The following is a 110,588-nucleotide window of genomic DNA, read 5'->3' on the forward strand; positions in this document are numbered from 1 at the left end:
GAGTACCTGTAAGTGTTCAGTAACTTATGATCTGTGTCGTTAAAGAGAATAATGACAGCTGATTTGAAATAAATGATTTGATTATACGGCTTTTTGAACATATATTATGAAAGAAACTATATAGGGGGAACTGACTAGGTGCTTATAAATTATAATAAAGATGAACAAAGAAAATGACTGGAGCGGGATTTGAACCTGCGACCTCTGGAATACCGTACAAGTGCTCTTCCAACTGAGCTATGCAGCCCTATGTTGGTGGCTCTTCCCATTTGTCAATATCTCTGTTCGTGGGCTGCTAGTCTGATGCCATTAAACCTGAAACTCTATGTAGCCAGGGATCACACTCCAGTAACACGATACAACCTGGGAAGTGGTGAACAGGGATCACTCAAAGAGGATACGGCTTGTTGAACATATATTATGAACTTATATAGGAAAACTGATAAGGTGCTTATAAATGATTATAAAGCACCCCCTTTCTTTCAACAAATTATTTGAATGAACCCTATTCTCCCTATACCGGATTAAAGGTGGCGTCAGCAATATAAGCTTAAGTGGAAGTAACATCTTGTTGGTTATAAACACTGTTACTTTTTGGCATTGTACCGTAAATTTGGACATCATTTGCAAAATTTTCGGGTCCCCTTCCTTGGTTGGTTATATTTATTATGCCTACAATCTGAAATCAATCGTCGAAAAAGCAGATTTCAATGGTATTTCAATAATTTTAGATAATTGATAGATAGCGCAGATATGCATCATAATGAATTCATTAACAAAAAAGCGGAGAGTGACTCCTAGGAAGCTCGGTCAAGTAGTCCAATTTCTTTTATTTTCTTCACTGTCAGTAAAAGGTTGATGCTGCAGTTCGATATTGTATCTATGTACTGATCAATCCCTAAATTGTTAAAAATTGAGAAAAATTACGTCATCTCCCTTCTCCACTTAGAACAGCTTCGCCACGGGTGGTACTCCGCCTACCCCGCCCTTTGATTTTTGATTGAATGGCAACTCTTCCTTTACCATCAGTACTGATGATGAATTCTTCAATTTTACCCCCCTGTCAATACGACTTTGCCACGCTAGTGGACGATTCCTTTGTTGAATGCACTGTCATAAATCAAGCCAGATGTGACATTGGCAAGAGGTGGTTGTTGGCAATATAAAAATAAAGCTGTTTAAAGCCTTTAGGGATTCTTTTTGAAATAAACTTGCCACTGAACTCTCGTTGGCTGGATGCTTTCGATAATGCTGGATGGTAAATTGAGAAAATAACATGTGTGTGATATAGATATTGTTTAAATTAAGTAGCTTAAGTAGGGTGCTAATTCTGCAAAAGGAGATCGACTACAGGAAATCTCTTTACAAATATACTGAACACAGAACAATTCGGCTGTATAGCCTGTCCACGATGCCGTTTACACCTAGAGTGCCTTCAGTCTAGATGGTGCGAACAGCAATTTTTGGCTATTATAATGGCTCAACCTCGGTTGCATGACTGTACTTGAAAATACGGCTTATTTGCCTTGCTGCTAAGAGAAAAGAGTAAGGTAATCTTTCGCTCAGGATAAATAGTACTATGGAAATTCTATTGGCGCAAACTCGCATGGGAATGGAAACTGTTGTTAGGGGAATATGGAAATGTGAATTGGCCCTGTACAGGTAAGTTGAGGGTATTTAGGAAATCTTGTTACCCATACGTTGCCAGCATGCACTTATAAACCAAGGTCTTGTCAACCTCTTCTCGTAGCAGTTAGAGGTAGGTCCAATCCTTGAAAGTGACCTTCAAGTGATTAATTTTATTTTCAACTTGAAAATATTTTTTTATATTTTCTTTTAACTGATATTTTTAATCGTGTCTTTCTTTGTCCTTCATTTGACAGGTCCCTCTACGAGTTTAACATCAGTAACATTGAGTCAAATGCCTTCAGTGGGCTCTCCAATCTCAATTGGCTGTGAGTTGTTGAACATTTCCGATATATTTATTTCGTCAGAGAGAACGCGTCATACTGCCTTCCCTTGACAATGTTACTCACGTGGACACATTCGATCTAGCGAACTAACAGCTTCAATCCTTGCAGTTGCTCCCCGTCCATCAGCTGCCATAACTCCCCTTTCGGCTTGATACAGATGGCTGCCCTCTTTTGCGCACACCAGAAAGTATCACTCGGGTTTTTAAAGCTCCGAGCCTACATGATCAGGGGTGCCCCAGCCCATTCCAATAGCACGATGCATTCCTCCTCCATTAAAAGAAAAGAGTACTGTCTTGCTCAATCAATATACAAACTTTGAAATCAACAATTAACTTCGAAAGAACATTGTAAAAACACTTTTGACGGCAAAAGGCAAAGCTGGGATGCCATAAATAACTAAAAACAGCTCCCACTTGGTGCTACACGTGCACGTGCCGTATAGCGTGCGTGTATGAAGCACAGACAATTAAGTACGGTAAACAGATCCAACTTCATGGAAAGGCTGCAACGTTAGTGCTTAGAATAGTAATAGTAGTCTTTTTCACTGCACAGGTTGCCGTCCACGTAGGTCTTAATATCACATCGTGATAAAAAAGAAAAACCATTGCAGGGTGGCTTCGAATGTAACAGTGAATAATAAGCCGGGCAGTTTCGATATTATTTTGAAACAGGACGACGGAGGTACATCTGTTGTACTGTACTGTTGTGAAAATCACATTTCGAAGAGGGCCGCGAACTAAACCACTGAATATGGGCGTTTCACAATAGCGCGCCATCAAGAGTTTGCAACGCGCTGGCCAATCACAATGCGCGAAATCTGTCGACCATTTCCAAACGCACATTGGGTCGACAGATTTCGGGCATTGTGAATATATAGGAAAACTGATAAGGTGCTTATAAATGATTATAAAGCACCCCCTTTCTTTCAACAAATTATTTGAATGAACCCTATTCTCCCTATACCGGATTAAAGGTGGCGTCAGCAATATAAGCTTAAGTGGAAGTAACATCTTGTTGGTTATAAACACTGTTACTTTTTGGCATTGTACCGTAAATTTGGACATCATTTGCAAAATTTTCGGGTCCCCTTCCTTGGTTGGTTATATTTATTATGCCTACAATCTGAAATCAATCGTCGAAAAAGCAGATTTCAATGGTATTTCAATAATTTTAGATAATTGATAGATAGCGCAGATATGCATCATAATGAATTCATTAACAAAAAAGCGGAGAGTGACTCCTAGGAAGCTCGGTCAAGTAGTCCAATTTCTTTTATTTTCTTCACTGTCAGTAAAAGGTTGATGCTGCAGTTCGATATTGTATCTATGTACTGATCAATCCCTAAATTGTTAAAAATTGAGAAAAATTACGTCATCTCCCTTCTCCACTTAGAACAGCTTCGCCACGGGTGGTACTCCGCCCACCCCGCCCTTTGATTTTTGATTGAATGGCAACTCTTCCTTTACCATCAGTACTGATGATGAATTCTTCAATTTTACCCCCCTGTCAATACGACTTTGCCACGCTAGTGGACGATTCCTTTGTTGAATGCACTGTCATAAATCAAGCCAGATGTGACATTGGCAAGAGGTGGTTGTTGGCAATATAAAAATAAAGCTGTTTAAAGCCTTTAGGGATTCTTTTTGAAATAAACTTGCCACTGAACTCTCGTTGGCTGGATGCTTTCGATAATGCTGGATGGTAAATCGAGAAAATAACATGTGTGTGATATAGATATTGTTTAAATTAAGTAGCTTAAGTAGGGTGCTAATTCTGCAAAAGGAGATCGACTACAGGAAATCTCTTTACAAATATACTGAACACAGAACAATTCGGCTGTATAGCCTGTCCACGATGCCGTTTACACCTAGAGTGCCTTCAGTCTAGATGGTGCGAACAGCAATTTTTGGCTATTATAATGGCTCAACCTCGGTTGCATGACTGTACTTGAAAATACGGCTTATTTGCCTTGCTGCTAAGAGAAAAGAGTAAGGTAATCTTTCGCTCAGGATAAATAGTACTATGGAAATTCTATTGGCGCAAACTCGCATGGGAATGGAAACTGTTGTTAGGGGAATATGGAAATGTGAATTGGCCCTGTACAGGTAAGTTGAGGGTATTTAGGAAATCTTGTTACCCATACGTTGCCAGCATGCACTTATAAACCAAGGTCTTGTCAACCTCTTCTCGTAGCAGTTAGAGGTAGGTCCAATCCTTGAAAGTGACCTTCAAGTGATTAATTTTATTTTCAACTTGAAAATATTTTTTTATATTTTCTTTTAACTGATATTTTTAATCGTGTCTTTCTTTGTCCTTCATTTGACAGGTCCCTCTACGAGTTTAACATCAGTAACATTGAGTCAAATGCCTTCAGTGGGCTCTCCAATCTCAATTGGCTGTGAGTTGTTGAACATTTCCGATATATTTATTTCGTCAGAGAGAACGCGTCATACTGCCTTCCCTTGACAATGTTACTCACGTGGACACATTCGATCTAGCGAACTAACAGCTTCAATCCTTGCAGTTGCTCCCCGTCCATCAGCTGCCATAACTCCCCTTTCGGCTTGATACAGATGGCTGCCCTCTTTTGCGCACACCAGAAAGTATCACTCGGGTTTTTAAAGCTCCGAGCCTACATGATCAGGGGTGCCCCAGCCCATTCCAATAGCACGATGCATTCCTCCTCCATTAAAAGAAAAGAGTACTGTCTTGCTCAATCAATATACAAACTTTGAAATCAACAATTAACTTCGAAAGAACATTGTAAAAACACTTTTGACGGCAAAAGGCAAAGCTGGGATGCCATAAATAACTAAAAACAGCTCAGAGTTGGGGCTACACGTGTAGGTGGCGTATAGCGTGCGTGTATGAAGCATAGACAATTAAGTACGGTAAACAGATCCAACTTCATGGAAAGGCTGCAACGTTAGTGCTTTGAATAGTAGCAGTCTTTTTTCTCTGCACAGGTTGCCGTCCACGTAGGTCTTAATATTACATCGTGATAAAAAAGAAAAAAAACCATTGCAGGGTGGCTTCGAATGTAACAGTGAATAATAAGCCGGCCAGTTTCAATATTATTTTGAAACAGGACGACGGAGGTACATCTGTTGTACTGTACTGTTGTGAAAATCACATTTTGAAGAGGGCCGCGAACTAAACCAATGAATATGGGCGTTTCACAATAGCGCGCCATCAAGAGTTTGCAACGCGCTGGCCAATCACAATGCGCGAAATCTGTCGACCATTTCCAAACGCACATTGGGTCGACAGATTTCGGGCATTGTGATTGGCCAACGAGTTGCAAACCTTTGGAGGCACGCTCTTGTGAAACGACCCTATTAGATCAGTTTATTTATTCAAATTTTTTTCTTTGGGATTCAAATTTAAATTCTTCTTGTCTAGGATTTCCCACCACTACTACCGGTATCTAAAGTCATCATCATCATCATGACTATGTCATTGAATCTGAAGGGTTTTAATTTACCGGTAGGGTTAGGGTGAGGCTGCTGTGGGATGAATGTTTACAGGTAGTGTATTAAAGGGTTAGGGCTAGGCTAGGGTTAGGTTGACCGTGGGGTGAATCGGCTAGGGTTAGGGTTAATGTTAAGGCTAGTCCGACCGTTGGATGAATCTAACGAGGAGGGTTAGGCTGATTTGGGATAAATCTAAATGATCCTTTTGCATGCCTTCCCTGCATGTCAGCCCATCTGACTTATTGCAGTCTCAGAGTAGTTAGGTTAAAATGTGGGAAAACCAAGGGGTGGGGAGCCTTTGTGGCAGTAGGGACGTCGATGTGGCGATATTTAGTGAAACGTTTGTTCAAATTGGGCTCAAGAAGAAAAAATGGAATGCATTCCTCTCTCTAAGATGCCCTGATATTAGTTTGAGTGCGAACCAGAGTCAGCCGAGCTTATCTGTGGGGGAATGTATCTCAATTATCAGTGGCTGAGTATCACAAGGCGCCTGGGTCGCACAAAAAAATAGGGATTGGCAGCTTGTTTTTTTTCTAGTTACCACACGTTGCGTTGCTGATACATTGACACTTGAGTTGGAAAAAGGGGGCTTTTTCATTAGTGCCACTATGCTCGCACACAGAGCTTTCAACCTGTACAGGCGTGTCATACGTAGTGTGGACCTCCGCACAAAAGAAGTCCACATAATGCAGGCTACAATGGCGTTGTGTGGACTTGCACACGTCCACACATTGCTTTCCCCTCTCTTAATTAAAAACAGTTTCAGAGACATTTTGGGGTTGAGGTTATCTGTGGCAAAATGAAGAGGAACAGTCCAGGAAATCATCATCAGACTCAAAGGAGTTATCCTAGTGGGAGAAAAAGAAGCATTTACCTTAACCACACGAGAACAAAGGAATATCCACACTTCGTATGATAATTCGGCCGTATAGCCTGTGCACGATGCCGTTTACACCTAGAGTGCCTTCAGTCTAGATGGTACGAACAGCAATTTTTATCTATTATAATGGCTCAACCTCGGTTGCATGACTGTACTTGAAAATACGGTTTATTTGTCTTGCTGCTAAGAGACAAGAGTAAGGTAATCTTTCGCTCAGGATAAATAGTACTATGGAAATTCTATTGGCGCAAACTCGCATGGGGATGGAAACTGTTGTTGGGGGAATATGGAAATGTGAATTGGCTCTGTACAGGTAAGCTGAGGGTATTAAGGAAATCTTGTTACCGATACGTTGTCAGCATGCACTTATAAACCAAGGTCTTGTCAACCTCTTCTCGTAGCAGTTAGTGGTAGGTCCAACCCTTGAAAGTGACCTTCAAGTGATTAATGTTATTTTCGACTTCAAAATATTTTTTATTTTCTTTTAACTGATGTTTTTAATCGTGTTTTTTTGTCCTTCATTTGACAGGTCCCTCTACGAGTTTAATATCAGTAACATTGAGTCAAATGCCTTCAGTGGGCTCTCCAATCTCAATTGGCTGTGAGTTGTTAAACATTCCCAATATATTTTTTTTCGTCAGAGAGAACGCGTCATGCTGTCTTCCCTTGACAATGTAACTCACGTGGACACATTCGATCTAGCGAACTGACAGCTTCAATCCTTGCAGTTGCTCCCCCCGTCCATCAGCTGCCATAACTCCCCTTTCGGCTTGATACAGATGGCTGCCCTCTTTTGCAAACACCAGAAAGTATCACTCGTTTTTTTTTTTGGTTTTTTTTGTTTTTTTTTTAGCGCCGGGCCTACATGATCAGGGGTGCCCCAGCCCATTCCAAGAGCATGATACATTCCTCCTTCATTAAAAGAAAAGAGTACTGTCTTGCTTAATCTTTGAAATCAGTAATAAACTTCGAAAGAACATTGCAAAAACACTTTTAACAGCAAAAGGCAAAAACTGGGATCCCATAAATTAACTAAAAACAGCTCCCAGTTGGGGCTACACGTGTACGTGGCGTATAGCCTGCGTGTATGAAGCACAGACAATTAAGTACGGTAAACAGATCCAACTTCATTGAAAGGCTGCAACGTTCGTGGTTTGAATAATAGCAGTCTTTTTTCACTGCACATGTTGCCGTCCACGTAGGTCTTAATATATCACATCGTAATAAAAAGAAGAACCATTGCAGGGTGGCTTCGAATGTAACAGTGAATAATAAGCCGGGGGTTTCGATATTATTTTGAAACAGGACGCCGGAGGTACATCGCGAGATCAAATTTTTCCGCAGTCTGTTGTGAAAATCACATTTTGAAGAGGGCCGCGAACGAAACCACTGAATATGGGCGTTTCACAATAGCGCGCCATCAAGAGTTTGCAACGCGCTGGCCAATCACAATGCGCGAAATCTGTCGACCATTTCCAAACGCACATTGGGTCGACAGATTTCGGGCATTGTGATTGGCCAACGCGTTGCAAACCCTATGAAGGCACGCTCTTGTGAAACGACCCATTTAGATCAGTTTATCTGGTCAAATTGTTTTCTTTGGGATTCAAATTTAAATTCCTCTTGTCTAGGATTTCCCACCACTACTACCGGTATCTAAAGTCATCATCATCATCATCATCATGACTATGTCAGTGAATCTGAAGGGTTTTAATTTACCGGTAGGGTTAGGTTTTCTGTTGACATTGGCTCAAATACAAGTTGGGGCAAGGCGGTCGTGCTTTTCTTACCGAAAACGTAAAAAAAGCGCCTCCCGTGCCAAACTATTGGTGGTGCTCTATAGCCCCTGTTTCCAACTTCTGTCTAAACCTTACATTGCATAGTGTATTTCATGTGTTTTCCTGTACTCTTTATTTAAGTGTCATGTACAATGGTAGCGTCAATACCATCAGATCCCATGCCTTCAGTAATCTCTCACATCTCCAGCAGCTGTAAGTTTTTTGGATAAACATTTTCAACTAAGTGCTAAGAAACAAACCATGAACCACACGAAATTATTATTACTGTCATTGTGTGTTTCAAGAAAAGGTATTGGTATTTTATTACTTGTTTTACCGTTTACAAATTCACGAGTTATGGTCATCGTTTTAAAGTGAAAATTAAATGCTTTAGAGTCATACTTTTTAAAATCAATAATACCCCGACAAGCGAAATGGGATAACTATCCGCATATTTTTTGTCTATTGACTTGGGTTTTGTGATATGAAAAGGGAAGGGGTTGGCTTAATACTGTCACCCTGTGTGGGCCAACAATCAGATTGGCGAAGTGTTTCGGTGCATGTTTTCCCCAGAGTTGACCCAATGGTAAGGTGAACTGGTATGAACCGTATGATTTAAGGATTATAAAGTGTAAACCCATTTGACAATGCACGTTGTTCTAGTTCAAACATGATTTGTGTATTTCTGTCATATTACAGTGTCATCGGAAATTCTGACATTGGCTCCATTGAAGCTGATGCATTCCATGGAATGTCTAATCTGCAAAAGCTGTAAGCATGTGATGGCCTTGCAGTTGTGTTTTCACTCGTTGTCTTTGTTCTTGATGTGTTCTTCGCTCTATGAAGGCGATGCACCAGCTGTATTAGTATTATGAACCATTAATACGCAACTGTGCAGGTTACATAGCTGTACTTAACCGTTTCAGGAATTTGGAAAGCGAAATGTTCTTTCACGAGAATATTTTTTTACAGATATTTGAATTGTACAGTTCAACTTGAGGATTAAATAAAAATGAAATCTGAAGTGCCAACAGAATGATGCCACGTGAAATTATGAGATTAGATTAAAAACGCACAAATACAACTTCAGGTTATATCACGAAGCCATTACGAAGTTAATGAGCAAGCGGTGCGATGTATTCTACACGCAATATTTCTTAGCCTATGGCAAATGAAACTGTCCTCTGATACAATTCCAGACAATGCTCTGATGTGTAGATTAGGGAGAAATATCAAAATATCTGCCAATTTCCTTTGTTTATTTTCTCATTAGTGTAGAGATTGCAAATTATCAAATGATGTAGAATAAATTGCTTTCTCTTTATGGACGAGCACCGCTCCCTAAAGAAGACGTTTATCCGAAGAGTTGGAACCCTTCGTATGTCTATTTTTCATGTTAATCATGATGTGGAACTTTTGAATTTAACTGAATTTGTGTTGGGTCATTTTGATCGAAACTCTCATTTTAGTTAAAATGGTTGGGACATTCATATTTTAGATATCGACACAAAACTTGCATCTTTTGCAGAGGTCCATTTCAGACGAAATTGCTACTCTGTGATGTTGTAGTTTATATTTTAAGATTACTCAATATACAATGAGATTTCACATAATGTTTCAGTAAAAAATGGCGTTTGGACATCTGTTGAGCATGTCCTGACCAGGATAGTAGTTAAAGAGGCCATACAACATCTGATAAAATATACCAACAATCCTGAAACACCATTAAAGACAGGGATTGCAACCCCCCCAACTTGGATGTGGTGAACGGGGATTACAAAAGAGGATACGGCTTTTCAGACTTAAATGTCGACCAAACCATGTAAGTTTGGATGCTTGCAATATTGATCTATTTATTAATTTCAAAGACGAACAATGTGATCGGAATCCGTCACACCATAAATCCTCCAAAACACTCCACTGGCGCTCTACTGAATGAAATATCCGGTCGTACGTTGGCGACCCCACTCATTTGTCAATATTTTGAATGGGCAGTGGACAGAAACCATAAAACCCAAAACGCCATGGCAGGGATTACGTCACTAATACGTAATACAGTAGGGGAAGCGGAAAACAGGGATCACGCAGGTAAATTTTCTCTCTTCATCTTCATAATTATTATATACCATGCAAGAATCCGGTCACTTTCCCTATATTCTCGAAAATACATCCGCTTAAACTGCGTACTTGATTACAATATTCTCCACTGATGTTTAAAACGCCGAAATAAAGAACCACTACTCTGGACAAAACATGCCTGCTTTTGGAGAGATGTGGCTCAAAAACACCACAAGAACTCTGCAGCTTCCATTTCAAATGGTGCTAATGTAAATAATTTAATAATGATTTAAATTCTTTTAAGTTTTAAAAAGAAATTACCAAAGTTTATGCTGTTGTTGATTCCAAAACATGATCCGAGAAATAAACAGTTTCAGGCAATATTGCCTCTACTCTCTGTAAATTTTTTCAACAATCAAATAGAAATTGCGGCATTATGGAATTAGGTTTGATCTAAAAGTCCTATTGCGGATTGTGCTATTTCATATAGGTCAATGACATGGAAATCTCAAATCTCATATTCACTAATTTCAGAGTTTTGGACCAAAATAACATTTGGCTTTGAAGCTTAGGTCTGTGAAGTTGGCCTTTTTACTCACCAATCGCCCGTTTCCACCCGACAACAATCTCACTGTTATTGTTTTTCACTCTACGAATGCCTCGGGCCGATGGTCAAGCGCAGCTTCCTCTGCAAGTCGGTTTGACCATTGTTGGAGACGGGGGGGGGGTAAAAATCTTGCAACTTGTTACAGCTACAAAGAGCAGCCAATGTCGCAGGTCCTGATGGTATCACCTAAGAAGTAACACACCAACAATGGTCGTGCAGGCAAACAAGACGCCTCCCCACCTTTGACATCAAACCGGCGTATTTATGGACTTTTTGTTCTTCATTTTAGAGTGCTATGAAATTTATTTCAGTTGGAAGTCCAAGAAATTTCTCACAATCCGCCTTTAAGGCGACTTAATTCCCCCATGGCCCTGGTCAAAAAGTGGGGGATATGACCCAAGTCCCTGGGATTTACGCCATAGACAAATACAGTGTCGTTAAGGATGGTCTCAATATGCAACCCAAAGAGAGCGTAATGTTATGTTGACATGCGGAATCGCTTTATTTACACCCTTGGTACTGTTTGTCTTTTATTAATTTTGTGATACTGTTTGTCTTTTATTAATTTTGATGCACTTGTTTATGTTTTCGATTGCATTCTTATGACTAATCAAATATTGTGTGTTATCCCTTGAAAAGTCACAGTTAAGGGTCAGCAGGCCCATTCAGAACCGAGTCTGTCAGGAAGACAGTTGTTGACTGTTCTCCCTTAAAGAAGTCTTCGTGTGGAAAATGCTTGAAGATCTAAAGCTAGTTGTACAGAATATTTATCAAGTTATTATTCACTTGATTTGACAGTTGGGTGACAGGTCTGACAATTGATCATATTCCACTCAACGCCTTCAGCGGACTTTCCAACCTCCAGTGGCTGTAAGTGTGAGGTTGTCTCTGTTTTGTGTTAGTGTTATGCTGTTTTGTGGTAAATATTTAATCTGCCTATTTCATTACACATAATACATAAAAAGACCTCTTGTGGGTCAAAGACTTCTAACCTTGGAGCTGCAGTGGCAAACCGAAGCAGGAGGCGGGGGGGGGGGTTGAAACCTGCCCTCTGGTGTGTTTGTGCATCAGCAGCTGTTTTACGAAGGGAAGGGGTGAATTTAGGTTCAAGCTCCTACCCTATAGACAAGAAATATTGGATGTGGAACTACGTTTGCAGATAAAACTTTTGCCTCTGTTTGCTTGCTTTAACAGCCGAAAAAAAATCAATGATGCAGGGAAGGGTTTGGTTGGAGTTGCCAATGACTTCGAAAGTGCGGTGCTCGTAATGGTCATTTCGATAAATGTGACTTGCAATGTTATTTCTGCAATTGCTTATTGTGACCTTTTACGTGACTTATTTAAAATAATGTTGATCTATCATGTCAATATATTCAGTATGCTGTTCAATGTGTCGGGAAAGACCAAGACCAAGACAATTTCAAACATCGAAAAAGGTGCTTTTGGAGGGATACGGACTTCACACCTGAAGTGAGTCGTTCAATTTCTTTTCCGAGCGAAATATATCAAGTTTAATATTTTTCCTGACCATGTGTTTAATTTCAGCCTTTTTGATTTGTTTCAGACGCGCATGTTTTAGCCGTATGAGATCCAATTTTAACAGAGCGACACTTGTTGTAAACATATAGAGGAATCAATTATTTTCGTGAAATTGACAAGGGTAGTACATTAAAAATTGACAAGGGTTGTACATTATTTTCCTGGATCAGCGAAACTTAACAAGAAAAGAAAAAAAAACGGAAAAAAATATCCAGGTCGATTTGCTCCCAAACAACTGAATGCTGCACATTATTTAATTTGTTTGGCTTTGTTATATTTCTTTTTCAATTCATTTCCATAAAATGTGACGTGCCATTCCCATTCCCAAGTAGGGCCTACGTAAACTTCCACAGTTCGTGGTCATATGGAAGTCTCATACAAATATCAAAGCTTTCTGTTGAGAGAATTTAGACTTCGAATCAGTGTGAAAGGTAAAGTGTAAAGGGTGATATCCCTTCGAAAGGCCTTGGAAACAGCAGTTTCTAGGTGCATGAGGTAATTTCTTAGGTACCACGGTGGACGTCGCTTATGTTCTTGCGATCCGGAACATGTTGTAATATATGGTATACAAAGTGACCATTTCCCAACCGATAAAATCGGATCTGTTACCATGGAAAACAACAGGTCATAACTGCTTCAATCTACTTAGGTAACACCAATGTGACATAAAGTATGCCCAGAAATGGATTTGAATGACACAGTATGTCATGGAATATCTGGGTTATGCTCATCAATGGATTTGCTCTTTGAATTAGAAGATAGGATAAAATTTTGGAATTCGTTAGAGAGTTGCCATGAGAGTTGTCTAAACTGTTTTAACCCTAAAGGACCTTGGGGGAGGAATCCACCATCCATGATGATACCTTTACCAATATTCTCGAAGTGCTTGGGTATTTCGACACCAGTTTTGTGAAAATCAAACACATTAATGTAGCGTAGTACCCGTTTTCCGAGACAGGTCAGCCAAACGTGTATGTGGTGCTCGCTGCACGCGCTGTGGTACGCATCCTTGAATGTTTAAGGAATCGTAACAACAAAACAATTTATTTCTGCTCGAGTTCAAACTTCAGATTTACAATGAGGTGAGCATCTGTAGGTTTATGCCAAGATTCAAAAAGGTACCTCAACTGGATGGGAGGGATCCCCCCACCCAGCTGTGAAAGGGGGCCAACATAACTGGTAACCCGGCTCTTTTAGTGTTAAAATAATTGAATATTGATACCAACCGCTTTCTCTGTCGCGCAAGACAAATCGTTGCTTCCTTGGGAGTGACTGCTAATTTGATTAATATCAACGGAAGCAGTAGTGCTTTCCTCAGACGATGCTGGTGCTTTTATATTATTTTGTTTGTACTTTTGTATTTTTCTTATCAAACCTAAGACAACTTATGTTTACAATTCTTCAAAGTGCATTAAGATGTGTCTTTTTGATCAACATTGCAGTTTGACGATCGTTGATGATTACCGCCTATGCTGTGTCGTTTCTGAGCTACAGAATTTTTCCGTCGAGGACGACTGCCTGACAACAAAGGTTAAACCAGCTTTGAACCTGTGCGACAGCCTTATGCCAAACGTCATATTGCGAGTGGCATTATGGGTATTAGGAATAAGCGCCCTCATCGGTAATTTTTCTGTGCTGATTTGGAGGCTTAAGCGGAAAGGGAAAGAAGGGACAAAAAAGACATTGTCACTTATGGTTTGCAATCTGGCTGCAGCAGACTTTCTGATGGGTATGTACATGTTAATCATAGCAGGGGCAGATCTAATATATGGCGACCAGTACTATCTCTATGCCCCAGACTGGCGCGTCAGCATACCGTGCAAAGTCGCTGGAGTTTTGTCAGTTCTGTCTAGTGAGGCTTCGGTGTTTTTCGTTACACTTATCAGCATTGACTGTTTTCTTGGCATTGTCTTTCCGTTTAAAAAAATCGGTTTCAAGGACAAAACAACTAAAATCCTTGTTGTTGTCTCATGGTGTTCGGCGCTTTGTTTGAGTTTAGTGCCAACACTTTCTGTTGGGACTGATTCGGACGTTTATGGACTTTCGGATGTATGTATCGGCCTTCCTCTCAGCACTAAGACAGCATACGTCCAATTTGAGCCCCCACCTTTTCCTGACGGGATTCAGGAAACAGAAGGCCCCTCCAGGTTTAACATTCCTAAACCTTCAGGAGAGAAACCATCTTGGATCTTGTCAATCGTTCTCTTTCTTGGCGTAAATCTGGTTGCTTTCCTGATTGTGCTATTTTGCTACGTAGCCATTTTCATCAGTGTGAAGCGGACAGCAAAAACTGTCCGAGTAAATGCACACAGGGAGCGTGAAATCAAAATGGCAATCAAGATGGCGTCGATCATTTTAACCGATTTCAGCTGTTGGATGCCAATAATAATCATGGGGATTCTGTCTCAGACAGGGAGGGTCAAACTATCATCTAGCATTTACGCGTGGACCGCCGTTTTGATTGTGCCAATCAACTCGTCGCTCAATCCTTACCTGTATACGTTTTTCACCGTGTGTTGCGCAACTAAATCCTAAGCAAACAACTTGCAAGTGTAAGCAAAACACGCAGAAAACAAAACCGAACAAACATGTGTACAAAGCAGAAGTTCAGACTCACAGAATAAACAGATTTCTGTCATATCAAAGTGAGGCGGAATCAATGGTTCGGAAAATGGTCATTTTTAACCTACACAAATGGTCGTGCAATTTGACCCTACCGAGGCCATGAGTTACGCAAAAAGCTTGGTAACCTTTCGTCTTAATATTGAATTTATAAAAAAAAAAAATTGTTGTAAGAGTTTGAATGCCTGTCTTGCAAAATACATATCTCAATTGAGCGGTAATTGAATATATTTATTTTAATCTAAGCCATACTGGGAGCTTAATTGTGTCTTAAACCGACTTAAACTTCATGCACTGTAAGATGATAACGTATTGAGTGGTATATTTGTCACTAGTTCAGACATCACAGCATACATGCACTTGTATGATACTTGGAGTAAGTTAAAACAAATAACATAAGGGATGGCCTACTGCAGGCGGTGCACATTACTTGACATATCCTTGCCTAACTGGACATCCGATGACACAAGGTTTGGTTATTTGTGGCTATTTAGAAATAAGTTTATGGTGTCTTCTCCACTTATAAACATTACTCGCAATTCAGGATCAGTGCTGACATGACCCAGATATGGTACATCTGACGATTCATTCATTCATTCATTCATTCTTTATTTCCACCTAATTACAAACAGTACAGGTATAACAGAAAGGAAAATGGTTGTGGATTGGGCCTCATAGAAGCAGGGCTTATTTTCATTAGTGATTAATCAGAAAAGGTTTTTAAAGTTAGTAATAAAGCAATCAAGTTTGCATCGGGGGGTTTATATACAATCCCAGTTATAAGGTTCTTATGATTTTGGGGTGTGAAAATATCAATAAAAATGCATTCAAAAGATTTGTCTGAATAAGCGCTCAGGTCAGGTCTGGATACATATTGAAGATTTGTGGATAAATATGAGGCAACCCCTCCACCGCTCTGCCAACTCTGATTTTAGTCTGATGAGTATATCCAGGTATGGTTAAACTATTTATATAGGAATTTCCATTCAGCCAGCTCTCACAAAATCCGATGACAGAGAAATCATAATTAAGTGCACATAAAAGATATTTTAGGTGGTAAATTGCGGTAAATTACGTATATTTAAAGAAAGAAGTGAAAAATTATCTGTGGGGAATTGATTTTTAAAAAGTCCACAAACTTATCATATGAATAGTAACTAGAATGATTTACAATTTGATAACGATTATCTGGATCACTGACAAGGGGCAGTTCAAAAGAGTTAAGATAGTGAGTAATTACATATACTACGTTAGTAAATGGTGAATTCGTTAGCTCAAGACTGAATTAGCGGCCGCAAATTCCTCAGAATCCAAGGAATTGAAAGGAAAGATATTGTAAGACAGATAGGGCAAAACCAATTATCATCACTCTATGTTCAGTTATAATAGTCATTTAAGGAGGGTCCACAATTTACAGGAATCACAGAAAATCCCTGTTTGGTTTGTTCTTAACGGGTTACAACATACACTACATGGATACTTAACAGGCATTTATAACTGAGCAATTTGTACACGTGTACAAATACCAGATAACAGGAATGGATGTGAATAACCATAACAGGGGAGGCCTAAGTTCTCAATGAGAGGAAAACAATTTACACGTGTGCTATCGGTGTCAATTAGCGGGGAAACAAAACTCTAAGAAAGAAAGAACATACCAAAGTCCTATCAGATGAACAGAAGGTACAAATATCATCACCACTTAACCTTGACATGATTAATCCAAGCTATGATTTATATATGTATTGGGCTATTCATGGGGGAGCGATTTTCACTTCATTAATGTACAGGTTGCTTTGCTTCATGATGTCACGGAGAAATCTTTTGGTTCTGAAATTTTTCGACGGGAGATCTCACATGACAAAGATTCCTAGGTTCGTAAAGGCTGCCTTGACAGTTTGCCCAGTTTTGCCCGACAGTTTTTATTTGTGGACGATAGGCAAATCAAGCAGAGATATATCTCGGTTTGTCGGTGGACTAATCAGGCTTACGACCAGTTCTGTGAGCGTTTTCAATTTCGGCGTCGGGCATTCTGAGTTTTTCAGCGAGAATCTTGTTCACCTCATTACAGGGATAAGCAGGATTCTCGGATCTGGTTTCAGGGTTACAAGCAAATCGGAGATTATAACTGTGGGAATGCCGTTCCAGCCTAAGGGCTGCTTCCTTTAAGTTTGTGACATTTATCGTCGTCGTTTGCAATTCGACAGTCATCTTGGAGATCTTGTCTATCAAGGATTCATTTTTCGCCTGTAGTTCTTCCATAGATTTGGACGAGAAGACAGAGATTCCTCCATTTCCCTCGGTTTGTTCTCAATACCAGTTATTCTACTCATGAGTGTTTCTTGGTTGAGGATTGCTTTATCAGGCTCGGAAGTTGGATCGTTTGCCAGCCCTCTGATTTCTCGTTGTAGCGCTGCAATTGCGTTAGACTCGCGCACCGCACAGCGTCTGGTGATTGGTCGGACGGATCACGTGATGTTAGTGGCGCGGTTCCTGGATCCTCTGGATCTTCTGGACCTGCAGCCGAATGTTTCCGATCATTTCTAGGCATTTTTTAAAGGAACTTCAGCAGAACGTGAGACACCCCATTCAGTTTATCGATCAGAGGGCTGGCAGAGGCTTGTTTTCAGGTGATTTTTAGATGGTTTTGTGGGTCAACGATTATAGGTCAAATCGCGGACTTCCGCTTAGGGGGCGACTGAATCATCTGAACGCAAGTTTATTGAATAATTCTCAAGGTGAACTCTTCAATATCCCACCTTCTGGAGGACACATAGAAATGTAGATGTCCAAAGCAGTGAACTCTCCTCTGAGGGGGCGACTTGGTCAGGAGGCGAGTTTGCCAGGGGGCGACTTTGTAAGGGGGAGACTCAGTTGGGGGAGTTGGCAAAGGGGCGAGATGGTAAGGGGGCGATTTGACGAGGGGGCGAGTTGACCTGACTCCCATCTGACTGGCGTGTTTTACAGAGTGCACCACTAGCACTCTCATTGAGAAATGTCTTTAGTCTGTCCTTCTCCACTCTCCAATTCAAGTCTGCAACTATTTGAGCATTGCGTTGTCCTGTTCTGATACTGACTACAGGAAAGTCACCTGACCTAACTCTTAATTATCAGCTTTGGCCCATGAGTTTGACGAGCAATCTAAGGTCCAGAGTTAGGGGCCGTTTTGGCTGAACTATACCACCGATTGTTAATTGGTTGGGTGACCTGGTCGACTGACACAATGAGCATGTTTGGGCAAATGAAATAACGGCAAGTTTAACTGAACTTATTTAATATACTTTTCTTTATCTTATATAACCAATAAATTTCAACACTTGAAATTTGTTTTATATTGTACAAAAATAACACAAAAGGCAATTACAAAAGAACACTTGAATAACCGGCACTCCACACATCGCAGAGTGCCGCGTATAGTTCGCACTCTGCAACCTATAACATGTATCCGCAACTGGGCACTCCTCACTTGGGTGACTGCACACAAGATATATCCGCCAATTGCGGGTGCTAACTAAGTCAACATAAAGGGTAACTCTTGGCGTTTGCTGACACTCTGGCTGTCCAGTATTTCACCACCTTCCTAGACGGTGATCTTCGGGCAGACCTCTGCAACTCTGCCCACAACCCTACCCACACGTCAGTGATGTTCTATTCACGATCCTTTCTTACCGATACTAAGAACAGTACACGTGATTAATAAGTCAACTACTGCGGATACGTTACGGTTACTTAAAGGGTAGCTGCAATCAGTGTTTTTGATTAACAAACATCTAAAATTTACCTTTATTCCTCAATAAACCTTATTTTCAAGGGTATTTTAATGCCTTTTGGTTTTTTATGGTAATGAGTATTTCCATATTCACGAGCAAACTGTGATGACATCTCAAGAAGAAGCTTCAGTGTAACATTTGTTTGTACACAAAATGCAGTCATGCGTTTTAGTAGATTTTCCTGGACTACGTTTTCTCTAGGACACACACAGCGCTGTTCACGCACCAGACCAGGCTACACCAGCCAGACACCGATTACACCACGCGCAGCATGGCATAGTCTAGACAAAACATAAAGTTGCACCAGTGGAGAACTACGTAACCAAATATGTAAATGTCGCTTGGATACCAGCACACTTGTCCCGCATTCTTTGCGCCCCTACATAAGTTAGATTATGTAATTTTTTACTGCAACCCTAACTTGTGTAAGCCATTCTGTTAAACACTCATTGCATTATCTGAAAAGAGGGGGCCAGTCCAAAGAAAACAAGGAAGCCAGCCGTGTAGATGGACATGATTTCACTGAGACATTCATTTCAGGTCTGTGTAAAGCTTCCTATGCTTGAAACATCATGTTTCTCACTTCTTTTTTTGGAAGTACATTATGGTTTTCCCTTTTCAGACGGATGGTTTGGCGGGGCACACTGAGCACATGCATTGCACATGCGTAGCACATGCATTGTCATCACGTGTTATCACTCAGAGTTTTGTATTTTATGCCAAACATCGAGTTTTCAGTCTTTTTGCACTTGTAGGAGGTAAACGAAAAAGCATTACCTGAAGAAAAAGGGAACAGTGGCCTCTAAGGGTTGGATAGAATTGTTACCAGTGAGGGTGCTGATGTTAATTGTTAATTTCAAGATGAGATTTGTCCTTTTACGACCTTTTCTGGTCGAGGGATGCACGTGAGCTTATGAGCTTGAGTGCAAAGGAGTCGAATGTATGAGTGCTTGTACTATAAATTCAAACGTTGACAAGAATTAGTAGGCATTACTATAATACTTTCCACATCCAACATACGAGCACTAGGCCGCTCAGAAGTTTATAACCCGTGCGTGAGTCTGAACAACGACTCCCCAGATTTGTCTGTATGTACTTACAATTGTATAATCTTTGGATTAAATTATATTAAAAACCAATTTAAATTGTTAAGTTATGTTAATTCTTGTATTGTAGTGGCGTAGATTTGTGCAAGAAATAGGGAGGGAATGGAGATGGAGAAAGTTGTGGGTAGGAAAGTGGCATTAAAGTATGAAAAGGGGGAGGGGTTGACACATAAAGAGGTTGATGCGTTTATGATATTAATGTACATCTATAATATGTATTCTAAATGGCATATTTATTGCTTTTGAAATTGTTTACATTGTTTGCGTGATATTGATTGCATTTTAGTCGTTGGAAGTCTGAAAAATTCTTACGCTCTACTATTTTTTTTTGCTCACCACAAACGTGGGGTGTGATTCAATAGCTCATCCCCACATTAACATGTGTATAGGGGGATGTATCCCCCCCTGGAATGGACACACAATGTTGTGTGGGTTCAAGTTTGTAATGGTAACAGTAGTGCTGATATTAAAATACGAGTGACGCATGATGGTATATTCCGCTGCAGAGTCTTCTGAAGAAAACAAGTAGGAAACAAAATAATTAAAAAAAGAGTACTGTTTGAATCTATTGCAACAAGTGAGCAAGACACTATTGAGATAATTTACTGTATCTTAAAAACCCATTTTGAAGGCGATTCATGTCGTTGGGGTGTGGAATCAAAACTGCTAGCATGTAAACAGCTTGTCAAAAAATCTCTTGACAATTATGCATTTGTTTAAAGCAGAATAAGAAGACAGTCAGAAGAATTACCATTGTTCGTACCTGGCTTAATTCCATCTATTCGGGCATTTGTTTCTGAAGAACCAATGAAGTGGCATAATGTTCCTCGTAAATATACTCGGAGAGTCGGCAAAAAATCTAGATGCCGCATGCATGGATAATTTAAAGACAAAGAAACGTATGAATTTGAATTAAAAGTCTAGTGTGTTACTGTGTATAACCAAATATTGGTACATATATTGAAACTGTACGTATGTTGTGAAGAAAAGTTTTTTTTTTTTAATTCACGCAGTATGTTGCCGGCGTCACTGAGAAGTATTATAAAAAAGAGGTCTTAATAATAAGCATAATAATTATAAGTAATCAATTTCCTCGGAATTAAATATAGACTCTTGAACCTTGCCGAGTATAGGCCGCATCAAAGTAGAAATAGATAACATTATTGGGGCTCTTAGTTGTGTTTTCAATTTGTCGGATATTTATACTAAATTGCATTAATCTGAAACAAGAAGGCATCTAACCTTTTGAATTGAAAGCAATATCAAGGACGCAGCCACCTTTTTGGCCCAGACAAAACCGACTGACGTCAGTACAAAACCGTCTTTTCAGGAAATGTGCATACGGACAAACAGCAAGCTCATCCCAGAGTTTGCCTCTTATAATGCACTGCTCGACTAGGGAAAAAAGATTTCAATTTTCAATATGTCGGATATTTATACTGAATTGCATTCATCTGAATCTGAATCGAAAGCAATATTAAGGACGCAGCCACCTTTTGGCCCAAACATAAACCGACGGACGTCGGTACAAGACCGTCTTTTCAGGAAAATTCTATTTGATGCAAATATTCCAGGTTATCTGTCAGTTAAATTTAATTGGACACAGGAGTCAGTATTTTTAAGACTATGGCAAGCCTTCCTGAACAAAAGTCAATAATTTTAAAGGCAAACTGTTACTACCTCCACTACATGGTTGACTGAATAATGGCCCAACGGCCAAGCCTGTGTAATGGCAAGGCTGCTGTTTTGCCACCTGTTGTCAAGTCTGGTTAGTTTCCACAGTAGGCCTAAATGGCAAATAAGAGACCTGACGGCTATACGGCTACAGAGTTAAACGTTGAAGTTACTATTCTACTCCTGGATAACCCTCATCCAGGAAGGCTTATGGCCGACTCAAAACTTGTCGATTCCTAAATTGAATCATGTAAAACAGCAGATTTGCAATACTTCAATCTAAATATCTTGTTTCACCCCAAGCTGCACTGAGCACACATCCGTGGATCATTACCACAAGGTACTGCTCTGGATAATGCAAAGGGTTTGGTTGGATGAACAGAAGTTTCTCACTCTCTCTGGAGTCAGCTCACGCCCCATTTTCCATGTTTTGAGTCTAGTCTGTACGTGGGATTTCTGAAGTAAAAAAAAATCTGAAACACCAAGTAAGAGTTTGAAAAAGGGAGGTTTTCAAAACATACATTATTTTCAATGTGTAACCTTGGTACCTTGGTTGAACATTTTTGACTACATTTCCATGATTTGACATGTTAACAGTCTAATATTCAGTGTGCCCTCCCTTATTTCTGTTCGCTTAAACTGCTTTTTTTTACCCAAGCTGCCTTACAGACAAAATGTCATACAAGACCTGCCTTTGCAAAAGCATTTCATTCAAGTTGGTATGTAGCACTACACTGATGTTATGCACCACTGTAAAATTGTGTTAAGTTATCATTCAGTGAGACAGTGTAATGTAGGCCCAGTGACAGAAATACCAATAAAATTCAAGGTGGCCTTCAACTTTTGCAAATGACTGTAAAATCCAGGATAGAGCTACTGGCATTAGTGAGAATTCTGTGGGATGGGGATATATTATCCCCAATCAAAATGTATTCACTGACACTCAAAAGGGAGAAAAAACACACCAGTAAGCCACGAGTACCTACTTTGGATGTCCTGTTTGCAGGACTACGAATCATAGGCCTACATCGCCCTCTATAGTGTCATATGGTAATCCATGGCCAGAAAGGTAACCCCTTAACAATTTTCCAATCCCATTCCCCCAATTCGCGCCAGTGGCTATTGGTGTTGACCAGTAAGGGCCCCTATTTGCCCAAACTGCAGGCAGACAGCAGTATCCCGGGGGAGGGTTGACGGATTTTATTAATATATATTGTTTTTTTGTTACAAAGAATTTACTCAGGCCTATCAGATATTACCTCCAAATCCCTACGAAAATATCAACATGAAATGAAAGCAAGGATGTTGGGACCATGAATAAGACTTTTGATTTTTCTCCCAAACAACATGTTGAATGAGCCAAATAGCCACTACGCCATCAAAAGCTAGACAGGGCCTACACTGCTAAACAAGCCTTCGGTTAGTTTGCATCATGACCACTAATACATTTCCCAAACGTAGGGAATAGTATTCGCGTTTTCGAATCCGCTTCAATTTCGTGTCGGCTCAATGTGAGGAACAGCTAAAGGATACCTTTCAGTGAATTTGATTATAGGCTACACAAACTCTCTTGTTCACTTTACAAGCTGATCAAATCATCGTCATCGGTGTCTTCACAAGCACACAGATAGTTCAATATCCATATGAAGTGAATGCCGTATTGAAAAAAGTCTGTATTTGATAAGTCATTGGGAAGTGACTAAAGCCATGTTTGCATGTTTCCAGTAGTGTAGTTGGGGGTGGAAAAAATGTGAGGCAAACTGCAGGAAAGGGGTGCAAGGGACCCCATTATGACATTTTTGAAGGATTCGAGTGCCAATGTTTGCCAGCCCACATAGGCCTAACCGAGATCCGAAAAGGGACCAAGGAATGCGCGAAGGCATGCACCAAGACAAACTGTGTGGTTTTACATCGAATGTGTACATTTAAAAAATCAAATTAAGGATTGAGGTCGGCGTTAGGCACCAGAGGAAAGGGCATGTTTTGAAAGAGTTCCGCTAATTCATCATGCGTAGGTTCTTGATTGTGGGAGCGATCACACAAAGCCTGATCATATCTGTGTCCTTCTTGCTGTATGGTCTGAAGCACTTCGACAGCGTACTTTCTCACATTTGTTTTCGCCATAAGCCTACACGATTCATGCAGGCAATAATCTGTGGTTCTTCGCGCGCTATGTCATTAGGTTTTTGTCTTTTAGGACTTGGGAGGCGTTAATCATTCTACTTGTCTCGTTGGCAAGATACATCCAACAGAAATGTAACAAAATAACACAGGCCTCAGACCATACAAGACAAATCATGCCCTGCTAACAAGTAGCCCCGAAATTGCAGCACTGAAACCCGGGACACAGCATCCGTAATCACACCTACAGAGCAGAACGTCGACCAGGACCAAAACTTCTGTTGTAATGTTTCTTTTCATTCTGGAGGTTGTACATTGTGAATGAAGGCAAGTTTTGGATAAGCCCCTTTTTAAGACCTTGTGACCGGCATATGTTTCATTCATAGCATAGTGAGTCTTGTAACTAGACATGCTGGTGCTGTGTGGTGTTCGGACTGTTATCTATAACACGTGGTATCCAAGCTAGATCTTCAACATGGTTTCACTTCTGCTCGAGTGCAATATTAGCAATTATATATTATGTGCAATTTTATGTATTGATCTGATTGAGCGTGTGTCCTTGTCAATGCTGCAATGTCGGCTAGGTACATGGACAAAAGTGGCAATTTTGGCAGGACGATCCCTGGGGCCTCGTCGACAGACGTATAGGAACCCTATCAAATAAAATAAAATCATGTAATTTAATGTTAGATTTAATTTAGGATTGCCAACATTTTGGAAGGAATGCAGGAGTTGTTGTCCTGCTGTTTGCTGTTTTTGTTTTCAACCTTTGTCCACACTTTACAAACCCTTTTCCTCGAGCAAAAATGTCTGCACATATTCGAACAAAACTAGCCAGAAAATTGTCTTAATCTAGCAATCGTGGTGGAATGCTCCTTTGTTCAATAATATGTTTAGTATTTATAGGGAAATTCTTGCGAAAGTTGGCAGGAGTTCTTCTCCTCCTGCTTGCCATTTTTGTGCAATTCTACATTTTGTTCTCGCGTAAACAAGTGTGCCTACATTCGAGCATAAATTACTGAAAAAATTAGTCAATTATGGCACCGTGGTATTTAAAAGGGCACATGTTCCTCTATCCAGATATGTAAGTTTAATATCTTGATTTCATGCAGTAATGAAAAAAATCCTCCAAATGAGACAAGCGTTCCCCTCTTAATACTGTTTGCTATTTTTGTGGAATTCTACATTTGTCCAGCCCTGTTCCTGATCAAAGAAGACTCCACATATTTGATTATAAATGACCTGAAAATTTTCTAAATCTGTCCACCACGGTTGCATCTGAAAGAGCATATTTTTATCCAATGATGTAATGTTAATATCCATATTTCAGTAACTATCAGCGAGAAAAGGCTAGGGTTCTTGACCCACTGTTTTCTAATTTTGTACAATTCAACCTTTATCTACACTTCAGGTCCTATTGGCGCGCAAAGAAGTCTCCAGCATAAATAACCTAACAATTGTCCAGGTCTGTCAGTCGACGTCATCTGAAAGGGCACATGTTATTCTATAGAATGATGAACGTTTAATATTGTTATTTCATGTAGTGAGGGAAATATCTGCGAAAGAAGGAGAGACTTCTTGACCTACCACTTGCTGTTTTTGTGCAATTCCACATTTCTCCGGTCCTGTTACCGCGCAAAAAAGTCTGCATATATTCGAGTATAAATGACCTGAAAATCGCCTTACATAGTCAATCATGGTGGCATCTGAAATTGCACTTTCCAAAAGTGTGAAGGCGAGAGTTCTTGACTTAAATTTGTACAATTCAATCTTTATCTACACTAGTTGTTGGGTGTCTTCAAGGTGTCATGGCTCTGTAGTTGAGTTTTTGAGTAACTAGTAAGTATTTACCATAAGCTTATATAAGTTTCATTTATTTTGAAAGGTCTTTCTTTCCTCTTTCACCGATTACCAGCAAGTTGATGTCCATTTCACATAACAAACTGGTATTTAAAGTCAAATTAGCCCTGGTGTTCTTTAACGCGTCCCCTGATTCTTCCCAACAAGCTTGGCATGAGAAAAACATAGAGTCTACATGCACATCTAGGGATTTAGTGCCCTGAAATCATTAGCTTCTCTCAACCCCTAAAGAATCCACATACCCGCAGTGCAGTGTATTTTTCTAAGGGTCAAGCCATGTTTTTTGTAACAACATTTGACCCGTCATTTTGCCACCTGATGCCAATTATTGTAAAATCAAACATACCGCTTTCCCATCTGTTCCGTTGGACAGCTCAGTCAAAATGTAGACAAATTTTTCACCAACGTCCAGGATGTACTTTGATCGCCATGCGTGAGGCTGTGAAACTCAACTCATACATCACAATGAGTTGAAATAGAAGCGCGTCCCTGCATAAAAAAGAGACGAGAACCATAGAATAAAAACATTGACACCCTGATGAGTTTTTTGTACATGCATGATGCCAAAAAAGATCAGGCATAGGACGCCTGAGTGAGATTCAGGTTGTGCGAAAAATATCCCGCCTCTTTTTAGTGGGTTTTGGTGTATAATCATGTGTATTACATGTAGTTAAGGTTAAAATGTTTAATAATATTTTTTGTAAAGGTAAATGTATGACATGATCTTTTTTGGTAAAATCATTGATGATACGATAAATACTGGACTCTCTGTGCAAATGAGAAAAAGGACAATTGTTAAAGCCAAAGTAAATGGAAAATGCCAGTTTTATGTTGTGTGAAGTAGAACAGAGGTTCAAATTTAGTGCATATGACGTGTCCATTGTTGAAGTCATCTTATGTAGCGGTGTCATCATGATCCCTGGTGATAATGCTGTACCCCTTATGAGATAATATGTTGTTTAATCTGGTTGGTTGAAAATAGGCTTCACATGAATCCCTGGGGCTACGACACCTTGTTTGTTATATCACTTTTGGTGCCTAATTTATTTCCTTAATGTGCTAATTGGCACGTATTTATTTCCTTAATAGTATTAATTTGATGAAGTGAGACGTACTTGTTATGGACAGAGTCTTTAGGAAAACGGTGTATCAGATTTAATCTTGACTTGAAGACCAAACATTCCACATTATGCTCGTTGCGCGTACTCAGCGTGCTCCGCGTCAAATGGGCATGAACTCGCGCACCTATGCACTGAGTGCGTAACATCCGGTTCGTAAGTGACTTCGTCATACACGCGCACGCACCGCTGTTGCAAGCTTCCATTGGGCGAACAATCAATTCGCACATTAACTTCCTGTTCCATGGTTCCATGTAACTCTATATGCAGTGGGCGTGGTTTAAACTGAACTGACGACACAATTACGAACTGGAGAGAGATCACAGCAAAGCTAGAGGTGTCAGGCCTATTCTTGTTCGCTACGCCAAGTTTGCACAAGAACTCGTAAGCACGTGTGTGTTACATGCATGTCATCCTGCGCTTATACATGGGGCCTTGTGGGGTACTGGAACAATTGGAAGTACCCCACAAGGCCAATTTTTACCTTTTGGGGTACCAAAATTGGTACTCCACAAGAATTTCACGAAACTGATATTTGGAAATAACTCCAAAAGGGGAAATTTTTGATGGGTAAAAACCTGTCGCAAATTGAAGTGCTTTACATAAGGGACATACGGTCGAAATTTCAACCCAGGAAAGTGAATTTGGTTTAAATTGGAGTGATTTGAAATTATGTGTGTGTTGTGTGGGAGTTTTGGACACGAGAACAAAGGAAATACCCCACAAGTATAGCCGTGTAAGGGTGGGTGAACACATGTGCGCCTAAGTGTCGGCCAAGTTCCAAGTTGTTGGTGCATAATGGTGCAATTTATTTTTCGTGCCCTGCGTCACCTCTTCTTATGGTGTACTGTTTAGTGTGGCGCGCGTAAGTGACATTTATTCAAGTTAAAGCGGTCTCTTTTGTTTATTTCAAGGTATTCCAAAATGGATACTAATATTTTTAGTAAATCGTATTTGAAATCCATTTTACGATATCTCAAATTCATTTCTAGATATCTTATAATCCATTTGAAGATATGTCTAATTTATTTGGATATATCTTGAAATAGATGTAGAGATATATGAAAACTGTTTTTACAATATCTGACAAATGGATTTCAAAATATCCTGATATCGAATTGTAGATATCTTGAAAGTAATTTAAAGATATCTTGAAAACGATTTCAAGGTATATTGAAAACGATTTCAAGATGTCTTCAAAACGAAAATATCTTAAAATGCATTTAAAGATGTCTTAAAATACATTTAGAGAGGTCTTAACATCATTTGGAGATATCTTGAATATGAGTTCAAGATATCTTGAAATTGATTTTAAAATATCTTGGAATCATTGAAAAGACATGTCAAAAGCCTTAATCAAAGGCTTCGAGTGTCGAGAGTTTTTCAAGTTATCTTGAAATAATCAAAAGAGACCGCTTTAACTTGAGTAGATGCCACTTATGTACGCTATAATTTATAAATTCATAAATTTGAATTTAGTAGCGTATGTCATATTTTATTTTAAAAAAAGAAAACAAAAGAGAGCAAAATTTACATATAGGAACTGCTCTCACATAATAAGTATAATCCTAGAATTTCTTACTCCTTAATTATCTGGCCGATCCTTCTTCCAATTTCTGACCAATTTCTTTTAAGACTGTTGATGAAGTTCCCGTTTGTGGTAGATTTGTAACCTTATAGATATTTCTCTGTGGTCCATCCGGCAATCTCCAAGCAGTACTCCCACCCCTCCAGGCAATACCTCTCAACAATTGTACTACTGCAAGTTTGACCACGGATTTCGGTAGTTACCACCCAGCCTGCATTAAATTATTACTCTCAGAATATTCCCTCTTCAGTCTTCCTTCGGTCCAGTCTTCCTCGGTTACCATCACACTTTCAGTGATATCAGTCTGTGTTTTTAAAATAAAGCACTAGTGCTGTAGATCCTACTATTATTGTGACAGTGTCTTTTCTTTAACTCTGTTTGGCCATTTCCCATCAGATCCGCATATTACTTTAGCAAGCTCGTACAGGTCTATCGGCTCTGAGCGGAACAAAAGAAGGCGTGTTTGTAAATTAAATTGAAAGTCTTTTCATTTTCTTTTCAAACTTCTATTCACTAACCGACGACCTCTGAAGATATTTATTTCCACGTAAGGTCAACCCTGAAATGCAGTTTTGAGGCCCCTCGCCATTTTGAAATATTGATGCCTACACTTCCCGAAAAATAGACCGTTTTCAGACACAGATATCTTCCAAATATCACTGAGACGCTAACTTGTATACACTTTAAGTTAACCGTCTAAATTTGACTTTTCTACAAATCTTCAAGTTCCTGGGCCGCAAAATGCTCTTTTTCGTAGAGGATTTGCGTGCACACAAATTGTGATTTGGCTTGCGAGAGCAAACAGTTTTTGGCCTATTTAGTCTCCTGCATCCTTTAGAAAATGCCAGTTTTGACAATTTTCCCCCAAACGTGTAAAACAGAGGGGAAAAAGGTTCCAATATCGGTTTGGGGTGATAAATTGGAAAAGGTTGTCTCTCATCCAGGTTATGGGCCTATGACCTTAGGGCTTATAGTGCATAACTGCGTAGTTTGGCCGTTAGGCTAACGTCAGTGAATTTCCAACTTTTTCAACTGCTGGAAATAATCGCATGTGACTGCAAGCTAGGGTCAATTTCTGCTGCGCTGATAAGCGTCAGGGTTTTGCCAACTGTAGGTTCGAAATTTGCAAACAAGGTTTGCCCTTGACCGGGGTTGGGCGCAGTACAGTACTCGTGTTTTGAAACTTAAACTCTATGCTGGACCAATCAGGCCTTTGAGTTTCAAAATTTGGGCAAGCAGCCAATCGCTCTCCTATCTTGTAATAGCACATTACACCCACCAGTCAAAATATTTGAATCGACCAAACGTTTTCAGACAAGCCAGTGGTTGTTAATTCCCAATCTATCAGCCTTGAATATGGAAATGAAATTTGCTCAAGTTACTAAATGGCGCTGACTTGAAAAGAAGGAAGGAATTTCATCTTTAATTGTACGTTTTTAGAATAAAATAAAAGATTTCAAAACATTTTACATGCTTGAGATGAGTGCCAGTACTATCAAAAACAAAGCTGTCCGTTATATGTACGTGATTACTTTACTCCGCCCAACTGTGCCACCCTTGGATCTGTTACTTCTTAACCATAAACAATCACTAGATACGCTACTGCTTTTATATTGAGATCACTTATAATAGAAGAAATGTAACCCGAACACGGTTGGGATCCATTTTTATTTTCTATGTAGGAGATTAAGATTACAAATGAAGCCTGAAACAGCATCAATCCCTTTGGTCACTGTATTCAAACCTAGAAAATTGCCTTGTGGGACGTGAAAAAAAATGCGGCGGGGGGGGGGAAACAAAAGTTATGCGGTGTTGACCAAGCTTTCAGGCGCACGGACTCCTGAAATTCGCTACGAATCGCAGTTACCGGCTTCCATATAGGACTCTTCTGGGTCTCAGGTTCCCGGCCCACCGCACTTCCTTCCTGCCCATCCATTTAACCCAAAAGGGTTTGAGCGACCATGCAAGGGAGGAAACGAGACAAGCCCCTAAGCCCTGGCCGCCGAGTCGGCCATATGTCTCGAACCTGTACTAAGGCGCTCACCTGGACTTCGCGGACAGTCCCAACAGAAGAGCTTACCCGGTAGGCTAAGGTACTGATGGTATTTGACAGGGTGAATTTAGCGTCTCTTATAGCTACTGTCTGACAGCAAGCGCTGGGAAAATAAAAAGATACCGCTGGGATTCGAACCCACCGACTATCGATGTGAAAACCGCGCCCTCAACCATTTGGCCATTTCAAAAAAGTTGCGTTTGGTAGTTCATATCATCTTAAGGAGACAAAACCATTAACCTTACTGTATAGAGAATGTTTCTGCGTAAAGACTGAGTTACCAAAACGCTACAGTAGTGCATGACGTGGCCAAAAATACACATAAAACAATGGTCGTCCACATGAAATGTTTTTTCCGGACAGCTTCTCCTTAGTATTTTATAAACGCGCGCATTAACACGGGCAAGTGCCCGTATCGTGCACGTCTGGACACCCGTCTACACGCATGAACTATTATGTTAATGCACGCGATTTTTTCTCCTTTTTTTTTGGGGGGGGGGCGGGCGTTTTCTTTATTTGCACAAAATGACAGCCGAAGGTTGGATCATGACCCCAATAGTTCTGCTAAATAATATGTTAAGTGGTGGATCTGATTTGTGGTGTAGTTCTCAAGACACATTCCCCTGCCCCTTGAATGGTGCCTCTTAAAGTGAATTTCTTCTCTATAAATATGTAATTGAAAAGTGAGTAAATTTCCTGTCATGTTATAATTCATTTTTAACATATGGACCTTAAGTTGTCGTATTTTCAGTAGTGTGAAATGTCAGTGCGCTTCTTCCTATCAATCCTATCTTGCGTTGAGGATTTCTCCCGGGGTAGCATCACAGTTGTGCCATGAATTTCGGAAAACTCGTAGCATGAAAAACAAAAAGGCAATAAAACACCCTTTGAAAATCTTGAGACAAAGTTGAAATTAAGGTTAACTGAGACAGAAAGGTGCTCGTTGAAGGTTTACGTTAAAGAAATTGATTGTAAGCTGTCCTTTGTTGCAAATTCAAATTGTCAAAATGTAACTTGATGCAAGATAGGTTGTCACTGAATATTCAAATTGTATACATCACATGATCGCGTCATCGTTTTATGCCATTTCACACGTCAATCTGAGTACAAGCCAGTGTTGGAGCAAAGGGTTTGATCCTCAAGGCCAAGACTTTGACCCACAAGCCTTACGTCCAAGGCTTTATTAACCCTGAAGGTCTAGGTCCTGCAGTGTACTACGTCTGTAAATCATGTCACATCATATCATGACTTGAGTATCGTCGGATTGTTAGTTGTTCTCAATGCCGGCCAAAATAGATTTGTTATTTTATTACAGTGATATCAAATCGTCGGTTGTCGCCATGCTATGTGACTGTTATGCAGCATATAATTGTGCCGTCGCGTCGTGTCGTTGCATCGTATTATCCTGCCGTCGTGTCGCACTTTGGCGTCCGATCGAGCCTTGCGTCGTGTCGTCTTGTTTGCACATTGTGCTGTTGCGTTGTGCCGTCGCAACGCACGTTTGCGTCATGCCGGCGAGCTGTCGCGTCGTGCTATTGCAGTGTAGAGTCTTTGTCCTGTTGTCGCCTCACATTTTTGGAAAATAGACGCACCCTTACAGACGTCGCCCTGTTCCTACAGACTCATTAAAAATATCTATAGACCGACAATAGAGGCCGCAAGAGCGTAGTCTCTATGCTCGAGTTCGGGCGGCCTGTTCTTGACACGGGTTTCTTGTTCTCGCGCTCGAACAGCGCTAGCGGGAACACGACTTCAGAACACTGTTCTCAGAACAGGATCACACACCACCTCCTCGTCAGGGTTTTACAGGAACACACGAAAGAACTCGTGAGATGTTTATTTTTGAACCAGCCGCAAAAAAAATAGCGAAATGGCTTACGAAGCCAGAGACAATGGAAAGTTTACAAAATTAACAATTATTTTCCATAACAAAGAAATGAATTTTCCTTTTTTTAAACAGAAAATAACTCTGTCCAATTTTCTAAAGTTTACTTTGAAAGCACGTACATGGATGCCACCATGTTGCATGCAACAACCAGCGATGACTGGTTGTACGTTCCCGGCGTTCGAGCGTCCGACTAACGAGCACCAAATTGAGCTGTTCGTGAACATACAAGAACAAGCCGCCCAAACTCAGCCTATGGTTGCTCTTCACAGGTTATTTATGGTTGCACAACAGCAAATACGTGCCCATAGAAAACAGCGCAAAATCGGACCGAAATGGTGCCGCGCCGCCTGTTGACTCTCGTAGAGAGCTTGGCCTCCATTTTTCAGCAGTAACACTATGCGCTCAGCTCTGAATGTAGCCGCCCGCCTCTACCCAAAATAGGCCCGCAATTTGGGGCTTTTTGTGAAAGAAATTCCCCGAACAGTAAACTATCAGTCCCAAATTCGCGATCTATAGAAATATTTCCACGTTCCCTCCTGATTATGGCATGTCTTATTGTAATATCCCCGTGGGATCACAAAATATCAATGAGCTCGCGCGCAGAAATACATGGAAAATGGTGGAATAGATAAATACCCTAACTTCAAAACATCAGGAAAAATACTCACGAGAATCTCAGGCGTTTCAAATGCACTTCAAATTAAAGCCCAGTTCATGATTTTCAAATTTCCATTCATTAACCGATGACCTCTGAAGATATTTATTTGAATTTTATCGCTGGAATATTCTTTAATTGTGCATAATTAAATTCCTTATACCGAGGGGTGAATTTGGCCACCCTTTTTGATTTAGTCACGGGCCGTCTGTTGCACAGACATACAAACGCATAGACCACCGGGTCTTATTCAAAACTACAGGGGTTTTTCGCGACCTGCGCGACGCCTGTCAAAAATCAAAACTACGAGGCAAACTCACTCCGCGATATAGGGAATTTACGCATAGTTAAAGAATTCCAGCCATAAAATTCTACGAAGCCATTTTGATTGAAAAAAAAAAACCTCTTACTTAATCTGGCCCAGAGGGATTCAAAACAACAGTGCGGTTGGAACAGTTGAAAAGAAGAGATAGCTGTACCCGGCCGGGAAGAGCAAAAAAGGCGAACATATTTGGGAGCACGTGTAAAAAAAGGACAGGCACTGAACGTCCTGCCATCTATCGTTTCGCCGTTGTTTGGCCATACTTTTTTAAAATCATGGGTATACGCCCAAGACTTGGCGGTCTATGCGTTTTTGTCTGCGGTCTGTGGTACCAATCATAGACTTAACCAACAGGTTGTCAATAACGCCCTCTTTTGATTGCACGGCGAGGATAATGATCAACCGTTGCTAACGAGCGTGGGACCGGTTGCTATGTGTAAATAAAGAGCGTCCTCAATTGACAATATTGAAGCATTCACCTTGTACGAAGTGGTTATATGTGTACGGTGTAGGCCTAGATTTCTTTCCCAGACTTTTGAAAAAGTTCTACAACATGTCCAAGAATACCGCCCAGAGCGTTGACAGTCACCAGTCAAACATGTATGAGATCAACATGCAACGAGAATCGTGGTGCACGGTGGAGATGAATAGTCGGCAGGACTGGTGCAGAGCCGAGCGGAAACACAGCAAGAACGCTTTCAAAAGCACCGTGTTCAGCGAGGGACAGTCACAGCCCGAAAGCGATTCCCGCTGTACCTTTGAAGTTAACGACAAGACGCACAAGGAGCGGAGGCATTTCCCGAACAAATCATGTAAGTTCTTGTGGAACATTGTGAACTCGATTACCATACAAAATAAAAAGGAGCAAGCATTGCCCCTTTTCCTTCCCACAATGCCTTTCTACTATTGTGCAAAATCACTCATGCAGTATTTGCGATAAGACTCAGGCCTGGGCCTGTGTAGGCCAACAGGGTGTTGGTCACCTTGCCCCATTTGAATCTGAAAATTGCCTTTTGCCTTGTCTTTATGGCCACTAGTACAAGGTTTCCGTTTCCACTTTGGCCCACTGAGTTGTCAGGTTGTGCTTGATTGTTTTTGAAAATGTTGATAGCAACGAGCAGCCCCCAACAGAATTAGGCCCCTATGATGATTTCAGATGTAAAATCACTAAATGACAAATTTGGCATAACAAATGCCCCTTCTGTATAGATGGTGTGGATTAACACGTCAGAATTGCATTACACCAAATATGCCCCATAGAAAACAGTGATAGCGCCACCTGTTGACTCTTGGGAAGAGGGTGCCCTCCATTTTTCAATGGAAATTCAGTTATGGCCAGATGATCACTTTTGTTTCAATTTTATGGGGGTCAGCCACAATTTTTATTTTACTTGCCTTTCCCCAAAGATACCCCTAAAATAGTAGTAAAACTATACTGTACGGTTCGTGTATGTGCTTAGCTCTGAATATAGCTGCCTGCCTCTATCCAAAAGAGGCCCGCAATCTGGGGCTTTTTGTGAAAGAAATAACCCAAACTGGAAACTGGAAATCAGTCCCAAATTCGAGATTTATAGAAATATTTCTATGATTCTTCCTGATTTTGACATGTCTTATTGTAAACATCCCGTGGGAAAATTAAATTTTAATGAGTTCGCGCGCATAAATACAATGATTTGGTGGAATTCACCCTTAGCCCTGTGACAGTGGATTTGATAATAAAATGGAACTAATGAAAGATTTCAACTGTCATCAAACTTTCCCCCATAGTCTCTCATGGATCGACCCCGGTCTTTTCTTCCATTTCAGTCCTTCCATTTGAAACATTTCACGATAGGAGCAGTAAAGTTTTTGGAATCCATTACCAACAGACTTGACCTGTAAATTAGACAGGAACACAAAATTGAATTTTAATTAAAAAAAACACAACAAAGACATCACCAGGCAGCGAGAGATCATCTTACCAGTGTGCACTGTCTGATACTTGAGATTGCTTGACATTACAAATGCAATATTCACATTACGTGATCGATAAAGAGTTGAAGTAAACCAAAGGTTTCGATAACTAGTATATTTTGATGCAACTAAGTATGTGCATTACAACTCTTTTCAACATAACTTCGCTCCTAAAGGCAAAGACCATCGCTGACTTTGCCAAATCGAAAGAATTAGATAAATTTGTTGCCTGGCCATGTTACTCTGTATTGCATTACTTTGCATAGGCTTGTAGGCAGAGATCTTATTGACGATTATGTACATGTAAGCTTTTCTTTGGCAAATTTCCTAAATTGGAATCTTTTGGGCATTAACAGTCCAGGTTGCAGCATCTGCCTATAAGTTCAAACTAAAAGTAATAACGTTTACACCGGGGGTGAAGTGGTAACCTGTAGGGTGAAATGGGGCAAAGTGGGTATAGTGCAAATTAATTGAGGATAAGTGGCATGTCTGGGGGGCACACATTTTTTTCAGGGCAAAACGAGAAAAGAAGTTACAGCTGCATAGTTATTTTTCACAGATTCCAAATGGAGGGAGCACATGCATCCACTTGGCAACCCCCCCCCCCCCATTAGGGCAAAGTGAAATGGGGTGAAACTGTAAAGTCAGGTACTTCACCCACAGCTCAAGCCCCTTTGTCTCTATGATTTAATTGATTTGGGTGATGCTTATCAAAATACATGTAATTGCTTATTCTACAGACTACAGCCATCTAGCGATTTAACTGCCAAAGAAACAGTGGGCCATGTGCAACACTTAAGTGAATGGGCAAGTTTCAAGTCATCTTCACTGGACACTGGGCTGACGAACTGGAACTTGGTCACACGTAAATCTGCTTAGTTTGAGAAGAATATGCTGGTGTGTGCTGACGCAGAATTAAACTTTCTGCTGGCCTCAGTGTTAGATTTGTGGTCAGTTTTGTAGTTAAATCATCGCAAGGCCTCATGAGACTATCAAAAGACTTCCAAGAATTCCAGTCGGGCTATTTAAGCGCACTGCAACAAGAGCATCATTTATTTTACTTGTAACTGTTCGTGTGTACATCTTGAAGATACTGATTTTAGTTAATTAAGGGGGTAATACCTAATCTCTGTTTACTGCTGTATTATTATTGGAGGTCGGCTTTTATGACTTTAACTCTATCACATGTATGTAGCTCTGGCCATACATAAGCACATGTACTGGACGTACATTACTAGAAACTGGTTTCACTGTAATTTTCTTTAATCCTTTGAAACACTGCATAACCATGATACAATCAAAATGTACATATATTTTGTATATAAATTGCTTTTCATTTGTCTTTATTTTCTATAAAATGCTTCTGAGAAGTCATGTAAGGGGTGAGATTTGTCCAGAATTTCCTTGAATCCCAGATTTCTTAGCAACAGTTTCCTGATTACAGGACCTTTCAACCAATCTTTCTTAATATCTTGAAACTCCTGAGTTGATCACTAAGGCATCTTACAAACTTAATATATAAGCTGATGTGGAATACAAGATATGGGTGGTTTTAGGACACTTTCAGGCAAACAAAAATGAATACTACAGACTCTATGAGACCCTCAAAACCTCTGGTTATTATTTTGTAAGGATTTTATTTCCTACAATACAATGTGTAAACAATGTACATCAATAGCTGACCTTGCAAAATCTACATACATTGTACATTGTTTAAGCAAGATTGTGACAAGAGCATAGTATTTGTTCAAATGCTGTAACTAATGTCTATCAGGAAGCCAATCAGCAGGCCCATTCTACATACATGGAGCAAAAGCTTAGCCACCATGCGGCAATTTATTAATGTGTTAAAAACGCACAGACCGCCAAGCCTTGGGTGTATACCTATGATTTTAAAAAGTATGGCCAAACAACGGCGAAACGATAGATGGCAGCACGTTCAGTGCCTGTACTTTTTTTACACGTGCTCCCAAATATGTTCTCCTTTTTTGCTCTTCCCGGCCGGGTACAGCTATCTCTTCTTTTCAACTGTTCCAACCGCACTGTTGTTTTGAATCCCTCTGGGCCAGATTAAGTAAGAGTGTTTTTTACAATTAAGATGGCTTCGTAGAATTTTATAGCTGGAATTCTTTAACTGTGCGTAAATTTCCTATATCAAGGGGTGAATTTGCCCCGTAGTTTTGATTTTAGACGGGCGCCGCGCAGATCACGAGAAACTCCTGTAGTTTTGAATAGGACCTGGTGGTCTATGCGTTTATATGTCTGTGCAACAAACAGCTCGTGACTATATCAAAAAGCGTGCCCAAAACAAACCCTCGGTATAAGGAATTTAATTATGCACAGTAAAAGAATATTCCAGCGATAAAATTCAAGGAAGCCATTATCGATTATGAAACTTCCTCTGTTTACTTATTAAATTTTGCTCATGCAGATTCGAAACAATTTTGCGGCTGCAACATTTGAAAAGAAGAGACCATAGCAGCATTAAAGACGGAACGTATTTTGAGAGCACATGTAAACAAACACATGCTATCTAACTGCACCACACACAAGTCACACTAAATGCACTTGTAGACTTTGCGTTATGTCTGTGATTGCCATTGCCATTACGCGGTTTGTATACACGACGTCGCCTGTCACGTCGTACAGTGAGCCAGCTCAAGGTCAAACTGCGCCAAAATTGTTTGGCGTATTTATTTGTGTTAATATGAAGGTATTGGGGGTTTTATGACCATCCAAAGACAATAGACATAATTCCAACACGCTGTGACGTCATTTAGATGCTGGATTTTTATTGGCTGAAATATGAGTGCGTCTTGTATTGTGTTTTTGACGAGAATTTGAAAATGTCTTCTTTGATTAAGTTTTCAGGTATTTTAATTGTTATACAAATGTATGTCAATGGTTTATAATCGCATTTGAAGCAATGTTCATAATATTTTATAACCATTATAATTTTGATTTTGTATTACCACCCGATCGTTGTTTTCAAAATGAAAACAATCAGAAGTGAACAAATTAACAAATTTTACTCAACACTATGACAAAATATTTATTTTGTCAAGGTATGAAACCAAAAAAATAAAGAAAAATTGATTCTAAGTAAACATAAGAATTAACCAATAATCATTCATTTTGCGGCGTAACTCATTTCTACCCGTTTGTGTTTGTTATTTAGTAGTTCAAATTAACACTTATATACTAAGCGCGTCAAAACAAAATATAGTTTTAGGCAATATCGGTTAGATAGCTGAATTATGCATGTTCACTTTATTTCCAGTCACATAGCATGGCGACAAGCGACGATTTGATTTCACTGTAATAAAATAACAAAAAGGCTCTCATTGAGAACAACTCCCAATCCGACGATACTCAAGTCATGATTGTTACTGAACGTCATCGTCAGTGCACTGGTATTAGACCTTACTTTTTAAAAGAATATTGCTACTATCCCTGAATGAACCAGGTTTTTCTTTTCGGACCATCTCACAGGTGGTGTTTGTGTATGTGGGGGATAAGCCCCAAGAACTCGGCCGTCCCATGCTAGATCAATCTAAAACTCGTGGTGCATTCAAAAACATGGCGTTTGAGTGCATCTGATTTTTTTGGTGAAGTTTTTTAGAAGCTGTATTTCAACACAACGTGATGTTTGTTGTTATGGTTCGCAACCTCAAGAGCGTCGGAAAGCGTCCGTTGAACACGTCATTGGAAAAGTTCACATTAAATTTTGGTGGACATGTCTCGGGGGAAAAGGTGGTTTGCGAAAATTGTGAGTCCAATTTTCATAAAATTGAAATCGATGGGTTTTACAAAAATGTATTTGCAACAATATCAATGAAAACGTGGGGGATGGGTCGGGTTCCAACCTGGCTGTGTAAAGGTTAAAGGGATTGGCGTTTACTTATTTTGCTATACGGTAAACCTCGGCTAATAGGTCAGAATTGTAAACCCAGAAAAAACTTGAGAATATGCTTATTGTGTCATGCATGCACATTACAATGCAGCTATACTTTTAATGGCATGAGTTGTGTACCATTATTATGAAAATTCTCACAATAACCGGACCCTCTAGTTTCAAGTCACTAGGCATTTGTCAACCCACTTCTTGGTCCGTCCCATTACAAAATTCGATGAAAATAATTACAAATACATGTATTGTCAAAATACCGGTACGTGATTAGCGAGAGTTAAATTATAAGGGTGCTCTGGTCAAGTGAAGATCATGGACATTTCGGCTCTGAATTTGAAAATGGCACAAAGAACTCCGTATCAAAAACAGCAAGACTTTGGATATTCCCCAGCAATGATATCTTACATTTCTCTAGTTCTTACTTTAATTGTAGCTTTGGTACCTTGTATGTGTATTTGTTTTTTCGGGGGAGGGGGTGTAAACTTGTGGCTCAAAAACGGTCATAAAGTGAAGGGAGTCGGGATGCATCGCCCATCTCAAGTATATAAGCATACATGTGTATTGAGCAATATTAAAAATAAGGTAGCACTTTAGGATAGGTTAAAATAGGCCCAAGTATCTAGCCAAAACCTCCACACCCGGCAACGGTTTTGGAATCAATCATGTTCGTATACAGTATATCCGAAATTCAGTGGTTATGTCGGGGGTGGGTAGGACCGAATGGTATTGCTGATTCCAATTGTCCGATTCCGGGTATCAAAACGGGCCAAATTGCTCGTTCCTATGACGACTGATAAAATCAACGACAAGCAGACCTAAGGAGGGCCGTCATCATCGAATCCTCAATTGCGTTTGGGAGCAAGGAATTAAAAAATCAGAAGCGACCACGGTATGTGGTAAAATGTTATGGACGAGCTTGAGGGTGCATCCTTATAGTTTGAAATTTTGTGTATGCATGCATTTAAAAAGCATTTTGAAAACAACATAAAAACGGTGAAAGCAAATGGGTGGTTTTCGACATGACTGACAAAACAACCACGGTATATACATGCAATGTATGTAAATTACAAGATAGTGGTCGTTAATGGAACTTTTAAAAGTCTCCAATTTTAATGTATGCGTTTGTAGCATGTGTCCTCTACAGTCACTTGTAAAACGGAAGGATGCAAAAAATTTATCTTCTTTTCCAGTTTTGATGATTGGTGATTGAAGTTTTAATGCTAATTAACAAAAGACAAATGCTTTGGCAAACGTTTCATGCACAACGGCTGTTGTTACGGGGTCCTGTCCGTCTCATCTGAACTATTACATGTATACATTTTTTATCGAGAGTTAACTTGATACTTGAAATAAACACCACACTTTTATACACAAGCGGTATTGAGATTGTAAAAGGTTTATTTACATCATTTTGTAGACAATTTCGTAAAAAGGCTGTACACAGGCTGACACTGCCTGACTGAAAACATAACATGGAAATTCGTTTATAAAGTAAGTTTAATGACAAGGAACGAGGTTGATATTTTCAGCCAATGTTTATATTGTGTAGACAATTTCAGCTACGTCTGGCAGTTTATCGCACGATACTGCATGCATTAATATACCATATAATATGTTATTAATATAAGAACATGTAAGCACAACCTTTTTAAATAGTCATGCAATGCCACGTTGGATGCTGTTCCTACAAATGGATATTTTTACCGTCGCAAATTTTGTTTACTTTGGTATATTGGTGGCGCTGAAATAAATCTTTTCCATTGTGCACATTTTGGATGCACCAATTAGATAATGACATCACAGCTGCAGTATCCTCATTTGGCAGGGAAGACGTGGGCAATTTCAAATTTGTTGAAGTGCACTTTTAATTTATAGGGCAACCTAAGTGATGGCACATAGCTTTCTTATACGTCTAAGAGTTGTGACAAGTTGCACAGAACATAAAGTTCCTGGTGAAAGCTCATCATCAACTCTTTTTTAACGGGCGAGAGTGTGTAACTTCATAAAGTAAAAAAGCAGAGGTGAAGTGTGGTTGACAGGTTTGGTGCCCTTTTTTGAAAGTGGGTATCTTTGTATGTAATGCATAGGCCTCATAAAGTGTATAATGTGTTAACCTTATTGTAACGTCCTTTAACGGATATTTGTAGGTTCCCAACTTTCCCTGAAAGTTTGATGGCAACATGGCAGACTTGTAATTATGGCGATACTACACGCTTTTTCGGTAACACACGCTCTATAAAGTATATTTAGATCGAGAAAATAATAAAGCATACCTTTGTTATATGAAACTATAGTTACAGTGACATTTGACACTCAATGCGTCTTGTCTTTGTTTTTCACGGGCCTCAACCCGCAAATTTGAACCTGTGCAGTAACGACATTAGACGAAGTTTTGATGTTGTCAGCAAGCATGTATTTCTGCCAAAACTGGTTAAAACCTGAAATGGAGTTTGATCTAAATAATTAGAAAAAAAAAAGAACGCGCTCGAGACCACTGTAAGATTTTGTGAATACTTGAAGATGGCGCAGTGTTGAAAGTGGATAACAGGGGGTTGGGGATTTTCCCTTGCGGGAAGATCAAACGGAACGACCGGCAGCAGAAATGGGAAAACCGATTTGTGGCAGCCATAACATTCTTTATACGTTCTTTTGAAGGGGAACTTTCGAGTAAAAAAACAAACAAAAACAAAATTGCATGGCATTTTATACGGTATGCACTAAATTAACCCATTAGCACCTGTACATATACACAATATTGATATCTGCTCATTAGAGAATATTGTGAAAAATAGGAACTAAAGGGTTAAATGGATATAAATACTTTCTGCAGAACAGCTTCAGGGGAAAGGTGTGCGAATAAAAATTTGAAAAGCTTTCAAAACTTTCCTTAATGGTCTGTCCCTTAATGTATCTTTAAAATCGCCCGAAATGGATTTTAATGGTCTTAGTATCAGGAAGGATTATGGCTCAGCGACTTGATATGCGACAGTGTAACTCAATTATCAAACCCACTAGAAGTCTGAAATGCGATGACGGGGATATCCAGCGGGAAGGGGGCAAACCGTTTTGTGAAAACTGAAAACTCCAGCACTTTAGAAGTATGGTAATGGCCCTTTTGTTGAGGATGTATTTGATCATTTAGTTAAAAAAGAACAATCATTCAAGAAAAAGAATCCCAATTTTACTCCCATGGACTAGAGAATGGTTTCCACATCGATGTAAGAAACGCAGAGAGCAACGCAATTAAGACGCAAACTGCAACGCCCACAAATGGAAACATTTGGTGCGTTCGATTAGCTTCCCTGAATACACCAGTGTTAAACGCAAAGGAAGCCTCGAAATGAGGGTTATCGAACGCTACAGTGTACTCGCCAAAGCATTCTGGGAAAAGGTCAAGTCCTCGCCACGTTCTATCATGGACGTCCATGCACGAACAGTCCATCTGTAACGTCATTACGCTCCGGCAACCTCCAGAGACCCGCTCGCCAGCCGGGGTAGTAGTGGCTGACACCAGGGCAAGCACGAGGATCACGTGATGGCTGAACGAACGCTCACGTGTAAGTTTGATTTACACGTGTAAGCTAATCGGATGCATCCATGATGTTGGTCTCGCTGACAACTCAGACAAACACAAACCAGCTCGCGCACGATCGGCAAAGTTCAGTTAGGTTCAACTTTGCTGACTGTCTGCGTTGAGTTGCCGTGGTATTCCCATACAAACACGCCTGCTGACATGACCGGCATACAACGATGTCCCTCTTCCTTTGTTTCACGAATTTTGCCCATTGTTCTCCTCGGTGCTTAAATATTACACCCTTATGATCAACTAAATAGCTGAAGATCAATGAAATGCATGAAACTGGAGTACAGGTTTGGCATCATGAGGCCGAACTGTCAATCTATGAGCACATTTTTCGCAAAGAATCATGGAGTTTCAGACGCCATTTTGTTCAACTTTTAGGTGTACATGTAATGACATGCACCGTCTCTTCCGTTCGTGTCTGCGTCTTCATGTCCTGGGGACCGTCTGCGTTACAAACGACCATATGGAAACCAGACCTTAAACCTAAACATTTACATTACCACTAATGAAATGAATTATCGATTGGAAAGTACGATTAAACGGATGGGATTCGGAAAGAAAGCGTACACATTGCTGCATAAAAAGATAGAATGGATCCACAGCGAGAAGACAATGCCAGAATAAAAAGTGGCACTGCTGATCAATGCTAGACTGTTATTTTACTAGAAATTTGAAATTTATACTTATTCACACTTTCAAATATAAGTAAAAGCAAAAACTGGAGCTGCCCCTCAATTAGTCAGTAACTATCTTGGCCTTTTTCGCATCTTCCTTTGTATGAACCATGCGGACTTCTTCTTGCAGTTTCTCTGGACCGAGTCCTGTGTAAAATATGGGCACATTCTCCCCTTTGGCTTCCCCCGTCTCATCGCTGGGTTCTGCCCCAGTCCCCTCACCGCGAATTAGAGGTGCATAAGGGGTCCTTGAGAGTGATTTGACAGCGGGGAGTTCCGTGGCGGATCCGCTGCACCCCGCTTGGTCCGTTCCTTCGTTTTTTGGCAAGCTATCGGGTGCTGAATTGGCGGTTGATGGATCGTCAGGCTTTGTGACCTCGTCTCTTCCACCTCTGACCGATTGGAGTTGCTGCTGTCTGTGAGTCAGAGGCAAGCTCTGCTTGGCCCGCAGATTTGCAGGCCTAGTGACGACCTCATCGATGAGGAGCAGCAAACCACTTCGGTGTCGGTCCAAGCTCTCCGGTGACTTCTTAAACCGTCTCTTTTGGCGGTCCATGACGGCGGTGCTGTAGGCCCGCTCCCCGTCGATGCGCCGCATGACGTTGCTCAGCCGGCTGCGCTCCTCGTCGTTCAGCACGGAGACACGTGACGCAGTGGGTCTGGTCTGACGCACAATGTTCATGTACTTGCTGTACGTGGCCGACTCTGATTTGCCGATGTTCACGCCGCTTTCACCACTAAGCGCGCAGGCCTTTAGAGGATCCAGATACGTTTCTGTAATATGAAAAGAGAACAATCTAGTTTCATATCGGTGCTCACAAAATTGAATGTTTCGATCGTGTGATGCCAACCTTCAACAAATTGGATCCCCTTTTACCCTGCACAACCTCTCGAAAAACACGTAATGATGAGTATAATACGAATAATGGCGACAGATGCTTAAGTACCGTATATATGTACACGTGTGTATTTGGGAAGCCTGCAGGATATGGGTCGGATATACCGCAAGATCTATACTCGAGCTCCACATGAAAAAGAAGTTACAGGTATAAAGAAATAATGGCTTTGCAAATCACATATGTGGTCTTCACCTTTTTTAACTTTCAGTCTCAATTTCAACTTTACCATCCAGTAACAGATTTCTCCTAGCCCTTACAACACAAGCAGGGGCATAAATCTGAGTTTGGGAGGTGGTGGCAATAATCCTGAAACTTGCCAACCGTGGAAATTTCCCCGGAAATGTGTATGTAATGGGGGGGGGGCTCTAACGCTGGGGGCGCTGTCGTCTGTGTGCATGTCGGTGTATGCAGTAGTTGCCTGCGCTGTTTTGTCAATTATGCTCTACCTGTTATTTTCCATGACGTTGGCATTTTCGTATTAATTCCTAGCTTCCTCTTTCATTCTTCGTTTCTAAAATTTTCACTCTACAAATCTAGAGAATGGCCCTTTGGTACACCCTGTCAAAATTGCATAGAGATAAACCCCAATCTCCTCGTGAAATACGCCATTCATCAAACACACCTTAAGATTATAACAATAAAACTCGCAGAGACGACAGCACACACGACAGAAAGCAGAAGGGTGGATGACGATTTGTAAAACGCAAGAGGCGACTCCTGCAATGGGCCGTGCTCTGCTCTCTTGTATCGCTGTTCTTAAAATGTTAATCGTTTAGCTGGAAGAGTTTGGTCACCACATGCGATGGAGGATTTGCCTCTTCATTCCCAAGACATGATTTATGATCAATTCACTAATGTCTCTGCATATCTCATCACAACGCTCCTGTTACACCATTAAATCTATTTATGCTGCGTACAATCAAGGATGTACATTTATTGTTACTAAAGAGGCTTTTCACTCTAACGGTTTAGCAGATGGCGTCTGAAATGCAATTGACTTGTACTTGGTATGTATTCTATTCACCTGTTCGGCAAAGTTCAGCTAGGCTCAACTTTGCCGACTGTCTACGTCGAGTTGCCGTGGTATTCCCATACAAACACGCCTGCTGACATGACCGGCATACAACGATGTCCCTCTTCCTTTGTTTCACGAATTTTGCCCATATTCTCCTCGGTGCTTAAATATCACACCCTTATGATCAACTAAATAGCTGACCATCAATGAAATGCATGAAACTGGAGTACAGGTTTGGCTTCATGAGGCCGTACTGTCAATCTATGAGCACATTTTCCGCAAAGAATCATGGCGTTTCAGACGCCATTTTGTTTCATGTTTTGGGTGTACATGTAATGACATGCACCGTCTCTTCCGTTTGTGTCTGCGTCTTCGTGTCTTGGGGACCGTCTACGTTACAAACGACCATATGGAAACCAGACTTTAAACCTAAACATGTACATTACCACTAATGAAATGAATTAGCGGTTGGAAAGTACGGTTAAACGGATGGGATTCGGAAAGAAAGCGTACATATTGCTGCATAAAAAGATAGAATGGATCCACAGCGAGAAGACAATGCCAGAATAAAAAGCGGCCCTGCCAATCAATGTTAGACTGTTATTTTACTAGGAAAGTTAATGCTAGAAATTTGAAATTTATATTTATTCACACTTTCAAATATAACCAAAAGCAAAAACTGGAGCTGGCCCTCAATTAGTCAGTAACTATCTTGGCCTTTTTCGCATCTTCGTTTGTATTAACCATGCGGACTTCTTCTTGTAGTTTCTCTGGACCGAGTCTTGTGTAAAATATGGGCACATTCTCCCCTTTGGCTTCCCCCGTCTCATCGCTGGGTTCTGCCCCAGTCCCCTCACTGCGAATTTGCAGTGCATAAGGGGCCCTTGAGAGCGATTTGACAGCGGGGAGTTCTGTGGCGGACCCGCTGCACCCCGCTCTGTCCGTTCCTTCCTTTTTTGGAAAGCTATCGGGTGCTGAATTGGCGGCTGATAGATCGTCAGGCTTTGTGACCTCGTCTCATACACCTCTGCTGTCTGCGAGTCAGAGGCAAGCTCTGCTTGGCCCGCAGATTTGCAGGCCTAGTGACGACCTCATCGATGTGGCGCAGCAAACCACTTCGGTGCCGGTCCAAGCTCTCCAGTGACTTCTTGAACTGTCTCTTCTGGCGGTCCATGACGGCTGTGCTGTAGGCCCGCTCCCCGTCGATGCGCCGCATGACGTTGCTCAGCCGACTGCGCTCCACGTCGTTCAGCACGGAGACACGTGACGCAGTGGGTCTGGTCTGACGCACAATGTTCATGTACTTGCTGTACGTGGCCGACTCTGATTTGCCGATGTTCACGCCGCTTTCACCACTAAGCGCGCAGGCCTTGAGAGGATCCAGATAAGTTCCTGTAATGTGAAAAGAGAACAATCTAGTTTCATATCGGTGCTCACAAAATTGAATGTTTCGGTCATGTGATGCCAACCTTCAACAAATTGGATCCTCTTTTGCCCTGCACAATCTCTTGAAAAACACGTAACAATGAGTTTAATTCGAATAATAGCGACAGAAGCTTAAGTATCGTGTATATGTACATGTGTGTATTTGGGAAGCCTGCAGGATATGGGTCGGATATACCGCAAGATCTATACTCGAGCTCCACATGAAAAAAGAGTTACAGGTATAAAGAAATAATGGCTTTACAAATCACATATGTGGTCTTCACCTTTTTTAACTTTCAGTCTCAATTTCAACTTTACCATCCGGTGACAGATTTCTCCTAACCCTTACAACACAAGCAGGGGCATAAATCTGAGTTTGGGAGGTGGTGGCAATAATCCTAAAACTTGCCAACCGTGGAAATTTCCCTGGAAATGTGCATGTAACGGGGGGGGGCTCTAACGCTGGGGGCGCTGTCGTCTGTGTGCATGTCGGTGTATGCAGTAGTTGCCTGCGCCGTTTTGTCAGTTATGCTCTACCTGTTATTTTCCATGACGTTGGCATTTTCGTATTAATTCCTAGCTTCCTCTTTCATTCTTCGTTTCTAAAATTTTCACTCTACAAATCTAGAGAATGACCCTTTGGTACACCCTGTCAAAATTGCATAGAGATAAACCCCAATCTCCTCGTGAAATACGCCATTCATCAAACACACGTTAAGATTATTGCAATAAAACTCACAGAGACGACAGCACACACGACAGAAAGCAAAAGGGTGGATGACGATTTGTAAAACGCAAGAGGCGTTTCCTGCAACGGGCCGTGCTCTGCTCTCTTGTATTGCTGTTCTTAAAATATTAATCGTTTAGCAGGAAGAATTTGGTTACCACATGCGATGGAGGATTTGCCTCTTCGTTTGCGAGACATGATTTATGATCAATTCACTAATGTCTCTGCATATCTCATCACAACGCTCCTGTTACACCATTTAATCTATTTATCCTGCGTACAATCAAGGATGTACATTTGTTGTTACTAAAGATGCTTTTCACTCTAACGGTTTAGCAGATGGCATCTGAAATGCAATAGACTTGTACTTGGTATGCATTCTATTCACCTGATCGGCAAAGTTCAGCTAGGCTCAACTTTGCCGACTGTCTGCGTCGAGTTGCCGTGGTATTCCCATACAAACACGCCTGCTGACATGACCGGCATACAACGATGTCCCTCTTCCTTTGTTTCACGAATTTTGCCCATTTTCTCCTCGGTGCTTAAGTATTACACCCTTATGATCAACTAAATGGCTGACCATCAATGAAATGCATGAAACTGGAACACAGGTTTGCATCACCAGGCGGTACAGTCAATCTATGAGCACATTTTCTGCAAAGAGTCATGGAGTTTCAGACGCCATTTTTTTTTAACTTTTAGGGTGTACATGTAATGACAGGCACTGTCTCTTCCGTTCGTGTCTGCTTTTTCGTGTCTTGGGGACCGTCTGCGTTACAAACGACCATATTGAAACCAGACTTTAAACCTAAACATGTACATTACCACTAATGAAATGAATCAGCGGTTGGAAAGTACGGTTAAACGGATGGGATTCGGAAAGAAAGCGTACATATTGCTGCATAAAAAGATAGAATGGATCCACAGCGAGCAGACAATGCCACAATAAAAAGCGGCCCTGCCAATCAATGCCAGACTGTTATTTTACTAGGAAAGTTAATGCTAGAAATTTGAAATTTATATTTATTCACACTTTCAAATATAACTAAAAGCAAAAACTGGAGCTGGCCCTCAATTAGTCAGTAACTATCTTGGCCTTTTTCGCATCTTCGTTTGTATTAACCATGCGGACTTCTTCTTTTAGTTTCTCTGGACCGAGTCTTGTGTAAAATATGGGCACATTCTCCCCTTTGGCTTCCCCCGTCTCATCGCTGGAATCTGCCCCAGTCCCCTCACTGCGAATTTGCAGTGCATAAGGGGCCCTTGAGAGCGATTTGACAGCGGGGAGTTCTGTGGCGGACCCGCTGCACCCCGCTCTGTCCGTTCCTTCCTTTTTTGGAAAGCTATCGGGTGCTGAATTGGCGGCTGATAGATCGTCAGGCTTTGTGACCTCGTCTCATACACCTCTGCTGTCTGCGAGTCAGAGGCAAGCTCTGCTTGGCCCGCAGATTTGCAGGCCTAGTGACGACCTCATCGATGAGGAGCAGCAAACCACTTCGGTGTCGGTCCAGGCTCTCCGGTGACTTCTTAAACCGTCTCTTTTGGCGGTCCATGACGGCTGTGCTGTAGGCCCGCTCCCCGTCGATGCGCCGCATGACGTTGCTCAGCCGGCTGCGCTCCTCGTCGTTCAGCACGGAGACACGTGACGCAGTGGGTCTGGTCTGACGCACAATGTTCATGTACTTGCTGTACGTGGCCGACTCTGATTTGCCGATGTTCACGCCGCTTTCACCACTAAGCGCGCAGGCCTTTAGAGGATCCAGATACGTTTCTGTAATATGAAAAGAGAACAATCTAGTTTCATATCGGTGCTCACAAAATTGAATGTTTCGATCGTGTGATGCCAACCTTCAACAAATTGGATCCCCTTTTACCCTGCACAATCTCTCGAAAAACACGTAATGATGAGTATAATACGAAAAAATGGCGACAGAAGCTTAAGTACCGTATATATGTACACGTGTGTATTTGGGAAGCCTGCAGGATATGGGTCGGATATACCGCAAGATCTATACTCGAGCTCCACATGAAAAAGGAGTTACAGGTATAAAGAAATAATGGCTTTGGAAATCACATATGTGGTCTTCACCTTTTTTAACTTTCAGTCTCAATTTCAACTTTACCATCCGGTGACAGATTTCTCCTAGCCCTTACAACACAAGCAGGGGCATAAATCTGAGTTTGGGAGGTGGTGGCAATAATCCTAAAACTTGCCAACCGTGGAAATTTCCCTGGAAATGTGCATGTAACGGGGGGGGGCTCTAACGCTGGGGGCGCTGTCGTCTGTGTGCATGTCGGTGTATGCAGTAGTTGCCTGCGCCGTTTTGTCAGTTATGCTCTACCTGTTATTTTCCATGACGTTGGCATTTTCGTATTAATTCCTAGCTTCCTCTTTCATTCTTCGTTTCTAAAATTTTCACTCTACAAATCTAGAGAATGACCCTTTGGTACACCCTGTCAAAATTGCATAGAGATAAACCCCAATCTCCTCGTGAAATACGCCATTCATCAAACACACGTTAAGATTATTGCAATAAAACTCACAGAGACGACAGCACACACGACAGAAAGCAAAAGGGTGGATGACGATTTGTAAAACGCAAGAGGCGTTTCCTGCAACGGGCCGTGCTCTGCTCTCTTGTATTGCTGTTCTTAAAATATTAATCGTTTAGCAGGAAGAATTTGGTTACCACATGCGATGGAGGATTTGCCTCTTCGTTTGCGAGACATGATTTATGATCAATTCACTAATGTCTCTGCATATCTCATCACAACGCTCCTGTTACACCATTTAATCTATTTATCCTGCGTACAATCAAGGATGTACATTTGTTGTTACTAAAGATGCTTTTCACTCTAACGGTTTAGCAGATGGCATCTGAAATGCAATAGACTTGTACTTGATATGCATTCTATTCACCTGATCGGCAAAGTTCAGCTAGGCTCAACTTTGCCGACTGTCTGCGTCGAGTTGCCGTGGTATTCCCATACAAACACGCCTGCTGACATGACCGGCATACAACGATGTCCCTCTTCCTTTGTTTCACGAATTTTGCCCATTTTCTCCTCGGTGCTTAAGTATTACACCCTTATGATCAACTAAATGGCTGACCATCAATGAAATGCATGAAACTGGAACACAGGTTTGCATCACCAGGCGGTACAGTCAATCTATGAGCACATTTTCTGCAAAGAGTCATGGAGTTTCAGACGCCATTTTTTTTTAACTTTTAGGGTGTACATGTAATGACAGGCACTGTCTCTTCCGTTCGTGTCTGCTTTTTCGTGTCTTGGGGACCGTCTGCGTTACAAACGACCATATTGAAACCAGACTTTAAACCTAAACATGTACATTACCACTAATGAAATGAATCAGCGGTTGGAAAGTACGGTTAAACGGATGGGATTCGGAAAGAAAGCGTACATATTGCTGCATAAAAAGATAGAATGGATCCACAGCGAGCAGACAATGCCACAATAAAAAGCGGCCCTGCCAATCAATGCCAGACTGTTATTTTACTAGGAAAGTTAATGCTAGAAATTTGAAATTTATATTTATTCACACTTTCAAATATAACTAAAAGCAAAAACTGGAGCTGGCCCTCAATTAGTCAGTAACTATCTTGGCCTTTTTCGCATCTTCGTTTGTATTAACCATGCGGACTTCTTCTTTTAGTTTCTCTGGACCGAGTCTTGTGTAAAATATGGGCACATTCTCCCCTTTGGCTTCCCCCGTCTCATCGCTGGGTTCTGCCCCAGTCCCCTCACTGCGAATTTGCAGTGCATAAGGGGCCCTTGAGAGCGATTTGACAGCGGGGAGTTCTGTGGCGGACCCGCTGCACCCCGCTCTGTCCGTTCCTTCCTTTTTTGGAAAGCTATCGATGCGATGGAGGATTTGCCTCTTCGTTTGCGAGACATGATTTATGATCAATTCACTAATGTCTCTGCATATCTCATCACAACGCTCCTGTTACACCATTTAATCTATTTATCCTGCGTACAATCAAGGATGTACATTTGTTGTTACTAAAGATGCTTTTCACTCTAACGGTTTAGCAGATGGCATCTAAAATGCAATAGACTTGTACTTGGTATGCATTCTATTCACCTGATCGGCAAAGTTCAGCTAGGCTCAACTTTGCCGACTGTCTGCGTCGAGTTGCCGTGGTATTCCCATACAAACACGCCTGCTGACATGACCGGCATACAACGATGTCCCTCTTCCTTTGTTTCACGAATTTTGCCCATTTTCTCCTCGGTGCTTAAGTATTACACCCTTATGATCAACTAAATGGCTGACCATCAATGAAATGCATGAAACTGGAACACAGGTTTGCATCACCAGGCGGTACAGTCAATCTATGAGCACATTTTCTGCAAAGAGTCATGGAGTTTCAGACGCCATTTTTTTTTAACTTTTAGGGTGTACATGTAATGACAGGCACTGTCTCTTCCGTTCGTGTCTGCTTTTTCGTGTCTTGGGGACCGTCTGCGTTACAAACGACCATATTGAAACCAGACTTTAAACCTAAACATGTACATTACCACTAATGAAATGAATCAGCGGTTGGAAAGTACGGTTAAACGGATGGGATTCGGAAAGAAAGCGTACATATTGCTGCATAAAAAGATAGAATGGATCCACAGCGAGCAGACAATGCCACAATAAAAAGCGGCCCTGCCAATCAATGCCAGACTGTTATTTTACTAGGAAAGTTAATGCTAGAAATTTGAAATTTATATTTATTCACACTTTCAAATATAACTAAAAGCAAAAACTGGAGCTGGCCCTCAATTAGTCAGTAACTATCTTGGCCTTTTTCGCATCTTCGTTTGTATTAACCATGCGGACTTCTTCTTTTAGTTTCTCTGGACCGAGTCTTGTGTAAAATATGGGCACATTCTCCCCTTTGGCTTCCCCCGTCTCATCGCTGGGTTCTGCCCCAGTCCCCTCACTGCGAATTTGCAGTGCATAAGGGGTCCTTGAGAGCGATTTGACAGCGGGGAGTTCTGTGGCGGACCCGCTGCACCCCGCTCTGTCCGTTCCTTCCTTTTTTGGAAAGCTATCGGGTGCTGAATTGGCGGCTGATAGATCGTCAGGCTTTGTGACCTCGTCTCATACACCTCTGCTGTCTGCGAGTCAGAGGCAAGCTCTGCTTGGCCCGCAGATTTGCAGGCCTAGTGACGACCTCATCGATGTGGCGCAGCAAACCACTTCGGTGCCGGTCCAAGCTCTCCAGTGACTTCTTGAACTGTCTCTTCTGGCGGTCCATGACGGCTGTGCTGTAGGCCCGCTCCCCGTCGATGCGCCGCATGACGTTGCTCAGCCGACTGCGCTCCACGTCGTTCAGCACGGAGACACGTGACGCAGTGGGTCTGGTCTGACGCACAATGTTCATGTACTTGCTGTACGTGGCCGACTCTGATTTGCCGATGTTCACGCCGCTTTCACCACTAAGCGCGCAGGCCTTGAGAGGATCCAGATAAGTTCCTGTAATGTGAAAAGAGAACAATCTAGTTTCATATCGGTGCTCACAAAATTGAATGTTTCGGTCATGTGATGCCAACCTTCAACAAATTGGATCCTCTTTTGCCCTGCACAATCTCTTGAAAAACACGTAACAATGAGTTTAATTCGAATAATAGCGACAGAAGCTTAAGTATCGTGTATATGTACATGTGTGTATTTGGGAAGCCTGCAGGATATGGGTCGGATATACCGCAAGATCTATACTCGAGCTCCACATGAAAAAAGAGTTACAGGTATAAAGAAATAATGGCTTTGCAAATCACATATGTGGTCTTCACCTTTTTTAACTTTCAGTCTCAATTTCAACTTTACCATCCGGTGACAGATTTCTCCTAACCCTTACAACACAAGCAGGGGCATAAATCTGAGTTTGGGAGGTGGTGGCAATAATCCTAAAACTTGCCAACCGTGGAAATTTCCCTGGAAATGTGCATGTAACGGGGGGGGGGCTCTAACGCTGGGGGCGCTGTCGTCTGTGTGCATGTCGGTGTATGCAGTAGTTGCCTGCGCCGTTTTGTCAGTTATGCTCTACCTGTTATTTTCCATGACGTTGGCATTTTCGTATTAATTCCTAGCTTCCTCTTTCATTCTTCGTTTCTAAAATTTTCACTCTACAAATCTAGAGAATGACCCTTTGGTACACCCTGTCAAAATTGCATAGAGATAAACCCCAATCTCCTCGTGAAATACGCCATTCATCAAACACACGTTAAGATTATTGCAATAAAACTCACAGAGACGACAGCACACACGACAGAAAGCAAAAGGGTGGATGACGATTTGTAAAACGCAAGAGGCGTTTCCTGCAACGGGCCGTGCTCTGCTCTCTTGTATTGCTGTTCTTAAAATATTAATCGTTTAGCAGGAAGGATTTGGTTACCACATGCGATGGAGGATTTGCCTCTTCGTTTGCGAGACATGATTTATGATCAATTCACTAATGTCTCTGCATATCTCATCACAACGCTCCTGTTACACCATTTAATCTATTTATCCTGCGTACAATCAAGGATGTACATTTGTTGTTACTAAAGATGCTTTTCACTCTAACGGTTTAGCAGATGGCATCTGAAATGCAATAGACTTGTACTTGGTATGCATTCTATTCACCTGATCGGCAAAGTTCAGCTAGGCTCAACTTTGCCGACTGTCTGCGTCGAGTTGCCGTGGTATTCCCATACAAACACGCCTGCTGACATGACCGGCATACAACGATGTCCCTCTTCCTTTGTTTCACGAATTTTGCCCATTTTCTCATCGGTGCTTAAGTATTACACCCTTATGATCAACTAAATGGCTGACCATCAATGAAATGCATGAAACTGGAACACAGGTTTGCATCACCAGGCGGTACAGTCAATCTATGAGCACATTTTCTGCAAAGAGTCATGGAGTTTCAGACGCCATTTTTTTTTAACTTTTAGGGTGTACATGTAATGACAGGCACTGTCTCTTCCGTTCGTGTCTGCTTTTTCGTGTCTTGGGGACCGTCTGCGTTACAAACGACCATATTGAAACCAGACTTTAAACCTAAACATGTACATTACCACTAATGAAATGAATCAGCGGTTGGAAAGTACGGTTAAACGGATGGGATTCGGAAAGAAAGCGTACATATTGCTGCATAAAAAGATAGAATGGATCCACAGCGAGCAGACAATGCCACAATAAAAAGCGGCCCTGCCAATCAATGCCAGACTGTTATTTTACTAGGAAAGTTAATGCTAGAAATTTGAAATTTATATTTATTCACACTTTCAAATATAACTAAAAGCAAAAACTGGAGCTGGCCCTCAATTAGTCAGTAACTATCTTGGCCTTTTTCGCATCTTCGTTTGTATTAACCATGCGGACTTCTTCTTTTAGTTTCTCTGGACCGAGTCTTGTGTAAAATATGGGCACATTCTCCCCTTTGGCTTCCCCCGTCTCATCGCTGGGTTCTGCCCCAGTCCCCTCACTGCGAATTTGCAGTGCATAAGGGGCCCTTGAGAGCGATTTGACAGCGGGGAGTTCTGTGGCGGACCCGCTGCACCCCGCTCTGTCCGTTCCTTCCTTTTTTGGAAAGCTATCGGGTGCTGAATTGGCGGCTGATAGATCGTCAGGCTTTGTGACCTCGTCTCATACACCTCTGCTGTCTGCGAGTCAGAGGCAAGCTCTGCTTGGCCCGCAGATTTGCAGGCCTAGTGACGACCTCATCGATGTGGCGCAGCAAACCACTTCGGTGCCGGTCCAAGCTCTCCAGTGACTTCTTGAACTGTCTCTTCTGGCGGTCCATGACGGCTGTGCTGTAGGCCCGCTCCCCGTCGATGCGCCGCATGACGTTGCTCAGCCGACTGCGCTCCACGTCGTTCAGCACGGAGACACGTGACGCAGTGGGTCTGGTCTGACGCACAATGTTCATGTACTTGCTGTACGTGGCCGACTCTGATTTGCCGATGTTCACGCCGCTTTCACCACTAAGCGCGCAGGCCTTGAGAGGATCTAGATAAGTTCCTGTAATGTGAAAAGAGAACAATCTAGTTTCATATCGGTGCTCACAAAATTGAATGTTTCGGTCATGTGATGCCAACCTTCAACAAATTGGATCCTCTTTTGCCCTGCACAATCTCTTGAAAAACACGTAACAATGAGTTTAATTCGAATAATAGCGACAGAAGCTTAAGTATCGTGTATATGTACATGTGTGTATTTGGGAAGCCTGCAGGATATGGGTCGGATATACCGCAAGATCTATACTCGAGCTCCACATGAAAAAAGAGTTACAGGTATAAAGAAATAATGGCTTTACAAATCACATATGTGGTCTTCACCTTTTTTAACTTTCAGTCTCAATTTCAACTTTACCATCCGGTGACAGATTTCTCCTAACCCTTACAACACAAGCAGGGGCATAAATCTGAGTTTGGGAGGTGGTGGCAATAATCCTAAAACTTGCCAACCGTGGAAATTTCCCTGGAAATGTGCATGTAACGGGGGGGGGGCTCTAACGCTGGGGGCGCTGTCGTCTGTGTGCATGTCGGTGTATGCAGTAGTTGCCTGCGCCGTTTTGTCAGTTATGCTCTACCTGTTATTTTCCATGACGTTGGCATTTTCGTATTAATTCCTAGCTTCCTCTTTCATTCTTCGTTTCTAAAATTTTCACTCTACAAATCTAGAGAATGACCCTTTGGTACACCCTGTCAAAATTGCATAGAGATAAACCCCAATCTCCTCGTGAAATACGCCATTCATCAAACACACGTTAAGATTATTGCAATAAAACTCACAGAGACGACAGCACACACGACAGAAAGCAAAAGGGTGGATGACGATTTGTAAAACGCAAGAGGCGTTTCCTGCAACGGGCCGTGCTCTGCTCTCTTGTATTGCTGTTCTTAAAATATTAATCGTTTAGCAGGAAGAATTTGGTTACCACATGCGATGGAGGATTTGCCTCTTCGTTTGCGAGACATGATTTATGATCAATTCACTAATGTCTCTGCATATCTCATCACAACGCTCCTGTTACACCATTTAATCTATTTATCCTGCGTACAATCAAGGATGTACATTTGTTGTTACTAAAGATGCTTTTCACTCTAACGGTTTAGCAGATGGCATCTGAAATGCAATAGACTTGTACTTGATATGCATTCTATTCACCTGATCGGCAAAGTTCAGCTAGGCTCAACTTTGCCGACTGTCTGCGTCGAGTTGCCGTGGTATTCCCATACAAACACGCCTGCTGACATGACCGGCATACAACGATGTCCCTCTTCCTTTGTTTCACGAATTTTGCCCATTTTCTCCTCGGTGCTTAAGTATTACACCCTTATGATCAACTAAATGGCTGACCATCAATGAAATGCATGAAACTGGAACACAGGTTTGCATCACCAGGCGGTACAGTCAATCTATGAGCACATTTTCTGCAAAGAGTCATGGAGTTTCAGACGCCATTTTTTTTTAACTTTTAGGGTGTACATGTAATGACAGGCACTGTCTCTTCCGTTCGTGTCTGCTTTTTCGTGTCTTGGGGACCGTCTGCGTTACAAACGACCATATTGAAACCAGACTTTAAACCTAAACATGTACATTACCACTAATGAAATGAATCAGCGGTTGGAAAGTACGGTTAAACGGATGGGATTCGGAAAGAAAGCGTACATATTGCTGCATAAAAAGATAGAATGGATCCACAGCGAGCAGACAATGCCACAATAAAAAGCGGCCCTGCCAATCAATGCCAGACTGTTATTTTACTAGGAAAGTTAATGCTAGAAATTTGAAATTGATATTTATTCACACTTTCAAATATAACTAAAAGCAAAAACTGGAGCTGGCCCTCAATTAGTCAGTAACTATCTTGGCCTTTTTCGCATCTTCGTTTGTATTAACCATGCGGACTTCTTCTTTTAGTTTCTCTGGACCGAGTCTTGTGTAAAATATGGGCACATTCTCCCCTTTGGCTTCCCCCGTCTCATCGCTGGGTTCTGCCCCAGTCCCCTCACTGCGAATTTGCAGTGCATAAGGGGCCCTTGAGAGCGATTTGACAGCGGGGAGTTCTGTGGCGGACCCGCTGCACCCCGCTCTGTCCGTTCCTTCCTTTTTTGGAAAGCTATCGATGCGATGGAGGATTTGCCTCTTCGTTTGCGAGACATGATTTATGATCAATTCACTAATGTCTCTGCATATCTCATCACAACGCTCCTGTTACACCATTTAATCTATTTATCCTGCGTACAATCAAGGATGTACATTTGTTGTTACTAAAGATGCTTTTCACTCTAACGGTTTAGCAGATGGCATCTGAAATGCAATAGACTTGTACTTGGTATGCATTCTATTCACCTGATCGGCAAAGTTCAGCTAGGCTCAACTTTGCCGACTGTCTGCGTCGAGTTGCCGTGGTATTCCCATACAAACACGCCTGCTGACATGACCGGCATACAACGATGTCCCTCTTCCTTTGTTTCACGAATTTTGCCCATTTTCTCATCGGTGCTTAAGTATTACACCCTTATGATCAACTAAATGGCTGACCATCAATGAAATGCATGAAACTGGAACACAGGTTTGCATCACCAGGCGGTACAGTCAATCTATGAGCACATTTTCTGCAAAGAGTCATGGAGTTTCAGACGCCATTTTTTTTTTAACTTTTAGGGTGTACATGTAATGACAGGCACTGTCTCTTCCGTTCGTGTCTGCTTTTTCGTGTCTTGGGGACCGTCTGCGTTACAAACGACCATATTGAAACCAGACTTTAAACCTAAACATGTACATTACCACTAATGAAATGAATCAGCGGTTGGAAAGTACGGTTAAACGGATGGGATTCGGAAAGAAAGCGTACATATTGCTGCATAAAAAGATAGAATGGATCCACAGCGAGCAGACAATGCCACAATAAAAAGCGGCCCTGCCAATCAATGCCAGACTGTTATTTTACTAGGAAAGTTAATGCTAGAAATTTGAAATTTATATTTATTCACACTTTCAAATATAACTAAAAGCAAAAACTGGAGCTGGCCCTCAATTAGTCAGTAACTATCTTGGCCTTTTTCGCATCTTCGTTTGTATTAACCATGCGGACTTCTTCTTTTAGTTTCTCTGGACCGAGTCTTGTGTAAAATATGGGCACATTCTCCCCTTTGGCTTCCCCCGTCTCATCGCTGGGTTCTGCCCCAGTCCCCTCACTGCGAATTTGCAGTGCATAAGGGGCCCTTGAGAGCGATTTGACAGCGGGGAGTTCTGTGGCGGACCCGCTGCACCCCGCTCTGTCCGTTCCTTCCTTTTTTGGAAAGCTATCGGGTGCTGAATTGGCGGCTGATAGATCGTCAGGCTTTGTGACCTCGTCTCATACACCTCTGCTGTCTGCGAGTCAGAGGCAAGCTCTGCTTGGCCCGCAGATTTGCAGGCCTAGTGACGACCTCATCGATGTGGCGCAGCAAACCACTTCGGTGCCGGTCCAAGCTCTCCAGTGACTTCTTGAACTGTCTCTTCTGGCGGTCCATGACGGCTGTGCTGTAGGCCCGCTCCCCGTCGATGCGCCGCATGACGTTGCTCAGCCGACTGCGCTCCACGTCGTTCAGCACGGAGACACGTGACGCAGTGGGTCTGGTCTGACGCACAATGTTCATGTACTTGCTGTACGTGGCCGACTCTGATTTGCCGATGTTCACGCCGCTTTCACCACTAAGCGCGCAGGCCTTGAGAGGATCCAGATAAGTTCCTGTAATGTGAAAAGAGAACAATCTAGTTTCATATCGGTGCTCACAAAATTGAATGTTTCGGTCATGTGATGCCAACCTTCAACAAATTGGATCCTCTTTTGCCCTGCACAATCTCTTGAAAAACACGTAACAATGAGTTTAATTCGAATAATAGCGACAGAAGCTTAAGTATCGTGTATATGTACATGTGTGTATTTGGGAAGCCTGCAGGATATGGGTCGGATATACCGCAAGATCTATACTCGAGCTCCACATGAAAAAAGAGTTACAGGTATAAAGAAATAATGGCTTTACAAATCACATATGTGGTCTTCACCTTTTTTAACTTTCAGTCTCAATTTCAACTTTACCATCCGGTGACAGATTTCTCCTAACCCTTACAACACAAGCAGGGGCATAAATCTGAGTTTGGGAGGTGGTGGCAATAATCCTAAAACTTGCCAACCGTGGAAATTTCCCTGGAAATGTGCATGTAACGGGGGGGGGGGCTCTAACGCTGGGGGCGCTGTCGTCTGTGTGCATGTCGGTGTATGCAGTAGTTGCCTGCGCCGTTTTGTCAGTTATGCTCTACCTGTTATTTTCCATGACGTTGGCATTTTCGTATTAATTCCTAGCTTCCTCTTTCATTCTTCGTTTCTAAAATTTTCACTCTACAAATCTAGAGAATGACCCTTTGGTACACCCTGTCAAAATTGCATAGAGATAAACCCCAATCTCCTCGTGAAATACGCCATTCATCAAACACACGTTAAGATTATTGCAATAAAACTCACAGAGACGACAGCACACACGACAGAAAGCAAAAGGGTGGATGACGATTTGTAAAACGCAAGAGGCGTTTCCTGCAACGGGCCGTGCTCTGCTCTCTTGTATTGCTGTTCTTAAAATATTAATCGTTTAGCAGGAAGAATTTGGTTACCACATGCGATGGAGGATTTGCCTCTTCGTTTGCGAGACATGATTTATGATCAATTCACTAATGTCTCTGCATATCTCATCACAACGCTCCTGTTACACCATTTAATCTATTTATCCTGCGTACAATCAAGGATGTACATTTGTTGTTACTAAAGATGCTTTTCACTCTAACGGTTTAGCAGATGGCATCTGAAATGCAATAGACTTGTACTTGGTATGCATTCTATTCACCTGATCGGCAAAGTTCAGCTAGGCTCAACTTTGCCGACTGTCTGCGTCGAGTTGCCGTGGTATTCCCATACAAACACGCCTGCTGACATGACCGGCATACAACGATGTCCCTCTTCCTTTGTTTCACGAATTTTGCCCATTTTCTCCTCGGTGCTTAAGTATTACACCCTTATGATCAACTAAATGGCTGACCATCAATGAAATGCATGAAACTGGAACACAGGTTTGCATCACCAGGCGGTACAGTCAATCTATGAGCACATTTTCTGCAAAGAGTCATGGAGTTTCAGACGCCATTTTTTTTTTAACTTTTAGGGTGTACATGTAATGACAGGCACTGTCTCTTCCGTTCGTGTCTGCTTTTTCGTGTCTTGGGGACCGTCTGCGTTACAAACGACCATATTGAAACCAGACTTTAAACCTAAACATGTACATTACCACTAATGAAATGAATCAGCGGTTGGAAAGTACGGTTAAACGGATGGGATTCGGAAAGAAAGCGTACATATTGCTGCATAAAAAAGATAGAATGGATCCACAGCGAGCAGACAATGCCACAATAAAAAGCGGCCCTGCCAATCAATGCCAGACTGTTATTTTACTAGGAAAGTTAATGCTAGAAATTTGAAATTTATATTTATTCACACTTTCAAATATAACTAAAAGCAAAAACTGGAGCTGGCCCTCAATTAGTCAGTAACTATCTTGGCCTTTTTCGCATCTTCGTTTGTATTAACCATGCGGACTTCTTCTTTTAGTTTCTCTGGACCGAGTCTTGTGTAAAATATGGGCACATTCTCCCCTTTGGCTTCCCCCGTCTCATCGCTGGGTTCTGCCCCAGTCCCCTCACTGCGAATTTGCAGTGCATAAGGGGCCCTTGAGAGCGATTTGACAGCGGGGAGTTCTGTGGCGGACCCGCTGCACCCCGCTCTGTCCGTTCCTTCCTTTTTTGGAAAGCTATCGATGCGATGGAGGATTTGCCTCTTCGTTTGCGAGACATGATTTATGATCAATTCACTAATGTCTCTGCATATCTCATCACAACGCTCCTGTTACACCATTTAATCTATTTATCCTGCGTACAATCAAGGATGTACATTTGTTGTTACTAAAGATGCTTTTCACTCTAACGGTTTAGCAGATGGCATCTGAAATGCAATAGACTTGTACTTGGTATGCATTCTATTCACCTGATCGGCAAAGTTCAGCTAGGCTCAACTTTGCCGACTGTCTGCGTCGAGTTGCCGTGGTATTCCCATACAAACACGCCTGCTGACATGACCGGCATACAACGATGTCCCTCTTCCTTTGTTTCACGAATTTTGCCCATTTTCTCCTCGGTGCTTAAGTATTACACCCTTATGATCAACTAAATGGCTGACCATCAATGAAATGCATGAAACTGGAACACAGGTTTGCATCACCAGGCGGTACAGTCAATCTATGAGCACATTTTCTGCAAAGAGTCATGGAGTTTCAGACGCCATTTTTTTTTTAACTTTTAGGGTGTACATGTAATGACAGGCACTGTCTCTTCCGTTCGTGTCTGCTTTTTCGTGTCTTGGGGACCGTCTGCGTTACAAACGACCATATTGAAACCAGACTTTAAACCTAAACATGTACATTACCACTAATGAAATGAATCAGCGGTTGGAAAGTACGGTTAAACGGATGGGATTCGGAAAGAAAGCGTACATATTGCTGCATAAAAAGATAGAATGGATCCACAGCGAGCAGACAATGCCACAATAAAAAGCGGCCCTGCCAATCAATGCCAGACTGTTATTTTACTAGGAAAGTTAATGCTAGAAATTTGAAATTTATATTTATTCACACTTTCAAATATAACTAAAAGCAAAAACTGGAGCTGGCCCTCAATTAGTCAGTAACTATCTTGGCCTTTTTCGCATCTTCGTTTGTATTAACCATGCGGACTTCTTCTTTTAGTTTCTCTGGACCGAGTCTTGTGTAAAATATGGGCACATTCTCCCCTTTGGCTTCCCCCGTCTCATCGCTGGGTTCTGCCCCAGTCCCCTCACTGCGAATTTGCAGTGCATAAGGGGCCCTTGAGAGCGATTTGACAGCGGGGAGTTCTGTGGCGGACCCGCTGCACCCCGCTCTGTCCGTTCCTTCCTTTTTTGGAAAGCTATCGGGTGCTGAATTGGCGGCTGATAGATCGTCAGGCTTTGTGACCTCGTCTCATACACCTCTGCTGTCTGCGAGTCAGAGGCAAGCTCTGCTTGGCCCGCAGATTTGCAGGCCTAGTGACGACCTCATCGATGTGGCGCAGCAAACCACTTCGGTGCCGGTCCAAGCTCTCCAGTGACTTCTTGAACTGTCTCTTCTGGCGGTCCATGACGGCTGTGCTGTAGGCCCGCTCCCCGTCGATGCGCCGCATGACGTTGCTCAGCCGACTGCGCTCCACGTCGTTCAGCACGGAGACACGTGACGCAGTGGGTCTGGTCTGACGCACAATGTTCATGTACTTTGCTGTACGTGGCCGACTCTGATTTGCCGATGTTCACGCCGCTTTCACCACTAAGCGCGCAGGCCTTGAGAGGATCCAGATAAGTTCCTGTAATGTGAAAAGAGAACAATCTAGTTTCATATCGGTGCTCACAAAATTGAATGTTTCGGTCATGTGATGCCAACCTTCAACAAATTGGATCCTCTTTTGCCCTGCACAATCTCTTGAAAAACACGTAACAATGAGTTTAATTCGAATAATAGCGACAGAAGCTTAAGTATCGTGTATATGTACATGTGTGTATTTGGGAAGCCTGCAGGATATGGGTCGGATATACCGCAAGATCTATACTCGAGCTCCACATGAAAAAAGAGTTACAGGTATAAAGAAATAATGGCTTTGCAAATCACATATGTGGTCTTCACCTTTTTTAACTTTCAGTCTCAATTTCAACTTTACCATCCGGTGACAGATTTCTCCTAACCCTTACAACACAAGCAGGGGCATAAATCTGAGTTTGGGAGGTGGTGGCAATAATCCTAAAACTTGCCAACCGTGGAAATTTCCCTGGAAATGTGCATGTAATGGGGGGGGCTCTAACGCTGGGGGCGCTGTCGTCTGTGTGCATGTCGGTGTATGCAGTAGTTGCCTGCGCCGTTTTGTCAATTATGCTCTACCTGTTATTTTCCATGACGTTGGCATTTTCGTATTAATTCCTAGCTTCCTCTTTCATTCTTTGTTTCTAAAATTTTCACTCTACAAATCTAGAGAATGACCCTTTGGTACACCCTGTCAAAATTGCATAGAGATAAACCCCAATCTCCTCGTGAAATACGCCATTCATCAAACACACGTTAAGATTATTGCAATAAAACTCACAGAGACGACAGCACACACGACAGAAAGCAAAAGGGTGAATGACGATTTGTAAAACGCAAGAGGCGTTTCCTGCAACGGGCCGTGCTCTGCTCTCTTGTATTGCTGTTCTTAAAATATTAATCGTTTAGCAGGAAGAATTTGGTTACCACATGCGATGGAGGATTTGCCTCTTCGTTTGCGAGACATGATTTATGATCAATTCACTAATGTCTCTGCATATCTCATTACAACGCTCCTGTTACACCATTTAATCTATTTATCCTGCATACAATCAAGGGTGTACATTTGTTGTTACTAAAGAGGCTTTTCACTCTAACGGTTTAGCAGATGGCGTCTGAAATGCAATTGACTTGTACTTGATATGCATTCTATTCACCTAAAACAACATACAATCCAAAGGTCGAAGTTTAAAGAATGATTTGTTTGAATTTCATTTTATACGTGTGTAGAGGGAACTCTTTTCACTTAGTTGTTTTTGCTTTACCTGCTTGTGTATAGGAGTTGCCCCCCTGGTTTTAACATTTAATTTCTTGTTACCTTGCCCTGAATTTGCTAGGAGTGGTTCCCCCCCCTTTCCAAAATAATCCCCAGAGTAAATATCCTGTCATGCCCTATTGCACAAGGCCTGATGCATGTGAGTTCCTTAGATATAGTCAGATGCGGACCGGCAGCAGGAGAGACCACAGCATCCACCTTAACCTCTCTCTCTTTGTACTAATCAACTTCTGCCTTCAGCTTTGGTCTGCTGTGAACTTGGTGAGTTGAATTTGTAGATTATAGATTCTCAGGACTTTCTTACATTGTATCTTGGTTGTACTATTTTTGATGTTTTCGAACCAATGGAGTATTGAGATGAAAACTTCGATGGAACTCTTGGTTTTGTAAAGTTTTGAGTTTTTTACATGTACGTACGCGGTACGTACTAGGTCAGCGAGCGGCTAATGCGCGCTGCGCTGCGACGACTGACAAACGCCTTGACCAAGGCTATATTCTCCCGGACGTGCTGTTGCAAAGCCGCCAGTATAGCGCTTGACCTGACTCATGTCACAAGAAGCAGTCACAGTCACTGATGATATATTTTTCCCCATTGTGTTGCATTTTCAAAAAATAAATCAATAAACTGGTTTAAAGTTTAAAAACGAATCACTATTGTGATTTGTGAAGCTTTAAAAAGTAACTTCAAAACTGCGCCAGAGATCGGATGTTCAACCCTTTCAGACAGCCAGTGCAGATCAAAACTGTTCCCTCGATCTTTGTCTTCCATTTTTGAGATGTCAACGTCTGCGTTTCTTGAACAAGAATTGCTATTCAGTGCTGGAGATGGTTCAATGATTTCAAACTCAACTTTTGTATTGGTGAATGCATATATTTGCCAGGCAAAGATTTCAAGCATGGGTTTACCTGCATGTTAACTGGCAACTTCCTGCGGGGAATGAATGGGATATGTGCCGCGTGTGAACAGAACAATGAGAACACATTATCATGCAGGCCTTAAAACAGACCGAAAACTGCCTGCGCTAGCGAAGTCATGATTTGCATATTAGAACATTTTGTGGCATTTGAACTGCGTGGTTTGTTAATGCTTTACAAATGGTTTGCAAATGGATTGCCAGTTTGTATTTCCGAAATAAATCGAGGCACTCCTTTTGACTCCATTTTGCACTGGAGAGTAGGCATTGATTTTCGAAATGGTGATGGGCTTCACGCCTTTTTTTCTAGAAAGATCATCCAGTTTGCATGGGGGGCGAAGAATGTCTTTATAAGTCGTCAGCCAAGCCTGCTCTAAAATTCAAAAGAAAACGAAAGATGAAGAAATTAGCTCTTCTAGTTTGATGTGTGCTTTCAAAACTAGCGAAACTTCTTTGTATTTTTCCAGAGTGTTTGAGGCACTTGTCACTGTCTTCTACAGCAGCTTACAGAGTGGTCTTGAAACACATGTTTACATGCTGTTGGTAGAGGCAGGACAAAACTAGGCTTACGACATGAAGCATGCATCACAGAAGCGCTGCGGGATACGTTGTACGTTGTGCGTTTTATAACAACACTATCAAAACATCTCGTTTAACGAAGCGCTGTTGTAAAAATGTACGAAACAATTAGGAGTCACGGAGAGATTCCTTTCACGTTTTGATAAATGCGTCATTTGCAACTGACATCGTCCCAACAACCCGCCGGGAAGCAGAATCGATTTGTGACTGCGCAGCCTGAGTTGGCATAATAAACCATACGGAGTTTTGACGGCAAAACGCTCCAGTCGGCACTTGCCCCCTTTTATTCCAAAGGACCTGTGTGGAGAAATGTAGTGTGCATATGTTGTTACGGCCAATAATGTTACAATCGGTCAATAATGTAATACCGGCCGATAATGTGATAACATGGAGGCCGATAATGTAATAACTGTAGATTTGCTTATTTCTTAGAAAGCTTTGGGGAATTTGGTTTTCTTCGAGTTTACACTGCAGATCCCTCTTAGGCCCTATACTAAAGAAACTATAGAAAGCTCAAAAACAAGCTATGTGTACATGAGAACAATGAAGAACATAATAAGGTGGAAAAGGAGTAGCTTGAGCCAGGATGAGATTTTGACAGGTTTGTGCAAGGATATTTTTCACTTTCATCTATTTTCGAGGTTAGAGGGTAGGAATCACAGTAATACTGCTGAACTGAGAGTTTGGATGCTGACCTGCTGGGGGACACTCTGGCTTGCTTCTTAGGGAGTATTATATTCATTCTGACGTGATGAGCTCCTCATTAAAATTGAGTTAATGTTCGTATATAACACAACAGTTTCGCACTACCCGCAAAGAGTCAAGTCAGTCGGACATGACATACTTCAGAAGATGCAGGGCTTTAAAAGATACATCTCTAAGGGTGCACCACTACAAATAAATCCCCATAGACTGCAATGATAAATCCCCACACTTTGCAATAATTTAAAAAATACTCACAACTCTCACAGGTGTCCTGGCTGCACAGAAATACGATGATTGACATGTCCCCTTTCATTTTCCTTTCAATTTTCGAGGGGTTGACCAATGAATTTTTGAGAAATTTTCACCAGAAGCAGACTACCCCTAAAATGAAGAAATGTCCCTGCCTAGAAAAGTAGCCATTTTGAAAAACTATCCCTCTGCAAAACGGCCAAATAGTGCCATTTTCGGACCTAACTGCATCCAAATTACTCAGAATTTGAAGCCCAGAGTCCGGGCCAGGGGTTCAGTGCCATATTTCTCCAATTCCTCAATTTCATGGCTCTCAGGACTCTCTAATATAGAATATTTTGAGTGTATAACTTTTATTAATGAGCTCGGCGGACATATTGAGGGCCTTTTTGCAAGGGTGCACCCCTAATGTCACCCGACATGTTAACTGATAACGTCATCGTGACATGAGGTCAGTTTTCGTCTATAGCATATCCCTTTTGCGATGTCTGCAAAGTCTTTACCCAACTTGACACGTTTTAGAAAATATATGGGGCTTTAATTAAAGGGAGCACCTTTCATGTCATGCGATTTGTCAACTGATGACGTCATCATGACATGATGTCAGTTTTCTTCCTCGACACTTCCCTTTCTAGCTACATGTATTTGCAAAATTTCAACCCAGTGGGACATGTACTTAAGGGGATAGATGCATAGAGTTTTGAAGTTTGAACATTTAATGCTAATCAAGCCCAATGGGTGACTGTGCTGTTAATAGAAATCACCTAAACACTAAAAAAGAACAAAATTTATGTAATGGGTCACCATAATTCATCTGAGTGTTATATATACATTGGGAAAAGATGATTTCCATTCAGTTATAGTTTGATGACAAAAAAATTGAAAAAAAATTGTCACTTCAAAAGCAATAAGGTAAAAGAAGGATATGCAGGGAAAATTCGAAGCAAACCTAAGTCTCCCAAAGCCTTTTAAGAAACAAGCAAATCCATGGTTATTACATGATCACCCTCCATGTTATTACATTATCACCCTCCATGTTATTACGTTATCGGCCAGTTTTAGGTTATTACATTATCGGCCGATTGTTATTACATTATGGGTCGCTTGGGTTATTACATTATTGGTCTATTGTTATTACATTATCAGCCGGTATTACATTATTGGCTGATTGTTACATCTGCCGTAACACGTGTACAACTTGATTAATGTGCACGTGGGAGACAAAACGCAGGAAGTGAAGATGAGTGGACTTCGCCACTTTCACACGAAGTTCCAACCCTCTGAAGAGGTTTAGAGAATTACTGGGTATGGGAAGGAACATTCAAGGAAACTGTCCACAAAAAAGGTCAGTGATCAAGTGGTGAAGACATCCGTACCAGCAAGCAGGAAATTGTGACTTTTTTTTTACATAAGCTCTCAGACAAGCACTGAGTATACACCGTGCAGTGTTTATGAATATAGGCCTATTCCGGTGTAAGGGTAAAGTCAATAAAAAACCATTTCAAACGTAGTGTTCAAACATCAAAACGAGTTCGTGGGTGGGTGTGTGCGCAGTGGGCGGCAACAGCAAGCACTTCTGCATTCAATCAGTATAAACTAAAACATTACAGATATGTAAATCGATTACTTCGTAAATCGGCTTTTCAAAACGACTTCTACCTCTTTCACCCAGATTTGGGACGAACGTCCCAGATTCATATCTAAGGAAGATGACGTGCGCCAGACCAAGCCTTACGCATGACTGGACATTAAGTTCAGATTAATTACTCTTCCCTCAAAAAATACTAATCTCGGCTCCTTTAATCGAAACCTCACCTCTCCCCCAGTCTCTTCAATCAGAACAAGAACCTTTCAGCCTTGTCCTGTTCAAACAAACGTGAGATGACACATGCCGGAGATTCCAGTTTTCAATCGTGTCCAGTAAAAAAAATTCAAAACGGTCCACGTCAACCTCTCAATTCGGTGTTGTACAATTACAAAGTGCTCACTTCTAGGTTTCGAAGTTGCATTTATGGCATTTGTGCCTCCGTCCGATGATGTTTCCATGGCGATGCGTGTCTGTTAGATCCCTATCACCCGCGAGGTTTAGAAACCGTCCCGCACACTTCGTCCTCAGAGGCCCCGGTGTGTTCTGTTCGGTAAATATGGAGATTTTGGATAGTGAAACTGTTGAACGCACACCCTTCCTGCACTAGCATATCGGCTGCAAACCAGGGTAAAAAGTGCAGTCTGTCATACTAGGCCTGTCATGTCTGCGTGCATCTGTCCACTGCAGAGTTGATACAGATGTTCCTTCCTCCATGATCCAATCAGCACCGTCATGGGTACAGTACGTGTACGTTGATATGCATACCGGGTACTATTCGCGATACCCAACGTAGCTTACACGCTTGACGTGTCTGATAGAATGCTGAACAAAACAGGGCACAATACTCCCAATCATTTTCATTTTGATGGCCTGCTCCCTCAATAAACCCCAGCAATGAATAAAAGGGGGGGGTATTTAGACGGTAACCCGTGGTGACGTTTGGCATGTTTGGAGAGGAAATAATGCACCCAGATAATGACTCCTGATGGGTCGCAAATCCAAGTACTCTTGGAGTGCAGTAAAGCCTCCGTGTGGAGGCCGTCGTGACAATGGGCATGATTTTCGGCGGAACAGGGTTCGGAAAAGCTAGCCGCTGCTTTAACACTCGTTTGAGACCGGCCACGTAACAGTCTCTCCACTATAGTATAGTGATGCGGTATATTGTGGTGAATCAAGCATGATGAAACAGTCGTATTGTAAATCGTACGTTCGAGATATAAGTCATATTTACGTCGTAAGTACGAGACACAACTTGTACGACTTCAAGTCGCGCACATACGAGTTAGATCGAAAACAAGATAATTTTTTTTTCACCATGACCTAATGCAGCTTTTTAGTCAACAAAAAGGAATGGCTGGCTATGTAAATTTAAGTAGTTTACGAATTTGCTGTTATAAATTCCTGTCTTAAATTTTATAACATTAATTTACGCGAGTGAACTTCCAGCACGGTAAAGACGTTTCTGGGGCAGGGTATTGGTATAATGGAATAAATCCCAGGGATGGAGTACCAGTATACACCCCTCTACACTTCATGAGGGAAATAAGTTAAAAAATCATTAATATCTCCATTCGATATAAGGTTCTGTTTAGAGCTTGAAAGTAAAAGGTCACGCAGCGAGCTTCCGGAACCCTTGTACCGTCCTGCTATGGGGATTTTACGTTTACGTTTTATGTTGTTCGATAATATTTGGAAAAAAAATTCCTAACTGAAAACAACCCCATGAAACACTCAACTTGGAATTTTACCTTTGTCTTCCTCAAGTAATATTTAGGAAAAGTTACATTGAGATATGTAAAAAACGAATTTTCTTAATGACCTTTCACTTCCGGCGATATCGTACCTAGGTCTCCATATTCACGCACGTTTGTTGTCACTGCCCGTGCTTACGTGAAAACGAGATTGTACAACGTTGCAAAGATTTACCTACTTGCAGTCGATGGGTTCCAGATTCCGTTTAATTGACATCACGCAGTTGTTGTTAACAAAGGTTAGGTAAAAGATTAGAATTTTTCGTAATTGAAGTAGAATTTCGTTATAAGTTTACTACTTCTAAATACAAGACTATCTAAAATATTTTGATCTACTTTTATTTCGGTTTTACCGACGGACTAGCATAAAATTTCAAACCGTGAATATTCATCTGTGTACGAGACTGCCGCATTGCACTGTTCTTCATGTATTTTAGATTTTCGGAAGTGATGGGTTATTTTTTGGCAGGATATTTCTCTTTTAGGTCAAGTGATTTTTCAGTTTCTATATAAATTGATATACTAGCAAATATCTTCCAAATTCCCCTTTCCGAGTTGGATTTTTATGGAAATAACTGAACGAAAAAATATTAAAAATTCTAAAATCTTTGCACGTTATTTTTTCCTATCCAAGGGTTTCGGAAGTGCGCCATCAGGGGTCAACTTTCAGGCTCTATTGCAGATTTGTACCGCATTATGAACATCGTCATGTATATGATATCAGCACCTCCCTTTCTCAGTCGACACCCTAGCTCCTGACAGAAATTTAAACCACTTGGCTATTGTAGTTAACAGCTTAGTAGGGTCCAATGTTAAATCCAGACCAAGAGCTCGGTCAGATTCCATCGTAGGATCATCTTGTTATACACAATGTAAATACACGCCATCTCCCATTCCCCAAACGTACGGTTCGCGTTTTCAAAACAGTTTCGTGTCAAATCTGCCTGTTTGTCAGAAACAGCCGCGATGCCGAAGGCATGATCGTTCTGACAAAGACTATCAATAATAATGAATTCATCACACTACACGGACCCTCGTGCTCCTTTCATCACAGTCTTCACACCAAGCACTCCATAGGATATGCTCACCGTTATACTGCATATACTGTTCATCTAAAGTGAATTCTGTGAAGAAATCATATTTATTAAATGACCACGGCTGAGGTGAAATTTCAGAGGGGATAAGTGGTGCGTATCCAGGTGAGGGATAAACGCAGGCACACACACCTCCAAGTCCAAAAAAAACTAGTTTCACACGGAGTTTGTACATTTTACATGGAGTAAGGGTTGGTGGAAGGCATCAAGGGAAATATGTTTAATTAACAAGAATCCGGCTGCTAATTCATAATAAGTGGGTTCTTTGTCCGATATGGTGTTGATCATACCTGTATCTGTTCCTTGCTGTATGGTCTGATCATGGTCTAATGCATTATGTGTAGGCCTTCTTCGCTGGCGTACTTGTTCACACTCGTATTCGCCGTGTAATATTTGACAGGCATATTCTCTTGAAGAAGTGTCTACCTTTTGGGACTTACGATGCGTAAATTAGTCTCCCTGTCTTGTTGGCAAGGATTTTATACATTAGATTTGTGCATCGACTTGCTGCAATGATTGTTTCTGAAGTCGAACGTTTTTCTTCACCGTAGGAGGCAAGTTCCGTGACCTGGGATCAGTCAAGGACTTTTTTGGCCACATGCCTAATTCACTGCGCAGTCACGGTGAGTCTAGTTCCTAGTCATGCTAGTGTGGCGGTATTCGGACTGTTTTGTCCCAGCCCGTAGACCCGAGCTGTTGTCACCTCTACTGTCGACATCGTCGCCTTGGGAACTTGAACTCAGGGGTTACGGGTGGAACGTGTAAATGTTCGGGGCCATTTATCGCCGGAGTGGTCTCATCGAAGCTCAAGTGCAAGATTGACACATTTGTGATTTAATTTTGCTAATATGTATTGATCTGATTGAACACGTGGCTATTGCTGAAAAGTATTTGTCGGATGGCTTTGTAATAGGTGGCTTTGTCTTAAATTTAAGGTTACACGGCAGGTAAAAGCACCGTGCGTATGTGGCATATGATCGGATTCCTCTGGGCATATTGATGTTACCCGAGGAGCCCTCCGTGGTTTGAAAACAATGTTGTAATTTCAACATGGCCATCATTAATAAAAAAAATCACTTCTCGTGTATTTGGGGCCATAAGAATCTCACTGGTTGTAAAATATTAGGCCCCTGAACAAATTGAGTTTCATTTTGAAGAACTAAAGGATTAATTAGGCCTATAAGTGCATCACATTTTCCTAATACACGGGGGCCTATTGTATTCATCTGATTAATATTTTGCAGTGTATATAAACAGGTCGAAATCCTTTTGCGGTCTGTTAGAGTGTAAAGTTATGTTTATGTTTACACTGCATGTAAATGCATGTAGATCCCTTCAGGCATAATACGCACGAATAATTCAGTAGGTAAACCATGCAGAGATCATGTAGACCCCGTCTTGTGGCACCTTCTCATTCCAATGAGTTACACTCCAGTTGATTTAAACTTGAGACAAGACGAAATCATGAAACGTACTCATTCGAAGATCGAAATGCCAGTCGAGATTTTTATTTGACTGAGATGTCCTTTTGCAATTTTTTTCGATCTCAGCTTGGAGTGATTTTCACTCTTTGGGAGAGGCTACAAACTTTTGATGAAAACATAAATTCCCTGATTGCTAAGGTTTTGATTCCTTCGGTTCCCCATTTACTTTACCCCAACTTCGGTAAACTACAATTGTCTGCATGCTTGATTAAAGTTTGCCCTGTGTCGCCTTTAAATACAGTCTTCATAAAAAGGAGTAGTAGTTTCCTTGTTCGAACGGCATCACTGTACAAGAACCCGGTGGTACAAGCTAATGTTTCGTTCTGTCATCAACCTTGAACTAAGATGTGTTATACAAAGGGTAGCAGTAATCCATTTGGTTTAATACAGACCTTCAAAATGCACCTTTCAGTTAACTTTATTTTCAACTTTTGTTTCACTAATTCAAAGAGTATTGTACTGCTTTTTTGGTTTTTATACTGATGAGTATATATATTCATGAGCGAAATTCAATTGTGATTTCGTCCCAGGAAGAAGCCTTATGTTTTCACTGGTTTGTGTTTATACATTTTGCTGGACTAGGTTTTCTCTTCTTTGTTGATTCATAGTTATTTATGTGCATTAAGCAAGTACCAATTTCTTTCTAAGAAATGTTTTCAGTACGTAACTTAAAATTCTGGGTTCACAATTTGAACAGTAAAACCCGTGCAGTGAACCATATTTTCCCCGGACGACTTCACAGCAATAGCGCCCTCGGTTTTCCAGGGAAGCATGGATGATTTTTGATTGTTTTAAAATGTGCACTTTTTCAGTGAATTTAACTAAGATAGGAATGACAAAGAGTTTTCATACACTGGAGAAGAACGTAACATTGAAGAAAAATTGTATCTAAGACAAATTCATCGCATATACACTTTAAACCAAATTTGCTGGTCCACAATAATTTCGTCAATTAATGTTGGACAATTGCAAGATTTGATGACGGATTGTACCTTTAATTAATTTAACTAATTAATAAATCCCTCCGATGCCCGACCTGATATTTTACTGATCATGGACCGTCAAATTTTGAACGCCACTTACAATCATGCCCCCAGCCCAATATACCCTTTAATAGCATTTAAATTGATTTAAGGGTGTCTGCCAATGCCTACTAATAAAAAAAAAAGAAAAAAAAAGGTCAGAATAAGGTCGCAGTACCTTTTATCCAGTAAAGAGGGGGGCACCAAGTATAACACAAAACATGGTGTGATCTGGACATTGCCTTGTTTTCGAAACCCCTACCCACCCCTAATTAAGTTTAGTCTAGTCAGTTTTAGTCTAGACAACCTAGATTCATGTTGTAGACAATATCGAATCATAAATGGGGGTGGGGCTACATCTATTGGTAAACAAGTCTTGAGCGTGTCCATGGTAACTGGAAGTTTATATGCACCATAATGACAAATCTTACCATGTAAAGAGTTTTTGCAGATTGTATAACTTGTATTTGTTGACATTTTGTCGTTTGGGATACAAATTGGGAATGGAAGCATCTTATTTATTTTATTTCTATTAGTAGTTGCTGGCGGGGAATGTGCTTCAGGTTAGGGCGCGGTCGGTAGCACGGCAGATGTAAGCTGATTGAGCAGTCGCGTTTACCTGCGAGTCGACAGTTTGTGGGCAAATCGACCTTTCATTTAAGAACACTGACTGCGTTTGAAGTCAAAAACAGGCAACCCGTGCAGGCGTTCAGTGGCCGTATGGTCACAAAGTTGGCTTTCATTGTCTTAACTTAAGGAAGGATGAAAACTGCAAAGTAGATGTGACGGAGCCCCGATTTTGCGTCTTTGGCTAATGAATGTGACAGCTAGCACGTTAATCGAACTGAAGCTAATTAATTTAATAAACACGAATTATGCTAGCCTATTTCAGGAACTTTCACGCACAGAAGGATGACAAAACACACACAAAACGAAATAAAAAACAAACAAAACAAAACTCAAGCAAAGCCCAAAGGATGGCGACAATTTAGTTTTGAATGACCGCACGATTCTGGAATCGGGTGTCCTGAGTATAAAACTGAATATGACAATGGGGAAAATGAACCAAATAAATAAATAAAATAAAAAAGTTATTGCTGTAATTAGCAGGCGAATGTACATAGGTAGCTTTTGGTTTTTTGTTCTTCTCTTATAGGGTTTATAATCTTTTTGAGGGTTTCTTTTTCTTTGTTGTGGTTTACAATGAAGTCAAAAACGGAAACACCATAATATTTCCTTCCAAAGTATTGACTTATTCGTCGTAAAAATGCGGCGAGGGGCCCACGTTCACTTACAGATAAATGAATAATTTATTAAATAATTTATTGCCAGTATTCGTGGGTAATTTGCAAAGACAGTATGAGACAAATTACTGGGGTAATTTTCGTGACAGATTTCGCTTTTTTATGAATTCCCGCTTCGCAGTTTGTCTACTATTGTCAATTAATTTTGTTTCTTTGTGTCGGCGCCACAGTCAGAGCACGTATCAATTAATTTTTTGGCTTGCTTAGTTGATGGCTTCCCGGATTTTCGGTTATAATAGGACTCCGCACTAAGTGTTCCGTGTCACGAACCACACATTATTCAATTTGAGGCAAATTAAATTGCAGCTTCAAATAATTTATCACCGCGGAACATTGGAGGCTCTTGTCACTAAGTGGGTCAGTAGTGTTTACTTGCGGTTGCTGGCAAGGTGATTTAATGCCTCGAACTAGTTACTGGCGTGACCTTAAAATGGTAGTAGCACTGGAGAGAGTTACTCCCGGTCACTTTTGCTTGAGCAGCCGTGGCGCTTGGTTGGAAAAGAGAAAATCTGTCTGTTTTGCAAAAGCAATTTTGTTAGTTATGCCCCGCGCCAATTCCAAGCGGTGGGCTCCTTCTGGGCCGACGAGTGGAGCGAAGCGTGCTCGGGGGCGGCCTCGCAAGTCTTCCCGTCAAGATGCGTCGGTGGTTGCGGCCCTTGCAGGGTCTAGTGCACCGCAGCTTGCATCGTCCGGTCCGGATACCACTATTACACCGTTGGCTACGGTCGGAATGATTCCAGACAGTGTGAGTGTTGAGGCTACCCATGCAACGCCAGCGCCCGCTACCATCAGTCGGCCTGGAGGGAGCTCGGCGCAAACTTTGGAGCCGGGTAAGTCCCCTGTTGCTACTCCTTTTGAATTAGCCCCGCAACCTTCCATTTTCACGCCCGTGGTGTCGGGAACTTCAGCTCCAAGCACATTGTCAATTACCTCCTTTTCCGATTCGAATATGCCATTAACTAGCGTCTGTGACGATCTCGGGGCCGCGATTCCTCAACATCTAAAAGACAAAATTTGGAGGGGGGAGTACGTAGAATTCGGAACCTTGTTGAAGTCGTCGCGCGGCACCAGCTTGGATAATTCCTTTGACGAGACACTTTTTACAATCGGGTCCAATGAGTCCCCACTTTGGCAGATTCGTCCCCATAAGCAGGCTCCGCGTATAACGTCTATCGAGCAGTGGACGTCAGCGTTTCTAGTTTTTGCATCCGTGTATTTGTTGCGCCATCCTACCCACGCGCGTTCGTTACTGAAGTACGCAGACACTATTCGCTCGGCAGCATTTCGACATGTGGGGTATGGTTGGCGCGAGTACGACATCCAGTTCCGATTGCGCCAGGCGCGTGTGCCGTCGCGCTCTTGGGCAACTATTGATGCCGAACTTTGGCTGGTGCTGCTTGGTGCGCCCGTTTCGCACCAGCATAATTTTCGTCCGCACCAGCAACGCGAGCGTGCCCCCTCCACTGCCACCAACCCCTGGTCCGATTTCGGGCCTGGTCGGCGCCCAGTCGCCGGGTTTGGTCAACCTACATGTAACGACTTCAACCGCGGTCAGTGCAATCGCCCGTTGTGTCGCTTCGCGCATCGCTGCTCCACCTGCAGGGCATTTGGCCACCCCGCAACCCGTTGTCGGGGAAACTCACAGTCTCGCGTCTCAGCACGGGTGCTGGCAGCTGGCATCAACCCCAGTAAAACTAAGTAGTATGCTCCCTTTTTTACGGGCTTACCCTAATACTCAGGACTCCCACTTTTTGCAAGAAGGTTTTTTGCGCGGTTTCCGGGTAGGCTATTCGGGTCCCAGGGTTAGTACCTCTGCTCGTAATTCTGCATTTGCTCGCAAACATCCCAACATTCTGCAGTCAAAAATTGATCGTGAAGTTGCTTTGGGTCGCGTTGCTGGCCCGTTTTTGTCCCGGCCTCTTCCTCATTTCCGTTGTTCACCTATGGGCCTGGTGCCCAAACAGACTCCTGGTGAATTTCGGTTAATCCATAATTTGTCGTCCCCTATCGGCAAATCGGTGAATGATTTCATTGATCCCGCAGACACCACCGTTTCATACACGAGTTTTGATGAGGCTATAACTATGATCGCAGGTTTACCACGCAGTGCCCTGATGGCTAAGTCGGACATTAAATCGGCCTTTCGTTTACTTCCCGTCCATCCAAGTGATTTTGATTTGCTTGGTTTTTCCCATAACGGCCAATTTTATTTTGATAAATGCATGCCTATGGGCTGTGCTATATCCTGTGTTACGTTCGAGCGGTTCAGTACTTTCCTTGAGTACTGTACTCGTAAGGTGGCCGAATCTCCTCACATTGTGCATTATCTGGATGATTTCCTGTTCGTTGGGGCTAGTTATGCCGAGTGCGCACGTTCCCTCCAATCTTTCAGAGTAGTTTGTCAGCGATTTGGGGTTCCCATCGCGGAAGAAAAAACCGAAGGTCCAGCTACGAACCTCACTTTCCTGGGTTTAGCGATCGATACGGTTGCACGACAGATCCAAATCCCGACTGATAAGCAAGTTGCTTTACAAAATACGATTGTGAGTGTGCTCGATCAGAAGAAAATCACGCTGCGCAATCTTCAGTCCCTGCTAGGTCGTCTCAATTTTGTTTGTAAGGCGGTAAGACCTGGTAGGGCCTTTCTCCGTCGTTTGCATGATCTAGCTCGGGGTATCTCCAAACCTCATCACAAAATTCGCATCACTTCAGGTGCACGAGCAGACTTGCTGGCGTGGCAACAGTTTTTGTCACATTTCAGCGGAACGATAATGTTTCCGGATTCGGTATGGTACAATAGTGACCAATTGCACATGTACACTGATGCTTCTGCTGAAATTGGTTTTGGGGCTTACTTTGCTGCGCACTGGTGTCAAGGGAAGTGGCCCGAACATGTAAAAAGTCAGTCCCTTTCTATTGCCTGCTTGGAGTTATTCCCTATTGTGCTAGCGGTCCAGCAGTGGGCTGTCCCATTGCATAATAAACGTGTGATATTTTGGTGTGACAATCAGGCTGTAGTTAGTGTCATCAACAGACAAACGTCTAAATGTCACTTAATGATGCGTTTGGTGCGCCGCCTCGTTGTGATATGTCTCACATACAATATCCAGTTTCGATCGCAGCACGTTCCAGGCCTGGATAATGGCATTGCTGATGCTCTTTCACGTTTTCAGATGACCAGATTTCGTCATCTCGCACCCGCTGCAGACTGCGATATGACCCCCTTGCCCGACAACCTGTGGAGTGTCTTCAGTTAGAGGTCCAGAGTCTTTTGCATGACGCGGTGGCCCCCCGCACGAACTTGTCTTATCAGAGGGCTTGGCATCTTTTTCAATGGTTCAGTCAAACCCATGGTTTCGACGCCGCGCACTCCCCCTCCCTGCTTCAGATAGTTCGATTTATTGCATTTTTGTCGGTATCTGGGTATGCCCCCACAACGATTACCTCTTACGTCTCGGGGGTTTCCTCCAATTTGCAGTTAATGAGTTATCCTGATTTAACTAAGCATTTTCTGGTCAAACGTTTACTGGAGGGCTGTCGTAGGCGTAGTAGTCGTCGCGACCGACGGCGCCCTATCACTTATGATATTTTATGTCGTATGGTCCCAGCCTTGCAGGCTGTTTGCTCGAGTAATTTCGAGGCTCGGCTTTTCCGAGTGGCTTTCTTACTTGCGTTTTTTGGGTTCCTTCGCATTGGGGAATTTACTGCCCAATCCCACCAATCTTCTAGCCCGTTATGTCGGTCTGATGTTACCGTCAAAGACTCCCCTTTAAGGGTCGAACTTATCCTACGTCACTCGAAAACAGATCAATATGGCCATGGTTATGTAGTTTCCATCCCAGCAGCGCATAGCCGGCAAAACATTATGTGCCCCGTCCGGGCGACTTTGTCCTATCTTGACTGCTCCACATCCCCCCGTGGCCCGTTTTTGTCACATTTCGATGGGCGTCCTGTCACGCGTTACCAGTTTGTCGCGGTACTCCGTCGTGCCCTTGAGTTTATAGGGCTTTATGACGCCAGATTTACCTCTCATTCTTTTCGCATAGGGGCAGCTACGTCTGCAGCTATGGCAGGTGTGTCTGAGGATGATGTTAAAATTTTAGGGCGTTGGAAGTCTGGGGCTTACCGACGTTACATTCGGATTCCCCCAGCTATTTTCCATTGAACGCTACACGTTGTATTAGCTTACGTACTTTGCTCGTGTTTTGTTCCGATTTTCTTTTCATTTTTCTTGCGAGAATTGGCCCCTGCCAAGCCAACTGTGTGGGTCATTGGGGACAGCTCTGTGTGCTGGTGTGCTCGGGTGGCGGGGTCATCGCCCTGGGGAGAGCGTCTTAATCGGCTGGCCTATATCCACTGGATGGGACGGCGAAGACTCCAGATGTTCCAGTTCTCTGATTTCCTGTTGGAAGCGTGGTCGGCAGTTCCGATCTTACCTGACGTCATCATCCTGCAGTTTGGCGCCAACGACCTGGGGCTTGTACACAAACATTTACTGAGTATTCTAGCACGGCAGTGCATCAATTTGACCAGAGAAGCACTGCCGCATACTGTCATTTTTTATTCCGAGTTACTGCCCCGCCAAACTTACCCTCACGCCCTAAAGCAGAGTTCCCTCGAGCGTACGCGACGTTCGCTCAACGCGTACGTTCATTCATTATTTCGAAACTCTCATGGGGGTGTTATTTGGCACCCCCAGATCCAGTGGTCGTCCGCGGCGTTATTTCATGCGGACGAATTTCATTTGACTGATGATAGTTGTTCGCTCATTCTCCACAACTTCTACCAAGCCCTGGCGCCGTATTGTTTGCCTGTTGCATCTCCCCTTAATACCACCACCTGAGGTCTATTTGGCGGCGGTCATGTTGCCGACTTCATTCAGCAACAAGCCCGTTTGGCGTGAATTTCATTCAGGGACCGCAAATTGACCTCGGTTTAAAGGCACTGTATTCTTATTTACGACACTTATGGGAATGTGCCGAAAGGAAAGGCCTGATCCCTTCCTTTGTCGGGGGAGTCACTAGATTATTAAGGGCCAAATTAAGAAAAGCCATTTCGTACTCACTAATTTCTGCTGTTTGACATAAATAGCTGTAAGTGGTTGTTGAAAATGCTCATTAGTTGCCCATTATTCCAGCAACCCAGTGTAAGCCCAAGTCGGGCCGCACCTCGTGGAAATTGGTGTCCGATCCCAGCGTTTGATGGCTGGCCCAAAGTTATTGTATGCTGGAGTAAATCCTTGCTAATTTGTTCATGAAAGTTGGGTATTTTTGCATTCTGCCAGTTGTAATTGCTGTTTGAATTTGCATATCGAAGGCTTTGTACCGAGCAGGTACATCCCAGTATTAATTTACCGCTCCATGTGCTTTGGGCGGAAACAAATGCTGATATGATAATTGCTTTCATACATTTTTGCTGATGGCTCTATGTATTTGCTGATATGAGTTGCTGTTCCGCGTCACCAGGCTCGGGCGGGAACAATTGCTGACATTTGCTGATTGTCATAGTACCGGTACTTTTGCTGATATGTGCTGCTGTTCCGCGTCACCAGGCTCGGGCGGGAACAATCTCTGTAATTTTTGCTGAATAGCTACACTTTGCTTGAAACGCATTGTAAGATATACTTGCAGTTCCGCGTCACCAGGCTCGGGCGGGAACAATCTCTGTAATTTTTGCTGAATAGCTACACTTTGCTTGAAACGCAATGTAAGATATGCTTGCAGTTCCGCGTCACCAGCTTCGGGCGGGAACAACCTGAACTGTGTCAAGTTCAATAAACGGCTGCTCAGGCCAATCGACACAAAAGTTGGAATGCGAGTGTCCACCTGTCTCTGAGTTCAGTTCTCTGGTCCTGTGCATGCGGGGATAATCAATTTGAGGCAAATTAAATTGCAGCTTCAAATAATTTATCACCGCGGAACATTGGAGGCTCTTGTCACTAAGTGGGTCAGTAGTGTTTACTTGCGGTTGCTGGCAAGGTGATTTAATGCCTCGAACTAGTTACTGGCGTGACCTTAAAATGGTAGTAGCACTGGAGAGAGTTACTCCCGGTCACTTTTGCTTGAGCAGCCGTGGCGCTTGGTTGGAAAAGAGAAAATCTGTCTGTTTTGCAAAAGCAACCCTCCTCCACCCCGTTCAATGCCACCACCTGTCAGCTGTAGCTTACTTTTATACCTAATTTGTTGCCTTGCAAAACAAATGTTGATGGCATTCCGTCGGTAGTCCACTTTGCCGATTCTAGAGTAATTGACAGTGATCCGGTAAATCCTGTACTCGGTTGCCAGTTTTGCGGAGCCAGAAGGGAATTTCCCCCCTTTTTTTTCTCCTTAATGGTTTTAGGGGGGTTTTCGCCCTTCTTAGAATGGCAAAGTCACCGACGTAGGTGGTTTGTTTGGCGTGAATTTCATTCAGGGACCGCAAATTGACCTCGGTTTAAAGGCACTGTATTCTTATTTACGACACTTATGGGAATGTGCCGAAAGGAAAGGCCTGATCCCTTCCTTTGTCGGGGGAGTCACTAGATTATTAAGGGCCAAATTAAGAAAAGCCATTTCGTACTCACTAATTTCTGCTGTTTGACATAAATAGCTGTAAGTGGTTGTTGAAAATGCTCATTAGTTGCCCATTATTCCAGCAACCCAGTGTAAGCCCAAGTCGGGCCGCACCTCGTGGAAATTGGTGTCCGATCCCAGCGTTTGATGGCTGGCCCAAAGTTATTGTATGCTGGAGTAAATCCTTGCTAATTTGTTCATGAAAGTTGGGTATTTTTGCATTCTGCCAGTTGTAATTGCTGTTTGAATTTGCATATCGAAGGCTTTGTACCGAGCAGGTACATCCCAGTATTAATTTACCGCTCCATGTGCTTTGGGCGGAAACAAATGCTGATATGATAATTGCTTTCATACATTTTTGCTGATGGCTCTATGTATTTGCTGATATGAGTTGCTGTTCCGCGTCACCAGGCTCGGGCGGGAACAATTGCTGACATTTGCTGATTGTCATAGTACCGGTACTTTTGCTGATATGTGCTGCTGTTCCGCGTCACCAGGCTCGGGCGGGAACAATCTCTGTAATTTTTGCTGAATAGCTACACTTTGCTTGAAACGCATTGTAAGATATACTTGCAGTTCCGCGTCACCAGGCTCGGGCGGGAACAATCTCTGTAATTTTTGCTGAATAGCTACACTTTGCTTGAAACGCAATGTAAGATATGCTTGCAGTTCCGCGTCACCAGCTTCGGGCGGGAACAACCTGAACTGTGTCAAGTTCAATAAACGGCTGCTCAGGCCAATCGACACAAAAGTTGGAATGCGAGTGTCCACCTGTCTCTGAGTTCAGTTCTCTGGTCCTGTGCATGCGGGGATAAGTATCTACATGGCGAGTCTGTCCAATCCTTGTTCTTTCTCATCAACCACAACAAGTAATATGGCAAAAGCAATAATCACTAAAAAATTAAATTTCATAATAAAGGCAAGGCCACAGCGTGTTGAACAAATGAGGGGGAAAATAACTTTAGTTTGGTGATTAATTTTCGATATTACCAAGTGATGATGGGCAGCAAATGATCTTTATTTTGTAAAGAATTAATTTTAAGCTGCAAGAAACCGTACTCGCAACGCTCCCCTACAGAAAGGTGAGGCAATATTAATTAATATTTTATTACATGCAGTTTCAAAGGAAACTATCAACGAGTATGGTTTCGGGACGCTTTTTGACAACACCAATCTGCCGACAAATTAGAAACTACTGTGACAGTGGCCCTGTGATATATGCCAGTGAACCCTCATCCTAAAAGGCAGTTGGAATTCTATCTAACAACAAAATCCTTCTTTTCGTAAACTTGCTTTATTTATTTCTGTCAACAAATATAAGAAACTAAAATGTGACTCTAATCAGTTATCTTAGATGGTAGTCGCATACAGAGCGCTACGTTTGTCAATGGTTTGACAATATGGGCGGCCATCGCCAACATCGCCAACATGAAAAATGAAAACAAAATTAAATTTAAAATATAAATGAATTAAAAAAAACAACGAATAAAAAAATAATAAAACAAAAACAGGATAACACAAATAATTTAAGAACAACAAATAAAAGAATGAACAAAAAACAGTAAAAAATAAATAAAGTGAAGGGTGAATAATATGAGAAAAGATTACACTATAAAACTTAAAAAAATAAGAAATAAACACTACAAAATATAGATAATCAAAAGATAAATTAAGAAATGAGAAGAAAAAGAGAAACAAAAAGAGAATTCTATGACAAATGACAAAACAAACCTGATTTATTATTTTAAAGAAGTAAAAAAACAATCTCGCAAAACAAAATTGTCACTTGCAAGACAAAGTTGTATCTCACAAAACAAATTGTATTCTCGTAAAATAACTGACCTACTACGAACTATGGTGTACTATTTACGAAAAACATTTCTCTCTCTCTTTAGACTCCCCCCAGGCGACGCAACTATACGCCGCGACGGCACGACGGCTCCCTTGCGTCATGCCGCCGGGTCGCCATTACGTTTGTACACACACGACGCGTCGCGTCGTGCCGTCACCCGTCTCGTTGTGCTGCCTTAGGTCCTCTCCGTGTTGCATTTTTCTCGTCTAAACGTCGCCACTTCTGTCGCCCGTCGCGTCGTACCATCGTGCGTCGCATCGTACGTCGTGTCGTGCGTCGCGTCGCCTATTACGTCGCCTGAAGCACGACGCGACGCACGACACGACGGACGATGCGACATGTCGTGTGTGTAATGGCAAGGAGGCGACAGTCTGACCCGACGGCACGACGCAAGGGAGCCGTCGTGCCGTCGCGTAGTGTAGTTTTGTCGCCTGGAGGGAGGCCAGAGAAAGAGAGAAATGTGGGTCGTAAATAGTACACCATACTGAAGAGCGTGTGCTCGCACATCGCTCTGGCGTACATGCACGTACGCTCTTATTATGTAATCCTACTTAATTTTGTGTTCGGGGTCTTTTTACCAGAAATTTTAAACCTCAAAGGATGTTTCTTTTGTTTCTGGCACCATTTCTGTACTCTCCATCAACTCCACATCCCTCCATGAAAATTACTGCGAAAAGGAACCATAATTAAAGCCTTTTACTTAGAACCAGGTACGTTTCACCATTGACCTCAATTTACAGAGTAAAAACAACATGCAGTATGGAATGGCAGTTGAAATTGAATCAGCATATTACAGACATGATTTTCTTCGTGTACTTGCGCAACAAACTGTAACATGTCTTCTGTCCTAATTCAAGTCCTTCACAGTTACAGAAACCTACATAGAAAGATATGCCGTATATGCAGAATGCACATGTACTACACACGGATTCGTTTCAATTCTTATAACAGCAACATTTAACTTTAAATAAACCTTGTTTTTTGTTTTTGTACTAAACATGAAGACATTCATGACAGAGACAATCATTCATGCCTCAAGTCTCATTGCTTTCAAGTTACCGGTACAATTGAAATCCCAAAGACTCGACATGATGGACTGGGCCAAAGACCTAAATTCTAAAGTTGGACAATTTGCATCACTGTTGCAGAGATGATCTCAGCCAACCTGTCGCTCCACGTGCTCGTCTCAAATCCGAAGTCCTTAGTGGAAGCAGAGGCATTCCTAATTTAGAAATACAACTTGGCAGAAAAAAAAAACAGAAAAAATGGAAGAATTAACAATAACAGGTTAGAGAACGAACTACTTAACATCCAAAAGGAAAGAATTTTAGGTTAAATCACTTTGGGTCTTATTTACAATTTTTGAAGGCACTGTGATTCTTGTCCCATCTCAGTGTAGATAGGTAAATTCCAGAGGAATAGAACAAGACATTCGGTGTAACTTCCCAAAGAATTTCAAATAATTTGAATAAATTTGAACACAATCCCCATCCTTCACGGTCACATTCCCGACGCGAGCCTCTCAAAGAGGTTCTCTTCATTTTTGGAGACTCTACAGAATATTTTTCTCCAACGTATTCCTGACTCATTATTGAGATATTGCACTCTCCGTGGCTTACTTATAAGCTTCCTGGAGGGGGAAGGCAAAGAAAGTGGCCTAGTGATAAGGGTTCCAGACCAGTTGGGTCGCTCAACGAACTGACTGCTAGTGGTCTACTGTTAAAGATGGTCAGTGCTTCCATTAGGAAAGATGCAGAGACTCATCATTGAGCGAGGGCTACAATCCTGGGCAAAGTTGTTGGGACTCGTGTCCATGGCCACGCCCTCCCCGGGTTGCACAGACCATAACCAATGCATGTTTCAGAGGGAAATTATTAACTGCGCATGTCTTATTTTTAGGGCCATTTGCATACGTAAATACGTCTTGTTTTCACTTTTTGGAAATAAAAATACCTGACAAAAATATTTTCATGGTAAGATAAGGCCTTCTCCTTACGTGCTTTGTGAAAATAAAATTGAGAAATAGTGCCTGAGTGGTCAAAAGTAGTGATTTTTGTGGAAAGCGTTTTGTAAGAAGTAGTTTGTTTACGTTTCGATTTTTGAAGACTTGAAGCACAGAACTCGAAGTCTTCCTGAGGATTTCAAAAGTGGGCTGTGGTGGAGAAAGGTGTGAAACTTTTAGATTTACTGATTTACTGATTTTTTTCACTAGATGTTTTTTCTTTTTCCAACCGGATGCGTTTTGCATATCGACCTGACTCAGCACCGATTCCATTTATCCCGCATAATCTATACGTGCTTGCGAGCGTAAGATTCAGTGACTCTGGAACAAAGGACGAACGCAAAACTACAGTAAGTTAAAATGAAAGCAAGTTATTGAAACCAAGGTCTATCGGTCATTATGGCATTGCCCGGAAATGTTGAAATTCACGATTATAATCACCGGCTCCGATACGCGCGAGACAGGCTGTTGCTTGCAAGTGTACCGTATGTACCGTGCACGGTACGTGGCTTGATCGGTTTTGCGCACGTGAAGCACGTAGATCGTGCTGCGTGGAAGTGTCTGTATTTTTAACTCAGTTTTAGTCAAAAACATCTAACTAGACAAAACCAACTTTACATCTAACTAGACAAAACCAACTGTATTGTGTGGTTGAGATTCTGGCCTGTCGCAAGCGGTGTGTCGTTGTTCTGGGTAGACTTCTAAAATTGAGAAATTTAGTGGAAAAAAGACCAAGAGATCGAAGTTGAAAATGGAAATATTTTATCACCTTAGCAACTAGTTTGAGCCTAAGTTTCATTTTTATGTAGCATTTCTTTTCATTATTCTGTGGTGTTTTATTTGGTGTAAGCCTGGTAGAGCACATACAATGGGTTTCAATCGTTTGTTCTTCTCGTACAAACGAAGTCTTCAAAACGAAAAGGCTCAACAAGTTACTAAGGACATGTCCGCATGGTTCACAAGGGTCTGGTCAAGTAACTGCCACGCACGCTCGATGCCGTTACTTTCCACACGTCGAATGGGAGTGATACATACTGTACGTGCGGAATTGACACTAGCATCGAACAGTTTCTACTGGCGACAAGGTCATCAACATGCGATCAGCTCCGCTGTAACCCACCCCATGGCAACATCTTAAGCTTGTTTTCAAGATGTATTTTTGCGTTGGAGAGATGTTAATTATATATATAACGGTTTTGCACGTACCCAACGTATATTAATAAGCACTGTATGCTCAGTGCTTGTCTGAGAGCTTGCGAAAAAAAAACCTCACAAGCTTACTCGGGTGGGACTCGAACCCACGACCTCCTGCTTACTAGTGCAGATGTCTTAACCACTCGACCACCGAGCTTGCTAGGGTCGGCTGGCCGGTCCGAGTCAAATGAAGCAGCGGGTACCGCGAACTAGTTTTCGAGATATATTTTTGCGTTGGGGAGATGTTAATTATATATATATAACGGTTTTGCCCGTACCCACCGTATACCGAAGTAGTTTGTTTACGTTTCGATTTTTGAAGACTTGAAGCACAGAACTCGAAGTCTTCCTGAGGATTTCAAAAGTGGGCTGTGGTGGAGAAAGGTGTGAAACTTTTAGATTTGCTGATTTACTGATTTTTTCCACTAGATGTTTTTTCTTTTCCCAACCGGATGCGTTTTGCATATCGACCTGACTCAGCACCTATTCCTTTTATCCCGCATAATCTATACTTCCTTGTGATCTTTAGATTCAGTGACTCGGGAACGAAGGACGAACGCAAAACTACACTGTGTTAAAATGAAACCAAGTTATGCACCGTACGCGGTACGTGGCTTGATCGGTTTTGCGCACGTAAAGTACATAGATCACGCTGCGTGGAAGTGTCTATAATAATTCAGTTTTTGTCAAAAACATCTAGCTAGATAAAACCAACTGTATTGTGTGGTTGAGATTCTGGCCTGTCCGCTGTAACCCACCCCATGGCAACAACTTAAGCTTGACTGTTTTTGGCCGGTTGAGGTAGCCCCATCCAATCAGCTTTGCCTCTTGGTTCTGCATGACAAGCACTCCATACGGCCAGAGATCTTTACAAGTGCAAACACCTCCGCCACTGTGATCTTTATCCATTTTATGTTCGTAAAATTAAGCCATCTATATCTCGAAACTGGCAATAGGCCTCCGTTTGTATCTTACCAGTTTGCCCACTTCCTCACCAGGCATGGTATCGAGGACTGTGTAACTGCCCGATCCAATCAACAGAAGACCACATTCTACATTAACACTAAGCGTCGACTGGTGATTGGGCTAGAATTAAACAACGACTAAAACATACTCAAGAAGGACGGTAACACTCGTCTCTTTTGTTCAGATTTGTTTCACAAACCAAACAGACATGGGCACAAGAAACATTAATAAATAAAACATTGATTTATTAAAAAAAAATAAGCCGGTGCTCAGGGAGTGCAAATTTACAGATTATAACGTTAAGATGATTAAGATGACATTCAAAATACTTTTGGACAAACTATGTAGAGTGTTTGGGTCTGTGACAAACATTTGAAATCTCGGTTCACAAACCTCACAAGGCATACTTTTTCGATATCCTGTAATTTTCCCCATTCTTCTTACATTCAGAATCTGACGTGCTGGTTTCAGCACCTCTGCGATGGCGCCGGCTTTACTGATGGTTACCATCGCATTAACCTGGTGCTCCGTTAAAGGTGTATACTCTTCGAGTTACAGTTCCAGTGAGGAATACGAAAGTATGATTGTTATTGTTAGATCGGATATCTCCAGCAATTTCATTCCACTTGAGAGCGCGAGGGCGCCAAATTATTGTTGATTCTGACCGAAACATTTCGACTAACACATAAAAAATATATTCAAAAAAAGGAAAGCCGGATGTATTGAGTAAATGCTCATACGGCTCATTTCTCCTTTGAAGTGCGTTGAATTAAATGTCGAGTAAGCTAATTTTTCTCCTCTTAAGTGCAAATCTTTTACTACAGCACTTGAAGATACAGATTTTGTTTCAATAAAGATTTTGTCCAATTGTTTGGCTACATAAAGGGTTTTTGGGTGCGTTTTTGGTATTTATGCTATTACGGGATGCTTTTCTGCATTTAACAACTTAATGAAATCAACTAAGAAGCAGATCCACGGCGGAACTTACCGCTGCTTTTCCTCCTTTCAAGAAAAAAATGTCACAATGTCACAACCTTCACTGTTCTATTCAACATTGTTTAACTGTATGCACTTACAATTTGTGATACATTCAAAAAAAACCCTGTCCTCTTGAACGAAGTTTGTGATTTGGCCAAAGAGATCCTAAATAGTTTAAAACAATTGCGTCATTTTGTATTCAATGTTGTATAAATATAGGTTAATTTTTCACACAATTTTATGTTTTTACCTGTTCGTGTCTACTTTAATTATTTGAGTATCCTTTTTTCAAATTACATACCTTCGTTAAACAAGACAAATGCCGACCAAACATTCAGTAAAATACCTATTATTTGCCTTGATTGCACTCTGCTCTCCTTGTTTTACATAGGTCTACAATTTTAAAAAGACTAAATATCCCATTTTCCAAACTTGTGTTTCCATCTATTGAAGTAATGTTTATTTCCCTTTTCGTGCAAGAAATTAGTAGAACTATCTCTGTGAATATGTTGATTCAGTTCTTTATGTCATTTTAATCGCTTTTTCGACGTTTTATTTTTCTTGTAATACATTGTGCTAAATATGTCTGTGTATAATGGTTGTACACCATCCGATGAATTTGATAGAAACATTCCTGAAATCAATCGGCCTAAGATTAATTTAGCCTTAACATTGTATCGATGGTCATAAGGTGAGACAAATATTGGAAAAAAAATGACTGATTATCTGTTGGAATAAGCGGTTACTGTAGTCTTTTCGTGTTCCAGTCTTCCAGACACAACATTTAAAATTATTCCTTATGAATTTGAACACAAAAGTTTAAAAGGTAAGGGAAAATCTCTATTGCTAAGGAATATTATAACGCTTTCCACAGTTGCAACGTTATCTGTCGTATTAGACGATGTGTTGTATTACTGCGAAGACGGCTCTTCTGCGACTCCAGATGCTAGATGTAACCGGTTTCAGGACTGCCTTAGCGGAAACGACGAACACGATTGTGGTAAACAGTTTCGTGCCTTACCCACATATTGTGCATTTTCATTGTCTGAGAGCTAGTCGCATGGCTCTCACTATTTTGCTGTATGGCCAAAACAATCTGTGGCGATCAGATAAATATCCGGTGTGGCGTCACCTTAGTTTAAACCACGCCTACTGCGCAAAGGAAATTACTGCACAAAAGAGAATCAGAACCACTCTACAAGTACGAAATGGGACAGAGGGTACCCCCTTCACAAGTCCAATCCCCATACACACCCCTGCCTATTGTCAATTAACACATCCCCCTTTGATGTCTGTCCCATAGTTAGCTTCATATGAGAGCCACTGGAACTTAAAGTCAACGCATCTTGCGTGTAATCCGAAGTGCATGAGCATGTCCATGTATGGCAAACGAACCGAATGTGCAAGACCACCGACATTGTAACTAAATGCTAGTGGGGTTGCTGATGCCACAGGTGTCAAAATTACCAGCTTTTTTACGAGATTTTACGAGGAAATCTATAGAAAACCAATAGTGAGATCCCTCATCTTTTTATTAGTGGCAAGTGATTGAATAAATGTCGGTCTCACTTTTTTCGTTAGATCTTCGGTTAAAACTGAGAAGACGAATTGATGATGTTATCATTTGGCACCCAATGTCACATTAAAGGTCCACATTTTTAAAGGTTTCTTTATTACAGAACTACGACTTTGATTGGAATTAATATTGGCATGCGACTACGTCTATGTTAAGGAATTGAGAAGACGTAATCGATACCCATATCGCGGGGCACATGACACCATCTTAAAAGTGCACTTCTAAGGTTCCATAACAAGATAACTGTTCGTCTGATTAAGTTCAGCCTTGTAGAACAAGATGTGTCACATCTGTACGTGAAATTGAGCTAACGGCATGATATTTTCATCGCTGGCTACGTGACGTCATCTTAATTGTGCCTACAAGTAGAGAATGTGCAAATGTTGGTTTATGATTGTCATTTGTTGGATTTATGTGAAGGATTCCAAGTGAAGTCGTGTTTGATGGTATTAAATGCATTTTTTAGGTCTGCTTAATACACAAACCATTTACACAGATGACTTAAAATGGAGACCAAGACCGGTCTGCTTTCGACATTGTCTAGACAATGTTCTAGACATTGTTCCAGACAGCTAGATACAGCTTTTCCACTATTACTCGAAGTTAACTCAAGTTGCTTCAAGACGCTTCACACGATGGGACACAGAGTTAACACCGTGACGATTTACGGTCTACTAAGAGGACCGTGTCAGCAGCAACAATCTAATAACTATTCCAAGAACAGCCTCTGAGGAAGTTTCCTGTTATAACCTATTCCATTAAAAAAAAAATTACACGTATTTTATGATCAGACAGGCGAACTTCTTTTTTTATTTTTGTTTTTTTTTCCAGAAAGCGTACTTTGTCCGTCTGTGTGCAGATGTACGTATTCGAGAAGTCAGTGTTTTCAGGGCTGGAATCTTCAAACCATTCGTAGTTTAAACAAGACAATCTGTTGGCTGTAAGTTTCACTTGTTTCTGCACAAAAAAGGTCTAGTGGCCACGATATTCTACCTTGCTTATTGTACTTGTCGCATTTTCCATTTAATTATTTCTTTAGAATACTTTTTTAAAAACAATTACGGATTAGCCGGTGGACTGTCATGAACAGTCCGTTGCATTGTATTTACATAACCTTGTTTGCTGGACGCAGTACCTCAATTTAATACCTTGAAAAGGTTTAAAAGAAGTTCTCGAGGGACGTCTGTGACAAACTGAATCACTTATCAGCCATCTTACCTGTTGGTTTACCAGTGATTTGCGAACAATGATATATGCAGAGATCCAACCCCAAAATCCACCCCACAAACGTAGCCCACAATCAACCCCCACGCACCACTGAACACTGCTGGCCAGCCAGCAAGTCCTGAGACTGCTATTTGGGTCTGGATTAGCTGTTGTTTGCCTTTAGATGTTGATGAAGTGATAGTGATTGATTGACAACCAAAATATCAGTGGCAAGAATATCTAAACAAGAAAGATCGGGTTTGTACACACTCGAATACGGCTTCCCTGGAATGCCAGGTTTCTGAGGATTGGTGTGGTCTCTGGATGGCTACCACATCGAAGGTGTTGGCACAGGCTCAAAATAGGTGGGGTGAATGAGGATTATATGATAGTCTCAGGTGTGAGACTTTTTATTAGTTAAAATCGATTTTTTTCTTTTATTCTTGAATTGGGATAGAAATGGAAGGTAAACCTACAACAGTGCAAACAGTAACTGAAAACTGTAACATTTGGCAAGTACACGGTAAAGTGCATGAAATCACATTCAAAAGTTAGATTGTTTTGTTTGCCCTTCGTTGGGTCGGAGTTGGTCGGGGTCCGACTTGGTCTGGAAACAGGAACCGTGAAAAAGCAACCAACACATTTTGTGTTTTTTTTGATGTATACAGGGATCTGCTGAACGGTAACATCTCGGATTTAGAGCCCGGCATTTTCGAAGGATATTCCACCCTGCGCGATCTGTGAGTGATAATATTGTGTGCTTGCTTTCTGTGTATTCTGTGTACGACAACTTACATTAACTATAACACCAGGCATTGTTTCCTCAGTTGGGATCAAGTTACTTATGAAGTTCGAGATTCTTCCCCTCCCTTTACCAAAGTTTGTTACATACACGTAGTCTACAACAAAGAAGATCTTACTTTTTGCATTTACTAAAAACACTCCAAAGATAGTTTGGTACTTGTTTGCAAAGATGACACCCACACCGTATGGATACGTGCCAGGCCCCTGACAAAACAAGCATTGTGGTCCAGGTGGCATTTCATCAGCCACAATACAAGGAGGAATCAACTGAAGGACAATATGGAAGTTACAATTCCGTATAGATCACAACCGTGCACTCACTGTGGCCTGACCGACAACCACCTGCAGAGAGGAAACGCCCAGCCCACTGCGAGACTTTCAACAAACCCCGGAAATAGAACCACTTTTCCGCTTGCCAAGCTGATCGACCACGCGAACAAAGCAACCAGTCATCCCACCCCCCAAAAAAAAAAATCTACGAAAACAAAAAGACGAGCATGAAAACAAGTAAATGTCGTCTGGCGACGAGATTTCAATAATCGCCTTAATACAGCTAAAACAAACGCAAAAAGCATTTATGTTGGCTGCGCATTCACCTGTTGACCACGATGATGTACGCATTGACCCAGAGCGTAGAGCAGACGTTAACATCATATATGATGTTAACGTCTGCTCTACGCTCTGGGTCAATGCGTACATCATATAGACGAACACCATCACAAGACACCATAGCACAGACCGAGTAATCCACAAAGACTACAGGCCAGTCAAATCAAGCTACACACCATTCAGAACGACTTTACCTCTGAAAGGAAATTCCAGACGATAATCAGTAAAAATATATGTGGAACTACAGCAAAATTTGTTGTCAGCAACAGCAGAATCAACTCGGCCCCACGTTCAATTCAATTCAATATAACTTTATTATCCCACTAAAAGGAATTACTTTAGCTTTTTTTGCACACATAAAACAAATGTAAATTAAAAATACAAACTTTAAATGTCAAAAGTTGATAGCTACATGATAAAAACCTTACTAATACTATACGACAAACTGATCACTATACAACATTGAAAGTTATAAACAGAGAACGACGAAACTCCAAACAGATGACTTGCTTGCCAAAACGAATGACCTTCGGATTTCAGACAAGACTGTCACGACAATCACCAGCACGCTACATACAGCACAACATTACACACGGAAATTGACTGGGAAATACTAAAATGTACTTTGGAGTGAAAGCCTGACCCAGGATATTAAGAATGACAAACAAATCTTTGTCAAATTCGGCATGAAACCAGAAGCAATACAATTTGCCCAGAAGCTGTTGCCAATCTTCAGAAATACAGTGGTAGGCCTTATGTATCGAGGGAGGCAACTTTGAGACAGTTATCGAGACGAGCCAGCGACACGGTGTTTCCCACTCGTTACGCAATCAAAGCCGGCATTCAGAAGGACGTCGAGAGATGAACTAGCTAGACATAGGCAGAACCAGTGTCGATATACGCGTTCCAAACAAATTCATTTAAGGGAAAATGATCACTAAAGGGCTAGTTGTTGAGGATTTTAAGTCTACGTTCCACGACTGCACAGTCTTCTCTCATCTTGAGATAAAATATGTCTAGGCCTATGTCACGAACACTTACTTGACGCAAAATCGTTAGGAGTAGTAACCTTCAGCCCACCACTGGAAGGGGAAATCTGAAAAATCTTTTGTGCCAAGTCATTTCAAGTCCTCTTTGATGAAACAACCTTCAAAATCTATGGGTACATTCTAAAATCAGCTAGACAACATTCTATAGGGGGAGAAACATCGAAAGATTCACGAAACTACAAGCAAGCTTGCAGAGAGCCCCACACCTGGGTATTACCATCAGCCTTATCTTCTTACACCAATTGTGGTCTTAAAATAATTGGCATAAGACTTCCTTTGGACTTCCACATCGGTCGTCTGTGCCAAAGGCTAGGACTGATCACTTGGCTGTGGCTTGAAAATAATTAGAAGAAAAATAAATAAAAGGAAAATTTCATGAATAGAAACTAGGCCCTTGTCTAATTGCTGGCAGTCAGCTATAATCCAACTGGGTGGACACAGTGGCAGACATCTGGTATCACTTGACAGTTCTTAAAGGATTACTGGACATGTACATGTACTGTAAAAGTGTAGTGGTACACATGGAAATTGTTATGGCAAAATAAACAGTACGTGCTTACGTGTATTTGTAACTCAAGTGAGTTAAACTCATCTGTCTCAAATTATAAGTCTTCAGTTGATGGCAGGCCCTGTTTACTTTTTACAGTGAGATGAAATAAGGCGCAACTTACCTTGTAGACTTGAAGGAAAAGACGTGTGGCTTGCTTTTTTATGGACCAAACTGATTTGCGACTTGAATTGTGACTGGACCAAATGACTTGTGACTTGGTTTAGATTGCAACAATTTACAAGTGACTTGACTTGGAATAGCAAATACTGACTTGCTACCACCTCTGTCACAAACCCCAGATACCTGTATTAGGGATAAAGCGGCCAAACTCTCTATCTGAAGCAGGAAGTGGGCAAAATGACACAGATGTCGACTTTGAAGTGGTCTATGAACCAGTCTAGACGAAGCAGCTCTGCTTGACACTTTTCCAGGCACCCCTCGCTGGAGACTGGAACAGATGGCCCTAAGAAGACGATAAAGAAAGTCCTAGAAGTAGACCCTGCAGTTGTCATTGACCAAAAGAAAGAAAGAAAAAAATCCAGAAACTGCGACAAAAAATATGCGCTTAAGTTTGGAAAAACCGCACAAGCGACCTACCTTTATTCATTTGTGACCCGAAAGGAGCTCTACAGGCTTTGATTTAGATTTGGCTGTATCGACACGCTTTATTGCTACAAGAAAGCACCAAAGGGCTTTCTGAATTTGCCTACCTAGACGCATTTTCCAACCCTAGATCTACAGTGGATAATGTCAGAGTAAACAGAGAAGCTGAAAATGTCACGAAGTCGCTGAAAAAAGCAGAAGAGATCGACCGTCTCCAGATGAGTTAGGGAAACACCATCATCCAGGAGATGCACATCGGATACCATTCATACCCACACCCAGCGATTAACACCACACCGTGCGAAGCGCTAATGAGCAGACCATGTCGAACAAATGTTGGCCGTTAACCTGGAAAACAACCCAAAATGTTATGGCATAAACAGCACAATGAAAGGAAACAATAGAATACTGAAAACGAGAACAGAAAATCAACTCCAACTTCGTTGTTAGAGATGACGTCTCTCTCACACAGACAGATTTTAACGAATGAAGTTGAAAACGAACAGGTAATCTACATCGCATACGTGTACATCAGAACATCACATGAGTGACGTTCTGCTTTTTTAGCACACGTGGAAATTTCTCTATTATATATTAAACACAGTCCATCCCTTTGTAAAGATAACCTACCGTGCGTTATTTTAAGACGTAATGTTGATTCTCGTCCTATTCCAGAAGCAATTAAAGGCCTTTGGCTTGCCCTTCCCTGGCACTCATACGTTGTAGATCTGTCTGTGTTGTTTGCTAATCCAAATGTCATTTAAGTCACAAGCAATTGCTGTTAACATATACATTTGGTGTCACTGATGACTGCTATATTAATATTGTTAGAAATGTTATTTACATTCCCGGGTGCATTCGAGATCTTTACGCGAGGAAACTTGTTTTGGGAAACCCTGGCGTGTCAATCGTGAATCTATTTCTTCGAACCAAAAGGGAGCTCAGTGCAATAATACTGGCCCGTGTAAATGGGAAGTAACAAAGACGAATTCATCACTGTTTGTGTTTTGAAAACGGAAGGGAGTTGTGAGCATTTCTAGATTAGATACAGACAAATAAAAAAGGCATACAGATTTAGAAACCGATCCGATAATACATCCCGTATGCAAATAGAATATGTTTAATTGCTGATGTCCAGCCCAGTCTTACGATACTTAGCCTGGAGCTTCAACCTTTTGACGCGCCTTTCGATACCAAGGTGTGTCATCACAGATGGAAGTGTCTTTCTCTTTCCATAAATTTTGTTTAAAGGTGCTCATTTCCCCTCTATTGTTCCCAAGAGGATGAGCTTCGTAGTTATCTGCAATAATTCTCTACGGAAAATGGCCTGCAAATTATCAATTTTCTTTCCAACTTTGCAGGTATTACTTTTTTCACTAATTTTCAATGATGTTACCCCTTAATTTGACAGGCACCTGACAAACGTTACCATCGGTAACATTGAGTCCAACGCGTTCAGTGGGCTGTCTCATCTCCAAAGAATGTAAGTTCTCTGCGATTTTTTTATGTATTTTGTCATTTTATGTCGGAGAGAAGACAAGTGTGTGCTTCTTTCCACAGCAAGCCAATCTTTTTTTCAGTGCAAAAAGTCCTATCCCGGTTTGGAGTACTTTTGATAAAAACGCATTAAATGGTTTCTGTCCTCACAGTAATTGTGTTTTGCTGAATGACTCTATACAGGGAAATGTAACTTCTGGTAGATAACATATTTAAAATCATTTTTTCTGTCTGAGCTTTGGTATCTTCATCGAGTTTCAGTGAATGAGGTTTTTTAATGGAACCACAATTAGCATAAACGGCACTATGCATATTCCGGTCAAACATCATAACCTGCAGGCTGAGATACGACATTGTATGCCCCATAGACACAACACGATGCCTCTTTACTAATAATTTAGGAGATTATTCTCGTTAAATCACCAATTAGTATTGAAGCCCCTAATCAGCTCGAAGTTAGATGGAACTTCCCTCTTGCATCTAAAGCTTGTTATTAAAAGCGTTTAAAAGCAAATGCCATTGTGTTCAATATTCTTGTATTTTCCGCAAAGTTTGCGTTTTGTTCTCATAATATTCTCTACATTTGAGCATTTTTTCAATTTAAAAAAATAAACGATATTAAGCAAGTATTGAATCTTGATCATTAGGCTTGACTTAGGGGCTTTTCGAATAACGTTCTTCAGGTTGTCTCATCGCAAAGAAGTGAACTCTGAAGAATTTTGAGATTCAACGTTTTGAACAAAGAAGGCTTTAAATGGCAGTTTGCGTTAAGTTCGCCCTGATAACGACGTTTTAGCACAAACTGGAAGGCGAGTTACTTCTGAACGCAAAGAGACTGTATTCATGTATCAGGCTACCTTGAATTGAAACTGATGCAGAAGTTCTCAATTCGGGAACATGATGAGAATAAGAATAAATCAACGCAATAAACGTTCATACAAATCAATGCCAGTTTTGGTTTAGAATAATTTAGAAGTCAATGATTTCTGAATGTTTAAAGGCTCATAAAAAATTAAAAGTGAGATTTTGATTCCAAAATAGCCTGACACCGACCCACTGTAATAGATTACATTGAATACGATAAATCTCAGGGGATAAGATAAAAAATGCCTTCTCTGTGGCTTGCAATCAGTATATATCAATGAAATACGCCAGTAATCATTGGCTGAATCTTGAAAACCACACATTTAACTTAAGAAATGGAGTTATGATGTTTTTGCTCTGACGACGTATCGACATCAACGCTAGTCAAATGGCGATATGTTTAGTTTCGTTTGGCTGCCGATTTTACTATCTGGGACAAATCTATAATCTCCCATGACTGCCACGTAGTTTACTTGATTCATTCTTATATTTTGATTTGTCTGTTGTTTGATTTTGTTCGGTTTATCTGTAAGTTGAGTACACAACGGCTACAGGCCTTGTTTCGTTGAGCGGACTGGATGCCCTTATATTCCTTATCTACGGTTTTGATATAAGGCAACACGGATCAGAGATGTTTTTGCTTTTCTTAACTATTAGTTGGCTGTCCCCCGCAGTATGATCTTTAATTAAAATATACGTTACATCTTTTCACTGATTTCTCGATTGTGTTACACTCTTTTTGTTTGACAGGTACCTGATAGCCGTGAACATCGGTAACATTAAATCTAATGCGTTCAGTGGGCTCTCCTCGCTTTGTATTTTGTAAGTTTACTGGGATCATTGATTTGTGATATTATAGAAAACAATGAAATCCAAACACCAGCTCTCATAGGAATTTCTCGGTGATAAATGTAGTCACAAAGAATAAGCATTAGGCTCCACGTTCAGAATGCTGAATATAGCCTTTTACAAGGTAGAATCCCAAAAAACGGAAGTTCTTAAGATCATGTAATTTTGTCACCACTGCAGCATGCATGCAATGTTGTTAATAACACCTGCATTGTTTTGTGTGGGGCATCTCTGAATTGAAGTCAATACCAATATCGATATGAATTTTTTCGTCGACATAAACGTTACAGTGTTTCATCCCTCCAACGATTAATTTCTCAAATACACTCGCAAATCCAGTTGATTGAGCATGCGTCTTTCCCCTCTCTTTGAAAAGGGGGTGGTCCGTTTAATCAAGGCACCTGTGTTTTGTTTTGCGAAAAACTAGAAAATGTGCCCTGAAAGGTTCACGCACATACGCCTGTAATGAAATACATTAAGATATATGCATCCGTATCATGAACCGCTGTTCACTATTTCATCCACTTGTTGTCAGCAGAGTGTTTCTTCTTCTTGTCAGCCAAACTTGGTCAATTCCATAGACCGAGACCAAGACCATAGACCAATCCTCATGTAGGGTTTACACAGAATTTCGTTAAACGTTACCTACCGGCGACGAACGGTCATTTGGTGAAATGTCTGGAGCGGCTTCCTCATGCTGATTTGACTTGCTAATTATAACAGAATATTAGCGTCAGTTGGTCGAACTCTGAGCGAATTGAACCCGGCAGTGAGGAGTATACAATCACGCGAGTGTCGTGGCTGTATACATCTAACGTTGATGAAAAACTGCTGCATTTCTAAATTTGCTGCGTCCTTGATTTTTGACGGTAGGCTTTCAGAAACCAAGATCTTCTGGCCAAGTTCTAATATTTTCTTACCGTTTTGCGCTCACGTGTCTGGTCCAAAATAAATTTTGAAAACTCCATGCTATTGACTCCGCCACTTTGCGTGAAACAGGTGAACAAACGCAGGAAAGATGGAGAAAATAATCAGTTTCATCACAAAAGCAGGATATCATGACGCGTCAAACTAAGACTGTCACAAAAGTGATTCTACGGCATTTAGTCTCTTGCTTTTCCTCAATTATGCATGGATTCCATAAGCCGTCGTCGGGAAACACTGTTACTGTTACTATTACAGTAAGTTTAGTTGGATATGGGATATTGGAGAATGACATTCTCGTAGGTTTCTACAGCGAATGTCTCGATTAGGAGAGATTGAACATTCCCATGCGTTTCTACAGCTGATGTCTCGGTTAGAGAGATTGAACATTCCCTTTGGTTTCTGCAGCGAGTGTCTCGGTTTTTAGAAATTGGTCATGGATGGGTTTCTGCAGCGCATGTCCCGGTTATAGAGAGATTGAACATTCCCATTAGTTTCTGCAGCAAATATCTCGGTTTTGAGAAATTGGACATCCCCATTGGTTTCTGCAGCGAATGCCTCGGTTTGGAGAAATTGAATATTCCCATGCTTTTCTACAGCGAATGTGTTGATTTCTTAGAGATTGGGGTCATGGTGTCCACAAATGTCATATAGACAATCACATTCCCTTCTATTTGTTTATGAAGACATCAGCTCTTTAGTCCAAGGTTTGGCAATAACTTATAGGTATTATTTGCCACTTCATATGCGGAAATATTGTGGCGAAACAGGGTAACTGTGTAGACTTGTGTTTAGTCTGGGCTATTAATAATTCATGCCCGTGGAAATCGTGCATTAAACATGCACGGCAACTAATCAGAAGAGCGCGTTATCTTAGTTCCTGGTGCTGGCTGCGCGCGTGGGTTGCCGGGACTTCGTAAGATGGCAGCGTGGCGATAGGAGTTTTGCAGGGTTGTATCGTCCTATTAGCGAAATCAGGACTGACGTACAACCGCTGGTGGGTGGGGCCCTATCCTGAGTGCGCTTGGTGCGTGTTTGTTCTTAGTTCTTTAATTCCGACCTTGCCAGCAACATTTTTCTCCACTGATTAAGCCTCAGAACTCCGGCTGGTCGGGGCTGTGCTGTTTCTTCGAACTAGTTGGATGAATCCTCGTATTCCCCAGTTGGTCAATGTACTATGGAAGAGGTTGGCGGCTTAGGAACAGACATACATGTATATCTCTGGTATAAACAAACAATCAAACCTGAATCAGGGAGGTTATAGATAATATGTTTTGCTGCCAGAACAGGGGGCAAAGGTCGCTAAGTGGTCAGTCAGTAAATGTAATTTCCTGGAAAATGGATATCATTACATCATGTCCTCACTTTATCACCAATTCAAGAGGTCCAATTCTGGACCTCTTGCTTTGCAGACTTGGGGCAAAGGGTACCTCGTGGTCTGTGTGGGAATTTTCATGCAAGACACGGGAAAAGCTTTGTTTTGATGGCTTTTAAAGCGAATCATTATAAATGTTATCGGTTACAGCCCTCAAAAGCACCTTAAAGTGACTTTGCAAAATTCACGTAAAAAAGCGTCAGCAGTATCAATTCCCAATAAACATTCAAATGATGGTGCAGGGCATTGATTGGGCACCAGTGTTTTTCAGTGAACTCAACATCGAATGAACATTATTTGTAGGCAGAGGTCGATGTTTACCAAATTTCTATTGGTGGCATAGGTACCACGGGCTATATTACTTGATTAAATGTTAATTAAGTATTTGATCAATTTATAAAATGATTCTTTCTTTCGAATTTTAAATATATCATTTTTGTACTTCCTTTCATTTGCCAGGAGAATGAAAAGTGTAAGCATCGGCACCTTAGAATCGAATGCCTTCAGTGGGCTCGACAGTCTCAAAAGACTGTAAGTTTTCTGTAATCCCTCATTTGCGTTGTCACAGAGAGCACTGCAAGCTGTTTTTCCATGACAAGCTATGTAATTTAATACCAATGTCCAGGGAAAGTGCTCCAGTCGGGAGTTTTGGGTACCAGTTTTGTTGACACAGAGAACACCGTAAACCTGATGTATGCCACAACTTGTATGAACTAACAACATGAGGTGCCCTATCAATAAAGTTGCCCTGATCCTTGTAAAATGAAAAAGACTTAAAAACTTTGCCAGTTCACGTCATTTTTCATCATAAATGCAATGTCTTGAGCGACATCTCTGTGGATTTTACTTGCAAGATTATATACGTGGCGTCTTCCTTGACGTCTTTAGGTAGTCAAAACTAATAATTATTGTGTTACAAAAAATTCTTTTTCAAAAAAGGAAACAAAGTCTGTGGTTTCCCTCCTTCCAACGTTTATTTTTCATACAAACTAATACATTGCGGTAAATCTGGAAGATGGGTTTTATGTCATTCCTCCATATTTTACAAAAAGTGATCCATTTAATCATGGCATACCTGTGCTAGTTGTCAATTTATAACACCCTGAAAGTACACCTTTGATGCCTATTAGCATAAAAATTCTGAACCAGATCGGACTATAAATAGTTCTCTCGTTATAAGTCCTTGAAATATGCAGCTTTAAACCGACGTAGCCTTATTATGTTGACGTCATCACAATTTCATTTTAATATTTACCTACAACACTTCCCGTCTATCCACTTTCTAAACGTGGACCCATTCGAACCGACAGTTCTCTGGTTAAAGAGTCGCCATGCACCGTTAAGATAAAGCCACGCGTCGTTATATGATAATGACGTAACGTCAGTTTTCATCAAGACCTCATCACCGTTTGTCTACCTTTACTCCAAAAGAAAACCCAATCAAACTCAAAGTTTTTAGTCACTAAAAAATTATGTACCGTTTAAGATCACGTCCAAGGACCCCTGATTACATCATCCAGACATTTCACCCAACTTCCTACTGTAACACATTACTCTTTGAATCCGTGTGCCCCTATTACGTAACTGCAGAAGAAAAAGAGATGTTCAACAAATATTAAACATCATGCTCAGTCACACAAGTATCACGTCACGTAACTAAGTGCCACAAAATTTGATTTTACGTCTTGAAACAAATTGACGTTTTATACCTGAGTGCTAAGAATTGATGTTTGCCTGGGCGCAAACGCTGTTCTTTGACTGCCTGCTAAATGCATTTGTTTTGGAAAAGGTTTCATTATCCTGTAAAGGACTATAAAACTAATTACCTTCCCTCGAATTTTAAATACCGTCATGACCTTTTCAGTGTGTTTCAATTAAGTTATTGGTTTCGTCTTTTTGCAGGATCATTGATACTGTTAGCATCGACTCCATTGAATCAATTGACTCTAAGGGACTCTCCAGTCTTCTAAGCCTGTAAGTGTCGTGTGGCTCCAGGTTTTTCTCATATTGAGCAACATCCCAATGTGTAACGTAACCATCGCAAACGCGCTATTTTAATAAGAATCGTCTTTCCTCATAAAACTGTGCTGAGCTACTGTTATTAAAGGAAAGAATTTTCCGTGATTGAAAAAGAAAGAAATTGAAAATAAAGAAATTTGTTTGGACTATCTATTTGGATTTCATTAATTGCAAGGTTTTGCGAGATTTCTTCTTGAGCAATCCAAAGAAGGTAATAATCTTAGGTTCGGCGAAGACCAGAGCTTAATGATATTTTGATTAAACCAATTTTAATTTTTACTGGGAAAAATATTAGAACTTACAATAGATTCCAGGATTACGCAAAGATGACATCATTGACCGTGAAACACGTTGTTCAAAGAACCATGTTATTACCCTGCGTCGAAAAAGACACCAGCACAAGAATTTGCTTATCGCCGTTTTGACTAAGACACGCCCCTCCGACAGCCCTTAAGAATTTCGTACATCAAGTTTTTGTCTGAGATTTTGCCCGTCCCGCGTATATTGTGTGTATCATTTGACTGGGCAATTACCTTTATTTCAAAAGCTACCTGATTCTGTTTCAGTTGGTGATATGATTTAGCATAGTTCGGAAGGTTTGCCATACATTTTTCTCTCCTGTTAGTATTAAAGGAGAACAAAAATTGTTGGCCTAGTTAAAACCATCAAACTAAGGCATTCGATTAGGGGCTGGTATTAAACCCATTCAGGACGTCTTATTTCCTCAGCACACACAATGTGAGTTATGCTACAGTTCTTCCATCATTTTTTAGGTTCAAGACGAATGCTCACAACATCTCCATTGAGTCAAGTTCCTTCAGTGGACTCTCCTCTCTGAAGTACCTGTAAGTTTTCAGTTATTTATGATCTGTGTCGTTAAAGAGAACAGTGACAGCTGATTTGAAATAAATTATTTGATTATACGGCTTTTTGAACATACGTTATGAAAGAAACTATATATGGAAACTGACTATGTGCTTATAAATGATAATGAAGATTAACAAAGAAATGAAATTAACTGGAGCAGGATTTGAACCTGCGGCCTCTGGAATACCGTACCAGTGCTCTACCAACTGAGATATCCAGCCCCAGGTTGTTGGCTCTTCCCAATTGCCAATATCTCTATTCGGGGTTTGCTAGTCTGAAGCCATTAAACCTGAAACTCCATGTAGCCAGGGATCATACTCCAGTAACACCATACAACCTGGGAAGTGGTGAACAGGGATCACCCAAAGAGGATACGGCTTTTTGAACATATAATATGAAATTATATAGGAAAACTGATTAGGTGCTTATAAATGATTGTAAAGCACCCCCTCTCTTTCAACAAATTATTTGAATGAACCCTATTCTCCCTATACCGGATTAAAGGTGACGTCAGCAATATAAGCTTAAGTGGAGGTAACATTTTGTTGGTTATAAACAACTGTTACTTTTTGGCATTGTACAGGCCGGTGACGAACGGTCATTTGGTGAAATGTCTGGAGCGGCTTCCTCATGCCGATTTGACTTACTAATTATAACAGAATATTAGCGACAGTTGGTCGAACTCTGAGCAAGTTTAACCCGGCAGTGAGGAGTATAGAATCATGCGAGTGTCGTGGCTGTATACATGTAACGCTGATGCAAAACTAATGCATTTCCAAATTTGCTGCGTCCTTGACTTTTGACGGCAGGCTTTCAGAAACAAAGATCTTCTGCCAAGTACAAATATTTTCTTACCGTTTTGCGCTCATGTGTCTGGTCCTCAATAAATTTTGAAAACTCCATGCTATTGAATCCGCCACTTTGCGTGAAATAGGTGAACAAACGCAGGAAAGATGGAGAAAATAATCAGTTTCATCACAAAAGCAGGATATCATGACGCGTCAAACTAAGACTGTCGCAAAAGTGATTCTACGGCATTTAGCCTCTTGCTTTTCTTCAATTATGCCCGGATTCTATAAGCCGTCGTCGGGAAACAGCATCTCCTTGAGAGGATACGTTTCAAAGGGCCCATAAAAAGTGTTTTTTATTATTTAAAATCGAAAATTTCCGTTTTAAACGATATCCAGTATGTCAAAGTTGCTGCTTATGATGAATAAACGGGAGGGAAAAAAGTAATTTTTTTTACAAACGGTCCACGGAGAGGTATCACATTAACATAGACAATTTGCATATCTGTGACGCTCATTTGAGAAGACATAGTTGTGTGCCGCGAGCGAGTCAATGCTTGCAATGGGTCCAGTTTAGAACATTCCTTCTAGCTTTTTGGTGAATTAAGAGATCACGCCGACCAGATCTGCTGGCGCAGCCTGGGGCAACACCTATAAAGATGAGACAAGCCTGCCTTAATTTCCAACTAAAAGCGAAATTTGGGCTAAATTGGCGATTGGAGGTCAAGGTGACCAGGGCCAAATGGTCAGGACCGACAGCGAACTCAAAACTGTTCAGTCTACATTTTGAGCCACGGTGTTTTCTCCCGAATATCTATAAATCGTTTGGGGTCAGATTTGCACGATTGCTGAAGCCAGGCGCAACGCTCACGATCTTTGGGATATCAAAGAAAGCCCGTGAACAAAGACGGAGAGGATAGGAAAATGCTAGGAAAAGATAGGAAATGCTTCCAAATTGGCCAAGGGCTATTCCTTTCATTATACATGTCTAGTGGGTATTACAGTAAGTTTAGTTGGATATGGGATATCGGAGAATGAGCATTCTCTTAGGTTTCAACATCGAATGTCTCGATTAGGACAGATTGAACATTCCCATGCGTTTCTACAGCTAATGTCTCGGTTAGAGAGATTGAACATTCCCTTTGGTTTCTGCAGCAAATATCTCGGTTTGGAGAAATTGAACATGGATGGGTTTCTGCATCGCATGTTCCAGTTATAGAGAGATTGAACCTTCTCATTAGTTTCTACAGCAAATATCTCGGTTTAGAGAAATTGGACATCCCCACGGGTTTCTACAGCGAATGTGTTGATTTCATAGAGTTTGGGGTCATGGTGTCCACAAATGTCATATAGGCAATCACATTCCCTTCTATATGTTAAATACGACATAAGCTCTTTAGTCGAAGGTTTGGTAATAATTTACAGGTGGAGATTTGCCACTTCATATGCGGAAATATTGTGGCAAAACAGGGTAACTGTGTAGACTTGTGTTAAGTCTGGGCTATTAATAATTCATGCCCGTGGAAATCATAAGGCGCAACTTACCTTGTAGCCCTAGTTCAAGGAAAAGACATGTGGCTTGTTTTTTTTTTTTATGGACCAAACTGATTTGCGACTTGAATTGTGAATGGACCAAATGACTTGTGACTTGGTTTACATTGCAACAATTTACAAGTGACTTGACTTGGACTTACAAATACTGACTTGCTACCACCCCTGTCACAAACCCCAGATACCCGTGTCAAGAAGTGGGAAAAATGACACAGATGTCGACTTTGAAGTGGTCTACGAACCAGTCTAGACGAAGCAGCTCTGCTTGACATTTTTCCAGACACCCCCCGCTGGAGACTGGAACAGATGGCCCTAAGAAGATGATATAGAAAGTCCTAGAAGCAGACCCTGCAGTTGTCATTGACCAAAAGAAAGAAAGAAAAAAATCCAGAAACTGCGACAAAAAATATGCGCTTAAGTTTGGAAAAACCCCACAAGGGACCTACCTTTATTCATTTGTGACCCAAAAGGAGCTCAACAGGCTTTGGTTTAGATTTGGCTGTATCGACACGCTTTATTGCTACAAGAAAGCGACAAAGGGCTTTCTGAATTTGCCAACCTAGACGCATTTTCCAACCCTAGATCTACAGTGGATGATGTCAGAGTAAACAGAGAAGCTTAAAATGTCACGAAGTCGCTGAACAAAGCAGAGGAGATTGACCGTCTCCAGATGAGTTAGGGAAACACCATCATCCAGGAGATGCTCATCGGATACTATTGATACCCACACCCAGCGATTAACACCACACCGTGCGAAGCGCTAATGAGCAGACCATGTCGAACAAATCTTGGCCGTTAACCTGGAAAACAACCCAAAATGTTATGGCATAAACAACACAATGAAAGGAAACAATAGAAAACTGAATTTGATTTAGATTTGGCTGTATCGACACGCCTTATTGCTACAAGAAAGCAACAAAGGGCTTTCTGAATTTGCCAACCTAGACGCATTTTCCAACCCTAGATCTACAGTGGATAATGTCAGAGTAAACAGAGAAGCTTAAAATGTCACGAAGTCGCTGAACAAAGCAGAGGAGATTGACCGTCTCCAGATGAGTTAGGGAAACACCATCATCCAGGAGATGCTCATCGGATACTATTGATACCCACACCCAGCGATTAACACCACACCGTGCGAAGCGCTAATGAGCAGACCATGTCGAACAAATGTTGGCCGTTAACCTGGAAAACAACCCAAAATGTTATGGCATAAACAGCACAGTGAAAGGAAACAATAGAATACTGAAAACGAGAACAGAAAATCAACTCCAACTTCGTTGTTAGAGATGACGGCTCTCTCACACAGACAGATTTTAACGAATGAAGTTGAAAACGAACAGGTAATCTACATCGCATACGTGTACATCAGAACATCACATGAGTGACGTTCTGCTTTTTTAGCACACGTGGAAATTTCTCTATTATATATTAAACACAGTCCATCCCTTTGTAAAGATAACCTACCGTGCGTTATTTTAAGACGTAATGTTGATTCTCGTCCTATTCCAGAAGCAATTAAAGGCCTTTGGCTTGCCCTTCCCTGGCACTCATACGTTGTAGATCTGTCCGTGTTGTTTGCTAATCCAAATGTCATTTAAGTCACAAAGAATTGCTGTTAACATATACATTTGGTGTCACTGATGACTGCTATATCAATATTGTTAGAAATGATATTTACATTCCCGGGTGCATTCGAGATCTTTACGCGAGGAAACTTGTTTTGGGAAACCCTGGCGTATCAATCGTGAATCTATTTCTTCGAACCAAAAGGGAGCTCAGTGCAATAATACTGGCCCGTGTAAATGGGAAGTAACAAAGAGGAATTCATCACTGTTTGTGTTTTGAAAACGGAAGGGAGTTGTGAGCATTTCTAGATTAGATACAGACAAATAAAAAAGGCATACAGATTTAGAAACCGATCCGATAATACATCCCGTATGCAAATAGAATATGTTTAATTGCTGATGTCCAGCCCAGTCTTACGATACTTAGCCTGGAGCTTCAACCTTTCGACGCGCCTTTCGATACCAAGGTGTGTCATCACAGATGGAAGTGTCTTTCTCTTTCCATAAATTTTGTTTAAAGGTGCTCATTTCCCCTCTATTGTTCCCAAGAGGATGAGCTTCGTGATTATCTGCAATATTTCTCTACGGAAAATGGCCTGCAAATTATCAATTTACTTTCCAACTTTGCAGGTATTACTTTTTTCACTAATTTTCAATGATGTTACCCCTTAATTTGACAGGCACCTGACAAACGTTACCATCGGTAACATTGAGTCCAACGCGTTCAGTGGGCTGTCTCATCTCCGAAGAATGTAAGTTCTCTGCGATTTTTTATGTATTTTGTCATTTTATGTCGGAGAGAAGACAAGTGTGTGCTTCTTTCCACAGCAAGCCAATCGTTTTTTAGTGCCAAAAGTCCCATCTCGGTTTGGAGTACTTTTGATAAAAAACATTAAATGGTTTCTGTCCTCACAGTAATTGTGTTTTGCTGAATGACTCTATACAGGGAAATGTAACTTCTGGTAGATAACATATTTAAAATCATTTTTTCTGTCTGAGTTTTGGTATCTTCATCGAGTTTCAGTGAATGAGGTTTTTTAATGGAACCACAATTAGCATAAACGGCACTATGCATATTCCGGTCAAACATCATAACCTGCAGGCTGAGATACGACATTGTATGCCCCATAGACACAACACGATGCCTCTTTACTAATAATTTAGGAGATTATTCTCGTTAAATCACCAATTAATATTGAAACCCCTAATCAGCTCGAAGTTAGATGGAACTTCCCTCTTGCATCTAAAGCTTGTTATTAAAAGCGTTTAAAAGCAAATGCTATTGTGTTCAATATTCTTGTATTTTCCGCAAAGTTTGCGTTTTTTTCTCATAATATTCTCTACACTTGAACATTTTTCAATTGTAAAAAATAAACGATATTAAGCAAGTATTTAATCTTGATCATTAGGCTTGACTTAGGGGCATTTCGAATAACGTTCTTTAAGTTGTCTCACTGCAAAGAAATGAACTCTGACGAATTTTGAGATTCAACGTTTTGAACAAAGAAGGCTTTGAATGGCAGTTTGCTTTAAGTTCGCCCAGATAACAACGTTTTAGCATAAACTGGAAGGTGAGTTACTTCTGAACAGAAATAGACTGTATTCATGTATCAAGCTACCTTGAATTGAGACTGATGCAGAAGTTTTCAATTCGGGAACATGATGAGAATAAGAATAAATCAACGCCATAAAAGTTCATACAAATTCATGCTAGTTTTTGTTTAGAATAATTTAGAGTTTGTGATCAATGATTTCTGAATGTTTAAAGCCTTATAACAAATTTTAAAAAATTTATAAAAAAAAGTGAGATTTTGATTCCAAAATAACCTGACACTAACCCACTGTAATAGATTACATTGAATACGATAAATCTCAGGGGATAAGATAAAAAAAATGCCTTCTCTGTTGCTTACAATCAGTATATATCAATGAAATACGCCAGAAATCATTGGTTGAATCTTGAAAACTACACATGAAGAAAATGGAGTTATGATGTTTTTGCTCTAACGACGTGTCGACATCAACGCTAGTCCCATGGCTCCACGTTCAGAATGCTGAATATAGCCTTTTAAAAGGAGGAATCCCAAAAAACGAAAGTTCTTAAGATCATGTAATTTTGTCACCACTGCATGCAATGTTGTTAATAACATATGCATTGTTTCGTGTGGGGCATCTCTGAATTGAAGTCAATACCAATATCGATAGGAAATTTTTCGTCGACATAAACGTTACAGTGTTTCGTCCCTCCAACGATTAATTTCTCAATACACTCGCAAATCCAGTTGATTGAGCATGCGTCTTTCCCCTCTCTTTGAAAAGGGGGTGGCCCGTTTAATCAAGGCACCTGTGTTATGTTTTGCAAAAAAACAGAACATGTGCCCTGATAGGTTCACGCACATAAGCCTGTAGTGAAATACATTAAGATATATGCATCCGTATCATGAACCGCTGTTCACTATTTCATCCACTTGTTGTCAGCAGAGTGTTTCTTCTTCTTGTCAGCCAAACTTGGTCAGTTCCATAGACCAAGACCAAGACCATAGACCAAGCCTCGTGTAGGGTTTACACAGAATTTGGTTAAACGTTGCCTGCCGGTGACGAACGGTCATTTGGTGAAATGTCTGGAGCGGCTTCCTCATGCTGATTTGATTTGCTAATTATAACAGAATATTAGCGTCAGTTGTTCCAACTCTGAACGAATTGAACCCGGCAGTGAGGAGTATACAATCATGCGAGTGTCGTGGCTGTAGACATGTAACGCTGATGAAAAACTGCTGCATTTCTAAATTTGCTCCGTTCTTGATTTTTGACGGCAGACTTTCAGAAACCAAGATCTTCTGCCAAGTACAAATATTTTCTTACCGTTTTGCGCTCACGTGTCTGGTCCTAAATAAATTTTGAAAACTCCATGCTATTCAATCCGCCACTTCGCACGAAATGGGTGAACAAACGCAGGAAAGATGGAGAAAATCATCAGTTTCATCACAAAAGCAGGATATCATGACGCGTCAAACTAAGACTGTCACAAAACTGATTCTACGTCATTTAGTCTCATGCTTTTCTTTAATTATGCCCAGATTCTTTAAGCCGTCGTCAGGAAACAACATCTGCTTGAGAAAATACGTTTCAAAGGGCCCATGAAAAGTGGTTTTTATTATTTAAAATCGAAATATTTCCGTTTTAAACGATACCCGGTATGTAAAAGTTGCTGTTTTTGATGAATAAATGGGAGGGAAAAATGTAAAGTTTTTTAACAAACGGTCCACAGATAGGTATCACATTAATATAGACAATTTGCATATCTGTGACACTCATTTGGAAAGACATAGTAGTGTGCCGCCAGCGAGTCAATGCTCGCCCTGGGTCCAGTTTAGAACATTCCTTCTAGCTTTTTGGTGAATTAAGAGATCACGCCGACCAGATCTGCTGGCGCAGCCTGGGGCAACACCTATAAAGATGGGACAAGCCTGCCTTACTTTCCAACTCAAAGCGAAATTTAGGCTAAATTGGCGATTGGAAGTCAGGGTGACCAGGGCCAAATAGTCAGGACCGACAGCAAGCTCCAAACTGTTCAGTCTAAATTTCGAGCCACGGTGTTTTCTCCCGAATATTTATAACTCGTTTGGGGTCAGATTTGCACGATTGCTGAAGCC

The 110,588-nt window shown here is 41.4% G+C and overlaps 4 protein-coding genes and 6 pseudogenes across 4 annotated transcripts; 3 read left to right on the forward strand and 7 right to left on the reverse strand.

Moving 5' to 3' along the window:
- The first annotated feature begins 11,891 nt into the window (after nt 1-11,891).
- LOC147800375 (G protein-coupled receptor GRL101-like) lies at nt 11,892-16,714 on the forward strand. The gene is made up of 2 exons (XM_087146605.1): nt 11,892-12,239; nt 13,751-16,714. Exons 1-2 carry the CDS (start codon nt 12,037-12,039, stop codon nt 14,841-14,843), a joined length of 1,296 nt encoding a protein of 431 aa, XP_087002731.1. The 5' UTR covers nt 11,892-12,036; the 3' UTR covers nt 14,844-16,714.
- Nucleotides 16,715-33,478: 16,764 nt separating this feature from the next.
- LOC147800376 (protein SPATA45 homolog) lies at nt 33,479-38,189 on the forward strand. Its single transcript, XM_087144197.1, has 2 exons — nt 33,479-33,897; nt 35,779-38,189. Exons 1-2 carry the CDS (start codon nt 33,639-33,641, stop codon nt 35,799-35,801), a joined length of 282 nt encoding a protein of 93 aa, XP_087000323.1. The 5' UTR covers nt 33,479-33,638; the 3' UTR covers nt 35,802-38,189.
- Nucleotides 38,190-40,328: 2,139 nt separating this feature from the next.
- Nucleotides 40,329-44,732, reverse strand: LOC147800377 (uncharacterized). Its single transcript, XM_087144192.1, has one exon. It carries the CDS (start codon nt 43,885-43,887, stop codon nt 43,267-43,269), a length of 621 nt encoding a protein of 206 aa, XP_087000318.1. The 5' UTR covers nt 43,888-44,732; the 3' UTR covers nt 40,329-43,266.
- Nucleotides 44,733-45,186: 454 nt separating this feature from the next.
- On the reverse strand, nt 45,187-46,590 carry LOC147800378 (uncharacterized; annotated as a pseudogene).
- Nucleotides 46,591-47,504: 914 nt separating this feature from the next.
- Nucleotides 47,505-49,564, reverse strand: LOC147800379 (uncharacterized; annotated as a pseudogene).
- A 1,774-nt stretch (nt 49,565-51,338) lies between these two features.
- Nucleotides 51,339-52,841, reverse strand: LOC147800380 (uncharacterized; annotated as a pseudogene).
- A 1,225-nt stretch (nt 52,842-54,066) lies between these two features.
- Nucleotides 54,067-55,879, reverse strand: LOC147800381 (uncharacterized; annotated as a pseudogene).
- Nucleotides 55,880-57,476: 1,597 nt separating this feature from the next.
- LOC147800382 (uncharacterized) lies at nt 57,477-59,094 on the reverse strand (annotated as a pseudogene).
- A 916-nt stretch (nt 59,095-60,010) lies between these two features.
- On the reverse strand, nt 60,011-71,421 carry LOC147800383 (uncharacterized; annotated as a pseudogene).
- LOC147800384 (uncharacterized) lies at nt 63,972-107,691 on the forward strand. Its single transcript, XM_087144015.1, has 13 exons — nt 63,972-64,267; nt 71,438-71,509; nt 87,294-87,421; nt 87,712-87,839; nt 89,114-89,239; nt 90,647-90,755; nt 91,690-91,761; nt 96,048-96,119; nt 97,748-97,819; nt 100,605-100,676; nt 102,048-102,119; nt 102,938-103,009; nt 107,616-107,691. Exons 4-13 carry the CDS (start codon nt 87,743-87,745, stop codon nt 107,689-107,691), a joined length of 840 nt encoding a protein of 279 aa, XP_087000141.1. The 5' UTR covers nt 63,972-64,267; nt 71,438-71,509; nt 87,294-87,421; nt 87,712-87,742.
- Nucleotides 107,692-110,588: the final 2,897 nt, after the last annotated feature.

The sequence above is a fragment of the Acanthaster planci genome, linkage group LG01 (assembly GCF_054643075.1).
Source record: "Acanthaster planci isolate LZ-2023a linkage group LG01, COTS_SCS, whole genome shotgun sequence".
Taxonomy (NCBI): domain Eukaryota; kingdom Metazoa; phylum Echinodermata; class Asteroidea; order Valvatida; family Acanthasteridae; genus Acanthaster; species Acanthaster planci.

Coding starts and splice junctions, on each gene's coding strand:
- LOC147800375 (XM_087146605.1), top strand. CDS start 12,037: ATGGTCATTTCGATAAATGTGACTTGCAATGTTATTTCTGCAATTGCT. Junction 12,240..13,750: donor ATACGGACTTCACACCTGAA/GTGAGTCGTTCA, acceptor TCAACATTGCAG/TTTGACGATCGTTGATGATT.
- LOC147800376 (XM_087144197.1), top strand. CDS start 33,639: ATGTCCAAGAATACCGCCCAGAGCGTTGACAGTCACCAGTCAAACATG. Junction 33,898..35,778: donor GCATTTCCCGAACAAATCAT/GTAAGTTCTTGT, acceptor CTTATTCTACAG/ACTACAGCCATCTAGCGATT.
- LOC147800377 (XM_087144192.1), bottom strand. CDS start 43,887: ATGAACATTGTGCGTCAGACCAGACCCACTGCGTCACGTGTCTCCGTG.
- LOC147800384 (XM_087144015.1), top strand. CDS start 87,743: ATGGCGCCGGCTTTACTGATGGTTACCATCGCATTAACCTGGTGCTCC. Junction 87,840..89,113: donor TTCCAGTGAGGAATACGAAA/GTATGATTGTTA, acceptor CGCTTTCCACAG/TTGCAACGTTATCTGTCGTA. Junction 100,677..102,047: donor CTCGACAGTCTCAAAAGACT/GTAAGTTTTCTG, acceptor GTCTTTTTGCAG/GATCATTGATACTGTTAGCA.